Source organism: Brachionichthys hirsutus, unplaced genomic scaffold, assembly GCF_040956055.1.
Source record: "Brachionichthys hirsutus isolate HB-005 unplaced genomic scaffold, CSIRO-AGI_Bhir_v1 contig_200, whole genome shotgun sequence".
In the NCBI taxonomy this organism is placed as follows: domain Eukaryota; kingdom Metazoa; phylum Chordata; class Actinopteri; order Lophiiformes; family Brachionichthyidae; genus Brachionichthys; species Brachionichthys hirsutus.
Window position 1 is genome coordinate 783,134 of NW_027180317.1, and position 124,168 is coordinate 907,301.

At 38.1% G+C, this 124,168-nt stretch overlaps 1 protein-coding gene across 1 annotated transcript; it reads right to left on the reverse strand.

Moving 5' to 3' along the window:
• Positions 1-64,226: 64,226 nt before the first annotated feature.
• Positions 64,227-120,591, reverse strand: luzp2 (leucine zipper protein 2). Its single transcript, XM_068756717.1, has 14 exons — positions 120,558-120,591; positions 120,101-120,214; positions 119,666-119,798; positions 106,569-106,686; positions 103,254-103,324; positions 99,896-99,977; positions 96,632-96,694; positions 87,537-87,599; positions 81,604-81,666; positions 78,125-78,199; positions 76,697-76,864; positions 70,639-70,743; positions 67,818-67,892; positions 64,227-64,334 (listed from the first exon to the last, which is right to left on the reverse strand). Exons 1-14 carry the CDS (start codon positions 120,589-120,591, stop codon positions 64,227-64,229), a joined length of 1,272 nt encoding a protein of 423 aa, XP_068612818.1.
• Between the last annotated feature and the right edge of the window lie 3,577 nt (positions 120,592-124,168).

The following is a 124,168-nucleotide window of genomic DNA, read 5'->3' on the forward strand; positions in this document are numbered from 1 at the left end:
AATAATTTCCTTCTCTGCTGTGCATGTGTGGAAATAATACAAAAACATTTTTTAGGTATTGTTGTGATCTGAGATGCCACAAAGTTAACGGTCAGTGTTCCCTATATGCCTCTTTTGTTAATTGATGTCCTGGGTTATGAAGCCCTTTCAGTGCCATTAAGAGAAACTCAGCTTCAGTACTGTATGTCTTTGGGTTCCAGTGCTCCCATGGTGCGTATCATCCCATGGCCAGGACAAGGAGCTGATTAAAATCTGCCACAGCCCAGTGCACAGTTATTTGGAGCCTGCAATGCAGAGGATGAGTCCTTCCCCCCTCTCCCTTGCTGTCATAATACCAATCGAGTCCTGTTTTGTCCCTTTTCGTCCTCTTGGATTCGTGTCTCTGAGAAGGAACTGAAGGGGCTAAATATATTTCTGAGAAAAATGGTCAACACGGGTATCTCTACACACAAATACCAGAGATTTTTTTCTCTAGACAGGAGGTGATTACATGCTACATTACAATGCAGCTCATTACTGCTTATGGCAAATTAATTACATGCCTCTCAGCTAAGCTAAATTAAAACCTGGTTGGTTGTGATATTCAACATAAAGACTGATGAACAATGCCATTATTCACTGTGCAATAACCAAAGACTGGTAGGAAAGATACGTACGCCGTGGTTACACAAAAAGTACAAAAACTTTCTCTAGATATATCATTAAAAATAGATAAATATAATAGATACAGAATTCAATATTTGATTTTTGACAGTTTTCCCAGCTTCCTGTAATACCTATCTTTGTAACTCATTTATTGTTTTCCTTAAAGCAGTATTGGTGGATTGATTTTGTATTTTTTTGGCAACATGGGGACAGCAGAACAGCCTGTTATCATTGATAGCAAAGACAGAACAACATAAGCAATCAGTTACCATCTCGCTCCTATTAGCTCTGGTCTAGTCTGAGCTTCTGGGAGTGCAGTATTGCCGTTTTCTTTAGCTGATAAATGCTTGAGGAGATAGTCTGCATTTTTTAAGGCTGTTCTTTGGTGCAGGAAAGAGAACATAAGTAGCCTCCTTTTACAAAAAGCATGTACTGTGCATCCTTTTCATGCTTAATGTACTGCATGTTCATTTTTGTCATGCTTGTCTAATTCTAACGCTTTTAAGATGTGCAGAAGTTAATGTCAATAAATCAGTATCATAGTTTAACATCATCACAGACAGTCTGCATTATGAGGAAGGCATTTAGATTCTTACTCACCTTTAATTTGACTTGTAATGTTAGAACGGTAAGACCCTAAGAGCATCTTTATTAAATGCTCAGAAATCATCTGCATCAGGATAGTGTGCCAGGTTGAAGGTCCATCCATTTTCGGATGGATTTGAACCCTGGAAAGCCCTGCTGTGAGGCGACAGTGCTCCCCACTGTCCTCCCACTGGTTCAACAGTATTAATAATATTTTCACATTTTCTATTGAGAGCTTATTATTATACAATATTTCATGATGCCTTTATTCACACTCAGACTGAAAAGTATTGTATTGATGTTGATGTTGAAAGAACATTGACTAACTTTTTTCGGATTGTATGTATGTATTTTTTGCTGTATTCTATTCTAGAGAATCTCCCAGAAAGAATCATGAGAACATTCATTCTGCTTGTTCTCAGGATCCTCGACATCGAGAGCAGAGTTTACAGAAGTCATCCGGTGTGAGGGAGACGTGTGGATGAACCTCATCCATTTAGCAGTCATAGGAAAAACCTTTTCATTTAATGATAAGCAAACGACAGGAAGCACACACAAGGACAAAATAAGGCCACGGAGTGAACCATGGGAAAGGTTCAGACACACATTGTGTGCTCACACTCTTGACTGGAGTGAAAATTCTGCAGGAAAATTCCTTTGATTGAGGTCAGGAGTGGGGCAATAAGTCCAGAAGCTATGCCAAAAATGTTGGGGACAGTGGCATAAGGAAAACAGTGAGTGATGGTGTTTGTGAAGCAAAGGACCTCGGCTGTTGAATATCCAATGACAAATGTAGCGGTGGGGAGAGAGAGGACGAAAAGATAAAGTGACCCAGCTACTTCGCTATGATGGTGGATTTTAAGCCAACTTCATCTCAACAGCTAGAGGGGACACAGCGGCAAATAAAGGAGACACAGGAGAAAAAGCAGCTGAGACCTCAGCAGGATGAGCATCATCCATCAGGAATGTGAAACAGGTAAAAAGAGTGACAGCAGGTTGTTGAGAAATCTTTGGTTGCAGCACACCACCCCATCCCGGATAGCTGGAACAACTTCGGAGTGTAGCTATGAATCGAGGCCAACCTCCAGACTGTGCATCAGCAGTGCTGTGACATCCAGGCCCAGTGCTGCTGCAGTGATGGCGGCCCCGAGACCACCTGCATCCACCACGGAGGGAACAGTCACGCATCTCAGCTGCTGGATCCTTCGGGCCAACTGGCGCAGGGCCGGCTTGTAACGAGACAGACATGGCGGGGGGATCTCAGAAACGGCATGAGGTAATTCTAAAGCAGTGTCCCATTAGTTGTTGGCATTTGAAGCAATCCGTTTTCCTTCTCTTTGTGTGCCTCATGGGAGAAGAGATCGTCTCCTGTGCACAGTTTGTACACATGCAGCATTTTCATTCCAAATCTGTTCTTTGTGTGCTTTGCTAACCCACAGCTGTAGAGCCTGTTGCTGCTGGAATATACACACTTTTATGTTACAAGAATTTCCGTAGCAAACAGGACACTGAATTTGATTGAAAAAGTTTGAGTACAAAATAAGAACGAAACCATACAACGGATAATATAATAAAATATAAACTTGTTTTTTAATTCTTATAATTTGATCATTGCTTAGTTTGGCTGTCAGTCAAGACATCAAGACATCTAATTGTTTAAACAAAAAATATTGTAATGGCTGATCATTTTAATTAGCGTGAAAAGATTACACACTTTTTGAGATAAAAACAAAAAAGAAACAGCCTTTTCTGTACATGAGTTATTAGTAACCATTTAAAGTATTTGTTCCTGAGTTGAGATAGAGAACGCTATCTCACACGTATGGTCCATTTGAATGCATTATATGTGTACTATTTAACCAGGAAGTAAAATAACAACAATGCTTTGGATTTATATAGCGCTTTTCTAGACACCAAATCACTTTACATTGCATTATTCATTCACTCCATACTTGGTGGCGGTGAAGCTACTATTGTAGCCACAGCTGCCCTGGTGCAGACTGAAAAGAAGCGAGGATGCCAATTTGCACCACCGGCCTCCTGATAACCACCGGCATTCACTCGTTCACTACATTCACATCAAAGCGTTGGTTAAGGGTTTGTGCATTTATTTGTTTGTTTGTTTTTGCTTGAGTCTCTCATCTTATGTGTCATCTAGGAGCTCCAAATTGTTTGTCCTAACTGGCCGTAAAGCGCTCAGGAGATGTAGAGGTTTTTATGTAGGAGATGAAGCCATCTTTATAACCATATACTGTTGACTTCGTAAACATTTTATTGTACATGCATTGATAACATTTGGTTCCTGACTTAATTCAGGAAGAATACACTAGTTATTTAGTTTACAGTAGAACGTCCAGCTGTGGCATAATTGTGAAATCACGTATTAATCATTCTCTGGCCATTTATTGCATCTCTTGGTGACACCTGGAATAAATTCAGCCCATTTGTCTTTTTATAAACGTAAATTAGATCATAATACAGTATCTCGGTGAATTCCAGGAGTTCTATAGCGATTGAAAATATTAACACTGAAATGGTGTGACCGGTCTTATCCCTGTGAACGCTTCAGAGGGAGGGTTTTGGCTGCAGAGGATTTATGCTGTTGGGCTCTTGTAAAGCTGTTTAATCCATTCCTGAAAATCAGGTCTGAAGTTAAATCTCCTGAGGACCTCAGATAAATATGAGCATTCAATCTGGTCAAATGGATTTTCAATGCTGAGCTCAAATATGACCAGATTCTTACTTCGCCTCGCTCCCTTTCTGTGTACACGATGTCAGCAATACTCTGCTCCACTCTTCAGGCGCACGCTGTCCTGCTTTGGTTACAATGCGTTAGACAATCCTCTATTTCTTATTGCCGTGTAACATCTGTGTGCACACATTTCATTATAAATAAAACACCACTGATTCCCTTGTTTTTAATTTCACATCAAATCTGGTCTAATTGGTTTCATTTCTACTGCATAATTATGCTGTGGTTTCCTGTTTTGCTACACTTTCCGAGCCAAAATATCACAGGGGCTCATCTTGGGGTTTGGGGTTCGTGCCTGGAGACTTGTTGAGATGCATGTTGTTGCTCGCAGGCATTAACTTTGTGCAGCTGCATGCTGTTACATGCGTTGTTACCAGAGCCACTTTGCTCTTTGGCTGTCACTCTAGTGTTTTTGAGATTGATAGTGTGTTCTTCTGCAGGAATTGTGTATGTGTTTTTTCTTTAGTCTGTGTTGTTTGGTTGCTTGTCATTCAAACAGTAGTCGCATTTTTTCTGTAAGGTGGTGCAGCAATTTTCACTCTTTGTTATTTGACACATTTGTTTTTTTCTGGTAGTGAGGAGGCTTACATGCATGCTCACAGAGATGGATATTTACCCACCTATTTCAGAGTGTGGTAGAGGCATACTTTGGTTTTAACTGATCCCCCATCATCAGTTTCAATGGAGGACTGGGCAGAAATGCTGACTCATTCCTGTATTGATGCGTTTGACGCTGATGTAGCCGTAGGTCAGCTAGCAGGGCATTTCTTGAATAAGTTGTTTACAGACTCATTGTGCCTTTCTTTAGTTAAGAGTTGTGAAAATGTTTCCTGTCTTTGTGATATAAATTTCAAAATTGACATCTCTGTGCTCTTTGTCATTGTTATAGGAACATTCATTCATAATTGCGGTGTGGGGAGATTTATATAATATCATAAGATTGTGAGAACCTATGATTTGTGCAGTTTTTCATTTTAGTGTCTTTGGTTATATACCGGTAAATTATAAAGATATATAGACTATTGTTATATAGAGATTATATGCCATGTGATTATATTAATATTCCACCTTTGCTATGATTGTATTGGAGGAAGAGCGAGTGAGGGCATTTTCCCCAGTTGCAGTTCTTATTCTTCTTCTTTTGCTTTATTAATATTCCTTTATCTCAGCTTTGAATGATAGCACATAGTTTCTCAAATAGGATGTAAAGGCCTCCCGTAAAATTGAAAAATGGTCTCTGTAATATCGTTTGTTTCAGAATATAGATTGATTTTTGGCTGTCAAGTATTCCTAAAACTAATTTTCAGCCAACAACCAAGAACCCACATGGCGTGGTAATACCTTCTAAATGGAATGAAAGTGTAAAGCACTCGTGCAAAAACCCTCCGCTTCAGCATTTCTTTTTAAGGGATATTAATTTTGCATTAACTAAGAAAATAATCCATTCTGATGTATGAATTATATACTGGAAAGTAAAATGAGTCATCTCTGTGTGTAGATGTGCGTTGTCTTCAATATGTTAATATTTTTAAAACACATTTTATTATTGGGAATTATTTATTACGGTCAAGGGATGGTATTAAAATCCTCCTGCTACTAAAAATGTGTCTATATATCACACACACACACTATCTCTAGCTAATACAGTATCTCAAACAGCCATTGCTGAAAATTCTTGTGGGCGCTATTGATCTCCTTTTTCTCTTCAGGTATTCCACTGATTCTAGTTTTATCACTGCTTGAACTATCTTCTAAATCTTCAAACTGTGAATTCCTTTTTTTCCCCATTTCCATCCAACTCGACCAATGTGATGCTGTTTTAACTGTGGAGACGGTTGTTTGTATATCATCATTCACAAGTGTTACCCTTCATTTCCACTCCTTTCTGTTGTGCTGTCATGGCAACCGGTACAGCTACGAAAGTAGTTTCAAGGTAATTAGTGTAGCTTTTCTACACTTTCAGAACCATCGGGAGCAATGTTAGTCATCCATTTCCCAGGAATGCCCTGAGGGTAAATATGATATATTTTTTAAATAGAATAATCATATTAATTTGATTGAATGTACAGTAATTAAATTAGAAAAGCACATCTTACATGTTTGCTTCACATTGCATTACTGTATAATATACAGGATCAGAAAGAAACAAACACACTAAACAATTTCCCCCAAATATCCCCTTTTACACAAAATAGTTCACCCACAAAGCCTACCGTTAACTATCGAAAAAGTTATTTTAGAATACATGTCCCTCAGGGTTGTATTACCTTTGGCATTCTTGTCAAGGACTTGTTTCATGTATGCCGTAAAAATATATTGTGACAATTCGACTCCCATAAACTCTGCCTGGATTGATTTGAATTTCTTTGTCATGCATGGAGCGCCAGCAATGACACGAGATTAAGCATTCACCCAAACTCTGTTGACAAGTCAGGCCAACCTCTTGTGGTACCTGGTCCGTAGCTACAGTCTCTCGCTCTCTTGTCATTTAATTCCAAAGCAAGAAACTCACAGTGCATCAATACATGTAATTGCACATTTCCTATGAGAGCAGGGAGCAATGGCCTATAAATACAGAGCATTTTTGCACCACAGACTGCATAGATTAGACATGTATACTGTCATCTTGGGGTGGATGGAAAATTTACACTGAACATTTAGTAAAGTAAATCAAAAAATATTTAAGTAAAAGCTTAAGCTATTAGTAAAATCAAATGGATGTGAGTATTTATCTTTTTCATTATTTTCATTTACATTCATGATTTTTCATGAGTTTATGCCATTGTTTGACTCAAAATGTGAAGTGAAGTGCAGGAAAGGACATTTGCTCATGCACTATTTGGTATTCCTCTTCCATCCACCAGCTCAGTTTCAAAGCATTGAGGCGCCTTGTCCTTCCATTACATAATCCTTTAGTGATGGAGGAATCATTTCTCTCTTCATGTATGGCACATAAATTTGCATTTTTCAACAGATGTGCTTATGTCATGTCATTTCCGGAGTATGTGCAGGTGGACGTCATGCCACAGTCGTGTGGATGTGAGGCAAGTGGCAAAATTACACTTCTATACATACTTTCATCAGTTTGATAGTGACTTGTGCATATATTTTCCTGCACTTCAGGGTATACTGCACTGAGAACACAGACATGTTTAACAGCTGCCTACCACGATAAGAGAAACCGTGATCTAAAGTTTGTTCAACTTGCACGAGTCAATCGACAGCCCCTGCAGGCACCGAAGGCAAACAGTGGCGTTAACATTACATCCGCTTTGAAGGTGAGGTTTTGTTTCTTTTCTCACAGCACATTTATTGTTTATTCATGACTTCATATCTGTCTTCATTTTTTTGATCTACTGCCAGACTTTTATTCCCACCACGTCTACCTGCATTTAAACGTTTAACCTGTTCCATCGTGTTCCCGGTTTTGAGAAGTGCTCTCTGGTAAGTTTTTCAATTTAGCCCGTTTGTTATTGTATTCTATAAATAATTCATCCATTGTAAAACATTCTGGCTGCACTGTAAAGGCTGCCCTGGACTCAAAAGTATCTCTATCTTCATTATTGCAGGGAATGATGTGGGTTTTATGTTTTCCTCCCTCCACAGATGAGGAATATAATTTTATATAACAAGTAAATGGACTGTGCTGTATAGCCCCTTTACAGTCTGATGGTCGTAGCAGCTACAATCCAAGACACCTGCTCATTAATGATCAATAACCATTCACACCATCAAGCAAGCAACCAGTTGGAGTTCCTTGAGGATGCTCAAGGACACTTCCACATGCACCCTTGACCAAAAAGAGTTGTTAATCAAACCTTGACACTTCCAATGAGAGAATGACCACTTCACCTCTGAAGCCACTTTACATTAATCACTAGGGTTGAAGTAAGTGAATGTGTGTAGACAAGTAGTAGACAAGCCAATCTCAGTGCCAGTCTCACTATTGTGGACCATATTAATTGGCTACAGCCCATTGATTAAGTGGGAATGTACTTTGCACTACCGTTGGCCACCGTGCAGGGTGTATAGATAAGCGATGTCCAAGGAGTGAGTCGATTTAATTTCAATTTCTGTGAAAATATATATTACAAAATTGAAAAAAGCCTGAATTACATGCCCATTATGTTTTTGCAAGAGAGAATGATGAATTATGTAAATAAATAAAACAACTGCTCCATGAATATAACAATGGGTTTTTCTTTTTTTTAATAAAAAAAACAGAGGAAAAAAGGCCAGCTCTTAGTCTACAACATAATAAATGCCCTATCACATGTCTGATGTCAACACCTTGTGGCTTAAATGCAAAACGAGGCTCCTCACTTGGGGGGAAGAGACAGACATTGTCACGGTTGCGTGAATGAGTCAATAGGATTAAGGAACCAGATGCAGAGACTGAGGCAGAACTTGTCAAAGAAAAACAACTTTATTTAAATTATTCTAAATTAAATGGCTCAAAGACAAATCCCCACAAAACAAGACAGGCGGGCAGGCAAGTCATTAACAGGCAGCAGGTCAAAATCAGCTTCCAGTTATCAGGAGGACAAATCAGGAACAGGTAGAGATGGTTGGGCATCAAACTGTAAAAGAAGGGTCATTAACAGGAAAGGACCATCATGGGATGGCAACAGACGGCAATGTCAGCAAGGCAGCCAGGCATGCTGTGATGCCTACATTTTCACATGGAGATATTTACTAACCCCCCCCGATTCAACCCCACCCCCGGACCAAAGAAGAAACAGCTGAAGTACAGGATGTTTCTATGTTCAGAAACAGAGCTGCTGTCAGCAGCTAGCTGTAATCACACTGAGAAAAATGCAAAGAACTTAATTTACTTAATTTAATTCAGTACAATAAAGCCTACAATCATATCTGTCAAATTAAGTCAAGGAAAGTTGATTGTCTATCTATCTATCTATTCTACGCATATATATGATATGGATGGATAGATAGATATACATTTAATGTAATTTACTTACTTATGTACTTACTTTAATCAGTATCACAATCTGTCCTCAATCTAATTTGACAAAACTGATGGTTTGGATCATGAGCTCCATCCCTTATCCAAAAAAATGCATTAAAAAACAAATTGAATGCATACAAGGAGCACTGAATTTATTTGGATATGAACCATTTATCATAACTTATTTTTGTTTTAAAGCTTTACATGACATCATTTGAGTAACTAATGTTTCTCTAAGATAAGTCTTGGATTTAGTCCTGAGATGTAAAAAAATGCGGTGATTGCTTGTCAGCTACAGGGTCTGAAGACAGGACTATTCCATTTATGTAAAGTAGTATGGGTACACGGTCCACCATCCACTCCTCTGCAGTGTTATTATGGATTTGAAGGCAGAGGAAGAATAGGCAAAAAAAAAGATGTAACAGCACTCCAGTTGGCATGGAAGTGCTTGTTTTACTAGTGCATGATTTAAATGTTTCATACTTGACAAGACACGCGATTTGTCAATGATGCAAAAAAAAATTGAGTTTCCACACAGGCGACCATAAAAGATTGGAGAAATTATTTTATGGTTCCCACCTTTGCTGACACAGGCGCATGGAGAGACACGTCCTTATAAAATCATCTCTGCCTCAACTTGGCTGAATCAGCAAAGGAAATCAGTCACTTTTCTCAGATGTGCACATTTTTAATGTCTCTGCACCGCCTTCAGTCTGATGAACTTTTCAAGTTATTCAGTGGTGCATTCTGTGGAACTGGAGGAAGGTTTCAGGTGAACATGACATTATTTAGTTGACTATTCATAATAGCTATGATAGGTTTAATGCCCCAGTGGCCCCTTGTGCTTATTAAATTAGGTCAGTTGAAGATAACGGAATCTTCGAAATTCTACATCCAGCTCTAGTGGCAAGATCCTTCCGGATTCCTTCCTTTGCTCCTGCTGGAATCTGTTGCCTCACACCATATTTGTTACAGGATGATTCAAGTTTGGAGGCGAGAGGGAGAGTGAAGGAGTGTGTGAAAGAGATTTCCAATAGATAACGTGTTTATAATACTAAGTCAGAGTCTTGTAGGTTCCAGAAGTGCTGATGATTTCAGAAAGCAGCAGACAGCAAAGATATGAGAAAGGATAGCAATTCCAGTTCACACTGAGTCAAAGCAGTCAATAACTTCTGACTGTGGTGAAGCAGTTAGCAAAGTAGGGTATCGCCAATGAGGACTTTGATCCAGGCGAGGCTGTTAAATCTATAGCTGACATATTTGATGTCCATATTGATTTGTGAGGATGGCACAGTGCAGAGACTTGCAGCTTCAAGGGATCACAGCATTTAGCTATGCAAAGCTTGCTTGAATCCCACAGCAGAACCTGCTTTGTGTGCAGTCTGGCCCAGCACTGCACAGTAGAATAATGTGTAATGATTGGAATATTGAACAACAAATGACTAGAAATAAGAAGGAAGAAAGAAGAAAGTTTGTCTCAGTAAAGTAGCCTCTCTAGGTTTGTATTTTTGTACGCAGGGGGGAAGGGGGGGAAATATGTCTGAGCCAGTAGCATTTCAGAAATATATTTATTGTTCAAATTAGTTGCCTTTTATGAAGAATTTGTGTGCTGCAAAATAGAAAATATATAAAAGCAGCCAGGAAATATTTGTAGTGTGGAAAAGTGCAACATTTTGCGCAGAAAAACAATTAAGGCATAAATATTCATCTGTTTCAAGGTCACTTCCTCATCCCATCACACAATACCTTCTAGGAATGCACCTGCCCTGGCTATGATGGACTTATCGCACTTTTAGCCGCAGCCTTCAATGCTGTTTTTCTTTTTCTCCTTCGCCTGCCATTTCAAACGTTTGGCCTCAGACTAAAAAAGCTCAATCATTACAGCGACGGGCCCACAGGCCAATATTATGCTCAGCAATGTGTGATGTAAACACCCACTGCTACTCAGCAGCATAACTTTACTTTCAACAAAGAAAACCACTCAGCTATTGTCAAAATTCCCAGATGAGGCCTCGACTAAACTCACCATTTTCCCATGGCTGCTTTTGGCTCTTGGTGTTTAATGGCAGCCTTTTGAGCTCACTCGGACATGTTGACGACATGTTGGCAACTGTCTGAGAGGATGTTCACCCTTTCACCCTCTGTAAACATTCTAATGTCTTCGGCACACCACCAACCTTTTTCTTTCTTCATTTCTTTCCTCTTTTCTAATTCCAACTCAGCTGTGTGGGAGTCTGAAAACGGTGGAAGGTAGCAAATTCAATCCAACACTATGTGTCATGTTCGTGATTTGTTTCCTTGTATTTTTTGCTTCCATGCCTGCCTTTATGTTTTGCATTATTTGCTGTGTTCTGTGTATGACCTCTTTCCCTCTCGTTGTCACACCTGCTCTGTTTTTCACACCTGCTCCTCATTCCCTTCGTCACCCTGCCTCCTTATCCCTCCCGCTGTCTTCAGTCCTCTGCCAGTTCATTGAACCGCGTAGTCACGTCCCAGCCTTTTTTCTCATGTCATAGCCATGGTCTCGTATCTGAACCGTTGCCTAATTTTTTACCTTGTTTTTTGCCTAATGATCTTTGATACCTTTGCCAGTGGGGACAGTTTTCTGTGTACTGAACCCTTTTCTGGATTAAACCTTTCTACAGTCAGTCTGTGCCTCTGCATTTTGAATCCATACAGCAGCCATTCAGCGTTAAATAGAATTAAAGAATTCATAAAATGTTAGAATGCTTCAAATAGACTCCTAATAAAACAGAAACACTTTCCTGTTAGTTAAATTCTAGCAAAATAGATGTTTGTGTGCAGCTTTAGAATAGCACTATTATATTTACATGTTTTACATGTTGTGGAAATGTTGTTTAGAATGGATCTCAGTAAAGTCCCATACAACAAATACGATCACGTTAGCTCATCATTGAAACAAAAAAAAAGACAAGGCAATGGGCTGGCAATGCATCCGGGATGCAAACTGAGATGGGCTCCAGCAACACCCGTGACCTGCAAGATGGATAAAGCGGGCATGAAAATAAATCGATGAATGAAAAACATTTTATAATTGCATATGTATAGGCTATTTTTACTGTACATATGTACGTGACGTGAATCCCGCTCGTCATAACAGCGATTTATTTTTGTTTTTATTTTTTTGCTTTTATTTTTAAACTTCAGAAAGCCCATCATAACTCCGAATCATCATTAAATGAGTATGTTGTCATGTGAGGATCACTTTTATTCATGTTTGCATGTACAATATATGTCTTTATTAATAGTTCCTTATGAGCCAACAGTTATTCCACATTAATGTTATAATCTTAAATGTTTTCTTTTTAAGACAGCAGCCACAAGTTAAAGTTTACATTTGAACATTTGATTAAAGTCAACATAAAAAACATTTCCAGTTCATGTTTGTCTGTAATAAAAACAAAGATCTAAAATTCCAATTTGCAATGTCATTCTCAAGTTTATGGTGAACTGATCGAATCATGCTGAAAATATATTGTAGCACATGAAATCTTACTTGACTCTGACAGTGGATGTCTAACCATAACCCTAAGCCTTAACACATAGACAGCGTTAAACAATGTGAGCATCGGTTCCCTATAGCTATATCGGGCGCGGTGTTTCCTTTCATGTACTAACCTCCTGTGGGCTCTCTGACTCCTGCACCTGCTTGTCAAGTAGGTCTGTTGTTTCTTTCAGTCTAGGTTTAGGTCAGGAGACACTTTAGGCTGTAGTCAATAACCGAATCACAGACTTTGAACAGCTAATGGAAAACATCCAGTGGCCTCCTGGGGGGCGCTGCTTGACCAGAGTGAGGATGCCGATGCTCTATTAATGTACAGGTGACAAAAAAGAGAAATATGATTATGCATTTACTGCATTCTTTTTATCTTCCCATGATTCTTCATTCAAGAGCAGCGTGGTGGTGCAGTGGTAAGGGCTGTTGCCTCACATTCAAATCTGTAGCCTCACAGGTTTGAATTCGACTTGTGGGCTTTCTGTGAGGAGTGTGCATGTTCTCCGCGTGTCTGCATGGGTTCTCTAAGGGTTCTTTGCAAGTTGTGTGAATTGGTTACGTTATTTATTTATTTATTCATTTATTTGATAGGGACAGTGTACATTAATGCACATCTATACATAAGCATCTAATAGATGTAATTATGCCGGATTTTAGCAAAAATGCTAATTTACATCCGCAGTCCCTAGGCAGGTAAAAAAAAGAAAGACACAACAAGACATAAAAAAGAACGAGGTTACAATAAAAACACTGCACAGTACGGTAAATTACTTAAATAGCCCATAGGTGTGAATGGGTCTGTGAATGATTGTCTGTCTTTGTGTGGCCCTGCGATGAACTGGCGTCTCGCCTGTTGACTGCTGGGATAAGCTCCAGCATGACCTGCAACCCGGTAAAGGACAAAGCGGTCAGGAAGATGAATGAATGAATGAAAGGATTCTTCATTCAGTCTTTTGATGGTGGCAACAAAACAGTTTGCTTCCTTCGTCTCAATTCAACTGTCACCAGCAACATAATCACAACACATTTGTCAGGTTGGGTTCTATTAGAACAGGCAGCTCTCTGTGTGTTCTAAACGTGTATGCTACAGGATAAATAGCCAGGGGTACGTGCACCACAACTTCATATCGTGAGTGACATTTCCATCAACAGTGTTATTCATCTGCAATGATTTAGTTGACTTGCTGAAGTGCTCTCCACTAAGCTGCACCCTTCAGGAAGATAAACACAAGAAAGTATGAGAGACTGAAGTACAGGACAGATTTCAGCAGTAATTTGAGATGTACTGTGAAAAAACACACAAGGCAACAAGCATGATTAGGGTGGAAAATATTTGGCCTGAAGCCATTTTCTTATCTAAATCTCACTTAAAGGGTAATGGAACACCCCCTGAAAATCCTGCTTTGCCTGACCTTCAGTAGTTTGTAAAGGCCATGTATAGTCTTCAAACAGCCAGACGTAGAACAAGTGATGACACCATGTGCCAGATGCTGTATTAATTTTAACCTGACAAACTTTGCTGTTCTTTAAATTGCTATCCCACCTGTTGCTGCAAATGATAAATTTGACTCCAGTTATATTTGCACTATTTGTTTGAATTGTCAGACATTTGCAACAATTAAATACAGATTAAAATACACTTGCCTATCAGCATTGGAAGCATGTCATTTTGGCACAGTGCAGGTAAGATGTTTTATCTGACATATTCTTAATACACTGACATTTAAGGGTGATCATCTGTGGGGCTTTCCACTGTGACAAAACCTGACCACAGTACCAGTTGTAACCTAGCAACACACCACTGCAAACACCGAGTCTGCTTATATTGTTAGGGATATCAGGCGCCAGTAACATAGCAACATGATGTCAAAATCAGTCGTCTCCACGGCGAGAATGTCTGAAGCAACAGAGGAATGGAAGCATATGCAATATCCTTGAGTTGAGGAGATGTTTCCCATTTCAGATCACACTTTAATGAAAAGAAGAAATGAAAGGGGCTGGAACAGCCAAAATATTTGTTTTTAGGTTAATGAGAGTTGGACAGGCGATGGATGTCGACCTCCTAGGAGAAGATACATGGACGTAGTGAGGGAGGACATGAGTGGCTGGTGTTGGGGACGACGATGCAAAAGACAGGGTGAAGTGGAGAAGGTTGACGGGACAAGCCGCAAGTGCAGTAGCAGTAGTAGGAGAGGAGATGGATGTACAGAATGTCAGAGACGTTTCCGCTCTGTATTTGAGTTTGTGCATGAGTGCATGAGGAGGGACATGAGGAGACGAGGTGCGAGTCTGTGATCAGTGGGGTTTTCTTCATGAGCCATATCAATAATGAGCCATATCAATCATTTAAAATTCGATAAGTTCTTGTATGCCCCATGGCCTAAATTATCGGGTGTACATAAACTAAAAAGAAAATTGGCCAAAATGGTAAAAACTAAAAACATTAACGATAGATTACTGTTGTCCTGAAAAAAAATCATTAGATTTGGATATTTGGATATATATATATTAATAAAAAATTTTTTTTATAAATGGTACCTTCTCCATCGCATGCCCAAGTCTGCCGCCAGGTTTTATGAAACTATATCAAAATGTTGTTTTTTTTGTAATTCTGCTAACAGACATACACAAGTGACAACATGACCTTCTTGGATGAGATACTGTAACTATAATATAGTGGCCTATTTTAATTGTGTTGCTATGACATTCAGCAAACAAGGGAAGAGCAATCAGGGTTAATGAACCAAAGGGTGTATATGGTCAGTAACAGAAGTGCACCAGTGTCATCATCTCACTTTAAGAACCCTCTAGGAGTTGTTGTATAATTAATTTGAGGATTAATTGAGTGGAGATCCTGCCATTAAAAGAAGGGTCTATAATGTGTGTCAGAAGATTCAGAAGCACTTGTTATCAAGGACACAGAGTTATTTATTTATTTTCCCAGGAGAAAATAAATCATTTTGAAACAGTTTGAAACCTAATTAGAGAAAACTATTCACATTGACCGGACCCAGGAGCGCCAGCCACCACAATGTCTTTGCAGATGGTAGGATGGATATCTAGGGGACAGGAAGTCAGCTTTTATGTAAAACAACATCCTTTCAGAAGTGATGAAGAGGCCAGAAAAGGGAAGTCCTTGGCAGAGACCACTGTCATCAACACTCTGACTTGGGCAATTCAAAACATGATCAGATTATACCAGGAAGGGTTGGGTTTTTATAAGGCCAGAAAAGCATTACCTTCTATTTATGCAGGGTGCATCTTAGATTGTGTCCCAATGTACTTCCAACTGTCCTATTTAAATTAAATTCCACAGCACAATGCCAGCACACACACACACACACCACCTGCTGTGATGTGAGACACTGTCCTAAGATCAATGACTGCTGAAGATCAATCAGCAATGAACTATCGAGTTCCTGTGATTTCCTCCTTTCCACTTTTTCAGCCTGGATCACTATTTTATCCTCCATCAGCATGTCTTTACACAATTGCATACTTTCAGAAAAGTGTTTTGAAAGAGCTATAGATCTTTCTAATTGTGGCAGTTAACCACTAAATCCCGAATTTGGCAGTCCATCCTGTAATTTGGGTGAAAGATGCAGCTGCGTCTATTTGATGAAGAGGAGACTGACTGTCCTTTGCTGTTCTTGCTGAAAAGCAAATATTCACCTGTGCATCATAAATTACAGCAGCAGCACACTGAACTTAATCACATCACTGTGGTGCCATCACAGTCTCCGACTTTGCAAACTGTTGCTATAAGTCCTTTCTTTAAAAGAAGAGCCTGGAAGTCAACTCAGTAACATGTTATAAAAGGACGATTTCACACAATATATTACTATTGCACCCGAAAAAAATATGGTGATGTTGTTTATGCACGTACATAAAAACATGTCATATGCAACTAACTATTGTAGAGCCATGTTTGCTACTTCTATTTATTTGTGCGGTTTCCTGTGTTCTCCCTTCCCTCCCGCGTCCTGTTTTTTTTATTCCCGTGTATCAGATGCAGGGCTCTGCATCTCTCTGCTCAGCCTTCATTCAATAACTGGCACTTCACTCTAACTCCTCTGCTTTGTAAACATCTCTTAATCAAAGACAGCGGTGAAAATGATGGATACAAATATTTGGGACTTCTGTTCCCTCCATACTGGACATTAAGACTGTCTGACAAGAGCCAATAACATCATCAGCGACCGCACACATCCACACCATGGACTGTTCCCCCGTGCCACAGGACTACTGAACACTCAGTAAAATGACACAACACTGCTGCGTCACAAAAAACTGTTGCTAGAGCTAAATATAAAACATTTTTTATTATATAATATTATTTTATTATTGCATATTTTGTAAATAGCATTACTTTACTGCTAATTCAAGAGTCAATGGGATAGCATGCCATTTAAGTGCAAATGTTTTCACGTGTCCTTGAATGACAACAGAGATATCTATCTGTGCCTCTATCTCATCTATCAGCCCTACGTATACTAGGAAGCATGAATGGGTTTTCAAGGTAACTTCAGGATTTCAGTCTGTGTTTTTGATGCAACAGTCGTTCACCTCTTATAGGGATATGCTACCATGGTAATTTATGTTGAATGGCTATCTGTATCCAGATAGGTTATGTTCAAGATTGAGATTGCCAGGTATACAAGCACAGCCTAATGGACACTCACTTCTCTTGGAAAATCATTGTTTGAGGAAGATCCTATTAATTTTGGACTACAGATGAGAGCAATATGTTTTAATCTAAGGGCTGTTAAACATAAGCCATCAAGTTCTACTACTATTTGGGCAACTTGTCAAATTTAGAGGATTACACAATTCAGTTCCTCAAACTTTCACAAAATTACTGTCTGCTCCTCCTTGGTGAAATATGATGCCATGTTGCTACTACTGCTGCTGGACCTCTCCCTGCATGTGATTGGTCAGAGGTACAAGACATGGATAGAATGCCTTTAAATAATAAAACCCATATCATAATAATACCAAAAATAAGCTAAAATAAAATTAGAATGAAAGTTTTAATACAGAAACTGAAGAAAAGACAAAAAAAAAAAAAGGAATGAAAAAAAAGACCAGTTGTGCATATAGTATCAAACAAAGTAAAAAAGCTATGAACAGCAGCAGTGTGAGGCAAGGTGCAAATGACCAATCAAACCTAGTGAAGGGACATTTTACTGGATTCCCCCAAACCCAGGATTTTGCTTGGAATGTTCAATAAACCGGCAATAAATGTTTGTCATCACGCCAGGAAACCCAAGCGCAAACATTTCAGTAGAGGAAGCCCTACACACCAAATACTTCTCTTCTCAAACTAATTCCAGAAATATTGCTGTACTGCAGCCGACTTAGCAAAGTTGGCAAAACTTCATGCAGTTCTATTGTTCCATATGAAACGTTTATGGTACTTTGTTTTTTTAGCTGAGAGTACACTTTATCCCATACAACACTTCAGAGGAGTTCCAAAGAGGAAGCACTGTTTTGCCCAACACATGAATACATTGCTAACTGTTGTGGTATTTTCAAAAGGCCACTCTCACTTCTCAATACATCCTCCAGCATTAGTACCAAATATTCAATTAGAAAACTGACAGCCCTCTTGTGTGACCTTTATCAATGAACTAAAGACTCTTCTGTGTCTGACCATTTAGCTTGCCCTTCCAAACTTTTAATCATTTGCATAGTGTAGCAAGAAATGCCATTGGGTGTAGCATAATTAAACATCTTGCTGACACTGAAGCTCAAAGTGGCACTAACATTCAACGATGCAGACACAGCGTCTCAGTCCCATATAAAGCACAATGATGGACTTTGAAATTTGATGATTGCACGCAAGTGACAGTCAACTACTGAGAATAATCAGCAACAAGCTGGAGTCCTGAAATACAAATACTATGTAAAGTCTCAGTGAAAAACTACAGTAAAAGTTATAATGCTGACACTCAGACATTAATTTGATATCTTAAGTCCTTTCTCTATTCCCTTCAAAAATGTATGATGCATTTTGTATACAGCTGTGAAGAGGATGGAGCATCAACAAAGGCTTTAGATGTGTCATCTTTGATAACTTTACAGAGAAGAGTAAGTGACTTCCCAGTTCTCATATCTTGGAGCATATTAATAATGCAGGAGGAACATCAAATATCAGTTTGGGGTCTTCTGTAGTACATGTTTAAGTGTCAAAAAGATGGAACAAACAGTGGTTTATGAATGAAAAATATTTGAAACGGTGCTAACCTACCAAGAGTACAAGCATAGAAGAATGAAGAAAACTAAACACTGAACAAAATATTAGTATAGCTCTATGTAAAATCTAAAATTAAAGCACAGCATTCACACATAATTTTAGATTTTTATTTATAACATCTCTGTTCTCATGCTCGGAACTTTACCTATTAAACTTTCAAGGTCAGTTAAGTTAAATACAAAACATGTACCGGTAAAAGGGCTGCGGCTGAACTGAAGTTAATGCTGGTATATTTTATTTGACTGGAACTCCGCTTTGATTGGTGCATGTTAAAAAGTGCAAGATTCCGAATTATGTGAAAGTGAATTTACCTGCAAGGTTGTCAATAAAATGAGTAGTTAATCGCCACCATGCTACTAATAACTGTAATAAAGAGCGTGGAGGAGAAATGTGCTTTTGTCAGAAATTATTATGATTTCTCACATTGAAGAGGTAAGCAAGATTAATCCTATCAATTTTTTATTTTTTTTAAACTAAATAGAGTTGGTCGGCATTTGGATTTTTTATGACTCCAATTCCAAATTGAGATGCTGCTGTCTCTCTAGCTGTTCTTGATTCTGATTCTTTGACTGGCAGAATGAATGTGACTCAAATCAAACACAGAGCCTTCTTGCTGTGAAGCAACAGTGCTACCCACTGCACCATCGTGCTGCCCATAATAATTTATTGAGCTAAATTAAATAATTCACAACAAAAAGCCATGCAAGGAGATTGAAAAATAAAAATTGAACATATTTCAGTGCAGAAATGTTTCTCTGTAGTCTGACTCTGTGCATCATCTTCTGGAATCTGACCCCCATGCTGGAACATCTACTGACTACAGAGCCACTATGATAAAGCCTTCCCAATGTACAGTATATTGACTGGTGGATGCATTCTGTATTTCTAGATGCTGACAGGACTGAAACTGCTGGCAAACATGAATCTTAATGATTTACTGAATTTTAAATATTTCAGCTTTTACTACATGTTACCAATACAGCATTCATTTTCTTCAATTTATTATAAGATCTTTGGTAAATGAATAATGTATTCCTTTGCATCACATAGTGTTGGTTGTCTGTGTTTTCTTTATTTCATCTGGGAGTGTTTGGTTCCCGCAGCAGCATGGCTAATTATCCTTGATGAATGTACATGCTTTACATTTAAAGAATGCATTATGGCCCTTGTGCCTTTGCTTATACCTCAGATTCTCTTTTAAGCTTCCTTGAGTGGGTGTTCACTTTGACCACAGCCAAATGACGGAGTCTCATTCTTATACATTTCCTCTATTACAGGAGAAAATTATTTTGCAAATCTGTTGGTGAACAGAGCGTGAAAGGCCATTTACTTTCAGAATAGGAATTGATTTAGATTTTTAATGTGTACATTCCAATGAGATCTTCTCTGCTTTTTCACCTCCTGATCAGCCAAGGTCCGCTGCTCTGGCGCTGCACAACCAAAGGCTGTTCATTTTTCAGCCCTATTGTGAATACTCGAAATAGATACTGCATATTCATTGAAACAAAAGAGAACACAGAGCGCAGCACACGATGGAGATGGATGAATCTTAGAAATATCATTTTTCTATCACTGAGAATAAGGGCACTCTTTTCACTGCACTAACTATACCTGTACTTATCTGATGAGTTCCGGCAGAGTTTAAGAAGCCAAGGAGGCTGGAGAGTCAGAGGGAATGAGCTGATGTTTTAAATTAATTGAAAACATGAAAAATATTAAAAAGCAAATACAATTATTCTACTGAGCACACCATGAAAATGGAATATGGAGTTTTTAATTAATATCATATCATTTAATTTAAAAAATGAACTTAATGACTTTCAGCAATCATGCCTGGTTGCTGTCTCAAACAGAATGTTAATTCAGCAGGTACACCTGATGGGGATATGAGAGGAAACAGAAATGCATTTGTATGGGTGTTTTCTCGATTGTCATTTATCTGAGCAGACATGAGAAGGTAGCTCTGACTAATTATTTTTTTATTATCCCAAACATACTTCAAACATACTTCAAACAAATGAGCATGCCTCTTGGGAATTTATAGCATATTTATTATTTTAGAGTGCAGCGGCAATCAATGCATTTATGTTTTCCCCTCCAAACATTTTTCTATCCAATCAGTTCAGGGCATCAGCACCTGCCAAGGGGCCTTTACCAAAGCAGAGAAGGCCACAGAGTTTGTCTTTAAAACTGCAATTTACTACGGTTAAGAGCTGAGACACAATTATTTCAGAGCAAAAACACAAAAATAGATGCCATAAATATTCATAAAGCATGACTGAAAATTTTATGTAGTTGTCACATGAGAGATGATTTTATTCTTATATTTCAACTGAATCAAGGTTACTGCTCCAAAATAATAACTCTACAAATTATTATGAAGCAACAGAAACAACAGGAATTGACCGAATTCATGGAATATGAAAATGTTAAATGCTAGGGCTGTCAACTAATATCGTTATATCAAAACCCTCACAGTTTCCACGGTAACATCAAAGAGTGCTGAATCCTGGTTACCTCTATCCATCCATTTTCTTGCACATGAGACAATTGTCTCAGCTACAGCAGTGGGTGTTGCTGGAGCCTATCCCAGCTTAGCTATGTTTAGCTATTAAACAGCAGCTAATGATTCTGCTTGATGGCCATTATTTCTCTGACGAAAGGTACCCCACTGAACCCCAAATTGCTCCCAGTGGGTCTGGTCATGTCAGCAGCAGCAGTTGCCGACTGGAGTGTGAATGTGTGTGTGAATGGGTGAATGTGAGGCCTAATGTAAAGCGCTTTGAGCACTGTTAAGGTGGAAAAAGCGCTTTATAAGTGCAGTCCATTTAAAGGTGGTGTGCTCTGCTGGACCTTGTTTGATTCTGCATCAAATGTTGAATCACTCCCATTGGAAGATTTTTCTCTATTTTTCAAAAAGTTTCATTTGGAGTGAGAAAACAATGACAAAGTACTCTTGAACCTAAGGTTTAAAACTTTTCAGAGGAAAATAATGCTCTGTGGCACATCTAATTCATCAGTGCACAGCTACACCTCCTTTATTTGACAGCTTCAATAGTGATGCATTATTTTCAGGTTACCCCTGAAAGAATCAATCTGTGGAGGAACAGAGACCCCGATTTATGTTCTGTAAAAATGGTCTGACCCAGCAGATTATCTTTACATTTAGAATTGCTTCAAATGAATCACTGAAAATGTATCTTTGTAATAGAGAGAACCCTTTTCCTAAATACCAATATGACCACTCATTCTCCACACCATTACCTTTATCTGTCTGAGATTAGAGCAGCTATCATTCCTTATACACAGTTCATGCCAGTAACCCAGGGGAAATACTCAAGTGAGCTGTATGGGGTGCTGCAGGAGTTTTTCCATGTCAGCTCACCATCTTAGACACCTTTAGCCACATGGCAGAAGCCATACCTGAAATGCTTCTGCACGTGTTGCCGACAACAACGGCAGTGTCAAGTGAGAAGTTTGTCCGCTAAGTGCAAATAGATTCTTTAACATTTATTTTCGCGGCTTTGTTTTTAATTTTGTCCTGGTATTTTCAGAATCCCTGCTTTATTTGAAATGCTCCTGTATTTGCAGATTTCCCCGCATTAATTTACACAGTGTGGCCCCACGATGCGCTGGTCTGTTCAAGGTGCCCCCCCCCCCCCCCGGCTTGGCCATAGCAAGCTTGGATAGGCTCCAGCAACAGCAAAGCGGAAAAGCAGCTGTAGATGAAACAATCGTCTAGAAGAAGATGGATGGATGGATGGACATTGAGGTGCATCCAAATTTTATACATGAGAGAATGAATTGACCATTTTTTATGCAAGATTTGAATGCAGTATGTCTGGAAGAGTCTGACAGCAGCAGGAAGGAAGAACAGGCGTTATCTCTCCTTCACACACAGCAGATGAAAGAGTGTGACGCTGAAGGAGGTGCCGAGTGCTGTCAGAGTGTTCTGCACGAGATGGGACATGTTCATCTGGGATCAGAGCTTTGCCACCATTCTCCTTATGCCACCACCTCAGCTGGGTTGTGGGAGAATCTCGGGACAGCGCTACTCTTCTTATCCTGCCTATTGTACCTCTTCCTGCCAGCAGCCGAGATGCTGCTGCCACAGTTGAAGACTCTGTAGAAGAGGGTTGAATCCACTTCTGTGATATTCGGTCCTCAAGAGGGTCGCTCGTACTCCAAAAGACCCGAGTCTCCAAAGACACAGTCTGCTCTTTCCTATTTTGTCAAATGCCTTTGTCCAGTCGAGTTTCATATTCAGGTGAACCAGCGGGTTGTTGTGATTTCTTCATGTTGAGTTCCATTCTCTGTGTGTTCAGTGCAGACCTGCAGACGTCCACCACCAACTCTTTGTTTTTGTTTTGTACATTAATATAGAAGTGGTCCATTGGCACAGGTCTATGAATTCTTGGGTCAGTACTTTGCACTGATCCATGATGAAAATGACAATTGCAGAGTTGTCAGAAAGCTTTTCCAGGCGGTCATTAGCTGGGCTGTATGAGAGGTTGGCAGTGTGCAGGATGAGGAGAACAGGGACTAGAACTCTTCCTAACATGGCCCACGCACTGCAACAAGTGAAGTCGGACACATAGTCGTGTGTCTGCATGTTGGTTGATTAGATAATCCAAGATCCGTGCAGTGAGCACTCTTTGTCCCTATAAGAAGCATGATCTGTATATGGTATTGAAAAGAAAAAGAAAACCCCTCCCAAACTGATTCACACTGCTGACAGCCTTTTCCAGGAGCATCATTCATCCAAATGCCAAGTGGATTTGCAAACTGTTACAGGTCATTTGAGTAGGGACTGGAAGGTGAAGGCGAGGACCATCTCCTCTGATTTTCATCATATATGATGTCACAAACACTCGCCTGCAACTGATGAAGGCCATCAAATCTCTGCCACAGCTGTGTTCCTCTATCCAGGCTGAGGTTGAAAATGTGTTCAACTATCCCTTGCAGGTGCTCCGTATGGGAGTCAGCAAACTTTAAGCTGGTGTCAGCAGGGCTTGCAGCCATAACCATGATCCTTCTGAGTTCTAAAGGACATGTTGGAGCTGTGAGATGAGACGTGTGAGCAAAGGAGTAGGAGCGATGCCTGTAGCATGAAGGACTGGACTCGGGGAAGGACAAATGACTGATAAAATGTGAGGTGTTTTCATCACTTTTAATTACCATGAAAATGCCTGAAACAAAGTCTAATGCAGTAATGAGTGATATGCTCTTTGAATATGAGAGCACATTAAGTCAACTTTCTGGGTTATACTATATGTAAAGTATAAGGCTCTCCATGAGCATCAACAGAGCATCTCGTCTCAGGGGCATCACAGCGTAATCACACTTTACTGCATGGAAACAGCTCTGTCTGTTTAATTTCCCTCCTCAGAGGCATCAACACATCTCAAATGCCACCCCCACCACTCATGAATTAATGATGCACATCTCTGGTTGTTGTTGGTAAGCTGCACTGGGAAACTGACTCGTCAATGTTAATTTGGAATTCAGCTCTAAAAAACCTGAGGTGGTTGTTGTTTTCCACTGTAGTGACTCTTAAAACATCAAAAATAGCTCATCTTTTGTTTCAACAAGGTGTGCAGCCCTGCAGCGACTGAGGTAGCGTCTTTATACACAAGGCCAGCTGGCACTGAGTGTCATCTTGTTTTGAAAACTGTCACACCGGATATACAATAAACATGAATAAAAGGGTGCAATAGTCAGTGGCACCTTGTAGTTCACAAGTTGCCATGTGTGAGGGTTTATTTCTCTGTGTGTGCATGTGTGCAATGGTTATAATGAATGCAACACTGACAAAACTGTTTGAGATCAATGGTTTCCTTTTATTGTGGATTCTAAATGCAACAACATTCAGAACTCTTTCTTCTTAGAGCTTCAGTTTATGTTCAAAACAGGTTCAGTACAGCCCAGTATTTGTCAGATACACAAACTGTATAATATTAGCGTTAATCCAGTGTTCTATCTAAAGCCACAATCGATACTATGATGACATGCAAAATTTAGGTTGAGCATGTTAATGAAGAGGTGTACCCCAGAAACCAAAGGTTTAATCTAAGTCAGGACTCCTGAAGGTTTCATTATGTGATGTTTTGACTTTGAATTCAGTGGGACAATCTTGACCACTTCCTTGAATCTTCAGTGCAACACATACATATATTTGTATATTTTTCATGAAAATATTGCAATTGCAAATTAGATGTATAAAATGAAATGTGGGAGACAGAGTTACAGTGCATGTTGAAGTTCCTGTTTTGCCCCCCTTGGCTTGAGAACAAGTGCCCAACTGTTATGTCTAATGTCAACTCACTATTAAAATGTTGTCCCAAAACTAAAATTTTTGTATGAACTTTACTGATATTTGAGCATTGAGATATACACCATTTTGTTCTCTTTGCAAATAAACTTACAATTCAAGGCTGCATTGGAATGATATACCCTTGATGAGAGTTCTGATTTAAAATCCGCTTAAAAACTCAACATTTCAAGCATATATCAAGCCTTTGAATATTGAAGCATTGAATTTCCACATTTAAGAGGATAATCATCTCTACAGCTCTGGACAATGTCACATTCCCACATGGGAAAGCTCACAAACGCAACTCGTATTCAACAAATTCTCCACAGTCATATTTTCCAGAGACTGACTGCCTGTCAAATATATAGCTGAAAGTAAAGGTCACAGTTAACATCTGCACAGCTGCAGCTTTTTAAACTACTATTTTGCTTTTTTTTTTTTTTTTTATCAAAAGACTCACCTAAGTTATCTCCCAACAGGGTAGACTTCTGATGGGGAAACATTCCATTGATCTGGAGAGATGTGGGTATTCACCAAAGTATTTTCACAGCACATTTCACTGCATCAGCAAAGCCTCAGGGCATCATATTGAAAGCAGCAGACTAGTGTAGCTCTGAGGAGCTGAGTGTAGGAACCTGATTCCAGTGATGTGAATATGATGACTGGAGCACTTCAGGAATCTGTAGCAACAACCTGATGCCTTGATCCCTTGTTATCGACTATTGATTAGGTGTAGATTCTGGAGGTTGAGTTCACAAAGTTTAAAAGATGCCAATATAAATTTTCTTACCACTGAAAAAATTGTTTATTTTACTGGTACTGTTGTTTCTTCCTTTCCTTTCAATGAATGATAATTAAATTTACATTCGTACAAAATGCATGCATCAAGTTGTTAATTATGTTGTTGTATTTGGGATAATGATTGCAGAGGCCGTTACACTTTATACAGTAGCAGGTAAAAGTAGAAACAATAGTGAGGCGGTAGCAGCACTATGCTTCCAGGGTGGCAGTCATTCAGTCCACAAGCACTTGGCTTGGGGACCGGAGGGTGGAAGGTCAAGTCCAGCGTGGACCAAAGTATGGAGTGTGAACTGGTAGCTGAAGAGGTGCCAGTAAACCTCCTGAACACTTCCAAGGTACCCTTGACCAAGGTGCCAAACCCGAAACACATCCCTCCAGGTGCTGCAATGTGGCTGCATGGCTTTCACCCCACCGTCTCGTTATTATAGCATGTCCATAGGCTCTTTGTGTGTGTGTGTGTGCTTGTGCGTGTGTGGTCCATCCTGTATGTGTGTGTGCTTGTGCGTGTGTGGTCCGTCCTGTATGTGTGTGTGTAAAATATCGAGTTTAAAAAGATAAATAAATGAAAATTTTACATCTGAAATCAGAGAAAAAACATTTTTCATGTGAAGAGCTGCTAGTTTGAAAGAGAATCATCTTTAACCTTTTGTCTTACTTTTTTGTATCGTCCATGTTCCATTTGAAAAATAGGAATAATACAGCCTGACATTTAAACTTTTATTACTGGTCCTGCTTCATATGAGTTTGATCAAATGTATTAGCTGGAAAAAATAATAAATCAACTGCTCAGTTATGTCCAGCAATCCCATGGATTTAGCAATATCAACAGCAGCTGCTTAAAAGTAATATTCTTGGAATCTTGGTCTGTTTGCCTGCATCCGACAAATAAAGCAGCAATTGCTCTGCATCTATATATCAAGTGGTAAACCTGCCATTATCATCACCATAAACTGCATACTTGCACTGATATGTTGATTGCGCGCCACATTCAACCATAACATGGGCCACCTGTGGAAATACTAAATTATATTAACATTATATTTAACCATAGGAATAGCAGGCAATGTGCAATGTGTAATTTTATGTTGCGATATACCTAATATTCATACGTGAGGTTTTAATGAGAGGTAGCACCTCCGAGTTGGAGGCCACGGTTCTCTGCTGGAGAGCTCAGCAAGCCTATTAACCCCCGCCAGGCCGAGAGTGAGTTGTTTCCTGTAGTGGGGGAGTCGAAGTATCAGGATCTTGTTCATCAGTAATGCAGGTGTTGCACCGGACTGCTGCTGGCTCTCTACTCGGTAAGGGGCTTTTACATCCGGAGGGAGCTCAGAGTTGAGCCTTTGCTTCTGAGCTCGTTCAGGCACCTGATCAAGATGCTTCCGAGTTGCTTTAATTTGCCTCAGCATCCCCTCAGGAGTCACATCGCTGGGATGCAGGAACATCTTGACTACTCTACTACAGAATTATAGATGATTGGTTTTATGTTATGGGTTGTGTTTTCAGCCCATATGGGTAGCAGCTTGTAGCAATAACAGCAGTAGTCATATTTCTACTTGGGTAGCGTATCTTTCAGTAACATCAAAATAAAGGTTATAGTACATGAAGAGAGTCAAATAATGTTAGTGGTGATTTCTATCTACTTTAGGCTATTGAAATATAATGCAAACACTCATTGGGTACTGGGTCATTCCCACTGTCCAGAATCACTGCAGAAAAACTGAAAGAAGTTCTGATCAGACTTTACTTTGAGCTCAATCTCTCTCAGACTGTTAATGGTGACTGTAATAACAGGCCTTTGAGGAGAGGTGATGTGAATTACATCTAAAAAATCAACACCAGAGAATTCACTGTACCTAAGATAAATACATCTGACATGGTTTTGTCACCTGTTGCTCAGGAGTTGAACATTTATAAAATAACGCTTCAATGTCATATTTTGATAAATAGATTTATGGATTTAAAGGCAATTCAATTTTCTGTTCAATTGTGAATACCTTGTTCTCAAATATGATGAGCCAAAGGTTAAATAGAACCGTTTTTTTGTGCTGCAGAATGCACTGATACATATTACCAAAGGAAACTAAGCAGTTTCTGATGGATGGATATCATAGTTAATAATATCTTAATTAATCACATCCAGGGCTAAGCTTCGGTCAGGCAGCACTGACACTGGGCACTTACAGGAGTACTGGTATGCATATCAGATCATAATTAATAACCCAGATAATTGGGGTTACAAGGTATGAAATTCATCCACAGTACCTTCAGGCTACAAGTTCCAAACCTTGTCGGTGAACACTTTTCAAAGAGACACGAGAGACCCAGCTATCACTTTCCTGGATTAAATAAAGACACAATGCTTTATTTTGTATCCATTTCAGTCAGCCACGCCACTTATGTCTAATCTTGATTTGGCATTCAAAAGGATCAGGATTACTTTTACTCCAGTTTCATTATCAAGGTGGCAGCAGCTCAGTTGGTTGGGACTTGGGTTGGGAACCGTTGGTCCCCGGCCTAGACAAAAATATGGAGTGTGTATTGGGTGCTGAAGAGGGGCCAGTCTACCTCCAGGGCACTGCTGAGGTGCCCATGAGCAAGGCAGTGTCTCCACCCTATGCCCTCTCCGCATACTATGGGGCCCCTACATATAAAAGCGTGTGTGTGGATTGTTTACAGGAGCCCACTACAGGGTCTAAATGCAATTTTGTTTGTGTTTGTGTGTATTTGCATGCAAAATGACAAAAGAAAAACATATTTACGATGTAAGACTATGACTGTTTGGTGATGCTATAATCCCAAAAATAAAACATTTTGAACTCAAGCAGCTTATTCAAACTCAGAAGAGTTCAAATACTGGCTGAAGTACAAAAACACATGAATGAAATACAAATTACTGTCAAAGGTTTCATCATATTCAATGCCACTGTCTCTATTGCTTCAACAAAGTCAGATACATGACTAAACATCATTTATTGTAAACTAAGGTACTGTTATCGCAGTTGTCTGTTCACAGACTATTTCCTTAAAGGGCTCACTGCTGTGGTAACTTTGGTAACAACAAGGTTTGCATATTGGAGAGAAAAAGCATTCACATTAATCCGGCTAGTGTCTCTTTTCAGCAGCTGAATAATCTGTTTAAAATGCATTTTGAATATATTTACATGCCACTTTTCTGATGACTAAATTAACCATTGTTGAATCTTGAACTTGATCGTTTCCGCTGCCATATCAGTCTCTGCAGTTTCACCAGCTTCTACCACCAGTGTCTGAGCTCTCTGGGGGGCATTTATCTTGCTGCTGCTCAAGGCAACTGCCCTTCATTCTCTCTGAATAATCTAATAATCTGAAAAACTATCTGATCACAAATCTGCTGTGATCAGTAATTACATTCAATTGTCTTGAATGTCATTCAGGCCAGAATCTGTTAACCGGTAAAAATAGACATAAATACATGATCCCAGCACAAACTGAGAAATCGCCCACTGTGGTATATTTCATACTGTTTTAGAGGGAACAAGTGAGAGCAAAGCCTCAAAGAAGAGTGGCTTCTACTTACCTTTAAGTGAAACTGATGGGAAGTGGCTAGTGAATCAATCAACTGATGATCTTACAGTAAAGATTTGCCTAGAGGTAATGTTTAAAGCTCCAGAACTACTTGTTAGGGCAAATCATTAAAATAATTAAAAGATGGAGAGATAAAACTCCAAGTCCAAATGATTGTTGATTGTTTTCTGAATTGAACAATAATGTCCACAGCTAATTGAAGTCATTAAGAGAATGGGCAACACCATTTGTACTTCTACTGACATAACAGAGATGTTAGAACACACAGTGTGTTTATGGTCGGCAATGACTGCCACAAAACAGGGATACAAAAACAATACACCGCCGATCAAAGAAAGAAATGGATGTTTAGACAAAGACCTCAAGCAAGAATTCAACACGATATTTAATTGAAACTATAATTGGATTTTCAGCGTGTAAGACATTAAAATTGGTTTGTAAATCCTTCTACTGTTAGCTACTGCAGTCCGTCAAGAAAATAGCATGAATTCGAACTCTAGAGAAGTCAAAGGGTAAAAAAACAGTCAGAGTAATTCACTTATCTTTAAGCAAACAGCAAATCAGAGTCTTGTGAACATCAAACAATAACAATGCATTTAGTCAAAGGCTAAAGTTATCAATCGTTTTGAAAATTAATACATTTTCTATTGATATATTACCGGTAAGCGAATAATGATATCCTGAGCAAAGATAATATCATGATACCTTTGTGTGTTTTAAAGTGATCTTTGTGAGTTGGTTCTGTTAGCCATGACATGTATGCATATTAATGCAGGATGAAGGGCATGTTAATGCACACTTATCCTCATATATGCTCCACATTGTTTTAAACTTGAAGTCTTGAATTCTCTACACACCAAAATATGTTTCTGAAAACATCTGACTAATTTCTTTATAACGGCTTAATTTTACTGTTTGAACTGAACTAGTATTTGAAGCAAAGTACACAATAACAGTGAGAAATTACTTTCTACCAAGCTAAAATATGTTTCTGTAAAGATTCTGAGCATTAAATAGTCAAAGGAGTGACACAATAAAAATTCATACCTAATCTTGCCGTTTTATTTATTTGCGACAACCATGGAGACACGAGGGCTGCATGGGTCCCTTCACGCAACAGCAAACGAGACAGAAAACAAAAGCAACACTACGGAAGCTCACTCAAGATAGCTTGCCTCCACAGGGTGTGGGAACAGGCCAGTATGAGAAGCTGGGATTGACCTGCAGTGAACCAGCCTCTTCCTGGAGGTGCAGGGATGGCCAGAGGCAATGATACACATCAGAGAAAGAAGACAACTCCATTAAATGAGAAACATTTTTTTTTGTTTTGCCATCTTTGACCGCCTCCTTTCTAGGCTGCAGTGAACCACTACAAACTAAAATGAACAATTATTAATAATCTATATAATATATAGAATGTATATACATCTCTAAATATAATTTTTTATATATTCATCAACATTTACTTCTTTTATTACTACTTTTGTTTCTGCTCTTTCAGCTTGTAAATACCTCCAAATTCCAAGGGTCGGAGGCCCGCTGTCCCACGGTTGGGAGATGCGTCCCACTGTTGTGACTCGTTAGGTTTTTGATTCTCTTTCTGCCATCAGTGTGCTGTTTTCTCACAGCATGCAACCCTCAGAAGCGATTGTTCACACACAAAAAAAGAATAATGATAGCACCAGTCATTTCAGCAAAATCCTCAAAACAAACAGGTTTTGGCTTTCAGGTTATAAAGCCTTCAAGTAGCTGAAGTTATTATGATGGGAGTCAGGAACAAAGTAGGTAAGGTGACATTATGATGGAGCAATACAATCTGTGGCTGGAGGAGGTCAGCCATTAGATAGTCAGACATTCAGACAGTGTTGTGTCTTGTCCTTTTAATATATTGCTGTGCTATTTATTTTTAGAAAGGCACGTACTGATATGTCTACAAACGAAAGCATTGCAGACAGTCACCTTGTGAATGGACTGGAATGATATATCAGTGTACCTGACCTCCAGGGTGCCCAAAGAGGATTAAGAGTATGAGTCATTTCATACCGATGTGCAAAACAAACAATTTGTGTGAGATTGATCTGATTTTGCATGAAACTGTATTACTAATGTTTATTATTACATATAACGTTTATGTATACAGTAATTCTAAATATAATGTTGCATGTAAATGCTGCTGGTGTTTCCTGCACATGCATATTTAATACGTTCATACACAGTTCCAATCCCTAAAGGGGCTTCAAATGGCCCATTTTCACTGTATACAGCTATTGGTTTGTTGAAATGTGATTAATTGCATCTTTTCATATTAATATGAGAAGATTTACCAGCAAAGCCTCACATCAAGTAAGAGATTATGGGGCCCTTATGGTGGTGGGTTGTAATATACCCTCTGTTGAGGCTCTGTCAAAGAGTTCATTAAAAACTAAGATTTAATATTGTAATACGAGCTAAAGATGTTTTAAAGAAAACAATTTTTTTTTAAGAAAAATAAAATTACTCTGTGAATGTGTCAATCCCACTGTAAGACACCTGTCCAGGTATTCACTGCCCATCACCCTGCGTCAGCTGAAATGTACCCCCCTGCAGCCCTAAAAAAATGGTTTTACTTAAAATAACAGGTGTACTATTTTGTCTTTTACTACAATGTATAACATAAATATTTTAAACAAAAACATTCATTAATTTTACCACTTATCTGAAATCCAGGTTGCAGAATTTACTGGAGCCTATCCCAGATGAGAGGCGGGATACACCCTGGACGAGCTGCCAATTTCTCACACATAGACAAACAATAGTTCTCACAAACGCACACTCACACTTACGGACAATGTAGCGTAAACAATTAATATAAGTTGAAATGTTTTGATTTTTAATTTATGGTGTCATCCAATTACATTTTCAAATGCATCAAGGATGATGCATTTGGATTAAGACATTTAAAGTTAATCTTCCATTGTGAAAGTACTTTTATTTAAATCGCATTGCAGTGTTCACTATTTCCTTAAGTGACACACTAGTTTGTCTCTGCAGTGTTTTGTGTGTTCTGCCCCGAGCAAGATTTTAGTTTTGCAATTCAAGAGGGAAAGGAAACTGTGTATAGAAATTCATATCTCTCTTCTTTCCATAAATCTGTCCCTGAATTTTCCCTGAAGCTCTTCCTTTGTTTCATGCGTTTCTAGCCTATTTTAGTACCATATTGACTTTACTTTGTGCCACTGTTGTGTATTAAATGTCTTCACAATCTTATATTTCACATTTGTCTCACCTCCCGTTCTATGATCTTTTAAGAATCTGCAGAAATAGATATAATTTTCCTCTTAATTGTGTAATTGAGCAATATACATCTTGGCAACATTTTAGCCAGCTTGGTCTTCAAGCATCTTGGAGAACATATTTTAGCTGTGGCCTCACCTCCACCACCCCGTGTCAGCTCATTTACCAAAAGTGTTATTTATTTTTTATTTTTTTCATCTTTTTGGGTGATTGCCAGCCTCAAGAAAGTCACCCCTTACAACAAGGTCAATGTATCAATGCTTTCTTGTCCTCCTTAAACAACCCTCATATAGCACTTCAAGGTCACATTTCCATCTCCTCCTCTTCCCTGTCTTGTGAAAGTTTTTCTTTCAGTGTAACGGCAGCAAAAATATTATCCTCAATCGAATGAGGATAAGTTGGGACTCATTTTTAGTGTAAGCAGAGCAGATCAGCGAGGTAAGATATTTTCTTATTTTATTCCTATCTCTTCATTATGATGCCATTATTTGCTGATTTGTTGGAAAAAGAATACGTTTCTCGTTAAATATAATTGCTGTCAGGTTTATGTAGATTTGCAGTAAGACTGAAGTTATGCATCCTGCTCCGTGTGTGTGGTTATGTTTAGGTAGTTCAGTTAAATATAAAAATGAAATAAAGCTTGCCGTAAAAAAGGTAGAGGACTTCAAGTACCCGGGGTCAACGGTGCAGAGTGATGGAGAATGTGGAAAGGAAGTGAAGAATCGTGTGCAGGCAGGCTGGAACGGGGGGAGGAAAGTATCAGGTGTGCTGATATGTCAGCGAGGATGGAGGGAAAGGTCAACAAGACAGTGGTGAGGCCAGCCATGATGGACGGCTTAGAGACAGTGGCTCTGAGGAAACGAGAGGAGGCGGAGCTAGAAGTAGTGGGCATGATAATGCTGACGGACAAAGCGGTCAGGAAAATGAATGATTGCATTCTATTCAAGTTTTCTTGTCAAACATTTCTCTTTAAAGCAACAGTTTAAACAAGTTCACCTTCACTACTTTATGACATCACATTGTTTCGTACTTTTACTTCTACCTCTTTCCATATTCATTGAGACTGAATATCAAAATCCTCCCTTCTTTTACCTGCTTCCCACGTAAAGTCTGGCGCTCTGTGTCTTAAACAATCAGGATGTGACATCGCCCTTTCTTGGAGACTTAAGACAACTAAGGAAATGGTACGCACTGTTTCAGTGTTGTTTGTCAAAGAGGTCTTTGTTGGCTTTGTTTTTCAAAATGAGTTGGCTTATGTCTGCACAAACACGCTTTACGAAAGAGGCGTAAACTTGAAAGCTATAGGTGCACATGGATGCTTGTAGTCCTTGTATTTAAACCCTAGCACAGGTGATGTAAATGACACAAAATTCTGTTGTACATTTTTAAGTACAATATTTTACCAACTTCAGAGATTCAGATGTATTTCTTTCTTACGCTGCTGGTACAAAATCAGTCAGTGAGCCTTGTTTGGATGGTGTCAGGTGACTTGGTGTAATGGTAAAGTACAAAGTAGGATAGATATGTTTCTCTGTTGCTCCTTCCATTAGGTTTACATTAGTCATCTAATTTCTGGAGCAGAGTGAGCCCATTAAAAAGGAAAGCAATCCTATAATCAGGAAGACAGCAGACCAGCCAACTACCCCAAAGCTTGCATGGTGGTTGCACAAAGCCAAGAGCAAATACTTTTTACATTTCCATAGTTTTGTTCTTGCTTTAAAACTTAGGAATGCTATATTGCAGAGAGGAAATCAAGTACAGCTGGTCAACGTTTTGCACGTTCTAAACAGAAGCTTTGTCCATTACATTGCAGTGACTGGGGGGTAAGAAGATTCATCCCAACAGGAATAATCCTGAGGATGAAGGCTATTAGAATGAAGCCAACTGGATAAACGGCATAAAACCTCTTGGAGAAAAGTCCAGTCGATCGTTTTATTTGGACTTGGCTTTACATCTCCTGGATGAATGAGACTCTGGAGCTCTGAAACCTGGCTTAACTAATGCATCTCATTAAAGTGATGTAAGGTTCACGCTATATGCGCCAAATGTATACATTATGCTTCTATTTTTTTATTTCATTTTTTAAAATACTGGCATAATCTTTTAAATGAGAGAGCATGCCAGCACCTAGTTAAAACCTTATTTGGCATGTTGATGTGATTTTAAATTCAAAGCAAAGCTGAATGAATCCTCATTTCTCTCACTTAAAATGTTACTTTCACTCAGCAGTTTATTACGTCTGTTATTACCAAAATGATCCCAGATCACTTCTATTCTCAAAGTGATGCCTTACACTTTGAGTTAGAAGCTACAGTCAGTAAATCCTTCACACAACGTCAGAAAAAAACGGATTACCTCAACAATAGAGCCATTGCATTGCCCTGCAGTGAAAAACATTTCTGTTCAATACAGATCTTGTATAAGTGTTTCACTGAGATATGTGTAATGGCTGTAGTGGAGATTGCTGCTGACAGCTGTTAAAAGACCATGCAATAAAAATAACAATAACAATAACAATAGTAATAGGTGGGAGGGGAGAATAGACCGAGAATAGAATGAGTTTTCTAAACCACAAGCTTTGCATTCAAAGACATCCAATAGAAACTAAGAAAGTAAGAAATGGTACATTTGCATTAACTTTTGGAAAACTCTACTAGAAGAATGGAAAAGTCTCTCTCGGACATTGTTATAAGCTAACAAAAAGAATAGCAAGAAGGGGAAATAATGGCGAGATGAAGGTAAAATGGTGACCTCAAAGTGAAGATACAGTCTGTTCAAGTACGTATGAAAGTGATGGGTCTTAAGAAGTGTAAATCTGTAGTTTGCAGCATTTTGGAATTACAATATACAAACTGAGTTAAGAAATAATTATGACAATTACTTATTATTAATAGTATTACTATTATTATTATTTGATTGGTTTGAGATGCCACTTCTCAAAAGCCCCTCAGTGTACACTACTGCCTTTACATTTTTCAATTGTAGGATGATCCAATAACAACAATATGGCAGGATTATGTATGAACATTTACAAATACAAATTAGTCTGCAGTGCATTTGATAATTCAATGGACACAAATGGAGGGACATACCATCTGCTATTAAAAATGATGTGACAATGTGTTCACTGAAATCTAATGTCTGTTACCTCCCACTCCCAAGGAGACACTATGTGGTTACTAACCTCAAAATGATGTTAATGCAGGAGTTAATTATTGTTATTGTTGTGCCGGGTCATATCCTTAGCACACGCACATCCTTTCAGCCAAGAGGAAGGTTCACCTTTTTCTGATTGCAGGAGTTGGATCAGGATTGGAGGAGCTAATGATACGCTTAAATCCATCCTGAATGAAGTCTGTTCTTTTTCTACTGGTCTGAAACTGGACACACAGTACCAACACATCTATTCTATTCTATGTCAGCCTCCAGTTTTGTCTGACCATGCTCACTCCTGCTCACCTGGACACACTGGACCAACTCCAGAGTCTCCATCCCTGCTGATAAACAACTTTTGAAATTTTAACCTTGAGCCCTGAATCTCTTTTGAACATAGTTTGCTGGGATTCATTTATTGCGTAGTGAATCTCAGCCACCTCCTTGTCTGTGTTTTCCACTTTAGCTTCACTCTGCATTACATAATGTAAGACAGCATTACAACTACTTTTCAAATTTGACTCAATATGTAAATCATCAACAAATTAAATGTCATGTCTCAGAGCTGGATTCTTTATATCAGGTTAGCACACCTTGATTCATACAAGAGATCCCTAGTACTGTTTTACATAATATTGCATGAACTCTTAGTATTAATAGCAACAAAAAAATCCAACCATATCAAGAAGTCAATATAATTTATGTCCTTGTAAAACGCTGGATCAAAAAATGAATGTTTGTATTTGCTCATTATTTTGTATTTGTATTCACAGAGAATATGTACACAGGTGATAATTATTTACTTGTAATTATAATGACAAAAGTGTGAACAATAGAGTAGTATATGCAGCTACTTGTAGAAAATATACACACACGCAGTAAATAACATTGGGGTGAATATGTATCAACACAATATTTGTGATGTGTTTGACAGCTTCACATTATAATTTTGACATCTGGGTTACACTGTCCCTCAATTTGGACTGCGTTTGAGCACCAGACATAAAAGATGCATCAGTCCTCCACTCATCCTGCCAGAATCCTGTCCTCTGTCAACTTGAAAATGTACCCGCTTCATCTGTTATGTTGCGATGTAGACAGGTCTCTGTGAACATGTCGGCCACAACACTCTGGCTTTCCATTGCTTGGCCAGCCCGAGTTTCATTTCATCCGTTTGATTTTCCTGCAACCTTAGCCAGGACCAGCTTGGCCTCGCCTGGATCTCTTTTATATACTCCTAGTGCAGTTTGACTGTTCTGATTCAGTGGGCAAAGCGTGCAATGGGCTTTAAACATCCCAAAAAATCTGCCTCTCTTAATCTAAGTTCCGAGCATCCTCCTTGATCCATGTATTTATCTTGTAGGGAATGTATTTAACTATCAATAAAGCAAAATACAAAAATACAAAAAACATTCACAAGAAGGAAGGTTTGAAGGAGCACCTGGATCTTCATACTCCACCATTAACATGGAAATATAAAATTTCCATTATCATTGCAGTGGAGGAGACTGAAGATGATGGGGTGTGGACTGGAACTGAGTGGGCGGGGTAATAAACTGTGATTGGCTAGTTACAAATTGGAGGGAAATCTCTGTGAGCAGGATGGTATCCTCTCGTGAAACAAATTAAACATGAGCTCGCAGATTCCTCTGGTTTCCAGATAAAGTAAAGGGTTATCGTGACATTTTCATCAATCTTTCTAATAAATTATTACTTCATGTGTATAAATAAATGAGTCAAACTGAGCCACCTTGTTCCAGCATGTCAACTCTTGAGCTGCTTCTCTGTTGGTCTGCATGCAAAGCGTACTGTGTCCCTGTCTCTGCTTCTCTGATACCTTTTGTTGGACTTCTCTCTCACAACTCACCATGAAACTGCTCATTTACAAAAATGTCTACCCTTAAAAACTCCAGACATAAAAAAGGAAATTTTAATCAGTGATCTTTAATTCATTATTCATAGTATAAATAGAATGGTTTTAAAGGATTCCAACATTAGTTAAAGAGTATAATTATTAGTTATTATCAGCTTTGATTATGTAACAGTCCAGCATTGTTTTGTGTGGTTTTTTTTTAATGCTGATAATGACCTGTGTTGAATGGGTGAGATTTCTGGATGTTAGGAACTGGCTTTTCATCCCAATACCGGTACATATATTTCCTGTTTATTCAAGCACTCCGCAAACAATTCAAGCTAACACAGCTTTCAGTTTTTGTGCTGGTAATCAAATTGCTTTTCAGCAAACAAGGAGAAGGAGCTACGCAGATTTGATGCATATAGAATGGGAAAAACAGGAGGCAGAAATACCACGGTCAAGTCTGTCATGCAGCTGTGTTCACAAAATCAATGAAACAGACCATTACCTTGACAGAATGTGTGTGGGGGTGGTCCTGTGAGTACGCACTTTGCAGCTCTGCACCTGATAACTTTGATTGTTGTCCTTTTATAGCTGCTGTTATTTTCTTTCTTGCTTGAGAAGTAGAGACACAAGCGTAGAACGTGACAGTGCCTGAGAAATTCCACTGAGAACACACATTATTGTCTGTTTTCATGCTATAAAACTTAAGTTAAGGAAAACCAAGAACAGCTTTGTTGTTGTTTTTGTTTGGGTGTTGTGTCTGCCATGTCGCGTTTTTGTATCTGCAGCCAATTACAAATATTTGTAATTACACTTCTTGAAGTCCACTTCATAATTGTTGCAGAAGTCCTTTTCATTCATTCATTCATTTTCCAACCGCTTTGTCCGTTATTGGGTCACGGGCCAAGCTAGAGCTGGAGGCGGGTTACACCCTGGACAAGTCGCCAGTTCATCGCAGGGCAACAAACAGACAAACAGCCACACACACACTCATAACAATGGGCAATTTAGTGTCACCACTCTGCCTAAGCTGCATGTTTTTGGTGGTGGGAGGAAGCCGGAGAACCTGGAGAACCCACGCAGACACGGGGAGAGCATGCAAACTCCTCACAGAAAGGCCAGAAGTTGAATTTGAACCCTCAACCTCCTTGCTGTGAGGCAACAGCGCTTACCACTGCGCCAACAGGCCGCCCTGTTGTAGAAGTATTCTGATCTATTATCTACTTATTTATTACATAGTAAAGAAACCATTTAACTCCGTAGTTGATTGACACGTGGCAGACACACAAAAATCCATTTGGAAAAATGACCATGTCATCGGAATCTGATCTCATCAATCAAGACACATTCTGCAGCCCTTGACTACACTATTATTTTTATTTTTTTTAACTTATCCTTTTGGGTGTCAGCACCCTGCTTTACAGAATAATGACAAGGTGGTAGCAAAGGTTAAACATCATGGTAGTATCAAACTCTGAAGTAGTGGAGCATGACAGAGTGGGAAAAGAGGTGGGTGAGGCTAAATAATAACAAAAGGGTAGCAGGGCAACATCAGAGAATCTGCATGTGGGCTGTGTAGGCATGAATACATTTGGTTGCTGCTAGGATACAACTGTGTGCAGTGACTGCTACACTGTCAGTTGGAGCTGAAAGCCTATTATTATGGCAATGATCTTGTTAGGAGCTTGCAGTGGTGATTTCTCCAAGACTGGAAAGAAAGCTCAACTCCCCCTGAAACGTCAAAAATTAAATGGTCAAACATCTACTGTTGTGTTAACATTTCATCTCAAAGACGAGTTCAGTCAAAATCAGCTGTTTTTACAAGTCGACTGACTCAAATTCGTTAACTTCTCAGACTTTCCTGAAGCGCCGATGCATTTTACCGCAGAAGCTGAGCGTCCATTCACTGCAATAGGACTGCATGGAACAGCATTTTTGGAAGGGAAGTCGAAAGACAAATTGCAACCCATTACTTGGTAGTTGCTTGGTGAAATTGCGTGACCATTTCCATTGTTCACTTCTTACACTCTAAATAAAACACACTCTTAGTATTTCTTTGATTCAGGTTTGTTGGAGCCTAATATCGTTTTGTTAGTTTGTTCAATCGTTCACACTGTTGGCTCGGTCGAAGCAAACGTTCGCTCAACGAGGTGCACACCATGGAAGACAATGCTAATACTGTTGTTCTGATTTTGGCAGTCTTTCTTATGAGGAGAGACTTACAGTGAAACAGGCCATTGTCTTGAAAAGAGACTTTTTGGAAGGATACATTAATTAAGTCTCTTTTAGGGAACTAAAAAAATAGAATGTAACGTGACAAAAAAAATTACTCTACATGCACAATGATGCCTGTAAAATCCTGTAAGAAATTCTTTCTTATTCTCTTTTCATTTTCCTCAAAGACTTCCTCTCGTCGGCTCGATCCAATCTGCCTTTGTTTTCTCGGTGTATCCTGACACTCCCACTCTGACCTGTTTGATATTCCTCTCTGATGTACATCTCCGAACTGTTGTCTGTTAGGGTCACATGAACTCTGTCTCTCTCTCATCTTGTTCATGCATGTGTGATCATAAATTGAAACACTAATTATTTGCAAACATGATTCAATTGTCATCCCCAGAGAATACATGGTAACAGAGCATTTAACATGCTGGATAGGAAAAAAAAGACTTAGAACATGAGTCAACTCAAATAAAAGTACCTAAATAAGAAGCAGAGGAGTCTAAATTTCATTCATATAAAATATACAAATATGTTCTCGTGTTTAATAGTATGTCTATAAAGCATTCATCCTCATTTACAAATTACATTTGGGCTTTCCTTTTTAGGCAACATCAGACAAATGCTGACTCTGCATCGTACTTGTTGTTGCATACATTTATCTACAGTATGACTGCTTAATTCATCAGTGTGTTCAGAATTTGGGAATATTTCCCACGTATCTTTGTTAATCATAATTCATGTTATGCTGTAGCCTTCTGATTTAATACAGCGGTTGAACTGTCAACAATAATTTGAATCGACACCTTCCAAAAATAATAAAATATGATGCAAGCTGATCACAATTCCACACACTGGTACAAAAGCAACAGAAGACAAATATGCAAGTCTCAGCCAGTCCCACCAGCTTATAGATCCTTGTAGAACAATATCTACAATAGACACACATACACAGCAAAGTCCATTTTCTTTAAAACTTAAATTGTTAAAACCACATTCAATTAATTTCAAAATGTCAGACATGACTCAGCCAAAGCTGCCCTGTATGACATCCACTAAAAGTGTTACTTGGCCTTTCAAATAAAATTTTAAATAGACAAAGACTGGCAAATCATTTGATTAAAGTGGGGCAATGGAGTGAGTGTGGAAATCAGTCGGACAGAAAAACACTCCAGATGCTAGTTTGAACAATGGATAAGCAGAGGGGTGACAGTCCTGGTATTTGGCATACTGTAGGTTTATTCCCAGCAGTCACATGGCCTCATTCTTGACAGAGCCACACAATGTGGGTCTGGAGAGCTAAAAATAGTTTGTCTCTTAAGGCTGCAATGACCTGGGAACATTAAATTAAGGTGCACAATCATATATTGTGATCTAGGGACTACGCTACATATATATTATAAATGCATCTGGGATGTGTTCAGCCACAATGATTCTTTTCCTTTCTTTCTCTCTTTTTTTTTTTTTTTTACAAAAAAGATCTGAGAAGTTTTCAGCCGGGCTCAATAGAGACATACCAGGAACTCAAGGAGCGTAGCTTGAGTCTAAGTCACATATTTCATCCACATCCATAACTCAACCTGATCATTAGAGTGAGTCACCAGCTCTGGGCCTTTGATGGTTCCTTGCTTTTCCACTTCAAGAAATAACCATTGTGCTGTCAACAGTCTGAAGCCATGAGTGTCTGTGGCTTTCCATTGGTGCTTCTGCCAGCCCATGTCTCAGGAAGCGCCAGCTCTGAAGTGTGCATACTGCAGGCAGTCATAAACGTTCAGCCTGGCCAGGCACTGTCACTACAATAGTCTCTTGGAATTTGTGCTGCTTTTTTGGGGTCAGCTCAAGATACGGAATTGTTGTTCTTGGTTGAGACAGAAGCTCTGCACCTCCTTTATTCCTTTCCTGTAGATGGCGTCTGATTCATCTTTCACCACCAGTGTGAGGAACTCCTTTCCTGCAGTCAGTGCCAGTTTGGTTTTTAAGAAGATGATAAATTGAAAAGTTTGGAAACTTGTCTGACATCAAGTTGTTTTCACTTTCAGTCTTCTGACACTCCATGTCCACCATGATGCAGCTGATCAGCATAATGTGCGTACTGCATCTGAACGTCCTGCTCCTCTTAATAAAGTGCAAGAAATCACAATGAAGTGTGATTTTTATAACTTTTTCATAAACTTAAACATCACAACAGGGAATGTTTGTTGTAGAGTCACACCCAGAAATCGTAACGCCTCCAATTTTGATATCTAACAATTGCTCCCACTTGTGTACAGGCATGCATTCCATTTGCAAACTGAGGTAACAAATTATTCGTGTTATTATTCCTGTCTCGGCTTGTCCCATCAGGGGTCCCCACAGCAAATCAACCTTCTAGTCGATTGCATGCTTAATTCTGGCAACATTTACGCCGGATGCCATTCCAGCCGCAACCCTCTGCATTTATCCAGGCTTTGGTCTGGCTCAAGGGAAACACTACCAGTGCTACCTATGAAGCAAAGTGAGGGGACACAATTATCTACTGAAAATATTCAAAGACTAATATTGGCTCAAAGTTCATTGATTTGCTTAAATTTTTCTATCAAACCTTCTAAAAAGCATTTCTTGGCCTCCACTGATTTCCAGGTGAACGTGCAGCCAGAACTGTTGCACCGTTGTGCACAGCTTGTTGCTAGGGTTGGGTTAGGGTTTGTTTGGGTTGTCTGGTTTGATAAGCACTACAACAGTTTCTTGGATTCTGTGCTTTAGCGTGGGCCTCTCAGGTGCCAGTTTATGTGGCTAATATGATGTATGTGGCAGACTGGAAACAAGAAAGCCATTTCACCACATTGAAATCCTTCCGTTCGAATTGTGTGCCAACTATTGTACTACATTCCGTATGGTTTAATGTTAAATAAACTCAGCGTATCTGCTGATGTACTTCTATATCCTGTATTGGACAATACTACAGGTACTTATAAAATAAACTTTCCCTGGGTGATATACAGCCATCAAAAACTATACTATGTCCCAGTAGTAGATGTCTGATGTGTTTCTTATTGCAAAGCAGCTGCATTTTATAGATCACCAGTAAGGTGTGATCTATGTTGGCATTCACCACACTCTACATCTGATTGATGGCAAGCTTATCTTTTATACCTGAGAGAGACACACACAGATTAAGTAAACATTTGTGAAGCTAGAATTGGTGTTGTGTACATATATTTACTGCCATATAGACTTTTCAGTTTTATACTTTGCAAAAAAAAAAAATCCTATTTTTTTCCATGATATAATAACAGCATAAGGCCTGTAGTCATGTTTCTGCTTTACATAGTTATAACTTTTTTGTAAGTCAATTTACTGTCACACGTGGTCATTCAAAATCATTATGTAGCTTTCTGATTTCAAAAGCATATTTTGAAGTGCCATGCATATAACACTATTATGAACTCATTGTGAAAATAGAACATTTAAGCACATTTAAAAGTTAGATTTTTCAGCATTCTACAAATATTTTTGACATAAATTATCAATGCTTTTAGACCACTAGAATGTAAAAGTGATGAGAAGCTGCTGCTCTAGATGGCTGAAACTGACCCAGAGAGACCGTGGAGCAGAGATGAAGCTTTATTTGTATTTTTTACATGGACAGCAGCCAGTTAAAGAAGATGATGCAGAAAGGCTCCTAAAAGCTTTCCTTTGGTGGCTTTCTGAGAAGGGAAAATCTGTTAGACTCAGAACACATTGGGTTGACTCTAAATTGGTTCAGGAATACTAAGGATCCCCAAGAATGGAAGGATGGACAGGAAAACATTGATGACCATTAATCATTTATGCAAGACAATTAAGCATGCAAGAATGTACAAAGGGATGGGTAAGCCAATTAAGAAGTCTCGATAACATTTTATACATACAGATGAGCAAGCATTATTTGAATGACTGAGATGCATCTTTTATGAATGACAAAGAGACTTTTCCATATACATCAAACCACTCTGCACTGTAGCATGAACACAAATTATTACTAATGGGGTATAAAGAAGCGTCTGATATACTGATGTAAGTCAAAATGGGTTTTTAGATAAAGATCAAAGACATCAATATCTTGCTTCGTTTTTTCTCCGACACCCACACACACAGACACAGATCCTACATTTAATTCCAAGCTCTGAGCCGAAGAGGACCTCACACAGAAAAAACAAACAAACTGTAAGGATGGGCCTAAATATGAAATGATGAAATCTGACACATCTTGCAATAGGTGCAAATAGAGAGGCTAACTGTTCACTCATTTTCCTTCTTGAATCCTGCTCTTGTGCCTCTTTCCCTGTCTCCCGCTGTTTGGGTGATGAGGGTGCATAGAGCATTAGAGAGCTTCTTTGAACATGATGATTCAATATAAAAAGGAATGGGATATTAGGCACCGTAAAGAAACCGTGGAGCCTCGATTCTGCTTCCCTTGAAGCTGTCATATAATTAGATAAAGGTAGATGCTCCCCGTAGAGAATTCCCACGCAACCCACGGGTCAGCCGGCAGATAGAACAGCAGGGGAAATGCAAAATGTTCCTACCTTCACGTCAAGGTGACATCACTCAGCGCAATGAGGGAAAGAAAAGAGAAGAGCGTGCAATGAATATTGTATAAGAATGATTTGATAGTAAAAAATAAATGGAAAGGATGCAAGGGCACAACTGTAAGTTTGGAGCAAGCATATTGAAGTTGTCTGAATCTTACCCCTAAGCAACGAGCCTGCTACACTTTATAAGTCACGGCATATTGTGATAGTTTAAAATTGCCCCATTTTCTTAAAAAACTGAATTTGGTGAGGTATTATAAATGTGGAATATTTGGTTATTCGTCTTGTTAGCTGCTGTAATCTAAGATAAATAATATCTGTCATTCTCAAATAAATCTCTCTCTAAAAGTCTCAAACTATAAATGACCTTTGCCTCAAGGCAGAGCCTTGAGCCGGCGTAGTTCTATTGCTGAGCCTGACGTGGTTGAATAAGAATAGGTGCACATTTTCTTCTTTCAAATCGTTTACTTCATCATGACCCACTTTGTACCAACTTTGTGTGATACTGCATACTGACAGGCAAAGTCATTCTGCTATACACAAAACCACCCTGAATCAACCAGAACAGCAAACAGTGCAGACTTTTGGCTGATTGTTTCCTTTGGACTAGTGATTTTTATTGACAAAAAATTGTGTTACCTCCTCCAACATAAATTGTCCACTCAATTTGCAAGCACAACCACGGCATGTGTGGACATGCTTTGAAAAGTACCTCGGTTTTGTCAAATATGAATATGTAAAGCTGGAGTGTTGCCTCTCAATCATCACTGAAATTTGCTTCCATAGTTTTCACAAAAAATGTGTCTTCACTCATTGCTCTTTAATGCAGGATTTACTGCTGTATAACAACAAAGTATCAGGAACCCAGCCAGAGCCTCCTGCTCTACACTGCCTGCCACGCCCTTCATTGGCTCATCCTCATCACCTGTGCTGCTCTGGACACCTGCTGCTCATCTCCTCATCAGCCCCACTGCATGTATATTCTGCTTAGTCCTCTGTTCTCTGCCTGATTGGTCTGATTACCTGGTTTGGGAACTATGCCTGCTTCCTGGAACTTGTCGACTGCCTGCCCAATTGTGATTTGTCTGCTGGAAGCATTAAAGTTACATTTCTGGATTCCCTTCTCCTGTTGTGCTTTTGGGTTCTCCCTGTCTGTGACCTGACAATAAGTCTTCAAGGATCTGTGAATAATTAGACATAGAATTGTTAATCATTTAATATACATGAATTCATGATTGAAAAAAAGTATTTTTAAAATACTATTTTCTATGAAAGTATAGTAGAGACTGGATAGTATATTTGAACAGAAAACAAGATGTTAATATCTGTTTCTTCATCCGCTGTTGGATGTCCTTTATTTTAGTTCTGTGTTTTAGGTAATGCTCCAAACTCATCTCAGACGGGGTGAGAAGCAGAAACCTCATACTTTTGGTGATGAAAGAATGAGTGCCAACAGTGCCTCTTTGCTTAGTAAATCATGCAATCTTAATTAATGAAATAATCTCAGGACTCATTTTTTTGTGATTTACAGCTGACACAACATAAATTTAATGTTAATCAGGAAAAATTAGCCCTTTCCCCATCTGTATATTTCCAGGCATGCAATATGTCTGAGCACCTGGTCAGCAGATTATTTCTCCATATGGAGCAATAAAATGACTTTCATTCAGCTGAGGCTCAGGAAGAAGGTGTCTTAGTGCACTTTCATAGAGAGATGCCAAGTGAATCTCAGAGACACAGCACCACCAATAAAATATGAATCTGATATGTGTTTCTATCCAGACAAAGACCTTCTGATTAGCATTTCCCATTCACATCCAAAGATTCACACATTACAAAGCATATTTTAACAAAACAGTATGTTTACTGTTTTTGCCCTTATATTTAAAAAATATATAGATATATAATATAGAGTAAGAATGAATTTTTCAAAGAACAACTTGATATACTTAAGGAGAACAAAAACAAACAAGAAATAAAATCCTGTTAACAAATATTCCTCCCCATCCCTGGTTTTAACCCAAAAGCATTCTGTTAAACATCACAAGCATAGCATGACCTCAAAGTTTGAGCAAGATTCAGAATCCCTCCATTTGTTAAGGGTTTTTGCATCTGATTGCCTGCCTATGTTATGAATCGCTTTGAGTGGTTATTCAGACTAGAAAGGTGATATAAAAGTAAAGTCAATTTACCTTTCAAACAATTGCTTTTGGACCAGAGTATATAATTGGTGTTCAAGATTATATAGGTTGCATCACTTCCTATACAGGCTAGAACAGTAGCCTCTTTGTTTCCATGGTAACCCTGTGAGCATGTGAGTGAAAAGATGGGTTCTATGGTGAAGATGCTTGAGCTGAGTTCATGATGCAAAATGATCATGTGAGATACTTCCTTAAATAATTGGGCTGGTGCAGAGGCATGTCAAATGTCTGGACTGAATATTGGTTGTTTTCCTTTTGGGTCCTGGCTTGTACCCAAACTTCTATTCATATTTCTCCATAATATTACTCCAGGCTGAAGGTTGCTGATGGTACATTGAAGGTGGAGGACTGACATATCTGATGAGGATATTTTCACTTTTATTCCAGTGCCTCATTATTTCAGAGGAAGTGCTTTGATCTGATGTAAAAAAAAAAACCTCCAGAGATTTAGAGAGTGCGCATGTGATGAATAATAAATTTAAAACTTACTGTATCTCAAATACCTCCATGCAAACTCTTTATCTTTGACCGCTCTTAATTCTTTGTTCAGTTCAGCTTTACCAAAAATTATTTAGGACTGGTCAAACAAAACACTCAATGCACATCACTGTGTCTTTTAGTTCTTCATGTGTGTTAAAAGATAAACAAGAAAAACAATTATCCTCCAGTTTAGCTGTCAGAAGATAAAATATGTTGCAAACTGCTGGACGCAATCAGTCACTTCAGTATAAAGGTTCACTCAAGGACTATTGTTTCATCCTTCCTCTTTTTGGTAACTAATTCCGCCTTCTTTTACATGAAAATTTAGAGCATGGTAAATTAACTACTGTCCACTACTGGATGATGTTTATGCACATTTAACACGTGGAATATCTATTCCCAGTTGGCAGCAGTAATGTAGAGGATTAAAACTTGGTTTCTGGACATAAATGGGTGGCTTGATGCGACATCACTATGCGGTGTAAATGGAGTTGTCTTTAAGAGCTTCAAAGGTCCATCTGGGAGATAAATATAACAGATGGGGATGCTTTGCAGTCTCATTTACATATGAAATTGTTGCTCTTGAGGCCAGATTGGGCTATCATCTTACATCATTTTTATAAAAATGATTATTGTTTTGAGTGTGTGAACAAAGATGAAAGATGTGAGTTTGAGATAAGACGTTTGTAAAAGAATGGCAATCCTGTAGCAAACATGATTAGACGGATTAGATAAAAGGTGAAGCTAAGAGTTTTTTTTTTTCCTTTCTGTGCCAATGTATTTCTTTTGCTCTCTCCAGAGTTACAAGAATATTGCAGCTTTCTCATGCTCCCACCCACTCCCATTACAAGATGTGTGCTATGTAGTTGATGTTTATGGCTCTAGCTGCTGGCCATGTAGTCTGAAAACTGCAGCTCAAGAGGAAAGAAATCCTACTATACTGCACCAATGGGCCCCAACTACATTGGCCAGTGTGACACCATGATACATTTTAGCAAGGGTGATACAGTGAGGGTCAAGGCGTTGCCGTGGCATTTTATTTAGGATCACAGCAAGGACATGCATTTGGAATGCCAGTGTAAGGAAGGAAAAGGAGCATTATGGACTTTCCCAGAGTTGAGTTTATTTCTCTTGTTGCCAATAAACAGCCATATCATGCTGAGCAAGAAACAAACAAATTTCCCTCAAGCACCTCTGTAACAACTACTCCTTCCTGGCCTCATTATGGAGCAAACTCCACTCCAAGGCTCCTCCGATAATAACAGATGATAAGTCAGAGGAGACTTTATTCCTATTGGTTCAATGCTGAGGGCTTATTTCTCATTCCAAGCTGTCCTTGGCATCTGCTGCAGCACTACGCTAAACCTGTATTCCTTTTAGTTTCATATCTGTTATTAAGTACATAATGAAGGCACTGAACCCCAAAAACTGCTTCCAGGGTGCGCCCATGTGGCTACTCTTTACTCCACCATCTCTCCATTATGTGCATGTCGACAGGCGATTTGTGTTGCTATGTGTGTGGATGTAATTCCTACAGCGTAATAAATCATTTAATTTCAATTCACTGTCGTTTAATACAACTGTGAGTTTATTTAGAAGCCACTCATATTAATGTGATGCGCTAGCGAGGATGAAAGGAAAGGGCTACAAGACGGTGGTGAGGCCAGCCATGATGTATGGCTTAGAGCAGGGGTGGTCAAACTTTTTGACTCGCGGGCCACAATGGGTTCTAAAATTTGACAGAGGGGCCGGGCCGGGCTGGAGTGTTTGTGTGAACAAATATAAATGACATGAAAAAGCCATTACATGAAAGGATTTGGCCTTTTCCAGGCAGCATTACAGGGAAAAAGGTCAAATGAATGAGGTTTATAATAAAATTTTATTTAATGATATTATTTGGACAAGTTCGGCGGGCCGTATTATAAAGCCTAGTGGGCCGTATATGGCCCCCGGGCCGTAGTTTGCCCATGTCTGGCTTAGAGACAGCGGCGCTGAGGAAAAGACAGGAGGCGGAGCTAGAAGTGGTGGAGATGAAGATGCCGAGGTTCTCCTTGGGAGTGACCAGGTTGGGTAGGATTAGAAATAAGGCAATAAGAGGCCAGTGAATGTTAGACATTTTGGAGATAAGGTTAGAGAGACCTAGAGAAGAAGGAGAAAATACATGGACGTAGTGATGGAGGACATGAGAGTAGCTGGTGTTGGGGAGGACGATGCAAAGGACAGGGTGAAGTGGAGAAAGGTGGTTTGCTGTGGCGACCCCTCACGGGACAAGCCGAAAGTACCGTACAGTAGTAGCTTTTGAAATTACAAAATTGATTCCACATACATTTCAGTTCAAACTGTTGCTTTATTTAAGTATCAGACTCTACAGTGTGGTTTCTATTGTCAAAAGGGGGGGAAAGGTACAAATGGAGCAATTTTTTTATGCCATGCTGTGTTCCGTCACCCTGCTGTTGAGGTACCCATCACACCAATATAACAGTATAGTTTGCCCTCTGTATGCTTTTCTCACTTGCTTGTTTTTTCAGAAGCCTTTTGTCTTGCTGCCTGCAGCCCTATTTCATAAAAGGCTTTTCATCTTGTGGCAACAAATTAAAACATATTGAACAAAATATGAAATGTGTGTTTGCATAATGACTGTGTAGCTGGCCAGGAAAGAGAGAAACAGCAAAAGTATGGCCAGACTAAAGCACATAGAGCTGCATTTGCACATATATATATATTTTTTTATATCGACTACATGAGAAAAATGGAGGCGGGCTGCAACTAAGGGTCTCCAGAAGGATTCAGACTGAGGATAGTTTGAATTCAGGGTCACGCACTTACACCTCTAGCCCACCAGGACCCCTATCAGTTATGAAATAATCTGAACATTATTTTATTGATCAATGGTGTGGTCTATAAATTGCTGCAAGTTTTATTTTTTGTTATTTTTAAAAAGAAAGCAAATTATTATATTCTGATTTTGCGTCTTGTGTTTGACTGTTATTTTTATGTCCATACATATTTTGTGTTTTCAATTACATAAAAAAAAGAAGAAGAAAAAGAAAGAAAACCATTGGAAAAAATAGACCATGCTTATTTTAACGAGGAATTGATTAGCCATGACAAATTGCTGCTGTATTTTCATTTATTTAAACATTATTTTAATACGCTTTTCTAAACATTTAATAAACATTTTTGTCTGTGTCACATTGTTATCTCATTACTGGCCCAAAAATGATGTCTTAGTGGGTGGCAGAAAGGAGATTGTGTGTGTGGGAGGTATTTACAGTCTTCGTCCAGTAGGTTCAGTCAGTGACAGTATAATTACGTGCTTTCAAATCATGAGACAAGCCAATAAAGGCGGTTCAAAGACCCCACTAAATCTCTGACACATCTCAAAGAGGGGCTCATTCCACATTTGTACTGCAATTCACCTCCAATCAGAAAGTGATGCAAATTCTTTAATTTTGCTACAGTTTTAAAACATTTAAGCTCACAATCATGTATTGTGAGCTTAAAATATTCATCTCTCCTATGGAAATACATTTCCTGTCACTCCTTGGTTAATGCAGCCACAACATTGAAGGGTCTTGTAAATTGATTTATGCCACAATCTGTGGTTGTCTGATGTTCATCCACTGTGCTCATGTGTGCATCTGGTGATACTGGTCATTTATTCATTCATTAACACATAGCAGCATGTCCATAAACACCTGTGTGTATGGACATGCTGCTATGCTGCTATGCTGCTATATATATAAAAATTATATTGAATTATCATGGTTAGTATCTTCATATGCTATATTTTTTAGAAAGCTTTCCTTTACCTTATTTTACAGTCAAACATAGTGACTCCAAATGCCCGCTGACCGTAGCATTGCTGCCAGAGGCTTCGCATGAGGATTTCTCCTCCCAAACATTTCCCAAGGAGAAGGTCAAACACAGAAACGGTACAGGAAGAGAGACTCCTGAGAAGAGCACATGCAACACTTTGACAACCACCCTTTGCTTCCCCTAGAAAGGGAATTCCTCTACCGATATCTCTACTGCAAAGTGATGTTAGAAAGTAGTGGCTTGACAAAGACTAATGTATTTTGATGCACGGCCTTTCACCACTGCATCAGAAAACAACACACGTTCTATTTAAGTTAACAAAGTAACTAAAAAATAAAGCTGAGCGTTTGAAGGTTTGAATTATCATTCATCTGCAAACAAACTTTACTCGTCATGTGAGCTGCACTTCACTGAGACTGACTTTGACTGAAAACTGTCATAGACTACAAACTACAATTCATAGTGGTTGGCTTAAGAGTCTGCCTTAAGATAGCTTATTAAAATAATGTTTAATTAGTTTGGACAAAACACCAGTTTTCTCTTGATTTGGGGGAGAATTTTTTTTTAACCCTTCCAGCTTGAACAAAACAGTTTAAAGTAAATCTTTTTTTCAAATAGCTGTTGCTGAAGTGCTGCTGTGTTGGAATGCAAAAGTATTTCAAGCCGATCTTATCTGAAATCAGATGTGATATAAATTGAAATTAAATGAACGTAACTTGGCATTAGGCATAATGGCAAGGCTTAGTTAATGCACATATTCTTTGTCCTCTTCATTTAGTGTCAGTCTTGGTTTAAAAAAAATGCAACCTGTAATTTATACACTAGAAATACATAAACTGTGTGAAGAATTTTTAGAGCAGACGTTGTTTGGCTATGGCATGTCGAAAAATAAATACTGTGCCTATAGGCACACACAGAGAGCAACCTTCTGCCAAAACAGCTCAATTTCCTCATTCTTTCACATATATATTGTATGTGCATTATATTCTGAGCAACTTGTTATCTTCCATTGTGATTAATAAATGGATAAATGCCTCCGTTCTAGGAAGCAAAAAGTGCAAGTTTCACTTTCAAAATAAAACTCACCATCCAGCCAGAAACTAAAGTACTAAAAAAAAAGGATAGGATGGATGTTGACTGTAGAAAAGTCAACAGCTTTTTCATTTTATGGTCATTTTATAACACACAATGTCATACCATACTAAGACTTCCCTCTGTTCTGTTACACTGAAACGTCAACATCTGAGAGCTCAGCCATCACCCCGGGGGTTTGAGGTGGAGAGAACAGACATTTGGATATTCTCGGTTGTCTGCTTCAATATCAGATAAGGGAGATTGTGGAGGATAGACGTGAGAAGTCCTCCACCTACAGTGACCTCTGAGCAGTTTAAGTATATAGACTCGCTGTCCCTCTCAAGAGCTTAACAAGCGAGAGTGAGCAGTCCCAGGGATATGATGTGAATCCATTCTATTATTGGGACAATTTCTTTGTGGCTCTCCACCTCAATTATACTTGTAATTTCAAATGTCTATTCAGCAGAGACAGATTCAGAAGAAAAGAGTCTTAAGATGTAACAAAGTATTTTTTTTAAAGTGTTCTGACACAGTGTTACATCAGAGGTGGTTCAAGTTCCTGAAATGTGAACACTTTATACACATTTAAGTGATCAACGTATTACTAATTTGAAATGTCAGTGGCAAATGACCAGCAAGTTTGGAAAAGCTGCTTTTGATCCTGTTAAGTGTGATTAACCTTTTCTCAACCACTAAAAATCACATTTTTAAAATATAATTACCTCAGTAGTTGTGCCAAAAGTTAAACTGTTTATGAGTGCATGGCTCCTTATCAGCCTGGGCCAAAAATGATGTGCCTCCCTGTTAATAAGAAGCAGCTCTAAGGTTTAATTTTAAAGGCTGAGCATTCTCTATTTTTGTTATAAGCCTGATTTACAGAGGCCAAGGGTGCAACAGGCCAAGGAGCCTGGTGTTACTCCAAGGCATCAAGCACTGACTCAGTTCTATGACTCATCCGGACACATAAAACACCAAAGGCTGCAGTGTAAAATGTCCTCATCAACAGATAAGCCGATCAGATCAGATGAGTTATTACAGCGCAAGAAAGTCCATGTAAGGAGGTCTGGTATGAAAACACATCACATCACTGACTTTAATGAAACAAACCACATAGGTTTAATGCACTTAATATAACTTTGCTCAGATGATTATATTACTTGAAATCCTAATATTATGACGGGGCTCTAATTACATGATTGTGATTATGAGCGTGTCATAGCACCTAACATATATTGCAGTCTTCAAATTGGGTTTTACTGTCTGGTTTCTGTGGATATAAAGAGCTGGGAATAAAACAAACAACCCTCTGATCAGTAGTGAATGAGTGATCTCCTGATGCACAGCTGACAGAAACAGTAAAATGTATGGAAAAGATAATTGTGATTGATCCAATTAGTCTGAAAAAGCTTTCTAACGTCAATGGTATTGTACTTTTCTTATGTGGCAATGTAGCATGAACCGAATCCATGCTAATGTCAGTAAATGCCTCCAATGCAACTCAGTGTGAGTTCAGCCAGAAAGACTCAATCATTCACACATTTTCCACTCATTTAATCATTCTCTCTATCCCTCACCATCAGCAGACAATGAGGATTCTTCTCTTTTGCTGAAGCAACCACATTTACCCGTGATCCCTATGAGCGATTGATGTTGATGATGTCAAACTTTGACACTGTTCTTTTCTCTGCTGCTATCCGCTGTCATGAATTGTTGCAACCCTCCTTCACCACCTTCACCTCATGTCCTTCAGGCAGGTTCCTTTCATAGCTCATCGCATCCTGGAACTTTGTCACCCTGATGTTCACCTCGTCCAGATGCAGCTTTAGGAAAGTGAACTTCCTAAGTTGTTTACCATAAAACTGACCTTCGGATAGGTTCAGGCGCAAAAACTTCATGGTTAGGTTTACGTAATGATCACCAATGCCAGACTCTTCCCACAGGGAGCGGTAACTCCAGTGTGAACATTTTCAGCTGTGATCACCCTTCTCGGCATTTTCTTAATTTGTAAAATGAGGAGTTGATTTCATAGCCTGGAACTGATTCACATGTGTCTCCAGTGGAGGTACATTAAATCCCATTGTGTCTCATCCAGACACACAAGTCTATAATCTGTGCTGAGACTCCATCAGAGGGTTTGCAATACTATTAACAGCTTCACCACCCCAAACAGGATATTATTACAAGATGGTCTGATAGTCAAAATTAATCTTCTGTAACTAAACCTTCCCTTGTTTTTACTATGTCAATTATTTAGGTTGATGGCAGCCAGTCAACAACGTTTCACGTTACATCTATTTGTTTTTCCATATAATTATTTATTTAGTTCTCCTCTCTGCATCTTGCACCATACAATCGATTACTTTATCATTGCAATAACTAAAATATTAAACATTAACAACAGTGATCAAAAAACACTTTGAAAGTGTCAGAATTTAATGGCCTCACAAGGTTAGTTGCCCCTGAATACAAATCGTAAAACACTCAATCAAGGCCATTTTGTTTCAGATTATGTGTGAAAGTTTCTTTCTTTTGTAGTTTTACACACTTTAATAGCAAACTTGAAACTATTCAAGGCCAACGAGACTTCTCGACAGAGAGCAATGATATTACTCTGCTAATTCCTCGGGTGGGTTGGAACTTGTTATTTAGTGCCTGCCTGCTCTTGCTGGGTCTGTGGCGTTCCCTCAATTAAAATAAACATACCGTAATTGCTGAACTATTATGCGCACCTGTGAAAAAGCCGCACCCACTGAATTAAAAAATATATATATTTTGTACTAAAATAAGCCGCACATATTCGTAAGCCGCAAGTGCATTGAGACAAATGATATTTAACGGAACACGGCTCGTAACGATATCCGCAGCAGGTCTCCAAGGTGAACAGCCTCTGGCATGTTAGAATAAGGGAAGTCGGCAAATCAGATCCGTAACTTCGGGATAAGGATTGGCTCTAAGGGCTGGGTCGGTCGGGCTGGGGTGCGAAGCGGGGCCGGGCTCGAGCCGCGGCTGGGGGAGCAGTCGCCCCGTCGCCCTCCCCTCTCCGCCCGTCGGAGGCTGCGCGGCGCGCGCGCGCGCCTGGCGGGGTGTCCCCGTCCCCCTTGCCCCCGTGCCCCTCATCCTCCGTCCGCGGGAGCGTGGTGCGGCAGGGGTGGGGATGCCCGGGAGGTCGAGGGGGTGGGTTCCTTCCCCGCTACGCGGCGCGTCCGACGCCGCGTAGCGGATGGCGGACAGGCGGCGGGGACCGGGTACGGCGGTCCGGCGGCGGCGACTCTGGACGAGCGCCGGGCCCTTCTCGCGGATCTCCCCAGCTCCGCGCAAGCGGGGCTTTCCCTCCGGGCGGGCGGACGTTAATTTTGTCACGAAAATAAATAGGCTTTAACGAAACACGGCTCGTAAAGAAAGTGGGAAAATATACGTAAATTTGCCGCGTCGTTGCATAAACCGCAAGGTTCAAAATATTGGAAAAAAGTAGCGGCTTGTACACCGGGAATTACGGTAATAACAAAACATTTTTACATTAAAATCTGCCATCAATTCTGAAATAACTCATTGTGATCAACAGAATAACCTGATTAGGGCTCAAATTTTAATTAAAATAATGTGTGGTTCTGACAGTGTTTGTTGGCACATTTGATGTAACACTATGAAACTGACCATGTAGGATATAAAACTGTACTGGCCATGGATCTGATTTTTTTTGTCATTTAAAATAAAATAAATCTAATGCGATCCTAGAGATATTAGTCTGCTCTGTTGTGGTCAAAACTCAAATGGTGAGAAAAAACAAAACAAGGTTGCATTGTGGTCAACACACAGTGCAATCCTCAGGCTCTGAAAAGGCAGCCTCTATACAGGTCATTAAATTTATGTTCCCTCGTAATTAACGGCAAGCATTTTAAAAACAGTGCATCTAATTGGCTAATTATGTGGCCACATTAAAGTTTTCCATAGAAAAATATCTGAAATACTGAATCTGTCATGAGGTAATACTGATTATCCTTTTTTTGATGGGACTTAATAACCAGCAGTTAAAATTCAGCCAACACTCAGCAATTTGCAGTGCTCTCTCCAGGCATTTGTACCAACAAATAGTTTTTTTATGGTCTCCCAAAGCCGCCTTGTGTGACGAGGTGCAGTACAGAGGGCACGCAACGCCTGCTTAAGAAGCACTTAATAAAACATGGAGCTTTCATATCATCTTTATAGAGCTGCACAGATGAATTATTAAAATGATATTTCCTTGTTCCTGTAATTACTGTGTAGTTATTTAAAGACCCACGATGTCGCTTAAAGTAAAACCCTTAATAAATAATGGAGCGATTTTGTTGACCACAGACATTGTTAACTCTGGGCTGTCTATAAAACTGGACTCAGAGAGATGCAAACTGAAAGTTTTGCTATTTATAAATTATTGTCATTATGTGTCTTACTTTTTGCATATCCGTTTTTCATAGATTATAGACTTAGGAGGGTGTAGTTCATTTCCACAGCACATTTAATTCACACATATAATATATGTGTATGAGGATTTTCTTGTACAAAAATCAGTCAATGTCTTTTCAACTACATAAGTACATCTTCTGAAAATACACATTGGTAGATGACGATGACAAACTCAGTGGACACACAGTTTAGTTTTAGTTTGAAAATGGTGGGAAGGTCGAAAGTAGAGTTTTGCAAGACAGAAATATTGCTCTGCTCACTGATATTGATTGGCAGACCAATCCACCCTGCGTAGACATATTAAGGCCACTTAGTACTATAAGGCAGGAAACATTGAAAACCTTATTCAATATAAGCTGTGCCTGTCAATATTGTTGTCTTTCCTCAGTAACTGTATGAAGCTGATATTTGTTCAACCTTACATACAGTCGTGTGGAAGTTATCATGGGCAGGTTTATTCAAAATTAATCCTACATCTAGAACTCAGTTAATCTCCCTGGCCTTTTTTTATTTTATCTTACGCAACCTTCAAACTATGTATGTTGTTATCTTTTTATCTCAATAAGATCTAATCATGTAATAACGCAGTGCGAAAATGAGGACCTTGTTCTCTCTAACGTCCTTATAAGATATATATAAAGTTATTAGTGCAAATAGATGAATGACAAAATACTATGAAAGCTGAGTCTGCCACAAACTGCGCATCACTATTTGTAAAACAATTTTAAAATGGTAATTATTCTGTTTATTTTCCCTTTCATGGAACATTTGAAAAGGATACTTCATTTTGCAACTGTGGCTAATTGTGATAATTGAGAAAGGCTCTCTTCAGGATTTCTTGAGGCTGTAAAATTGCTCTTTTACAGCAGTAAGCCTTGCCTACTGGTTTGGCCTGAAATATGAGCTTATGTAACCAAAGGGGTGGGTGGTTGGATCGTACAGCAAGTTCTGATTGTAATACAAAAAAATATCTGTAATCTCTGACTTTTTAACATCTTTTAAACTCTGGGATGAATTTTGCCTTAATATTTTATACATCGGAAGCTCTAAATTAGACTCACAGAAGATCTTAAATACAGTAAAGAAAAACAAGTCCAGGTTTAATAGGAGCCAAGATTATAAAGAGGTTTTAATAGTCACTGCTCATTTTCCCAGAAATCCAAAGCAGACAGGGATTTTGTTCCAACACATCTGTGGCGAGATAAACATTAGCAGCTGACACCTGATTTGACATGCCCAGTACAATTCTACTCACAAATTAATGGAGAGAGAAAGAGAGATGGTCGAGTGACGGGCAGGCCAAGTACCCGCCCCCAGGGAGTAGCTTTTGGGGTTCGGTGCCATGCTCCAATCACCAGTCCACACTTTGCAGTTCTTGAGCCGACCGCTGGTCTCAAGCTGACCTCCCTCTTGTCCACAAGCCAAGTCCTTATGGACTGCGCTACTGCCACCCCACAAGAAAGCTTTCTATTGCTGAAATCTACTGGCAGTAATGAGAGACATTCATAGTCAAATGTTACCAGTCAGCTTCAATGTAAATCAGAAATTCAGACACTTATCTCTGGAGCCGTCCTTGTGCGGTCCTTATTCTGGTACTCATGCAGGTTTAAAACAACTGCTTTAAACATTTATCTGCTACAGCTCTTTGACCCAGGTTTTCTTTCCACACTGTTGAGAATTGATGGGATTGAGAAGCAGCTCTTCCATTACAACCCTGCACCTCATTAAAATCATTCACTCTCTTGTCACATTAGCAAAGCTTTAAGAACTGTGGATAAAAGAACAAATGAAGTGGCCAAACACACTCATGTGCTCTCCATAAAGTTTATACAGTCACTTTTGTGCATGTCTGAGCTCAGTATCATCCCCACCAGCGGGCATTCAACACGTAGAGGAGTGTTTATTTAGCGTTTCTCCATAAGCAACAATAGCTATTCATTGTGACAGCACAGATGACATTTGCCATGTTGATTCTTAGACACATAATTATTTATTTAGTTGCAAAATAATGTTGTTTTCTAATGTATGATACAATAGTAGTGATTTAGGGTGATCTAATTGCTCCAATATTGCTCCTATGGTCACATAAAGTGTGCACTAAGTGAACTAGACTTTACTTCGATAAGTCTTCATACAGTCACCTAAACCCAATCCATCCATCTTGTAGATGAGGTGATCACAATTGTCTCATCCACAGCCACTTTTCCACCTGCCGGCTCACAGATCTGCTGAGCCTATCTCAGCTGGGCGTACCCCAGATGACATACCAGCTCATCACAGGGCCACACGAAACACGAACCACCATGCATGCTCACACGCACACCTACAGACAGTTTGGTGAGACCAGTTCACCTAAACTACATGTTTTTTCTGAGGTGGGAAGAAACCAGAGAACCTGGAGAAAACCCACGTAGACAAGGGGAGAACATACAAACTACAAACTGCTGCTACCCACAGCACCACCGAGCTGCCCAAAGGGAACATGACTATCTAAAAATGCAATAAATATGAAAAACTAAATGTAGGCCTCAATGGGTATTTAACATCTCCAGGAACATCACCAGGTCATTGTGACGCAACCAGCAGAGCTTGTTGGAGTAAAGAAAAATGTTTATATGACAATTGATCAGTGCTAATAAAGTGTTGATAGAAAGCCGTTGGCCCTCACACTGCATGGCGAGAGTTCTGTAATTAAGGACTATCCGTTCCAAGCAACTTAAGGATAACTTAGAACCCCCGGTGGAGTCTAGCTCCTGATGGTGGTGGTCTCTGATGACTCGCAAGAGACCATTAGCTGAAAAGGCTCATCAAACTGAATGGCTTTGATAAGGGATGGAGGGCATTCACATAGACAGGGGCACATTTAATGACGATGATAAGCTAAGAATAGCTAGTTTGATCTGATTTACTGATGGATCAGTTGCAAATGAATCAGTTCGTGCATTTTATCAATGATGCCTCTTGCTCCATTCATCACCAAATGATTGAGCTTCCTCTGCAGTAGCCATATCGGTCACTCTTGCTATTCTAGTTAATTTCCTCGTGAATATCATTCTGATTTGAGACCTCTATCAAAACATTTGCTACATATTATGCCTCTTCCCTGTTTTCAGACTGCCAGCCTTTGTCACACACATTTCATCTGCATCTCTCATCTGGGGATTCAAGGATGCAGATGTACCAGACAGTCATCTGTTCTCAGCTGCGGTACAGTGCTTCAATAGTTATACATTCAATTCCATACTCATCCTTCAGCCTTTGAGTCTACAGCCAAATCCAGAAATTATGATATTTGGCTAATTTATTTATCTAGGCTACCATCAAAATGTAAACAACACTTTGAAGTAGTGCAACCAAGTGCTGTCATAAGCACTGATTGGTTTTGTTTGACCATCTTACTTGTTAACATTTTCATACTGTTACCGCCTCACAATTTTGGCAGCTCGTCAATGCAAATTGTTTGTCTCAGTTTTACTGGTACGGTTGCTTTTATAGCTATTTGAAATGCAAGCATCAATGCAACCTGAGGTACGTGTGCAATTACGTCTGTGCTGCTTCTCCGTCACCACCGAACCTGACATGTGTGTGAGGCATTTACAAAAAATCGAGAAATGTGTAATTCTCTATATTAAGTTCAGTAGATCACGTTGGGTATTTCAGGGGAATGTGTAAATCTTAAATTGAAATGTATTACCGGTATGTGTGTTACGTTATGTTGCGCTCAGTATAACGTCCACTAAATACATACTTTTCTTTCTAGTCCTCAGAAGACTTGGTTTTCACTGTCAACTGTCCCCTTTGTTGATAATTCCCTCTTTCAAGCTTTCATCTGTGTTTTATCTTACATAGGTAGCATATGCTGAGCAGCAGGAAAAGCCAGGTGGGACCCCGTTATCCTTAGCTGTTTGCATTTCTTCTTCTTCTTCCGGTCTTTGCACCTTCTCGATCTTGTTTCAATGTTGCACTGTACTTGTACTGTGTTGACAACGACAATAAAAGCTTTCCATTCCTTTCCATTTTGCCTGTTCAAGTCAAACGACATTGTGGTCAAATACATTCAGCTTTGGCCAAGGGGCAAGGAATTATTGACACAAAAACTGCTGACCAGACCAATACAGCAGGTAGGATTTGTCATTTTAATCAATAATGTCACATTCTGTACTCGCTCCACTACCGTAATGATGTTGACAAACTAAAGTGCAGTTCAGGAAAGGATCTGATTTTTATCTTATTATTATAATAATCCATTGAAGATACACTCAGATCAGCTCAAGACATTTCGAGTTGTCACACATAACTTCTTGGGTCATTTCGCGTCATAATCTTCCTATATCTGCAAAAGATGAAGACAACAATATCCTTTTCCCAGCAAGGGTAATTGGATTACACAGCATAATCTATATTTTGAGTTTGGACAGATCATTACAGATCTGTCTTTGTAATGATTCAAGTCCCATTCTGAATTCATGCCAACCATTGTCAGGGTTCTGTAACAATACATACATTTAATAAAGGGAAAACATAACAGTGGTCTCTTACACATTGTCCTCTCTGGATTTGTGGCTAGTCTGAGGGATTTTATAACCTGTTTCAATTTAATAGTATTGTAAATGAAATGTGTTTCTTTATAATAGGCACTGTCTGAACTGAATATACAATAAAAATAAACATTGCCCCATTTGCTAGCCACATTCAAAAGCAATTATCTTAAGTCACTCAGCAAGAAATGGTTGAGTAATTGCCAACAAAATCTAAAATGTTCTCAAGCTGGGAATGGAATGCTCCAAAATTATGAAGACATTTGCTGCGACTGTGAACTAATTCCAAGCCTGTTGACTTCATGGCAAGCGTGAACATTGTTTCTTCTTCCCTATTGGGTCGACCACGGGCGGCTTCAAGGTTTTCCAGTTCTGTCATTTGTTTGCAAATCATAGCGACAGGTGTCTTTGATTCCTTCTTGGCAAGATTTATACCCGACCTGTAGGAGGCTCTCAAAAAAAACAAAAGATGGATTAATGGTCTTAAAATAGGGCCGTGCACCTGTCGTCTAACATTCCGCAGCGTGGACACACTTAGATCCAAAGACTAATATCACATGAAGCGAATGCTTTGAGAACAAAGCTGATTAAAACACAATAAAAGGGGCACCAAACCTTTCTCGAACAACGTTGGACTCAAAACACATGAAAGATGTGAGTGAGTGACAATAACTCCGCAGAATGGGGTTACATTATAGAATTGCATTGGTAAAACCCTCTATTTTGATTAGTATTTTGGTTGACACAGATATTGGAGGGTATTATTTTATATTTTATTTTTATTACATCTTTACATGTTGTCTCTGTGGATTTGACCACTGTACTGTATTTAAATCCTTGTTTATTCATGTTTATGTGACTGAATGCAATCTAAATATTCCCCCAAGACATCCTGTTGCTTGTTTGCATCAGTTTCCTTCCTCCTTCCTCCTTCCTCCTTTGAATCACTTGCAAAAAAAAAAAAAAAAAAAGAATCACTTGCATTAACTATGTTTTCGTTTTATAAGAATTTGGACTTGCTCTGTAGGTGTTTTCAGGGAGTAGAGTTTTGAATCATATTTTGGTTCATGATCCCAAAATGTTGCAGAATTTGATGGCAGCAAGCATTAGCTTTAAAAGAAGCCAATTTTAAATGAATCTTGAATAATTTGTCACAAGGGTGTTACATTCCATTTAACATATGACATGCTGTTTTAGGAGGATCCTGGATTTAGCTAAATCTGTGTCCACTGTAGATTTCCAGAATATAACATAAGTACATTATATAAATCATTGTAAGTAGAATATTATAAATACAAGACTGTAAATGTAATTGTGGCAAAAAATGTCAGACTATTATTTATTAATCTAATAATAATAATAATGAAAACAGTGAATATTGATCCTCATTAGACAACAAACAGTTTGACAATAACAAGACCAGAATTTATCATCCTTGTCATTGTTTATTTTTTGTTCTTTCTTTAAAAAAACATAAGAAAATAAATCTGTAATGATTGTGAGTCTCAATGTCTGCACCAATTTCCTGGAAATAGAAAAAAACAAAACAACAACAGCCGATTCCAAAGCATGTGTATCTTCAAGGTCTTGTGCCTTGCAGCTGCAACTGCAAACCTTGACTTCAGCAGTTGAACTGGTATTGGTGGGCTCAATGGTTTTCTGGAACCCTCGGGCTTACTAACAAACACATGAAAAATTTGTCATCTTAAAACTTTTTGCTCAAACGGTCTTGAGGGACTGCTCTTAGCGTTTCAGTTATTTTGTTTGTTTGTCCATCTCACTTCTCTCTACTGTATACACAATACTTTACAGCTATGCACCGTGCAGTGATAGAGAGAGAGACAGGGGTCAAAGCCATGTCAGAAAAAAAACCATCCCATTTACTTCAGACTGTCAGCCACGCTGGACATCGAATTTAAGGAGTTATGAATATACGCAATATATTTTGCATCATCTAAAATTTGGACTCTTGAGGAAAACTCCTGACGCACTGTAATTAATTTGGTTAAATACAGTTTAATAATCCCAACTTGATATACATTACATATTTGTGTTTTCCTTTTAGATCAAATATTTTGATGCATTGAAATAATGTGGGTCAATATGTTGAGAAGTACTAATAAATAGACTTCACATAGACATTTTAAAATGTTTGATTTGTCCTATGTCAACATGATGCATTAGTATACAGTGGCTGTAATGTTGAAATAAGACTTGAATAACTCACAAAATGTGTTCTCTGGAATGTTTAACGATTGTCATCTAAAATTAAATGACACATATCCCTTTATAAATTACAGATCTGGTCTGACTTGAAATGTCAGTGCCTCTGCCTCTAATTAGCTACTTTGTAAATGTGTTTGGCATCAATAATATTCATCGGACATAAATCGTGATGACTTTCCAACCTTTTTCTCTGTTGATCACAAAAATATTCACTCGTGTTTTTCCCACAAAGAACCATTTATTCTTCACACATTTACTGAAAATTACAGTTTATTGAAAGGACACAGAAAGATCAGATAACACAGATACATGTCGTTAGGAGTTACTACTCAGTGCATGGCACATTCTCTGGGAGACGACCCATTGTGAGTCTTTGGCTCTTTGCCTCTGGAGTGTTAAAGGCAGAAGGATTGCTGAAATATTAAATGTTGAACAGTTGGCCAGCCAACTTGAGCCTCTATTTTTCAAAATGTGGACGAGTAAATTAACCTTGCTACAATGGGTGACAAACAATATTCTAAGTTGGGTAGTACTAGTAAGGGTAATAGTAGTAGTATTTGTCAATTGCTGTGTCACAGAATACAGTGTCAGACCTCACCAGTGCAAAGGGATTTTTCTAGAAAGATCACACATTTAGAAAGCAGTGTGTTCACTCAATAAAAGTCAGATAAGTAAACAACAAATAAACTATCGTGACACAAGTAACCGGTGCCATTACTACCTTTAAAATAATTTCTAGAACGCATGCCATTTTACTATGGAGATTTTCAGATGGCAATTTGTTGATATTTCCAGCGTCTCAGCTTTTGCAAACAATGTTGATATGTGTGTGTGAATGTGTGATGTGTGTGCGTGCGTGTGTGTCCGTGTGGGCTCACATATGTTTTTTTGTTTAATGTTTTTTTGAAAGACTGTGCGCAAATGTGTGCTCTTGGAAAGATCCGTCAGGCATCGCAGGAGCCTTGCATTCTCGATGATATGCCGTCCGCTCAGTTGTATCCATGTGCCTTTGTCTTTTCGCTGTTCCCTCCCTCTGCTTCCTCCTTGTCATCCGAGGGCTTTGTGTTGAATTCTCCCGTCTGTGCTTGGCTCCTTTGCTGTTAGGTTCAAAAGATAAAGAATCCTAATGAGCAAGTAGGACATACACATATTCCACAGTAGACATGTGGTGATTTTTAATTTGAGCAGGAAATGCTGATTTTCAATGATCCTGGGGTGAAGGAAAAAAATAATATTGTGTTATCTCCCGACAATAGGCATGGTACTACAGGGTGTATTAATCAGACAGATCTGCACACAAAAGACAACAACAACAACTACAATCTGTAGTTTCCATGGTATTTATTGGTTTGAGGGATAAGTAGGTGTAGCCCACCTTTACCTACTGTATGAGGTAAGGGCTCCCTAGGAACAAAAAAATATATAACATTTTAGGTTTTAAAATAAAACCTAAAAGAGCAGAGTTAGCAAATACAAATAAAATAAATAAATGAATACATGAAAGATCAATTTTAAAACAAGCCTGCAAACAAAATAAGACAAACACATGAACTGAATTGTGAGAAATTAGATTTAAAGCTTAGATAAGAAAGAATGCCACAAAAGGACAACATTTTCTAAGTTGTAAGTACAAAGAATTACTGGGTTTGTTTTTTGTTTGAAAAATCTGTTTTAAAGACTGACATTTGAATATGCATGTCGACCTTGGATGTTAAATAATTTGAATCGCTGACTTTGAGTAGGGAGCATCAGGCACCAGAGTCCCGCTGATGCTTATATTCTAGCTATCGAAGCAATAAGCTGCATGTCCAGTTGGGAATGAATGCAATTAGCTACCTGATGAGATGGAAAACTAAGGAGACCCAGTCTGATAGCAGCAAACAGGCAGGCTTGCATCAAATCCCCCTCCAGTTTAAAGAAAATAATTTTATTTAATTGCATATTTTGTATAATGTTAATCCTTTTTTTGCCATGTTTAAGCACTGCACACAGGCACAATACAACAATTCACCAAGCAAAGCATCTGTTTTGTGTTTACCAATGTCACTTTGGAGAATGCCTTTAGGCTTGCTGGCTGCTTGTGAATCATTATAACATAACTATAACCCACAGTGGGTTATAGTTCTATTACCTGGCTTAAAGCAATAGCAATAAAAACAGATCATATTCATAAAAATAAAAACAACAATTGCTTTAACTCGAATTTTAAACTAAACATTACATTTTATCTCACTATTTGGCAGCTATGTAATTGCAAAATATTGACTATTACTTTTTCAATCTGATTATGATCTGCGGTTGATTTGGGTCTGTACTCTTAGGGCTTTTCCCATTTGCACTATTTGCAGTGTCAAATCAAATGATGCCATGCTAATTTGTATTTCCATTACTAGTTCAGCATCAACTTTTGCAAAGCTGTGTGCAGCTGTGCCTGAGATAGGCAATCTCCAGAGAGGGGCCAAAGCGCCCCAGGCCACCTCTAAGTGGGTTGCGGTGACATCTTCCTGATTGCAGCCAACTTGTGAAGGCCTGTTTTGCACTCCACAAACAATCTTATGTTCCAAGATTCGGGTCACTAATATGGGACTCCTAACTGAGTCTCATGAAGTTTGGTTCATGCACTCCTGCACTTTGAGATTTTTTTATTTTTCTGTTTTGTCATGTCATTCAGCAGTGCACTGTGATAGCAAACCAATGGGTGAGAAATTACAATTGTTTGTCTTCCATTTTACAGCCGCTTGATGAGCAGATCAGCCTGCTTCTTTTAAATTATATTGTTTAAGCAAGTTATTATTGAGTTATCAGCTCAACATAAGTCACCAGTCAAAGATACACCTTCAAGCAGGAAGCACCTTTTGTAATGAATATGCAAGTCCCTGCTGTGCTGAGTTGATACACACTGTCAAACCGAGTAAAAGACAAGCAAGAACAACTCTCTTCCATCTGTAGGCAAGCCATCAACTTGATGTACTTTGAGCCACTTACTTTAATGTGGGTTTGAGATTTTCTTTCTGTTTCTTATGACCAAAAAAAGAAAACTTCCACATGAAAATCCAAACGTGTTTGTGGATTTCTATAAAACATGTCAGGAGCAGCAACATCCACAGTCAAATTAATATGAGACAAACATACAATGTACAGTATGTTTTCACTGCTCCTGCATACAGGAGGGTCGTCGATTTACGACCACGATTGGTTCCGAGGGTGTCGTTGTAATCCGACATGGTCGTAAGCCGGCCCACATTAAATCACCGTATCTATATTATGGACACAGGACCAAATGTACGTAGTAACAATATGCACAGTGCTTCTCGGGTAGAGGAAGTTCGGTTTGCTTTAGAAAATAGAGTGCGAATGTAGAACCAAAGCAAGTGATAAAAGCAACAATGTTGCGACTTTCAGCTCCAATCGAACCGGAGTTTGCTTGGTCAAGAGTGAAATTGACTTCAAGTTGAAGTTTTGGAAACAGGTGTGGAAACATGACCGAGCCAGAGCATTTCCAAAAGTGCAGGTATTTTTGCATGTTCCTGGTTCGGAATCACTGACTCACAGCTGTTGGACTCTCAAATAAGCTCTGCTACAACACAAACCAGTGAAGTCAAATCAACCCATTTGTAGAGAACATGTTCGGATTCTCTTCATATTCTTGGGTAAATAATCTAGAGGTGTCTAAAAATGGATCACTGCCAAATGGTTCCACAGTTCCACAGCATCACACTGCATTGAAATGAGATGCATTGTTTCTCTGTACCATCATCCCCTGCCAAACAGATGTGACTGAAATCAATAACAGTACGGTGGCAGTAACGAAAAGGTATTGACAGGACATTGAATTCGATGATAGTTTAGGTGACATTAACACACTGTGAATTATGTCTTCATAGATTGGTTGGCTTCTTTAAGGATTGTGATGTAGAAGTTTGTCATCCCATGAGTCTGCATTGTCCTTTCTGTTTAGTTTCACACTGAGATTGGCATAGTCAGATCGAGCTACTTATGTCCTTTTAGCATTTTACCATCCAGTTCCATACAACATGGTGGGATTAGGGGGGGTTCATCCCGCTTAGAGTAGCTCTCATATCTTGAAATCAGAAGTTTCTCAACTTCTTAGTGAACCATATCTTAGCCTACAGTAGTTTCTTCACAAACCACAAGCTTGACGACCACTGGACCACCACAACACATTAAATGCAATGCTCATTGTTGAAGATGCATACAGTCGGAACCTCTGTATATTCTATGTGTTCATTTTAAATATACATAATTACGAGAGCCTACGGATACAGACGAGACAAACCAATACCACCAGATACGCTTAGGAACAATGTACAAACAATACATTGCAACTATGTTTGCTGACTGTATATATTACTATATATTATATTTGTATTATATTATCACAATCAAAATAGATATAGAGAAAACCACCTACTCTTCTCTGTGAGACACATTAACCCTTATCACCTAATTAGCAATGTTCTGTGGTGCCAATGAAGAACAAGACTTCCCCACAGCAACAAGAGTAAATTCTTAAATGTCTGCATCCACATCATTTACATATACATTTGAATGAGGCTCACCTGCTGTGGCTGTGTTAGCTTTTTACTGTCTGGGGCCGATTCCTCCGTCTGATTCTGAAAGCAGTCGTCCCTGGCCTATAAAAGGAGGGGGAACATATCTGAGTGCAGTGCGGTGCATGCTGGGGAATTTTAGAGATGCATGAGCTGAATAGACTCATACAAGTAATATGCGTCTTTAATTTTCACAAAAGAGCTAAATGACGTTCAGTTAGCATCATTTAGAAACATAGAACCATTGAATTATATCTCATATTTATTCTCTGAAATAAACGGGAATCAAATATAATTTGTAATTACAGTAATCTAGTATTGAATTAAAAATAATCACAGAATATTTACAGAAAATAAGAATGCATCGTAGTTCTACTAGATTTATTGCATGAGGTTAAAAGCATGTCAATAATTCCTTGTTGTTTTAAATGTAAATGCAAATGTAAATGTAAATGTACTCTATGTAATGATATTGCTACTATGTTAGCATTGCACAGGATAAAGACTAAAGACCACATTTACATTTGTGATTATCTCTTATGCATAAAGTGATCAGCTTGAAACACCTGTTTAGACAGGAATGCGTGACTTTATCTAATAAAATGAAGACAGGAATTACTATTAATGTCTGGATGCTTCACATCACCTTGAGATGATCTATCTATAGCCTAATGCATGAAATATATATTCAAATAGTTAAGCGTGGGTTGTATCTGTCCTATGCCTTTGTTCAACAGCTAACAATCACATTTCATTTTGAAATTGACTGCCAGCTATCAAAGTTCATACAACGTGTTATCCTCATTTCCTTCTACGCTGCGGCCACAGGAGAGCGAGGCGAGGTGGGCTCCAGAGTAAACAATATATCTGGCTCTCTGTTCCCCCCCCCCCCCCCCCAAAATTATAGTATCAATTTAGAGAGCTGTTAACATGATTTAGGGGGGCTTGTCCAGGGGACACCCTGGACAAGCCGCCAGTTCATCGCAGGGCAACACAGAGACATACAACCAGCCACACACACAGTCACACCTACGGACAATTTAGCATCATGTTTCTGGTGGTGGAAGGAAGCCGGAGAACCCGGAGAGAACCCACGCAGACACGGGGAGAACATGCAAACTCCTCACAGAATGGGCACATGACGAACCCGCGACCATCTCGCTGTGAGGCAACAGTGCTTACCACTACGCCACCGAGCCGCCTCCTGATAAACACTTGTCAGAAATCCTGATTGACTCTGTTCACATCCCCGACACGCCTCAAATCCTCTTGGTTTTACAGAGTATGAGATACTCAGTGTGAGCCCCCTTGATAGCTGCCTGCTCATAGTTGCTTGGATTTTAAAGAAGCAAGTCTGTGACTATAAGGCACTAAAGTCCTTTGCAAAATAATCTGACTGGGTCAGTAGCTCCTGAGCGAGGGACTCAGCTTCAAACGTTCCAGTGAAGACCATTGATGTAAGACCATGCTTTCACTGGGAGGGTGCAGTTGGGAATGAAAAGCTCAGTGACTGTGGACATCCTGTCCACTGCAGTGTTGAATTTAACAATGGGACAATGCAATATGTTTATGATTTATTTCTTGCCTAACGTTAAATCCTCACAGCACCAGCTGATAACTCAAAATCATTTGTTTTACCTCACTGACAATCCAAAACCCAAAGACATTAAAGTTAACAGGTCAAAGTAAAAGAAAAGCTGATAATGCCTTATATTTGAAAGGCTGGTATGTAAGTGTATTTTATTACATAAATAGATATTAAAAATAAAATGATGAAACAGCTCTTAAATGTTATAATAGTGTTTCCAGGCTCTGTTTCATCAAGAACTAGTAATAACTGTTTGTAATATATCAGTGTTTTTTAAAAATTATCATCTGATTTTTCTTTTCGTAAGAAACAGGAAAAAGTGAGAAATTACTAACATGTTCTCTAATTGAATGAGCTGATGGATTCAGTTTTTGCCTTGATTGGTTTCACTTGTCGCTTGTTGCCTCTCTGTTACCCTCCCTGGGGTATTCAGTTCTGTTCTCCCTTCTCGGTTAGTTTAATATCCTTGTGTTGAGCTTTGGAGTCTGACCTTGGTAGTGTTTTCTCTCTCTGGTGGATTACTGGATTGATTTTTACCAAACTGGACCCTCATCTGAAGAAGTTTTTTTATTTTTTTGCTTTGAGCTTGAGTGGCGTCTATAAAAATATCTGCTATTTACAACCTGTGATGTACCATATACTTAATTTTGAAATATTGATTTAATGCACGTATCAAAGCTTGCAGGGTTTGTCACTTAATTAAAAGTTTATGTGATAAAAAAAATAGACAGTAAATCATCACAACTGCATAATTTCCGGGTCTGGGAATGAAGATCAATTGTATTATTGGTTGTGTTTTCATTTATGATGTGCTTCTTGAGACTCTCTCCGTGTGTCCCAGTAAATAAAAGCATTTTAACATAATCCTTTGTTCAATCTTCACATGCCTGAAGTGAGCCCAAAGACTTTCCTTGTTTACAGTTGACCTATCTAACTTCCAGTGCATCTGCAATTCACCTGGACTTTCCTACTTTGTTTTATTCACTGATAGACCAGACACGAGAGAACAAATCCAATGAGGAAGAGTGCAACAAATTACAACTGTTTAAGTTGAGTTGGATACAAGTTAATAACTAAATGTAAATGTATCATCTAGAAATTGTTTCAGTAAATTTTCCAATTAATGGATGTAATAAAGGCACTTAAAGAAAAAATATGTTGTTTGATGTCTGTAAAAGGATCCCAGCATCAGTGAACAGGTCATATGTAAAATATTACAGATGAATTAATTCGAAGGCTCACCTTTTCAGTTTGGCACGCTTTAACTCCAGCAGCCTCTCTGTCTCTTTCTCCCATGTTTGCAGGTGATTTGGTGGCTCTGACAATTCTCTGAAGTTTAGACAGATCCTACAGAAAGAAAGAGAGATTTTAAATTTCGGTACACTTCATACACTGCGGGGCCACACAGAGACAAAAAACAATTCACGCAAACACTACGGAAAATTTAGAGTAACTGAAATTGCATATTTTTGGAGGAAGGAAACTGCAGAACCCAGAGAAAATCTATGCAGAAGGATTCGAACCCGGAACCTAACCACCATGCAATGCCGCCTTTGTGAAAAACCATCTCCGGGATAATCAATGTGACTTTGACCAAGTTGCAGTTCATCATAATCAACTTGGGTTGACATGTACTGGTAGTTCTTTAGATAATTTTTATCAAGCATAAATGCAGGTTTAAAATAAGTGGATACCCCCCCTCCCCCCCCAAAAAAAACAATTCAAAAATATCAATGGAGATTCTTCGCCTTCAAGTTTCTGCAATCAGCCTTCTCCAAACTTGTGTGTATGTGTTGTATGATGTTTTCATTAACAGGCCTGAGTACAGCAGCTGCCTTCTGATTGACCCTTTTGCAGAGACAACATTGATTATTTGAAGGCAGCTCAAATTCTCACTCACAATGAGGTCACAACTTTTAACAAATCCAGGTCATTCAAAAGTCATCTACTTGAATTGGGAACAATCTATTGTTGGTAATTACAATGCTGATCTACTGGTTCGTGTCTGAGCATCGTTTAACTGTTTAATTAACAGATTACAGTGGCAGAAATTGAAACAATTGTGTGTGTGATACAGAACTCATATAGTAGATACTCCTACGAAAGTGAGTCTGCTGCACAAGACTATTTCACAGTTTCTTCTGTAAGTGGGTCAAAAGTGGTCTCTGGAGAGCAGAAAGATGGTATTCAAGATGAACACAAGCATTCTTAACCTGTCACGATCAAACTCTATTCTTACACTGTCAGCTGAAACAACCTCATTTTTTTAGGCATGTTCAGTACAGCTGGCTTTTGTCATGGAAGTGGCCCCTTCTGGGCATACTTTTCATGCATTATTTCTTAACTCCTGACAGTATTTCTCTAAAATACACAACAGAAAAGACAAAGGAAGACATTGGTCTCTATGAGGCCAGTTATAGTACAAACTATACGAGAAGTTTGAAGTTCTGGCATTTGTTATTTTCAGGGAATATTTCTTTGTGCATTACATTTATATAAGAATATGATATAATCAATAAGAAGAACTTTTTTTAAAATGCATTTTACCCCCTCCAAGGAGGTTATGTTTTTGGCAGCGTTTATCTGTGTTGGCAGCATCACTCAAAAAGGTATGGATGGATCTTGATGAAATTTTCAGAAAATATTGGGAATGTTACCAGGATCAGATGATTAAATGTTGGTGATGATCCAGAAGGCATCGCAGATTATGGATCACTTTTACATTTTCTGTAACATTGAAGTCAATGGAGTTTCAAAATTTGTTCCTCAATATCTCAGTTGATTATTAACCAATGCCTATGGAATTTGACAGTCATGTAGGGTGGGGACATTTATCTCACCACATTCCATCCAGATTGGATACGGATTTTGGATATTATTGAGATCTTTCAAAAAGTGGGAGTACACGCGTTTTGGCCTACTGTGCATCAACAGATTTGTTATATCTTCAATACATGAAGGGACAGATCCAGTTGAAAACTGGGTTAATTTTCACAAAAAAACGATTTTGTTTTTGGACACGATAATCTCTCATATTACCCTCCACAAAGGAGGTTCTGTTTTTCCTGACCTTTACCAAGACACTGTGGAATTAGTAGAAGGCAAACAGATTTGTTGTATCATCAAAAGCTATGGATCTAGATCCAGAAGAATCTGCCATTACTGAAAGTGTGCTTTTTTCTTTATAACTTCTAAACTAATAATTATATCAATGTGAATACAATGGCTAAAGGTTTGTTTGCATGGTTAATGAATCTAAAAATATAGATCAAATAAATGTAGGGCCATTATTTTTGGTGTAAATCACAATACAGGGAGACTGAGGTGCTTGGCGGAGGTCTGCGCTCTCCAAGTCCTTTTCTCGTTCTCAAACCTAACTTTTTTATCTTTAACTGAGAATTAGATAAAGTAAAATATGGAATGTCTATTAAGTGGAAGTTCCTTCAGTGGACATTAGAGTGTGACTTCTCATATTTGAATGCAATTCTATCATCCAAATTTATCATACCATACCTTCCTACTTCAACCACCTACTATCACCTCTTTGCATGGGAGAGATGAATATCCTGTTGATTTCGGTATAAAAGGAAACAATCACAAAGTAAATAGGAGGTGCTGAGAGCAGAGACATGGAAATTTCTCCACCGGCACAGCACTCTGATCTTCTGAGACTTCATCTCCCGTTGCTCTGATAACAATTGCATACTATCGGACTGTATGAGAGTATTGGCTCTCTACCCGAGACTCTTAAATATGAAGCAACTTGCACTCCAATCGTGCTGATCTCTGCATCCTCACACTAATGAATCTTTCACCAGCAGCTTTGTGTGTGCACGGGAGGGGGATGTTTTCCAGAGCTTAAGGCCATTATGTTAACTCTAACTATGAGCATGACGCTCAGAGCGTTGTCAAAATGGTCTGCACTTAGCCCCTTTTGTATTGGAAAAAAAGGCAGGTTTTACTCTAAGTGTGGTCAATAAACTGTAATGTATGTCTTATCAAGCAGTGAGTGTATGAAGGCTGCCTCTACATGTTAAAGGCCTCAAAGCGCTTTGTTTTGTTTTCCTCCTGACTGGTGGCGGTGTCATCTAACCTGCTGTGTGGAAAATAATTGCCTTATGATTACCAACAATAATTAGCATATGATTAGCCATGCATTTATGAGAAATATTAGCATGTGTAACAAAATGCATTCAGCAACAGTTCACTTATACAAATATGTCAGGTTGAAAACTGCGCAACATGAAAGTCTTCCCTGCTGTCGGTGGGTATAATGAGGAACACCTCGTTGTGATGAACGAACAAAGTTCCCGACGTTTGTGTTTCTGCCCCTGAATTTTCAACTTCTCCTCCACCATTGTGTTGTTGTTTTTTTTGCTACATAATTAGAAATAAATTTGACAGTGATTTGAATGAAATTTGACCCCCCCCTCACCTTGCACAGAAAAAGTTTGGCATCGGGAGCACCTCGGTAATCTTTACAGTGAAGGCATGCTCTGATTTATCAGACAGCCTGTCAAAGCGTAACGCAGCTACAGGAGATAATGAAGCCAGCAATGGCTCACAGGTGGAGGGCTGCTATTTGTATGCTAATGAGGTGGGAAGTATAAACTTCATTAGCATAGAAAAATCTACCCACATCTATGTCGGGTTTCCGTTGCTTGTCTTTTGTCTGGTTTTCCCACATGCTTGAATTTATTTGGCTCCGAGTAATGAAGGGAAGATGACAGGAAAATACATGCTTGTCATAATGGGATCAGCTTGATTCTCTGCTTACAACAACGATAGTTTAAATTCAGACAAAGCGTCAATTATTGGATACTTAGTATGACTATGGCATGGAGGGTTATAGTGGAGCATGATAAGAAATAAACAAAACAAAAATAAAAATATCATCAGCATGTCAAATCTTGTAGGCACTCATGAAAGAAGCACAAAGTAAATTGTGACAGCTTTGAGGAGAGAAAAGCCTCTTAAAGGCAGAATTGCTCACCAGGATCAGGGCAGATAAGCCACTGCAGTGCTGTGGCTGACTCAATGATTTAAAAGTGACTGCAGTGACTGCTTTTTAGAAATCAGAATGAACACAAGCTCTGACTGCGGCTGACTCTTTGACAGAGGGAAACATAATGGTGGGTGCTTTGAAGTATGTTTTCATGAAACAAAAGTGCTTGTATATATTTTTATTATTATTATTATTGGTGCATAGAGTCACATTGAAATGTCACTTTGAATCAGTCAGTATTGACAAGAACAACAAGTCATATTGGCAGCGTAAGCACAATACCTACCCTGAAGGCATAACCATTTTAATTCCAATGAGTCCTCTGGACAGTAATCGTTTCTTTGGCCTAAAGGGGATTAAATACTGAGCCCTTACTTGAGTCGACTTTAACATTGACTATGATAGGTTCCAAACAAAGACTTTGTCACACTGAGTTTGCAATTTCATGCTAGTTTTCAGTTTAAAATTTTAAGTCCAGTATACCAAATTATCCGTATTGCCCAAATTGAATAGGGCTTTACTTCCAAAGCAACCACACAAAATAATTTTGAAAAGAGGGGCATACATGATTTAGATTGTTGCTTTAGACAGATTATTATTCTGGACAACCTCTGAAATCCTTCTTTATTTTCTTTGTGCCCAACTATTATATCTATTTCTAATTATTTCTGGGTTGGGTTTCTCTGGTGAGCTGTGGCCTTTTTATACAGAGGTAATAATCAGTCGGAACATATTACATGATGTTACCAAGCTGGGAATAGGTGTGAAATTAATTTTATTTTTAAACAATTTATAGAGAGTGAAAGAAAAAAGAAAAACAGCAATCTGTGTTGTCTCATCTGGGAATACAAAAAGAAAGTTCTACAATAAAAGAGGTTAATTCAATAAACCTTCCATTTTTCCTTTCTTAAACATCTTTATTTTAATCCTAATGCATTGCCAAATTGTATTTTTCAGAACCTCTAATTTCCATTACTGATATTTGGGCATGTCAGAGCAGGAAAGTCATAGGTATAATTAATAAGAATGATAAGTTCTGCACCGGATTAAACTTTTGACTGTTCCAGGGCACCAGAATTTTGCATGTTGACTCTCTAATGTGTTGCTAATAAATGATTAAGTCATTTGCTAAATCCATTAATTACGCGGGTGATTTTGCTGCTAAGACGCGTTAGACATGTCTGCTGTTTAAAAAAGCCAATCAGTCAAGCTTCAGGTGAAATCAAAGGCTCCAGGAATTTATTACACACTCAGTCTGCATTGTTTATTTTAGGCCACAATAAAAGAAGATGCATTGGGAAAAATCTTTCAAAGATGTAATCAGAATGATTTCCAAAATGACATGTATCCACGAAATGTGTTGCTGTCAATATGCTGATTACAGCCACAGTAAATGCTCACTAATGACATTATTACATAGTCAAAAACAACTCTTGTTAGGCGAAGCAGTGACATTTAACACAGTTCGACAATTATGATGAAATTGCAATAACTTAAAAAAAAGAAAAGAAAATTCTCCAAAACTTTACAGTGGCCATTTCGTTTATGAGTCATTATATAATTTATATCCTAACAAAAATAATAATAATTGCAAGCTAATTTGTTTGTTGAGTATAAATATTATTCTGTCTTAGATTTGATACTGCAATGTTAAGATAAAGAAAACAACGCCTTAACAATCATGAAATTACTAAAGATAAATATGACCTCTGCAGTATGCCTAAGGTTTAATGCAGCCTCAGTGGTAGCACTGGTAGTGTCTCCCTTGAGCTGGTCCCAAGCCCGGATAAATGAAGAGGGATGTGGCAGGAATGGCATCTGGCGTAAATATTGCCAGAATTAAGCTAGAAGGTTGATTTACTATGGCGACCCCTGACGGGTCAAGAAAGAAGAAGAGGAAGAGGAGGAGGAGGAAGAAGAAGAAGAACAATATGCCTAAGGTTTTGTTTTATAAATGTGTTTTTTTTCTCAGCCATTTGTAAAACAGAATAGAGATTTTAGACTATTTTCAAAGTGACTATTTTTCATGATTAAAAACACTACATAATTACATAAATGTTAGACATAAATGCTTTGTTTGACTACTTTGTGAAACACATGCTGAGCTCAGACAGTAATATATACAGTTAGTCCAGGAACAGCTGGGCCTCATATGCAGCAGATATATGGAAGATTGGGCATGTCAGATTGATTCATTTAGATATGCAGAAAAAAAGGTTGGATATTTACAACAACAAAGGCCTTTCTTTAGATAAATATGAAAATAAATCAGTGCTGAGTAGAATAGTCAATTACCTTAGCATGTGGCTGCTGAAAGGTGACTCTGGAGCTGTTGATGAGTGATGGATATCTGTACAAGTGGGAAGGGGAGGTGGGAAATCTGTGACTGATGCTGGGTTGGTTATGCAGGACTGCTGAGAAGCAGATGTGAACTGTGTCCTTCAGCGCCTTAATCTGAGAGTCCTGTCCCAAAATAAAAGTTACACATGTAAAAGATATTTGAGTCACAATATCATTCTTCCGTCTATCCATCCAGAAAAACTAGAAAACTGGAAGTTAGAATTCACTCTAAAATCAAATATTTTGAGACATATGTTCCCCCTGGGAACTAAATGGCAATTTCCTTGTAGAAAGAAAGAAGAAGAAAAATCACAATGGCAAATCAAATTACTGAAGATAATCTTTGCTGTGAGTAGTTTCATGCAGGGACTATTTTCTTTCCCTGTCACTGCCCAAATGGAAACATCCATCTACTCAATGGTGAGAAGCCAGCTAATAAATAACCATGTCAATATTAAAGTTTTATTTCCTGTATGTAGCTCTACTATTTTGGCATCAACTCTGATGAGGTTCCAAAAACCCTGAGTAGGTAGCAAAATGTCAATATGACATTTGACATCGGAAACTGTAGACCATTGACCATAATAAATAGTTATTATGTCGTAGAAAATAACTGAAAAATGCTGGCTTCAAGATCCGGGTCAAACAGAGGGAGACCCACTCAGTGGAAGTATGGCTTAAAGCCCCCGCATCTGTGTGAGGATGTATAAACTGTTCACAACAACACCTCTCGATTGTTTCAGTAAATTAATCACTTCTGGAAAGAGATAATATTTTTTATTGTTTTTTTTTAAATTTGTTTTGCGCAATGATCACCACAAGTCATGTACTACGGAGCCCCTTTAAAGGACGTTACTAAGAACTCACCAGAGTAAAGCAAAAGTGGAAAAGTGATAAAGGATAATTTATGTCAAATCAATAGCAATGAACAGATTTTGTGATGGCTTCTGATGACAAATCTCCTGAGCTGAGCACAAGAGTTACCTCTTGTCCGAATCAGTGGTTTTTTCTTCCCATGCATTTAAACTCATATAACTTGCCTCCAGTGACAGTGTGTCAATAAACCCACATAAAAATAACATACCTCATGAATGAAAGCTGCTGCATATGCTTACCCTGCCACAGCTGAACATATTGAAAATGCATCCACCATAAAGAGAAAATTGGCATGAAGGTATTTATGGTTTATTCTACTTTAATACAAAACCTGCATCCTCTAAAGGCACTCTTTAATACAGGCATTTATGTGGATTAATATTCAAACTTGTACTTTATTCACTGAATAATTTAGATGGCATTACTCTATTCACAGCACTGCAGGGTTAATTGGATGAGACAAACACATCACAGCTCCAACAGCAGATATAAATAAAATGCATTCACCTTGTCCAGTGCAGTCTTCTCTAGTTCTTCTTTAGCTATAGTTAACTTGTGCTCCAGGTCCATCAGCTGTTGCCCCTGCAGGATGACATCACATCTGCATCATTTTTTCATTCCATACACACAAAGCATTTTCCATCTTCATCTCATACCCGCAATCAGCAATATCATGAACAACTATCAATAGAACAAAGAATAAAGACTCCTCGTTATCATTTTGACGATCTTCATTTTGTTACGACTTTTAAAATGACTATTATGACACCTCACACACATTCATGCACATCGATTGAGCACTAAAGCTCACATACGCATTTGGAACTCAATGAATCCTTTGTGTCTTCAAAGAGAAGAAAGCCAGGGCCTCATAAGCCTTCATAATCATAGATGCATTACATTTAGTGATAAAATGCTTTGGTGAATAATATGCTCTATTTCATGAAATGTAGACAAGAGCAGAATCTGGAGGGCATGAGTAAAAGGATAAGCACAAGTTCATTCAAAGCCACATGGAAAAAGAAATACATGAAAAATCGAATCTGTCTCGAAGAGAGAAGAGAGTTTTAATCTTGAAATTTATGAGAGAAGACCCTGAAACACTGCTGGATTTTCATCCCTTAGCTGCTCAACACGAGCAAAGATATATATATATATTTTTCTCTTGAATGAACCAGTGTGACTTCATATGGAGGTTCAACAGAAGTCCCTCTGAGGAGTATTTTATTATTGATGGGCCTAAATTCATCTGGAAGGGAAAAAAACAACTTGCATTAGAATAATTTGCATTCATCCTGTGGAAAGCTGGCCTTGATGAAGAACTTTTTCTCAGTGCCTTTTACTAGCCTCTCAAAATGATAAACTGCTTGGCTCACATTTTAAAACACCCAAGGTCGGCTAACCCCACAAACAGCATCAACAATCACCGGAATAAAGAGACAAGGGTGATGAGGCTGATTAATGACTTTCACGGGCCTCAGAGACTTATGCAGTACCTTAGTGAGTTTTGTGACACTGTGGGGACACTTTGTATTTGAGCCAATTTCATCTCCTTTTCATCTTGGTTTCTGCAGAGAAAACTGTAATTTCTGTCACTTCTTCTGCCTTCTAATTGGGGTGCCTGAATGTTTGAGATCCTTTTTTCCTGATAGACGAGTGAAACTCAAGGACGAGGCAACATTCACTGCTGTGGGTCTTCACATAAGCTAAATTAATTGATTTGTCTCTAAGGTCTGTTTTCAATTAAAGTAAGTTACAATTACAATACTTACAATATAAAATATTAATAGTACAGTATTAAAGTCTAAGGAACAGTTATTTAATCTTAAATACAACACCATTGTGCAAATTGTTTTTAGCAAATTACATAAACTGCAAAAAAGTCACTGAAGTATCTATTTTGAAATTGGATAATAAAAGAAAAAACAGATTGATTCAAATGCATTTCATTGGATGATTGCACTGGAATTATTGGCAGCATATGTTGTAATATGAGGTTGTAGTTAGCCAAATAAATTAATTTAGTTTGCTTCAGAGCATCAATGTGAAAAATTGCCAAACCAAATGTTCCAAATGTTTGTGCATTGGATCCAGAAAATAAAAAATCAAAACAGGGCCGAGTGCTGATTTTAAGAAAGTCTGTGTTTGAATAATAATGAGTCTAAACCGTGAGAAGAACGCTGCTCTTACTTTGTGTACAAGTGGATTTAAAGAGTGTGGAGCTTTCCAGTAGAGAAGAACCATTACGTCAATTACATAGAACATCCTCAAGTACGCAGTCCTCGGAGGCCGCTGACCCAGAAATGCTGAATTTGAGGATGAATGTCTCCAAGTATAGCTCTATACTTCAGCGCTGAGTCCATTACAGAGGTGTGAGGTCAGTGAGGCATCAGTCACTAGACGAGGTACAGATCCGCATCAAGCCATAAATGTTATTGCTGTGTCTTTTCTTTTTTAAACTGAAGGAGAAATTGCTCTGGGGATACATTTAAAACGAGACTGAGAGTAAAGAAGATGTAACGAAATGAATGAGGCTCCCAAAGATATGGTCTCATAGGAAGACGTGGGATAGGTGCCGTCAGATTCTCTGAAGGCTTCATGTTATGGTTGAGCAAGTGAAGTCTGTCCTTATTTTTAACTTGTCCTTCAAATTGGTAGACTATTAATGGAAAGCTCTCTGGCAAAGAAAATTCTAGCAATACCTGCTTGTATTCTGGTATGTCTGTCACAGTATTTCAAAAACTACATCCTTTCCTATTTTCTGTGCTTTTGCATTTCTCTTTCAAATGATTTCCAAGATAAAATAATTAGGTTTTGTTTGTTGTTGATTGTATCCCCTCTCTAGTCATATCCGGTCACTTTGTTTTTGTTACCTGTGTGACACTGTGCAGCGGAATGCAGTTTGATATGGTACAGCCATCATAATCAATTGAATTGACCCCAAGAAAAGGTGCCCTGATTGACATCCTGTCTGTGAGGCTGATGACATTTCAGGATCCTGCTGGGCCTTTGATCACACACACACATACACGCATGCAGAATACTTATGAGATCACAGGCAAAAAGCAGAGGACTCAGCGGGGGTCAGCAGAATGTGAGGCATTTCTCTCTGACCTCCATCTGGACATGTCATCCCCAAAAGATGGGAGGACAAATTGCATGATCCGATTAGCTAGACCCCTCTGAAACTGTAAATTATTTAAGACCATAATATTTCCACATTAAATATTTTGTGACATTGAGCAAAGAAAGAGCGTATTATGTGAGTGACTGAAGCAATTTAGAGACAAGTATTTACGAGCAGGGACACCATAAGCAAGCGAGTCAATGCATCAATCATCTAAGGGCTGGATTGAGAAGGAGGACAGGACAGCAAGGAACTAAATATTCAAGCAGGGGTTATTTATAACATTTGTGCATTTGTCTGACACAGCTTTGGGAATGATGGGACTGAAAGATCAAAACATATATTCAACAAATTACATTATGGTGCATTTGGACAAAAATATAATCTGACATTTGAACGCCTCAAACAAGGCCTCAATCCATGCACCTGTAATTGCCAAAAAACATTACATAAGCACTCGGATCCAAAAACATTTGGCTCTTGTAATACAAAGGGCAGTAGAGAAAGCACTATTTTGACTGTGCTTGCAGCTGAAGTGTGTGTGTGACAGGGGGACACTATTTTGGATGCTCATTGTACCACCTGAATTGCAGCAATACTTGGTGTCATCTGTGATTTGTGTCGTGAAGACTCCCTCATGTGATCTAATGCATAATTCTGTGTCAAATTCATCAACCGCTGTCTGCATCATTTATCCGCATACCTCTGCTGACTGAGAAAAAAATGGGATGCATCAGGAAGGGAGGAAACAGACAACACTTAACAATATGGCAATCGAACTTTCAAGGTGGTCTGAAGTACCTGTTTACCTTTTTGTCTGGAGCGACAATATAGATCCCCACCCCCGTGTTGAACTTACCTTAAAAATTAAATCCTTTTTTCCATATCGCAGTTCTTTCAGTTGAGCCTGGATTTTTTTGGACTGCAAGAGGAAGATAAGGACATAAGTGTTAGCTTATTCAAATAGCAAAATTGGTTTTAGATCACATTGTGGGATTCTGCCAGCTGCAGCTTTGAGAGTGTTCCCTGGGCAAAGCTCTGGCTTAAAGGAAGGCTTTTTCCCGGGAGAAAGAAAATATCAAATCTCCCCTTCACTGAACTGCATAGTCTACACAATGATGCAGTCATGCTCTGGCTTCCAGCCCACTGTCCCTCCCACTACTACCACCATCACCACACACTCGTGGGTTCTTACTTACAACACACACACACACACAAACAGAGCAGAACACACACCTATTGCTGCCCCCAAACAGACAGAGTGACCTGCACAGTTTGACATTTCCTCTGCTGCCCTACGACATCAGACACGTGGAACATACAGTATAGTAGACCCTCTCCGCTAGATAGCTTGATTCATTTTCCTATATTAAAGATAAGCACAGATAAAAGAAGGCATATATATGTATATATAGAAGCATACAGAATGAGGTGTCTGAAAAAGAGTAGATAAAAGTATGTTCCTGGACTCTCACTGTCCACATGTCAGTATCCTTGGGAAAGACACTGAACCCCAAAATGCCTTGCATGGCAGCATTCACCCACTGGAGTCTGAATGGGTGAATGTGAGGCCTAATTTAAAGCGCTTTGGGCACTGTGAAAGTATAGAAAGTGCTATATAAGTGCAGTCCATTTACTTCAACCTTTATAACTGCATTTTATTTTTGCCTTAGGTCTGAAAATAAGAGAATATTTACATTTCTCGAGTACTATTTAGTTAATAATTGCATTCTTATTTATAGAACAACCAATTTAAATAAAGATTTATTGACAAGTACAATTATTGTAATGCATGGACAGATTTCATTAGTATTAATACATGTTTTCCACAAATCTAGAATTTATTTAATGTATTTTGCTTCATCTCCATCGTCATTATGCGTTCTTTCTTCTTACTGCCAAACTTACCACTTGCTTTCTTTGGACACATCACTCATTATAAAGAATATTCAAAAATACAGGGAAAATCACTGAACAAGTGAAGCGTGCTTGGTCATTTAGTGTCAGCATCTAAAATCATGCTCGCATCTCAAAGCAAAATATTGCTCGCCGGCTTGCTCATATCTCAGAACACTTGTACATACGTCAAAGTAGTCATATATCGAGGTATTACTGTAGTTCTCTTAGATGTTAAGTACGCATTTGTTAAAATCAGTGTTGATGAGGACTGATCCTTGATGCATTAACAGACATAAATGCCTTCCCACATGGTTAACCAGTTGTTGATTGTTCCATTCTATTCAATGACTATTGGCAGAAGATTCAATGGTCAATGGGTGACACGTCCTTTGTGTGAGCAGACCAAGAAAGAATGGAGACATTTATGGACAGATCCTTGCAGTATGGACTTGTGGATTATCAGAATTCTGAATGAGATGATGATGGTGGATGAACAAGCTTTAAAGAATGAGCTTTACCCTGATCACCGCCATTGACACGATGAGAAGCACTCAATGCTACTAACATTACCAAAATGCTTGCCCATTTGATGGCACGCTGCCTGCCATCTACATTATAACCTGGAATTCATCTGTGAGGAAAATACTTCTCCAAGGTGCCAGAATCATTGAAAGTGAGTATTTGTCTACTCAGGACATTCACAAAGACAGAAACCATGGAGAGAACAATAAGGACAAATATATCATCAATTTCTTTGTACATCACATTACAGCATAAGGAACCTTTGTTTTCCTTGCTGCTGCAGAGATGCTGTGATCACTGAAGCCGCTGATAGCCTCAGAACGTTTATGCCCAGAATTTGTGAACAAACGATCTCTGGTCTTTGATGAGGGCATGCGTGAACAGTTGATGTTAACTCTTGCTGCCAGGTTCACCATTTGTAAATTGCATACCGTACAATGGCTGCATGGATCTTATTTGGTGTGTATTCATTTGAGAACCAATCAATGCAAAGGCCTCCAGCAAAATGTATTTCTCTGTCAGTATCAATGATTGTCTGTAAAATGATGCATACATCCTGAAGTTACTGTGTGTTAGAGTTAGGTGGGCTGTTCTGCAGCAGCAATCCTGTGATATGGGTTTAACATGCAGTAGATGGACCAGTAGTGATTACACTTTCATACCTTCATGCTTGACCTTGACTGACTACTTCCTCATTTTCTTGGTACATGTAACTACATCTTAGAAATAACTGTATTGTGCAAAGTATTATTTCAAAAATGACTAAATTATTGTATCTTATCTTTAAGCCAATACTGTACTATGCTCTTAGATGTTCTTTAGTAGTTTTCAAGACATTAGTGTCATTAGTGGGGTTTTTTTGTGCATCGTTCGAGTCCATTCACATTCAGATGATCCATCAATATTTTGATGGATCATCTGAGCTGATCACAACTGATAATGGCATGATTACCCTTTGCTCTGGCTTCTCTCACTTCAGGTGGAAGTTCAACTCCCTATTATGTACCCTGGGGAGTTTCTCAAATGTCCTTTAGACTTTTCCATAATGCCCTTTTCTTATCCTTAAAATGCAGGAGCATTACTACGATGCCCTCTGGTCTATCAGTGCCCTAGATTAATTTTTCTTGTTTATAAGCTTGTTCGATTTAAAATGAGTTGGCCTCCATTTTCAGTTTGGTGGTTAATATAGTTCACACAACTTTAGGTCATTCCCACAATTCCTCTGCAAGATCTGGTTATTCCATCATTTACAAAGAGTAATTCACCTATATAGCATATTAACACCATACGCAAAAGTGCTTGACCTACAGAGCCTAAACCTGTTCTGGTATTAGCACATTTGAAAGCGGGGGCAGTAGACTTTTCTGCCATTGCAAAATATATATATATAACTGTAATTCACATTATAATAATTGATGTATTTTGCAATCAGTTCACAAGATGACTTCCAAGCTTAACCTTTGGGATCGATAATCCTGATCATCGATCATTTACACCACGGTTCACTTTAGAAAACAGCATTTATTCAAATAACACATTTTATTAAAGTGTAACCTTTTTCCTACATTTCCGACATGCTTCTCCATTGAAAATGTCCATAAGAGATAACGACACTGCCCATTCACCTGGAAATCAGTCATTATAGGAACTCCTCCTAAATCCAGCCTATTACATTTGATCTGCATGGAAGTTACTTAATGTTTTCAGTTTTAAATATATGTGATAGCTGCAATATAATTAAATGATTAAATGGCATCTCTAATGCCACTCATCCCTGTCCTTCGCTAGAAAGTCTTAACCTTGACTCAAGTTTCTCGATCTGTCAGATGTTCCCCCTGAGGACAACACCATCTGGTTCAGAAGCCTTGCACAGTATTTTTTCCAGTGAACCACATAATAAGCTAAAAGTGAAATTGTGTGTGTGCATATGCATGTGTGCACATGCATGCATGAGTGCGTGTCTGTATGCATACACTAAACAACACATTTGTTGTTCTTAATGAAGCGTGGTTTGGATTATGTTATGAAGTTTACTTGCCATTAGTGTTTTCTTTTGAATTACTGTTGGTTTCTGCAAATGATACAGTAAAAGTTGTAAGTTGGCAAGTTTTCAGCTGTCCAACCACTCATCTGTCAAAGAAATACTGGGGAAGTGTTGTCAGCGTGTAATTTCATTTGAGAAGTGTTCACCACACAACACGGATTAAGAGTGCAAAGCCTGATCATCCAGCTCACATTGCAGGCAAAAGCCAAGCAGAAGTTAAAGCAGCTTTCTAAAAACGATTTCCACACCCAATGACAGATTTTCCAATGTACAATGCAGGAATTGCCAAAGCCAATTTATTCAAAATTACATCGCAAATTCCAAATAAAGGAAAACCATTGTTTGCTCACAAAAATTTTACAAATGTGTCATGTACAAAGAAGCTTACAAAGTTAATGTACGGAAGCTGAAGAGATCTGACCTGATCCGAGTTCTTGGACATGGCTTCAATGTACTGATTTAAGATTAAATTATTATTTTAGTTTTTTTTTTAACTCTTACTCAAATAATGCCCTGAGGAAATCTTTATTGAACACATTTCTAAACCACAACAGTTAATGAAAGGTTTGCGGATACGTGTGTTCTGATTTTGATGTTTGCAATAGGTCCACAGTAAACATTCAAACGTTATGCTCATATATATATTTTATGAATAAAATGTTTTGTCCATTGCTATGCTATGTTTTGCTCTCGTGGCAGTCATTCAACGTTAGCATCCTTTCTGACGATCTACATTGTGATCACAGGTTCAGTCTGCAACATTTCTCCTTTAAACATCATTCATTTTCCACAATGAAAGTAGGGCCGCATGTTTACTTCAACTCTTATAGTTTCCCAAGGAAATTGAATGTGCCGTAGACAATCATGCCATCATCCCTGCAGCGTTGCAGTATGTTAAACTCTAAAAGCTAGTGGCGTGCCAAGGTTGTACAGATGGAGAATTTGTTGAAAGAAAAAGATCTCTAATTTCCAACATCAATTTTGATAGGAACACAAGAATAATCACAGGATTGGAGTGCACTTCAGGGTTGATTAAAAGCGTAACCCTAGCCCTGGCCAACACCACTGTGGGCTCAAGACAAAACTGATTAACCCCGCCGATCTTCATTCTTTCCTTTTACCAAGTATGTTTTATTACAAAGTTATTCCATTTTTCAACATTTAAATGTATCTGAATTTCCCACCTTAAGGAGCAGTTCCATGACAAAGATGAATTTACAGGAGGGATTTTTTATTTTGTATCTCTGCTGATTTATTCAGTTATGGGTGATGTTCATTCTCTGACCGAGAACCATATACATATTTGCTGGTAAGTGGGTTGCACAATATAATATAGAGGCCATTGGCACACAATATTGTGTCCTGGTACCATTCTGCTTGCTAAAGTTAGCATAAAGGCTAAATTAAACTTGCTGTTGCTTGGAAGCATCTTCATCTTTTCTAAGATGTCTCTCTCATTGGCTAATGAGCATTTAATCCCTAAATCCCCTAAATATACTACGACTGGATCTGTAGGCATGTCACACTGCCAGATTTTCTGCGTTCAGCATCAGGATCATTGGGAAGTTCCAGACGAGTTTTTTTCCTCTGTGGTGTGCATTTGGCTTTAAGCTGTAAGAATCATAATATTTTTCATACACTGTAGCTTGGATACAGGAAATAATTGGAATCGCCCACTGCATAACTTTTGAAACTATGATTACACAGTATCAGCTGCACTCATTCAGGCATGTCATCAGCATGCCTGCAGGACTCACTGCCATTGAAGATCCTGTATGGCTAAATTACAGCATAAGCGCTGGTCAGCAGGATGGCCAAATCAGCTGTTCACAGCTCCGGCACAGGCTTCACAGAGGCAGTGAACTTGGCGGATCCTGTTGAATGTAACAACTGACGGGAGAGATAAAGTCAGAAAGAGCAAAAGGAAAAGCAAAAATGACACGCTTAAAATGCTCTGAAACTGCTCTCGCTCTAACCCGAGTTTCCCCAGATTGTTCTGTGCAGCCATCACAAAGCTCACTGCTCAAGCAGCGTTGTTTTGTGATTCACCCAGCAGGCAAGTTTGTTTATGTGAGCAGAAAAAGAGAGAGTAGAGGATCATTTATTTTGTTGTTGTTGATGTTATTTTCTAAAATTATTTCAGCTAAAACTATTTTAACTATATGAATAGCAGTTGATAATAAGAACTCTGTGTCTCAGTCATATTTTGCAGTTTGTAGTTTGTTGTCATTTTAATAACATGTGTTTGTAGTATCTCATCATGAGTCACACCTCTTCCATTAACAGCAAATAATTGATAAGTGATAAAGCACATTGAAAGTCCTTACCTCTTCAGCATAGGCATCACAAAGTTTATGCCCTGACAGCAGTTTGTTTTTCAAACTCTTGTTCTGAAATGGAGAAGAGAAAGAAACACATGAAGCCATTGGTCTGTGCCCTATGTTCGAGACAGAATGTTCTCATGCTGTTCGGAATTAAAAAAAAAAAAAAAGAATTACAGTCACGTCAGTGAGTGTAAGTTTCTACAGCAGGGCATTTGGCTGTCGAGGAGCTCTGGCAGCAAGAGTCCGGTTGCCTCATAATTTCTGATGAGACGAGGGAGCGATCAAGAGTGGCCTGTGTGATGATCTGAAAATGTGCTCAGGCTCATGAGGCTCTAAAAGGTTAGAAAGGCGTCTCAGGGCCAGTCCCTCTCAGAACTTTAAACATGGTTTGCAAGGGCCTAAAGTCTTTGACGGGTAGCCAGTTGAGATGTGAAAATGAGTCACAGAGTCTTGCTGTTTGCTGCCAGTTGGGAACATTGTTGCAGTTTCAAAAACAATTTGGAGACCTGGGAGGGATTTTTTCATTTAGAAAGCAATAGAGCAAGGTCACAGATACAGGGAATTAAAAGTGGATATTGGCTTCCTATTCATTTCAGTTCCATTGGAAAGAAGGGACAAATACATTTTAATTAATATATTTGCTTCTGGCTGCAAAGGAAATGTGCATTTTTGCAAGGAGTTCAACATTAATGAACTTTCTCAGCAACTTTGCAGCTGTAACCACTAGCAGTAAAGCGTATGTGGACGTAGACTGTGATTGATGCTGTGCTCGTATTGTGCAATATTGCCCAGGAGCGAGCCAAATAAGAAAGTCGACAGGCATTGAATTTGAAACAACAACAACAACATCCACACAGCAAACCAATAAACTAATTCCCATGTGCATCACATTCTGCATTGCCTACATTCAGCACAAATGTCATGGCAGGGAATAGTCTCATTGACTATCCCCAAATAGTTTATTTTACATTAAATTAATTAGAAGCATTAACAGCTTACAAGAGGTTTTAAAGATATTGAATTGGAAGAAGAAATCCAGATGTTGAAAGCAGGCCTACTCTACTCTCACCGCCTGCTTACAGATACTGCCAACATCCAGTTTCTCAATATAATATCTTTCCCTTTTTGTGAATATCTTCATTTCAGAATCAGGCTCAAACTCAAATACCCATGATGAAACAAGCGTTGTGTCTATAGTAGAGATCCTGCTTCCGAGAGGTAATTTCACAGTAAAAGGTTCCTGTCCACAGGCTTGGTGTTCAAGACCACGGCATCCACACTCTCTAAAGAGAGTCTGAGTAAAATGCACCATGTATTTAAAAGGACGTCAGTGAATGACAGAGGCAAGGATTGTACAGCCACATGAGAATACAACCTGAGGGCAAGTGCAACACATTTGAAGGGAAGGGATTCCCATTTGTCATTGGCAATGATGTTTCAGTAAGATAGGTACAAGGAAGGTTTTACTTAACCCAAAGGACCCACTCAGATCCCAAGATGAGCCAATAACATAGCACAATCCACCTTGACCAATGCTTTACTAAGCCCTAAACGGACTAGAACTGTGCACTCTTCATCGTCAGAGTTCAGAGAAGATCATTGGCAGTGGGTGTTCTCAACTCTGATTCAAAGGAAGACTGGCTGTTGCTCTGTAATATCATATTTTAGTGGAAGAGAACCGCTTGAGGAAAAGTTGTATTATGCAATGGAAAGAATAATGATCTACATTATGCAACATAAAGAAAAAATATCCATGTAAGGTTTTTTTATGAGGCAAAGACCAAGGACAATTTAGATTCACACAAAGAAATACATGTAATTAGAAGCAACTTCATCATAGTAACCAGTAGAGATTCGTTAACCTTGGTCAATGACTCAACAACACATTTAAAACTATTAATTGGTTTATCAATTAACTAATTATCTCTTGCAGAGGTTCCCATCCAGCAGAATTAAAGTGGGACCAAATGCTATTCATCAGCTTCAATTTAAACCAGCCATACTTGAAACCAGTGCCCTGAAGCAGTTGGCAGTCACGGCTCTCATACAGCACACACACACACTCACACGCCATATTATGCTGCATGTAAGAGATGCAGAATGAAATGATGGTGGCTTGAGGGTGGTGCACAGCTCAGCTAGTGCTGCTGTGTTGCTGAGGGTTACCTGGCCAGCAATTCCCTCCATCTACAAAGAACGGACCATAAAACCTCATGAGAATGTTTTCTCTGTTGGAGGCTGACCTGGGACGATCCATATAGAAGATGAGTGGTAGGTTCAGGCAATAAATACTGCATCACCATGCCACAGTATGACATGATGAAAAACCTGTGGGGCGGACAAGCTACAATTAAATCCATATGAATCTCAAATGGCCAAGCGAATATTAGCTATTACACACACCTGCTGTAAGAGAGTCGAACACATTTTAAATTAGGAAGAAGACATTTTTGACTACTTTCAAACTGTAAACGTCCTGTTTATCATCAAAAGAAAAGCAGACGGGAACACAAAAAGAAAATATGAATAGGAGCCTGAAAACGCATTGCTTTTAAGGCCACAGCAAACTGTGTGGAGTAACTTAATTCGAAAGCCAGAGAAAACATTTCAATTTTAAATGCCAGCCCCATTCAAGTGAGTAAAAGCAAGTTCAGTTCTTACAAAAACATGTTAATTCTTAATTATTATGAATTTATATGTACTGCTAGATGAGAGTAAAGTTACACCTGTTTCATCATGTATTTTGTTCACAATTAACCAATCACATCAAGCACAGTGATGTTTCATGATAATCTAGCAGAGTAGAGCATTGCACTTGCTTTCCAGACCTCATGGACAACAAATGTGTCTAAAGGTAAGTCACTGGAGCCACAAATAGAATAATAGCTTTATCAATTATTTAAAGTATTTTGATTTTATGTCAACAACAAACCCATTTGTTATGTATTCTTATTCATGTGTTTCATGCTATTGTTTTTGGCACCGATGAAAAATTTTCAGACTCCAAAGTATTATAATTAATTTATTTACTAAAACCTTGTAAGCACCAGTTGTTAAAAGCATTGCTCAGTTTTCCAATGTCTGAGATTGCATCTCATTTATTAAATTCAGAAGTCATGTGATCAGAAGGAAGCCCTGGACGGGATAGAGCAGGTGAACTGACCCATGAGACTGCTTGTAATTACTCTGTTAAACAGGAATCCAAAAAAAAGGCTGTTGAGCAAGCAGACTGGACATTAGAAATCAGTGTCAGTTTGGCTATAAGAATCCTGATCAGAGTAAAAAATGATTAAAAATCAGTGACAACCCCCCCTATGTAAATTAAATTGTCATTTTCATTTATTCAGTTTGTCTCACCTTTAAAAACTGTTGCTCGTTTATCTCATATTCAGCTGGTGTTCTCTGGATATTGGCTGTCCTTATAATATGAAAAGAACAATACATTAAATAATAAAATAAAAACACATTCTTTTGTCTGTTTATTTCACAGATTGAGTCATATATTAATGAGAAGATTCCTCTGCATAACTTCATCAATTACAATGTGTCAAACAGTCTGACAGGCTTGTCAGCCATCTCAAAGCAAGTAATAAAAGAAAACTCACATTGCAAGTGAGGCAGCACTCACACAAGTTCTGCAGTTGTGTGCAGCTGTCAAACACATCTAAAATCATTTACTGGCATTAGAAAAGCAAGTGTTAAAGCTATTAAATATGATATCCACCCAGACATCGGCAACAGGCAGATTGATTTTACCACATCTACACAGCTTCTTAAGGATGCTTGAGGTCAAAGGCTGGGTTTTACATAAGTAAAAATATTACTCTTTCATCCTGTACCATAAATACATGTTGTAAGGGGTCATGGAGGACTAGTCATCGAGATTTTACCATGTGCCCTCTGAAATTGATCTTTCAGTAGGATGCTAAATCATGATGTTCTCTTTTGACAAACCCGCTTCTATAATTTCATTATTTCTGACTATAGGCACTGTGCCATAATACCAAGGGCACAGCATAATCCAAGTGTTACAGCTAGTGCATTCCTTTTATGTTCTGTTGCATTCATTTAAACGCTGCAATTATGTGTTGTATTGACAGAGATTCAATTGGAAAAACACGAGCAGTCAGGTGTATTTAAATAAGTCTTCTTTCATTCATTATTATGTATGAGTATTTTAACTTAAAAGTTTAGGTAATTTCTTTCAAATTTGGTTTTAATTAGGCAATGTGTTAATATGGTATTTTTGGTTTATTTTGTATTGCATCAGAGTGTTTCCTCCACTACAGCCGAACAGTGAACATAAAGACTATTTTTTTCTTTATATTGCCCATTTTGTTCACAACCTCATTTGACTGGATGAGATGTATCAGTTGAGGTATTTTTTTATTATAATTTATTTTTATTTTTTTAGATAGTGGCTCTCTTAATTCCTCATCAAATAGCTGTGGAATAGTCATATAAGCTGCTTGACCAGGCTTCAGGCTACTTAAAAGATAAAGCTCTATTTTGTTTCTCTCAGGAAAAGTGGGAATACCTGGCTTCTTCAAAGATCATTTAAAATATTCCATGCATATCAACTTGAATAGCTATCGGTATAGGGCTGATGTCAGTCTCTGCACAAACCCAAACCCCTGAACACTAATAACTTCTGGTCATTTAATTCATTGTCATGTCTTGTATTTGTTCACACTGAATCAAAAATGACAGAACAATCTGTGAAATCGGATGAAAATGACAACAGTGAAGCCTCCAATTCTGAGCAGTTATCTGACAGATTAATTGAAATATCGCTCCTGTAAATGAATGCATTGACAAATTGTAATTACTTCAAACCGAATGGATCAAAACTTAATATCAAAGTCCAAAACACCGGTAGCCACTCTCCGAATTGAAGAGTTAAAGTGGAACAAGCTCTAATAGCTTTAATTATGATCATTATTCTACACTTTATTCTCATTATTTTTATAATTGGTGCCAAGTTAAAATAAATTACCAAATATTGAACATTACTCTACTTAAGTTTTAGTCTTCAGAGTTAAAATTTAATTAGAAATATGAATATTGGTAGATGAAAATGCTGAAAATGATCATCGTTACTAAAAAAAAGAGGCCATGGTCACACTTTGAATTTTTCTTTTTTCCAGCAGTGAGCAGTGATCTAAACTCCTTCCAATGTGTAATATTTCTCTGGAAGAAATGTTTAGAAAGATGGTTAATCTAAGGTTACTGGTAATACTATCCTGCCCTAACATGAATGTGTATTACTCTGTTGTCACAGCTGAACATGTTTAGGATGATATGGCTGAACGCATTGCCCAAAAACTCATCGTATATACTGTATATATATTCATTCATTCATTTTCCATGTCACCAATCAGCCTAAGCGGCATGTTTTTGGTGGTGGGAGGAAGCCGGAGAACCCAGAGAGAACCCATGCAGATCACGGGGAGAACATGCAAACTTCTCACAGAAAGGCCACAAGTTGGATTCGAACCCGCAACCTCCTTGCTGTGAGGCAAGGAGGTTGGGCGCCACCCACTGTATTTATAATGTATATATATATTTTTTTTGGAAAAGCAAGAAAGTAATTCTTGAAAGCATTGATTAGTGCTTTGAGATAATGAGAGCAAGAGGGAATATCTCATATTCAAACTTACAGGTTTAACTACCTTGAAAATCTGCAATTTATTTTAATCTTTTATTTATTTTTTATTATTGATGTTTGAAGAACTGAAAAACATCAAAATGAAACTAACATAGTGTCAGTAGAAATATATATCTGTCTTGTCATCACATCGTTTTAATGTTTGAATTTCATCACTTATGTCATAAACAATTAACTTCAAGGCACGAGTCAGTAGTAATTCTAATAAGATATATAAAAAGTGAACTGCTGCATAACTTGCTACAGTCTATTAATATTGAGACCTCTATTAACTTCAGTGGTTTCATTTGCTTTGTCTTTGTCCATTCAGCACAAATAATGATGTGCTTTTCATTTTTTGCCTACTTCAGTTTCCCATCGCTTTTTTCCAGTAACAGTATCACAGAAAAATATCCAGTAAATTTGCTTGGCTTTCCTTTTTTTTCTTGCATTTAGCTAGTGAAATTACATCAGGAGTACATGAAAAGAAGAACACACTGATGGGAAGCCATTTTAGACTATAAAGCATCAGCATCAGCAGCACAGAGCTGAGTGTGTGGCAAAGCTGTCTAATGCTATGCTCTGCGTGAACATGATGAATCCCAGCAAGATTCAAGTCGGGCTGTAAATCATTCTCAATCAAAATACTCAGATTAAGGCCTGAAAGCAACTCAGTAATAATAATGACTTCACAGTGGATTGCAGCTGTAAAGCTTCCTGGTAACACCACAATAGAGTTCAGTGACTAGAAATGGAAAAACACATTTAAAATATAATATTGGTGTAAACAAAGGATGCAGGTAGCTTTACACATGCTTCTTGCAATTTATGAATCCAATGAATATGGAGAGAAGGGATGAGTGTCAAATTACACTGAATGTATTTTAAGTGAATGCACCTTCTTAATTGGAAACATAATGTAACTAATACGCTATGGCAGAAGCTATGAATTGACATCATATTGTTCAAAACACACCCCACACACAGGATTAATACTTTGTTTTCAAATGATTCTGTTAATTACTGGTAAAAACAAATCAGAACTTGAAAAACATATATGAGGCCGTTGTTCGATCACAACGTGTGTCATTATATGATAATATTGTCATGCAAAGTAGCACAGGACCGAATAGAGAGGAAACGGATTTGACCTTTGCGTTTCTGCATGCATGAGTTTTCTGTAACTCACACAAGTGTAATAGATGTAGGGAAATTGGATCTCATGATTCACTGCATGTAGCTGTGACTTAAATGTCAAAGTGTCACATATGCCAGAGACATTTCGGTTCTACTATTGACTACAAATGACTCCTTCTGTATGTGATTATCAAGGCCATTAGACATAGAGGCCACTTTGCAAGATATGGAAATTTGGATGAGGAACAGGCAAAACACAAAATGTCAATGATGGAAATGATAGAACAGCAACAATTCTCTAAAAGCTGCTCTCTTCTTGTTCTACTGCTCTTATGTTCCTTCATGTATAATATATGATCCCAATGCTACTCCAGTCAGTGTAGATGTAGACAGACATGTCTATGGCAGCTCTGCCAAAAGCACTTTTCTGCATGGGTTTCTTCAATTACAGTTCAGATAACTCTGATTCAGGTCAAACCGTTGTTTAGCGGAGTGGCCATTACGAGCTCTTTGTTTTGGCAGGATTAGTGCGTACGTCAAGGATTGACTCCTGATAAAGAGGTTTAACAGTGTGTGTGTCAGACAAATATTGGTGCACAATCCATTTCCGGGCCTGCTCTTCAGTGTATTCATCCTTGATTTTCCTCTCTTCTCTATGCCTATAAGATGATGATGATGAAGTGACATCATACTATAGTGATAATACTTTCAGTTTTACTCAGCTAAACACATTATATGAATTTGAATTGTTTCACTAGATTACTTGCCACAGCCCGACCACGTTCACTCCCTATCAATCCTGCTGCACTAAAAGTAGCTGCGATTGTGCGATATCAGAGCAATCTTTGAGGGTGAGAGATACGCTCCGGTTTGGATCGCTTTGAGTATGCCATCCTGGTACCCCTAGTATGCTACATTTTGACATACATTGTAGTATGGATGCACTTTAACACTCAAGCTGGCCAGGATGAATATGGGCATACCATTTGGGACACAGTACACATTTATGGACAGTGTGCGTTTTTACTTTGTGGTATACCCAGAAAAACAGAATGTCACTGTAATGTCAAATAGCTGCCATTGTGCCGGTGGAGTTTTGATTTGAAAATTACATGAAAAGCTTTCTAAACAAATTTCCATTTATGATTTGAAGCCATCCTTTCATTTTTTCACCTTCGATAGAACACTCGAAAAAGCACATATTTTCTGCTGTGATGTTTATGTTGCACAGAAAACTCTGCGGAACATGCTGTGTTAGTGAATCAATGTCAATATGTCATTGTTTGCTTCTTGCTCTGAAGCACTTGATCATTACAGAAGCAGATTTAAGTCTCAACTGTTTGCAAATGAATTTGAACATCTGGTGAAACCATTTCTCTCACTGCAGCAGTGAGCAGCGTGTTGTGAAAAGTTCCTTTCTTCATTATATCTTGTGATCTTGTAATGTGATTTAAACAGCCTGCCTGCAGTTCATCAAAGACAAAAACATGAGCATAGTCTTACATTAATATGCAATTACAGGGCTTTATGAGCTTTTTAATATTTTTAAGCTTTTTATATATCACATACATCTAATATTTATTCAATGAGGAAGCTGGTGCTGCACAACTTCATTGCATTTGTCTCATTAGTGGTCAACGTGTCTTATTTGAACATATCTCATGTTGGTTACCAAACAGACAACCAAACACAACAATGGAAAGACCCAACTGAAAATGCTGAAACACTTACAAATGATTAAAAGCAAGCACTGAAAATAGCTGTTGCTGATGTAACTGCGTGCAATTAATGGGGCTGTGCAGTTTTTAAGCTTTTTGAGACTGTAGTATGTTACTGTATTTTCTTTTAAACTTCCTCCAGATAGGGTTAACTAAAACATATTTTCAGTGCAGTTTCAGTGGCATTTGCCAAGATAACTTTTTTCCCAGCTGTCTGAGGCATCAGCTGTAAATGTCAGATTTTGTTGTAAGGCCCTCAGAATCAAATAAATGAAATAAAAATGATATATCAATGTTTAACAATGGAATTAATCCATATTGGAACATGCAGAGAGACTAGTTTCTTAAGACACACAATCCACTGCAAAAAATAAATAAATAAATCGTGAGTGTTTATAAATTAATCGGTAAAATGGATATATTCATGCCAGCATATGTCCACCTCAGATTTAAAGCAGCCAGCTCTTCTCTCAGACGATGGGGATTGCCAGAAGTAATTTGGCAAACACAGAAAATCGTTAAATGAAATGGAATGAGACGTGGGCTATAATCAGTAAATTAAAGTAAATTCTTCATGCAAAGCTTTAATTACTCACCTCTTGCTGTAAATCCTTGATGATTTTAGTCTTCCTCTCCATCTCCACTTTAAGAACTTTAATCTAAAGCCAGAACAGACAAAACAAAACATTATCAGCAAATTTTTAGTTATTTTGATTCAGTGGACACATTTAATTTAATGATGCTATAGATTCAAGCAACCTACATGGTAAGGTAAGTTGAGGTACAATTTTTGGTTTAAAAAAATCAATCAAAGTCCTAAAATAAAGACTGTATTCAGTTTCTTCCATCCAATGTCCCAGACTCCCAGCATGTATATGGCACTCAGCCAGTGGGTACAGTAGTTTTTATAAAACATTACCTCAATAGGTTTTGGCCACAAATTAATACACATTTGTTTTTTTCTTTATTACTGCTGCAGGATGGTGTCTGGAGGACTGACTCGTAATAAACAACAGCGTTCACATTCATCAAAATGCAGCAACATGTACCCCAATGCAATAATGTGAATAATGAAGTTCTTCGGCTGGAAGAATAGACATCAGGCTCTGTGTACGGACACTTGTTGATATTTTTTATTTTTGTCTTTGTCTTCTCATGGGATTTCTTGATGCTACAGTGAGGCAGCATAAAGAATATCACCAGATTTAACAAATGTTGCAATCCATGATTTATGGTTTGCAGTTCAGGGTACTCCCATAAGTAAGCGATGTGTAGAAAATTACTCTTTCCTTGCATTCTCTGTTTTTCTGTAGAAATGTTTTTTTTACTAATGTTTTTACTTTCTTGCGAGGCGCCCTCAGGCGTTGTAAATCAGACCACACCAGGTGACTCATCAACAGTCATATTTAGCCACTATCACAGCCTTTGAGATCAAATGGGGAAGGAAGCATTTGCTTTGAAATGTATTGGACTATTATTATACTGCTGAAACAATGCTTTTACAGCTACCAAAAATTTGAGTTATTGACTTTAATTTAACATGAGCTGTATCATTCAGTTTGTATCACCAGCAGTCAATTGTAGCTACTATTATACTGTAAAAGAAGTCTATGGAACAAAAACATTTGTACCAGTTACCTCATTGCTGTGATGAAGTTTTTTACTCTTCATGTTTCATCTGGGACTGATTGTGGTATACGTGATAACACTGAACCATTTATTCCCACAGTGAGCCACTGTCTGTTTTCCATATCCAAACTCATTCATAATGGGCTCATGGTCGGTGTGTAGCAACCAAACCAAGGTTCAAAGACCAGCTTTGGGTGGTAGACTGCAGCCATGGACAATATGGATGTATATTCCAGAAATGGATTCTTTATTTGAAAGACGGAGATAGGTCAAGGTTCTATCATTCTTTCTGTTTATCCTCAAGAAGAGGAAGATTATAAGCATTGCATGCCCCTGAGAGGTCATTGAGATAGCCCGGGGGACAAATAAGAAATGATTCATGTGGCTGATGACCTCATAGCAGGTCTACGTCCCAAGGGAACAATAAACTAAGCCTCACCAGTTGACTCCAGCCTCCAGCATGATAACATCAAGGTTCATGTTTGAGCCTTTCAGTCATCACCGCAGCCCCAGGAGTGGAATGAAAAAATTCAGTCATCACCGCAGCCCCAGGAGTGGAATGAAAAAACAAACCAAAAACTCTGCTTGTGCAGCATTTAGGAATTTTGCTAGGATTACCGGTACAAAAATCATAATATTATATATGCAGTACATATTGCATATATGAACTATTGTTTTCATTTTTATTGTCTTAATTAATATGAGTCACATATAATAATATGAATGTTTACAACACTAAAATGATCTTGTATCAAAATCACAGACTTTAACAGGCACAATCCTGCAAAACTAAAATATGCAGGATGGCTTCTGGTATGCACAAATCACCAAATGCACATTCAGAGAACAGTAATCCTCCTAATGAGGACTCCTGCCTGAGATATAGATTAGCTGGAATCTCATTGCCCGCACCTGTCAGCATTTTTAACTGTTTTTTTTTGTCCTCTGCTTCTTGTGTTCTTTGGGGATTTGTGTGCAACAGAAGTTGCAGAAAATATTTAAATATCTTCCCACAAGGTGCGTCTCACATTCTAAATGTTGCTTTTCTCTGTGTTTTATGGGAGCCCAGTGTGCATGAGGTCTGATGTAGTATCTCATGGGTCTACTGCATCGCTGGTGCATTTTCATGCTTCAGATGCTGTCCTTTTTAATCTTGAATCTCATTGTGGGTGATAAATACCATTTAGCAGGACATAAATGTCAAACTCAACCATAAAAGCCAGCAGCTGGGATTTTCCCGTGGTCTTCAGAAAATGGAGTTTGTCACTTGAAATGTTCTACAATTTATTTTACCTTGCAGGCAGCAAATGATGTGTTGATCATGGTGGACATTAACCAGTGTGACTGTCCATAAGAAACTAGGACTGTTACAGGCATTTATAGACATATATTGTAAAAGCAAAAAGATTTCCAGGGCCAGCCAGAGAGGATTTGCTGATTTATTGATAAGGGGTTTGGTGGCGGAACAAAAGGTGGAGTCTCTGGATACTATCAGGATACAAATGTGGGACAATGCAGTGAGATAAAGCACATGTATTAACACACATTTCTATAGCACACCACCCCTAAGGAAAAGCTGAACTTTTAATGGGTTTGCATTTTTATACATATACAAATTTCAGCTCAGTTTATTTACTAGAAATATGAATTCTGTTAAAGGTTTGTCCTCTAAAGACATACATTTGTATCCTTATTATGGATTACTCTGTTTAGTACTGTGATTATGAACAGAGACTCATTCGTACAAATAGTAATTTAAGGTTTGTTGTAACAAAACTAAAAATTATCTTGAGTGCTAGGAAATTATGGACTTTTTTTATTATTTTTGTCTTGCTTTTATAAACCAAGTAATTCACTGAATTCATTTTTTCAGGTTGTGCTTATTTTAATACTGGTGTCTAATTTAATAAGAAAGGAAGTTAAGATCTGCTGGGCGGAACAGTGACGTGGATGAGAAAATACTTTGAATGGAGATATATTGCAGATAAATGGATAGATAAGGACCGGTATATGTTCTTGCTTTTGTCCAGTCTATAATTTTTGTGTGGGTGTTGTGGAAGAAAGAACACAAAGCTTTTTCTCACTCTGAGAATTTCAATTAAGTGATGAGGCAAAGCAGCAAGAATGCTAAGTGCTGGGTAATGAGTGTTGATCACTGGGGGCCTGTGTGACAGGCGACAGGGCTGGTTAGACGACACCGGATGCTGATGGTCAGGGTAGCTCTGACTTACCGTGGCCTGCTGCTTCTCTGCTCTCTCATTTGCCTCATCAAGCTGCTTCTGCAAGGCTGCCTGGAGGGACTTCATCTCCTCTCTGTCAAGTGAGAGGGAAGTGAGAAACACTGTTAGCACATTCTCCTGACACATTCAGAGGTCTCCGCTGCCGAGAAACACGCCAGAGTGTACCCCTGTTAAGAGACGTTTTGCACAGTAACAGGTTTACTTAAATCAACTTGAACTATTTTATCACAGAAGTGAACTGCCATTGAGAAAGGTGATATGAAGATTTAGACAAAGTTAAAATCACACCAGTTTGTTTATAATCCGAAAATTGTAATCTAACAAAGACTGGTTTGTGTAGAGACTATTAATCGTAATAGAGAATAATATTTTTTCAAGCAAATTTAAGAATAAAGAAGCAGATATATTAATGGTGCATAGTCTCAATCTGAGTTTCTAATGTGGGTGTAAATGATGCCATAACATTAATACCACACTGGCAGTCCCACTGGGGAAATTGAGGAGGTCTTTGTTGAATATTTAAATGTGATTCAATGCAATGTTAATTTTCTCTCTTTTCTTCTTCTATAGTAGCAGACATTTTTTTTGTTTGGCATTTATTTTTATTTTATTTCTTTTATATATTCATCGTCATACCCAGTTTAAATGTAAATGTTCCATTGCAGCTAATTTGTCTTTAGATGTATAGTATGCAAGATCATGCACAGTTTAACAAACACCCGGGGTCTGGGTCAGTTGGTGAATGCACAAATAACGCATGGTATGTGTTCATAATGTTATATTATGCAGTAAACAATCAGCATTTGAAAGAGTCTCTATGAAGAATGGTACTGTGAGAAAATATGTTAAATGTAAACTTTGACACAGTAAAATGCCTTGATTATCTCAGTGCTGCTTGATGCTCTTGTGTACAGATAACAGCAATGGCCTCTTTTATATGATTCAAGCAGCAACTGATGTGGGTCATTTTTTTTAAAAAGCACTTTCAGAAATCAAATCAAAAGGTAGTTCTTCTAAATTTAAGGTAATGATTCCCGTGATTCCCAACCATAGTTGTAATTAAAAAAAATATATGATTTGGTTGCAGTCAAATAGCGCAACCAAACAACAGTATATTTGAAACAAAGCTCAATGTTTGTTTGAAATGCATAGGCATGTACTCTATAAGCAGCTACCGGTATATAGAAATCATATTCTCAGAAAAGCGCTATATAAATAAAATGTATTATTATTATTATTATTATATTCTCTGAGATTTTTTGTATCAGTTGTCCTGTCTTTTGGCAAAATTTCCACCACATGAAAAATTAAAAAAGCAATTGCTATACTGCTTCATTTATTTTCATATAATGTGCAAATAAGATAAAATAAATATGTAAATCAGGTAAAACAAATTAGCAACCTATCAGAAAAATGTTCAACAAATGTTATTGACATGATCATGCTGAATACAAATACACTGACAGCAGGACGATGCTCAATTATACAATAACAGTGCTGTATGTATTTGTAGTCTATTTTTAGTCAGTCTGACGTTAAACTTTTTATTGCATTAAAGTTTGTAGCAAAATTACTTTGAGAAAGCAATCAAATTGCTGTTTGGAGTTGCCAGAAATACAGGACTCGCAATGAATCACCTGTCGACAGCTGCTATGATGGAATCAGCTGGTAATCACACTCGGCATGTGTGGAACTCCAAAGGTGGGTTGGTACTTTAGAAATATTGCTGCACACTAATACTAGCACAAAATAAAATGAGGGAAGCTGCTTCTTTATGGATTGTGTATATATATATTTTTTATTTTATTTTTTTTAAGTTGAAGAACTGTCACGCACTAGCGATGGACTATTGATTGACTTTCAAGATATTGCACACAGGGGGTTGGACTTCAATCTGGCTGACATTTCAGAGATCATGGCAGCCACAAGTGACTCCTAATCATTAAAAGTATCATTACACACAATGTTAATCAGACACCTTAAATGGTAAACCATTTTATGAAAACATTTCTAGCTTGCTTGGAGAAATAAAATCAACACATTATAGCTGTTTAATCTGGTTTTACATAAAATGAAAAAAAAAATTACATGAAAAGGTAGGCTTCATGACTGGACTGTGCTTTATCATCTCTACAAAGAGTCAAAATCCTAATAATAACCTGCATCTTTAGCAGTGAATGAGCCTCTTTCTAAATGCCCTGAAATTGTATTAGCAATATTATTAGCGTAAATGTTATCAAGAAATGTTATTCTAACTACATTATTATTAGAATGTTTCCCATTAGCACACCTTTTCACTTTTGGTGATGTCACAACTGATACTGTATTTCCCAATTTGAAATGGACCAAACATCATCAATGAGGAATTTGCATCAAAATCACAGCCAGTCAAATTAGACTTGACACTGTCCGGATGAAATAGACAGCATTAGCTGAACACTTATAATATCAATGAATGTGATCATAATGTTTTAAATGTAATATCATCAATCTTACTTGACAAAAAGTCCCTCCCTGATAAAGTAAGGATGCTATCGGTTCATGTTGGTCATGGCTGCTAATTTATTGCATCAACTTTGTGTTGCCTTTTTTTTAAATCTGCATTTGAATAGTTTGTTCATGATTAAAGATTAAATAGATGTGAAATGGTTAGCTAAATGCCTGTGCTTGTTTTATGTTTAAAATCATTCCATTTATGTAAAAATGTTAAGTGAAAATATAATTTTATATGAGTAAAATCCTGCTATGGGAGATGTGTTGGGGACTTCTTCTTGCAAAATTAGAGGATTAAAAAATCAGATGAGAATAAACATGTAATTGCAGGCTTTACGGAGAAACACATGAACCTGTGCTATAGATCTTCAACAGTAAGATCTGTGAAGGGCTGCTTAATGTGGAGAATAACTGAGACGTTCCTGAAGAACTCAGTGAGTAGCTAAAGATAATTAGCATACAAAATGGACCACAGATTAATTGAAACAGCTAATCATGTATTTTATTGTGGATTACATCACATGACACTCTGAGCTCTTAGACCTCAAACAAACATATCCATCCATCCATCCACGTACATAAAGGAATTTAAGTAATCAATTACCAAAATTTTGATTTTGACGTAATGTAAATATATATTTTTTGATTCAGTGCAAACTAGTTTCTGTAACCAAATCAATTAAAAATAATAATAATAATAATAATAAAATGAATAAAAGTCGTTTTCATCTATTTTCATCTTTCCTGCCAACATCATTATCATTTTTGATAAATTCTTCAATCGTTACCAATGTTCACATCAGACAATGTCAAAATGGCAACTCTCATGTGAGTCATTCACGACGCCCCACTTTACCTCTGTTTGTGGCTGAGCTCCAGAATCCTCTGCACGTCCTTCTTGGTGACTGAGTCATCATTTTTCAGCGACTAAAAAAAGAAAATAAGACATTCTGTTTTTCCAAGAAGGAGGCAGTTTTGCACATCAGCTGACAAACGACATTTCAAAACGCCCACAAAGGACCTGAGATGCACTGGCGTCAAAGCATCTGCCTGATGGGTAATTAAGGATTAGTGAGGTCTCTCATTGACACATAAGCCCTTCAACATATTTTTAGTTTTTAATGAGCTGAAAAAAGACTCCAAAAATGAAGACTTAAAGGGAGCGACAGCTTTGTTAAATTTTACTTGAATGTAATATCTGTGGAAATTAACACATTTCCATGAACCCTGTTTCAAATTGTCACCTCATGCACACTTATGCTGAAGAACTAGAAAAGTTAAATTAGCTAAAGAGAAGGTGTATTTACTCCAGACAAATTCATTTGGAACTGTGCAGTTAAACATAATGGAATTCTATATTATTCCCAGTATTACATACATTTGTTTATTCTTCCAATGTTAATATTCAGTGATGTGAACATTATGTCATAGAGGAATGACAGAATTACTATAACAGAATTATATTATTAAGGTTAAAAATATATAAATATACGGTATATTTGCAAGCATTGTTTAAGTGCCTGAAAATGGGCTTCCTGTTGCTAAATACATTTTGCATGCAAGACTTCAAAATACCAGATGCAGGCTACAGATTGTCAACAAGCCACCAGAGAACTGTGAGCTGCGAGTTCAGGTGCTTAAGAGAAGTTCAATATGAAAGATATCGAAAATCAAGGTCTGGTGTATAACATAGCCTGAAGTACAGCTTTGAGATACTGGAGATTGTTGAAGGATTTTATTCTCCACGCTATAAATCAGCCCCTTAATTTCACACTAAAATTGGCCCGAAGTTACGCATTGCAAACCTCAGTTATAATAAATGTCTTAAATTGAATATGATGATAATTGATGATCCCACATTCAAGTCAAAATAAAAAATGTTAAAATGTTCACTGGATTGCCGTATTGACCTTCTTTTACATAATCGCTGTGCTGTAATTATTCTGCCATTTAATGCAGTCATTTGCATGTTTGGTTAATCACACTCACGTCAAACTGTAATGCTGTAGGTACATTTTTATTCTACACACGCACACACACACAGACAAGCATAATTATATGAATAGAAAAATCCATGTTAAAGGATGCGGTTTACCTTCCCACAGTCAACCAAGTCCTTTGTGAATTAAATAAATCTGACTGTACCTGACACACTGTGTTTTTAGTTTCCTTTACATAATCAAGTAATCTGACATATTAATCTTCTTGTTTTGATACAATCCACCTTTTTTCTGTACTTAATTGAGTAATTTTATCTAAAAAATTTTTTTTTTACAGTATTAATTGTTGGTGTTAGTGATTAGTGCAAAATCATGAATTATATTATAGACACTGAACACAATTTAAAAATATATTACACATTTGATGGTCAACCAGTGCAGTGACACTTAAATTGAAATAAGTTAATAATTTGTCTCCTGTCCAAGAATGGAGACAAAAATCATGTAGCTCTTTTTATGTTCATTAAAATTGATCATGCATCTTCTCATGAAATATTTCAAGCTTGGCTAGTCTTCCCTGTGGGGTTTTTTTCTCTACAAAACAGTCTGGTTAGGATTGTTCAGTTCTTCTATATCGGTGCATCATCAGCAAAGCAGTGAAATGGTCCATCTGTCCAATGTGCAACTGGGCCCAGAAAAGATCCTCCTGACAGTCCACAAGTGATGCCAGTTTAAAATCCTGGATTCACATGATTTCCTGTATTTCAGGTAATATCAGTGTGATGTCACCAATTCCTGCTCAGTTCCTCAGACTCTCATTAAGAAATGTTAATTCAGCAGTTATGGCTGCCATAAGTAGCAGCACTAGCACAGAGCACGCTGCCATGTCAGAAGCCAATAATAATATAATCACACAGAAGATCGTACAGCTATAATAATAAAAAAATCACCCATCATTAATACATCTTATTGATAAGTATTGCCTTTAACTACTCTCTCTGACATTCTATTGAATGCAAACCAACTGAGAAACAGAACAAAAATTCTGCATGTCTGCCAGTTCCAATTTTGGCCCATTTGGATGTGACTGAACACATGCCATCTTAAAGAGGGCAGGCACACATCTAGAGGGAAGGGCTGATCAGATAATGTGCAGTTGTTTCTATTAACTCTTTAAAATCATTGTAGGGAGAGGATTCAATTGGCATGAGGAAGTCCCCTTGTGTGTCAGAAATCAGTAATTCCATGGATGGCAAGGGATATCCACAATTGTTGCAGAAGGAATTCCATTTGTTTTAAATTGCCTTGTCTTGTTAAAAACGTTTATCAGGAAACGTACAGATTTTTTTAATTTTATTATTGCCAATTAAAGCACAGAGCTCTGCTCAGGCAAAACTGAGGCATAAGTATACTGTCATTGATTGAAGCTCAGTAACACTGAGCTTAATTATGAGGGTTTCCAACCTCCACCTACGAGCAACTCCTTAAAAATAGAGAGACACTTACTCAAAAAAAATATTTCCAGAAATACTAACAGGGAAATAAATACTGCATGTCCCTGTTGACTTGATTGTGTTTTATGTAGATTATATATTATGCCTTCATAATAATTTATTCAACAACACACCATTTAAAATCTCACCAACCTGTGCCCTCAGTGAATAATATTACTGACAGTATAATAAGGAGCATGACTTAAAAAATACAATAAAATGTCCAACATGGTGAAACCAACAGATATCTTTGTATGCACACAGATTAGAAGCTTAATCATCACCATCACCAACCTCACGGTCTCATGTGAATCCATTCATTCATTCACAGTTTTAAAACATTTGATATCGCATTTATTCTTAGCAAAAATGTAGTTTTATTATAATCAAATCAATGAAATTGTTTGTTAAAATCAGTCATTTTTGACACCCAAAGTTTAATTTTAATTTAATTTTTGTTGAGATAACACAAATATAACAAGCAATGCATCTGGGAACATCTCAACCAAATACACCACAACACTTTAGCAACAATCCTTCTGGGGACTAAATCATGTTTGGACCATTAAAATTAACATCTACCGGTAGTTGCTATTGAGCAAAGAAACTAACAATAAGTAGGTTCAGGTCACGTAAGAATCATCTGATGCTGAAAGAAGAGGTTGGAAAATGGCATGTGGCCCAGGACTGCAGGCCAAGTAAACCTTCAAACATTTCTCTCAGACAGAAGCTTCCAACCTGAAGGTTGCCTTTAATGCTCTCCAGCTGCTTTGATGTCTTGGAGAGATGGTGCAGAATGCTGCTCCTTTCATTGAAGACTTCCTTTAGCTTCTTTTCCAACCCGTCATAGCTTTGTCTGTTGAGAGAACGACATTGCAACATTTTATTATTAAATGTGTGCCACTAGCAGAGAATTCAGTCTTTATCACAACCCCTGGGAGAAATAGGTGTTTCAAAGCAGATTAAAAGTACTATTGGGTAGAGCTGTAAGTGAGCACACTAATATAGACCCGAAAGAAAAACATTACAGAATGAAAAATCTTAAATCATCCATCAATCTTGTTAATGTCTGATTTTCACTGAACTATAACTGAATGAAGTCTCTGTAAAGTCTCAGTCTACTACTTAGCTTCTTCTAGAGATGTTATTTTAAAGCAGGTTTTCACCAACTATAGTGATTATAAAGACTGTCTTTGCTATTTTTATCATAGTGACAATACAATTCCCACTGAGTGGTGTGCTATAAACCTGGCAAAATGAAGATCATGGTACAAAAAAAACAAACCTCAAATACCATTAGAGATGCATACATATCTCGCTCAGACAAAGCTTTCCTATTTTATGGCAAGCTGGAACCGCAACCACAATGTTTGCTTAGATATTTTGACAATCATTTTAATGTTGTCAAAGTATGGTTGTGCATAACTGAGCATTAGTGTCACTGCCAAATCTCGGCATGTAACCAATGAGACCGGTGTATCGGTATCTGTAGAGACCCTGTGGGTACATTCATTTTATTCTTGTCTTTATTATTGTAGCCCCCCAGCCAATAACCACGGTGTGAGGACAGACTAAAGGCTAAAAGCCCAGCAACTATCATAAACTCTGTCTTCGCTGCTCCATCTTAGTCATGGTTGTTTTAAGGACTGGAGGTGGGCAGCCCACTAACAATTCCCACTCTGACAAAATGTCATAATTTCTCTCTGCCCTGTGACTTACATCCACTTGATAATTACATGTTGTCTTGCTTGGTCCATGACCCATCCTTCCGATAAGTTTCAGGGTAACTTGAGCAGTAGTTTTTTTTGTGATACAATACTGACATGCAAACAAACAAATGGCAGAAAGCATGACACTCTTGGTGGAAGTAATAAAAGCTTGCATGTGACAGCTGCTGGCCTCATATTCAACAACCTGATTTCTCTTAATAAAGATCGGAGAAAAGGAGCTAAGAATTACCACTTTTCACTGCCTGACACAAATCTAAAAATATATTTTTCATTTAATCTGACATCCTCTTTACTGACACAAGAACAGCAGCAGCTCTTCTGGGAGGGGTATAAACACAATTATATCTGAATTATGCTGTTACTAAAAGAGCCTTTAGGCCATGGATCGCTTGTGAATGTCATTATTTTGATGACCCCTCAGGTATTCTAATTGTCAGTGTCTGTACAATAGACCACCCACCAGCCAACACATAACAAGAAGAGGTCATGCACCAGTGTCAGAATGTAATCTTAATAATAGATCTGGAATGAAGTATTAAAAGGAGAGCTGGTTATCTTAGGCCAGTGCAAAATGTGCATCAGACTATTGTATTAAATGGCCCTGCTGCACTTGTGTGAGCCTCACTGGGCCTATTTTACTTTGAAGAAAAAACCAAATGTTTAAAGAAATTTGCACCCTGGGACTGAGAAAATTAACACCTTGAGAATTGCACAAAGAACAATCCGATTTCACTCTTCAAGATGCATTTGCTGATTTACAGTGCATCTGGAAAGTATTCACAGAGTCCAAGTTATAGTCCAATTCCAGAATGGATTAAATTATTTTCTTTCCTCAAAATTATACATATTATTTCTATAAATAATGAGGAGCGTGCACAATATTTTCTGATCTCTTCAAAACTGCCAATCGTTTTTTGAGTCTGGGCTCTGGCTAGCCAACTCCAGAACATTCACAGGCATGTCCCAAAGCCGCTCCTTTGTTATCTTGTCTGTGTGCTTTTGGTTGTCTTGTTGGAAAATAAACCTTTGCCCCAGTCTGTGCCTCAGGATATCTGTACAATGCTGCATTCATCTTTCCCTTTATCCTGACTTTCCTCCCAGTTCCTGCCACTGAAACACGCTCCCACAGCCTGATGCTGCCGCCACCGCAGGGACGGTATTGGCCAGGTGATGAGTGGTGCCAGGTTTCCTTCAAACATGACGTTTGGCATTCAGGCCAAATAATTCAATCTTTGTTTCATCAGGCCAGATAATTTTGTTTCTCAGGGACTGAGAGTCCTTCAGATGCCTTTTGCCAAACCTCAGGCAGGCTTTAATGTGACTTTTCCTGAGGAGGGATTCTGCCTGAACACTCTACCCTATAGGCCTGATTGTTATAGTGCTGCAGAGATAGTTCTCTCTCTGCAGAGCATCAGTGGAGCTCTGGTAGAAGACTGTAAAATCTGTGTCCAAATGTCTTGGTTTAGTAAGAGGGACGCAGAGAGGTTGCTTTACCATACACATAATATTCTAGTTTGTACATGATTCTTAAAAAATATGGACACATACTTAATCACCTCTCAAATGATTGTTGCATTTTTCATTGTTTTAAGTGCCTACACAAAATGTCAAAAACTTGTGCTGCCTTATTTTCAATGACTGAAAACAACATATTAACAGTGGAAAGTTTGCTTAAAAATGTTGTGTGCAAACATTTGCAGAATTTTGAAATTTTAAAGGGTTTTACCCCCAAAATTGGGTCAGATGATGAATGTGTCTTTCAAAACATAAACCAACATAATAAATTCAATTAATGCCTAAAATCTGTATCATGATGACACAAATTCAACAAATCAAAAACATTCTTCATTAAATAGGTTTTTACTTTTTCCTTCCATGATTAAACTTGAAAGATCAAAATAATTTTCTCATCTTACTTCTTTATGAATTAACTACCGGTAATTAATTGTGATAAATTCCAAATGTAAGCAACAGATTGAAGCAAAGCATATGCCCTTGATTAAGCCAAACAATTCACTGCTAAATAGTAGCTCTCATTTACTCCCCATTTTACCTTTGACAATAATTGATTTTCTAAGAAAATCTGATTAATCATTCCTCGCTTGCTACTGTAGATGCAAAAATAAATCAAGAAAAAATACCTAAAATGCCAATGCATAAAGCCCAGTGCTGCCACATAATTTTAAATTCATGGCTTCGTTTCAGCCTGGGCCATGTTCCAAAACCCTGCCCCCTCTGTGTCATAGATCCCAACAGCAGATCATACACAATAACACATAAATCACAGATAGAAAAGCAACACCTAGGAAATAAATAAATAACATGGCATACTGAGTCCCACACATTGCTTGCCACCATATGGAACTGGCTGGAAAATTTATTGCAAGTTCATGCAACAGGAGAAGATGGGCTTAGAGATTCTTCCCTGTCTGCCATATTATTCATTACCCAATGGAATAGGCCCTTGGGTATCTGTGAAATGAATAAAACCCATAATTGAGTTCAGCTGACACAGAAACATCTCTATCAGAAGGTCCTTAGATAAAGCTTGGGATTCTTTCTACCCAGTACACTTTCTGCATTGTTCATTACCACAAGCAAATGGTAACAGCTGCATGATTGTACTTTAACCTCATAACAAGCAGTGCTTCAGCATCCCCCTTTCACACTAATGTCCCCTTTTTGAAGACAGAGAAGTGTGATAAAAAGGAATAAAAGGCTTGACAAGAAAGGCTGATAATCAGAAACGACACCACCCAGCACATGGCCATAAAGCAGTGGTGATAATGAAATATTTCATTTCAGACATCTGCAGTTTGAAAATCAGTCCCTGGCTATCTTCATGAAACCCGTCAAAAAGCCATAGACTGTGGGGGCGGCATCATATATTTTATTTTTTTGGTTGGCGAGGACAAATATTTCTTTACTCTTGCAGTCAAAGTCGATCCTAGAGTTACACAAAGGCTGACCCTGCAGTGTAAAGCAGAACAGCTGAGATTTAAGGAGACAATTAGCTACAGCAAAACAATACTGAGATATCTCAGTGATTGAGCAGGTTGAGTGAACTGATGCCCGCCCACCCAACATGAACTTGTTTTGCAAATTTAGGAAAATGTCGAGACTGTCTACAGTTCAGGCAAGGGCAAATGGAAGGATTTCTCCACTCCCAGACCTGATATTTTATTACCCAGCCACAGCTGAAACATGAGCATTATCAATCATTCATGCCACATGTCGACTACACACATAATCCAATCACCAAAATAAAGAATAATTCATTTAACATTATTGTATGTATTCTTGGAAACAAAATGATTTACTTTGCATTCTGAGCGAGTGCCTCTCTTGCTGCCTGTATTTTTTTTGGATGTGTGCTTTGAAAATGTATTACTGAAACATCTGCCATCCACAATGACAAACAACTGAACACATTCTCAACTTGTATTAATTTAGCAAAAGATAATGAGGTTCTACTGACAGATATCCTGAAAATAAAATATAGTGCCCTGAGGTACCAGCATTATCCATAACATCGCGCCACACAATGATTGGATCAATGTAAAAATATATTATATATAAAATATTTTCCAAAACAATAGAAGCAGGCACCAACAGCTACTGCGCATAAAGGCCATTTATTTGCCGTCATGCACATTATAGCCAGACAGCTGCTGATGTTCTACTTCCAATTTCAGACTGGATTAATTATACAAATATGATTTGGCAAATAAATACAGTAAGTGGTACTGCCCAGAGCCTGTCATTGAATTAATACATTTCTCTAGCAGAGCATGACCACCATCCAACATCCGGTAACAAAAATCACTCATGTTTACCAACGCTTTTTAAACATTGCACACAGGGGGGAGTATGTGTGCATACTCCCCCCTGTGTGCATGTCGGGGGAGTCCTGGTATTAAATCATGGGTGGGGGGGTAATGATGAAACAATTGATGGCCAAGGGGGCAAATTTGTGTCTCAAGATCAACATCTGCTGAATAACATTAGAATTTTAAAAAATATGTAACCGTTAGAAAGCATTGATTGATTGATTGATTTCTTAAGGAGTGAAGACTATTTTCAAAATGTGATTTATTAATTTATTATAATATTATTGTACTCAAAACCTCTCATTTATTAAATGATTTCCAGAGTTTGTGTTGAAAATCTTTCTGAATAAATGTTGTTTTGGTAGATAGTTCTGATCACTTTGCCATAACAAAATTAAGACATATTTGTTAGGGCAAAAATTCTCCTTTTTTTGCATTGATGACATATTTCTTTAATATGAGTGTAAGCAATTTTATGTTTTTGACAAGCATACTCACAATGGAATGCCCCTGATGCTGTGGCAAACCCCATGTTGCGGATTCTGGAAAATAATCTCCTCTTAAATTAACTACACAAGTAAACACCTGGTAAAAATAAACCTTTTTTAAAACATCTAATGCAGTTTAAATAATGATCTGAAAATTGCATATGCATATCATGATAAAGCTGATAAACACAATCATTAAATGGTTCTAAATACTTGAAATAAAATGTCAATCTGATAATATAATTTTACTTGATGTACAACATAATTAACCTCAGAGCATTTTACATTCAAATATTTTATTATTTAGATAAATTAAGTAAAAAAATTAAATAAACCAATTTTACACATGAACAGAAAATACACACATTCTGCATATTTTACTGTTAGTTGTAAATGATGAGATTGGAATTGAGAGTGTGCTGAAAAGTAATGCATTTCCTGTCTCAAATGTTTTTGTGCATGTTGACGTTATTGTCACTTTGATTATTACCTTGGAGGATCTTAATCATATTAACTGCCCAGCATTTTTTCAGGTTATATTTGGGCAACTGACTTTAAGTTACAGTGGCATTGAAATGCAGGATGGAAATTAGATCGGATCCCTCCACTTTCCCATCATTTAAAAGTGAGTCCTTCTAATTTGTTAATCACTTAAATTATGTAATTTCCACCAAAGGAGGTTCAAGGCATTGACATAGAAATACTTAACGTATTGGATTAATAATTCAATGTTACTTGCAGGCATTTCCATAAGTAGATGCCAGTTACTTTCCCTTGACATTTAATAGTATAATTCTCTCCAAGCACTTGGAAAGAAAACTGTTTTGACAAAGATAGTGTAAGTACGCAACATCAGAATAGATTTCAGTGCAATATAGATAAGTTATAAAGCATGGACAGTTCCAATTTAAGCAGTTAAAGCAAATGAAAAACTATTAAAATCATACCTAAAAAAAACAAAGACAGTATAATGCTAACATGATAATAATAATGATAATCGTCATCATCTAACTTTATCTGATTCTTCTTCAGTTTTTTCTGTAGCTATACACAACAAGAACAATCTTCAGAGCATTTCCCTATTTTCTGCCTCAGTCGAGCTCATCAGATAATCCATTCTGCTCTATCTGTTGTCGTGTAAAAGCCGAGTCATTTCATAGACATGAAACTCTCTAAATCACAATATGAGCATGGAAAAGCTGCATTTGATATAACATTAACCAGGTCAAAGTCAAAGCCGTTGTTTTCTGGCTATTTCTATATACACTTTATATCTGTTTTCCTTTATTAGAATATATATATATATATATACCGGTATACAGTATATGGCAACCAGCTGACATCCGCACAACTCGACGTTTGATGCTGATAGCATTCTGTCCTTTCACAGTAGAATGTCCCACCCACAGACCTACATATATCAATATAGCACTTAAATTAAGGCCCTGAAAACAATCCAGGAATATGTCATGGTTGCCGGTTTAAAATCAATCTGGGATTTAAGTCTAACTAATGTAATTCTGTCCATCCTGGCTTTTCAAAGCGGTGCAACACCATATTTCAAGCTGGAGCAATTGTTGAGTTATAATGAAGCTGGGTTGAGCTGATATTTGTCTGTTTTCTATGAATAGCATACTTCCAGATATCAGTGCTGGAGGCTTTTTCTAACGATAAAGTGATCTGTTTTGTGTTGGAGAGCCTCACCTCTATCCTCAGAGACATTTTTGAACTGCATCTAATCCCACTTTGTTTCCTCTGTTTGAGGGAGAATGCTACAAGAATTAAATTGTGTCACAACAAAGGCAATGTCCTCAGGACATTAACGCCACAAATCCGTAATGTTGAATTCATGCAAGCAACACAACAGTGTTAGCCATTTATTACTTATTTGCTATGCAGGATAAGATGAGTATTTATTGTATTATTGGTATTATATAAAATATACAAACACATAAATTGTATAATTTCCTGAAATTAATTGGTTGGTCTATAACGTGTCAGGAAACAGTCCAACAATTTCATCACAAATTCAAAATCCTTTAATTGCTTGATGGGTCGAGCTGATAATCTGTTATAACAGAGGACAAATAACAAACATGTCAATAGGAAATTCCTTCTGTATTTAATGAAAATAGTCACTGATTTGATTTGATTGTTCAACTAATTTCCTATTTCAGGGATGCTTCTGTTGGTCTATTTGTTTGCATGTTATTCCATGAAAATCTGCAGAGGAATCTAAAGACTGCAACACAGGAGTTTTTTTTTTCACATTTTTCCCACTTCCCAGAAATGAATATATAAATCATGCGACCCAACTTTCTAGACAGATGTGTAGGGCAGTCTGGTCTGATCTGACATATCTATTGCCATTATAACACATTTGAGCAGTCCTGTACACTGAATGAGACTAATTTGTGTTGTAGTTAAAAACCCTTTAACAGCTTTTGAGTGTTTTTCCTCATCTGTTATTCAACAGTTATTTGAGCTGTAATATAATTGTACTACCAGGAGCTTTGGGGCTCCGTGTCATTTAATCTCCATTTGGGAAATGGTCACAAAGTCAGGAAGTGACAACGAGCAGGCAGGTGCAGCTGATTCACATCAAGGGCAATCAGTGAAGCCTCGCCCCAACTTCCAAGTGTCACTCAGGGAAAACCAAAGAGGACGACTTAAGCCAGGCGGAGGGGAGTAAGGAGGGGATGGAGGGTGGGGTGGAGAATTTAGAATTGGATGACGGATGTGACTTGATTTCTGGTTAACTACCTTGCTGGTGACCCACTCCGATGTGGATGGCTGGATTATAAAATTGGAGTAGGTGAGGCTCTATTTAAATCTATTGCTTCATTCAGGGAGACTGACCGTCACAAGTTCTGGTATTTGACTGAGCATAGGAGACAACTCGATGCCTCTTTGTCTTGGCTTTGTGACTTGTCACTTCACCAATTCTTCAATAAAATCTCCCATCAGGCTTTTCATCAAATGTATTAGTGTTCTGCTTGTATGTTGAAGCAACTACACCCTTGACGGTAACCAAGATCGCACACAAGCCAGCTGGTCACAGTTAAGACTGAAGTGAAGCAAAGCAAAGTCAAACATGCGTGTAGAGTGGATTTGGTGGATAGTGAATGGGAAAGAATGAGATGATTGCCTGAAACGAGGGGATTTTCAGCCTGAAACGCCTAAATTGAGACATTATGATTCCATTTTGACTTTCCATTTATGTAGTTTCTGAATCATTGCTGTCTGTTATGCATGATTCTTATGCATTTCTGCTGCAGTGTGCCTCACTAAAATATCTGTTATCATAGATATGGCTGAAACATTTGCAGGGAGTTATTGTAAATGTTCAAGACATCTGTTATGACGATGACAGAACAGTTTTACGAAGGATCAAAATGTGCTCTATTGTGAATTAACTCTGATTGTTTTTTATTTATTTATTATAATGTAGTTAGTACTGAACTTTGTGCATAACAAAAATACTGGCTGTGCAGCCTGGGACGAAGGATAGCATGGAATGTCAATTTGCTAACATCCAAATGGCAAAGCCCTCGTAGTTCTGGCAATTCTTATGAGCAAAGGAGGAAGTGTTGACAGAGTGTTAAACACCAACTCAGAGGTCAATATGGAATGATGGTTAAAATGTGGTGCCTGGAGAACAACCACGTCTTATTTCAAGTTTATGAGCAATGTATTGAGGTTTTTGCATCTGTAAAACACCAGACTTCGCACTCTGGATTTCTTAGCAGGGCATGGAATGCATACAATAATTAGTGGCATCATATGATATAGAAACATCATAATGAAAACCCAATTAAATATAAAACTAGGATGTAAATGCAGCGCTTTATATGGCAATTGGGGTTATGTCATTTCGACAGACAAGAGCACTTACTGACAATCCACTTTTAAGGTGTATGATGGGAAATGCATATTTCTTTTAGATCAACTGATAACAGGAGAAGTTATGGCAGTATTTCACAGTGAGTACCTATTTATAGATAAACCTTTTTAAATACCTTCCTGTTCCATCTTATATATTTTATTTGAATTACTGTAAGTAAATTTTGTGCTTATGTCATTTTAAAAAATCACTTATGCGAGTAAATAATACAAAATTTGAGAGATTACATTACATAAAATCCTGGAGTACTACTGAAAGTTAATTATTTTATTTTTTCTAAATGTGCCATCGGGTGGAAGCATTTTGGGTATTTTGTCTCAGATGCTGTTGCTATGAATCGTTCCACGAATCTTCCACAGATAATCCACAGATAATCGACAAATAGTAAAATGCAAGTCTGTGATTTTTATTTTTTATTTTTTACACACATTTAAGCTTCAAGCTGCTTTTTGTCTCATATCAGGGGATATGACAATTATTTAGGGGCTAATTGAGCTTTCTACATATGGCTTTTCACAGATAAATGTGATGTTTTATAATCCATCAGATCTTTGGATGTAATTCAAAGCATATTGTATTTGCATAAAACTCTATTTCTGAGATACCCTTGATGAGACAACATGTACTACTTCATTCAGATGGATGAAAAAATGTATGCGCTGCTGCCAGATTTCAGATAATATACGTTGCAGTCACGTTCAGTAAAATTCCATCAAAAGTGATAAGCTGGCAGTAGAATAAAATGTATTGCTTTATTACATGAAAAATGTAGAGATGCTCTTGGAGCCTGTACAGATTTAATATCAAAAGTATAATTACTACACTTATTAGTACATTAAGTATAAAATTCAACTACATTCTGTAGGACATTTGTACTGTTTTTTTGTGAACTGTGCTACATCACTGAGACCAAAATGATCTATTATGCCTATAAGACCACCAGTCTAAGAAAGAACTGAAACAACCTGAGGTTAATAGAGGTCATCACCTCAGATGATGGGGAAAGAATGCACAAGGGAAACCAATGAAAATCTGGAAATGTATTATTCCTATTTCAATAGTTATGCCCTTACCATATTTGCATGTTCCTGCATAAGTGCTATTGGCAACCCCATCATTGGCTTCTTTAATAGCCTCTACAAGTGAATAAGAACGCACTGATTAATAAGCTAATTGCCGCTGCAGACGAGGTTATATTCTCGCCGGTGTTGGTTTGTTTGCTTGTCTGTCTCAACTCACAGGTTATTCACAGGTCAGGTGACAGACCTGCTGGCCTCATACATGAATAGCATCCTGAATTAAAATCATGTCTGGGAACTTTTACAGCATGACATGCCCTCTGTCTTGCCTTTTTGTCTCATTTTACTGTGAACCGTATCATAGGGCAGACATGCCGTAAAAAGGTCTTTAAAAGGGTATTTATCAAGCTGTGCTGCAGGGATCTGAGGCCATGAATGCCTCCCGAGTGGGACATTTTTTACAAATCTGCTTTCATGGTGCACCCGTTCAGGAAAAGGAGAATTTTAGTGTAAGAAACTTATTTAACTGCCATTTAGATATTAAACTAAACTTTAAATTAGATTGACGGCAAATAGGACCTTAACACAGTGCCTCCTACGTTTATCTAAACGCTTCCGTAAATTGAAAAGGGATAGAAGCATATTACTTTCCTAATCGACAATGAAAACTTTAGTTTGTTCTTTAAATTCTAACTACTGCTTGTATAATCCCTTGAGAAAAACTGCATTGACTGAATAGCCAACACTATGCACATTAGCCCTTCTTCAATGTTACTTAGACTCTAATGTGGCCCTTTTTTCCTTACAGCTCTTTAGCCTATCAATATTACTGCTGCTCCCTCTGACAATGTGCTGCTATGGTGTATAGTAATAAATGAGATGTATGTTTGATAGGTCCATTTATCTTCTCAAATTGGACAAATATAGGAAGAATTGCATGCTGGGCACGACAGACAATCTCATCACAGGCATGTCTTTAATGATGTCTCATCTGCATTTTTCAATTTGAGCAGGGCATAAATAGGCCAGTGGCCAAGCTGTGTTGAAATGGCTCATTGAATGAATAGCTGAGAGAAACTCACTTATCTGAGTCTTGCATGTTATCAACATTCATAGTTATATTAAAATAGTAACTCTCTCAAACAAAAGGATATTGTCTGTGGTTTTTTTTAAACTAATGCATATAATGCAAACTAACTAAGATCATAAACTAAAATCAAACATAACAAAGTCAACAACTAAAATAATAACAGCAGTAATACTGAAATAGTCAGTTAACTGATCTACAAAAATATCTATATTTTTCTCAGTTTTATACCTTTTTACTTTAAGGTGACCATTTTTTTGTCAAATGTTGAGAAACAATTATGGTTGTGCACTATTTTGACATCTTGAAAGTGTTTTCCTTGGGTTGTTATATATATATATATATATATATTGTCTTTTATTCGATTACAGACAAAATAATTACCTGATCAGTAATGAAAATAAGCCTTAATTATCTCCCTGAATAATAATTTCAATAATCTAATACCTTTAACAATGAAGATGCAAATTAATCGTACAGTTATATAAAATGTTGTGCAGTTTTAGTTCATATGTGACATGTAGCCAAATCCATTCTGATTTCAAATTTAGTTATTAAACTCAGTCCAATTCTTCAAATTAATGCTCACTAAATTTCTACCAATTACCAGTAAATTGCTTGAAAGTAATTATCTCTTCTGAACCATTTTTCATAAACCAAACATTTAATCTCATTATGTAATGTGCTGTCAGGTACGATGAGGACTTGAAATGCTACTGAACTCAAGGCTGCTGTACCTGCCCACGAGTCCTTGGCCCTCCTCTCCTGATGCTAGCTGAGCCAGTAATAAGTCTGAAAGGCTTTGCTGCCAAGAACATTAACATTTGAACAAATTCTGCTCGGACACTGAGGACAACAGGATAAGAAGCTGATGCCTGTGACAAGGTGAAACAGATAATGACTCAAATTTATGCCACATTCAGGGACTGAATGCTTTATTTGTCACTTTTGGATTTTACGTTCATCAGCCTGTAGACTCCTCCTAAATGAGTGTTGGTTTAGGGTTAGCCCTCACCCCTTTTTTCATGGGTTTAAAGATAAGGAATTGGATTGATAAGTCACAGAGTGTTAGTTACATCGCTTTCTTTATTCATCTTTTTTATATATTGTATTGATTTTTTAATAAAGGTTTGGAGGAGTAATTGGATCTTCAAAATGGGCTGATGTGTTGATAAAAGCCCCCCAATAGAAAAAAATTACTGATGACAAAAATAATAATGCAAAAATAACTACATAAATCAACAACAAATATTCCCCTCTTGTGGGACATAGATGGATAAATCCCAGGCAAATCATAGAAACATTGAATTACTAAACCTTACAGCAAACAAATAAACATTTTATTTCTACTCGAGATTTCGAAACTCATCAGCAAATCTTTTTTGACATTAGTAATTACGTTGTGATTATCAAATTTTAGTCTTTGAATATGTAAATTGTGCTGCAGTAAATATCGATGAGAAATTACTGGACAGATACAGGTGAGGTCAGGTACAATATTTCCACTTTGCAGCATAATGATACATTTAATTTAATATGCTTTCAGTCAAATTCAAGTCAGAGACTGACTTTACAAGAGCAAATCTTTCTGAAAATCATAGTCATAGTGGGTGGATTTATCCCTCTATTAGATGAGCATAAGTCTTGGATGCATGACAGCAGTTTAGAACATCTTCATATATTTAATTTGTTAAGCTTGTCATCTTGATTAATGTCCTTGATTTATTTCACAGATGATCATCAGTGTATGAGAGTTGTCAATAAACATTCCCCTTACTCTGTCTCAGTGGTGCCAAGATTGACTGGAGCAACATGCGCGCAGATGTGCGCCAAATGGTAATGCAACAGAGCAACGGTCAGCGAGGTAAGCGACTTCTTAGAGCCCGAAGGCAGGAAGGCGGGAGGCAGCGCTCCAGAATACAAAATACAAAAACGTCCCAATTACAAAAGGTATATAAAAAAACCCAGGAAGGTACGATCTATTCCTCACAAAACAAAATAAGCCTAATATAAATACGAAACACAAACAAGACCATTTGAAGAACAAACTAAAAATCCACAGCGAATCCCACGTGGATTGAGAAAGTGCGTCAGCCACCACATTGTCTTTACAATGAATATGTGTGATCCAAAGAACAACAAAAGGAGGCAAGATCTGTAATTCCACAGAATTAGAACATCCCCCCCCCTCCGAGTCAAAGGTGGAAGACACCTTCAGGTTCAGCACTGGACAGCTCCTTCCGGACACCAGTAGCTAAACGGACGCAGGGCCCAGACGACTCGCCAACACCACATTTATCAGACATGCAGGGAATTTCCACATTATCTGGAAATCCACAACATTATTACATGCTGACAGAACAATAAGATTGCACAACATTTAGTTATATTGATTATACTGATAACGTTAAAACACAATAAGAGACACTACACAGTGTTAATGATCCACAGAGGTTCCGGATAGGCTAGTGGTGTTATAAGGGGAACACATGAAGAATTTATTTTGTTCGTCCCCCCCGGGACAGCCAACAGGACCAGAGTTCAAACCTCAACACTGCATTTCCTCACCAACTTGTTCCTGAATTGTGTAAGAGCAATTGTCTCAAACAATGTGAAATATTTAGTCACGCCCTGCTCATTAAATGGAGGTACCAAACAAATATTCTCACCTAGATCAAACTCTGTTTCTCTGGTTTGGCGCATGCTGTCGCAATGGAATTTCAGCATCTTTTTCCACCTTAATTTGTTCCGTGTGCAGCTCTTTCTCCCCTAACGCAATCCGTTGCATTTCCACCTCAAGTTCTTTTACTGCACTGCATCACTGCACTTACTTAAAACTTCTAAGTTTGGCACCTTTAAAAACTCTTCCAGGTTGAACTGGAATGACTGGGAATGCCAGTCAGAAAGTTCTTGCATATCTACTGGCCATGCCAAACCTTTGTTCATGATTATTCTGGATAGTTACTGAAGAAATGAGGCAACCAAAATGATTTTCTCTGTAGGGCTGCAGAGCTCAGCCTTGGAGATATTATGAGGAGTTTGAACATCTGGATGGAGCTCAGAGGGAAGCTGCCATCCATGGAACAGAAAGAGTCATTTGAGGTGGCTCAGGCATCTAGCTAGGACGCCTCCTGGGCACGTCTCTTTGGAAGGGATATGTCACATTGGGAAGGGATCCCAGTGTCGACCCAGAACTTGCTGGAGGTATACTGTATGTCTCATTTAACCTGAGGGCCCCTTTTGACCCCCCAGGAGGAGCTGGAATGCCTTGCTGGGTAGGGGGAAGTTTTAAACACCCTGCATAGCCCAGATAAGCATAAGAACATGGACAATATTTCAGAAAACATTGGCAGTGATAATGAAAGTCTAACAACTGGCATCAAACACAGATTTTTAGATGATTAAGCTTCTGGGAGTCAACATCACAGGGAATCTGTCAGCACCACCCTGGTTAAGAAAGCTCACAGACGTTTTACAGATGTCAAGTAAATAAATATAATAACCAAGAAGGCTTTATGATTAAAAATGTCCATCTGCCATGCATCTGAGCCCAGAGAGCCTCGAAGAATAGGAGATGGCATTCAACCCTTCTGAATTCTCTCTAAGCACTGCTATACAGCAGTCTACAGTTATATATATATATATTAGTGAGCATCATGAAGGGACTACTACAGTATTATTTTTATACATTGTGATGTGTAATGTAATCTTTATCTTCTGGAGATAACACACACAAACCTGAAGTCCAGACTATTTCTGAGTGATGAATGTAAAACTATTTCCATTATTGCGCTAAGCCTATTGACTTCTCTCTGAGGGGCGAGAGCAGAATGTTGCCAGCTAACCAGCGCTGCAATTTGTAAAGGACTCTCAGTGGAGTGTGGCAAATAGAAAGACAGAGAACAAAACAGCATTCGTGATTAATCCTAATTTAAAATTTCATTGTTGGACTAAGCTGGTGGTACCGTTTGGTCAGAAAAAAATGGAAAGCACTGAATAACACAGAAAAGAGTTGTTAAAGTGCCCGAGATGTTGAGCCTTCAGATGCTCTTATTGTAATCCTGTACTATATCCAATAAGTATTCACATAATATCTGATCAATATCTGTGACCAAATCATGGATCACTTTCTTTATCCAGATTCATGTAATTGACAAATGAACAATCTTGTGTTATTCGCTACGTGTTCAGCTGCATGCGTCAGATTACGCTTTTTTTTTTTTTTTTTGGTCTTATCTGAGTTATTTTTATTCTAGCATTTTAATGTAGTTGAAAATTCTGGAGTCTTGACAACCTTACGCAGCTTCTAATGATGAGCAGCAGAGTCTGACATCATTACAAGTTAGATGGTTTACTTCCGCCTTCGCGTGTTTGTTATGTCATGCACTTCAGCAAACTACATGTATGCAAGTTTTGAATCCACGTACTGGATTAAAGATTTTTAGTAGAGATTTTTACTGGAGTTAAATTCTGAAGGTGTTTTGAAGGTTTGAATTGTGTCCAGCACAATTTTTATTAGATTAGTAGCCGCTGCTCTGTTCTCGGCTTCTTAATTGAAACTGATTTACCTGCGTTGAAATGTTTTTAAAAACCTGGAATTTTCCTCAAAAAATTGCAGTTTGGTTTTTAAAACCATTAATGAATGAGAGGGAAAATTTATGATCAAACCAGACAAATGGATAAATCAGAGCTTTTATACTTAAGTAGTCATAGTAGGACAATTTATTCTCTTATTATTTTATTGATTAGCTTTATGAGGATCACACATATAATTCTGATCCCTGAAGTCTTACAGACATTCACACAAGATACTTCAAAAGGAGCAGCAATGCTGTCAAACATATAGCTCAAGTTCAAATGAGGCTCTTCAAAACACAAGCTTGCCAAACACAATAGCGTTCAGACAGTTGTACACTTCAGTGTCAAATGCTCAGCGTGGTAGAACACAGAATGCAATTTGCAGCTCTTGGTATTTAAAAGAGATGCACTAATGAATACTTGCACAGGTGTTCATATCTATTTTATTAATTAAATACGTGAAATGTTAACAGAGCAGCAGCCTGCTCGAGTAAGAATGATCAGGTCCCTTGAGACATTCTGAGGAAGAGTACCTCCTCCAGTACAAGATGGCATTTCTGCTGGTTTGATTTTTACATGATTCAGGTGGATTAGGCTGATACATTATTAGCATGTGCAACCTATTGTTTGACTTCCCCCACGCTACAAACGGCACGCTGTAAAACTGGACCATGCCTACATTTTTAGACATCTTTTCTACATTATTGAGCAATCATTTTCTATAATCTAATCATTGTTGCAAATGTGCTTTGGATCTTATCACAGATCATTCAGAGAAGAGGTGAATATGTATAGGATCATCACTCTGAACCAAGAAGCCTCTGAAACAATCTAAATAAGGAACATTTGGTATATCTTGCCACATCTCACATGAGAATTCAGTGCTCCAGATTCACCTTAACATTTCAAGTTAGTGATTCTTCCACAAGAAGACAAGAAGGAGAAAAAGAAGAAGAGTGGCCGGAGGGCGTGTGCTCTGTGCTTTCTGCTGATGCCCTTTATAAATTCCAGCCCCTGGACTTCAGATGGGTTGTGAATGTTCACAGTGTTGTCCCAGAGCAGATGACTACATCAGGGCCACAGACATGTTGTACGCTTGTTGAGCACTTTTAGCACTCACTTTTCCCATGTTTCTACATGATTATTTTGGTGGTTTTGGGTCACCATAATAGTTCTGTACTCACCTACTGAAATGCGTCTGGCAGAAATCTCGCCCCTGTGATGTCACAGAGGGCAAACGTGCACAAGATATGTGTGCACATGCATGCACACACATAGCATGCATGTAATGAACGTAGTTTCAGTTTCGTTTTCAGAGGCTTTTCTGACAGAGATGTTTGAGGCCGAAAAGCGGGACGCTGTCCTGCAGCATCTGTTTGCTATTTTGACAAAAACCTTTACAGATATTTCATACAAGTGTCTGGGAACTGCGATGCCTTGTGGAAAAAGAGTATTGTATAATATCTGATCTTTAATATCATAAAGATTGGCAGACGGGCTGCCAATGTGACCAGAAATAGTCAGCTTTTCTGTGAAAATTGAGTGAAATGAGTAAAATTCAAGTCAAATGAAATGATTAATACAAATTGTTGATTTATTTAAATGGCAGTTTAGGTCACACACATTTAATATGTTATCCTCTCTTTTGCCCCCAACCCTGCGTCTCTCCAGCCTGTGTGTTTTGTGTATTTAGATCTGCACT

Coding starts and splice junctions, on each gene's coding strand:
- luzp2 (XM_068756717.1), bottom strand. CDS start 120,591: ATGCGCCAAACCAGAGAAACAGAGTTTGATCTAG. Junction 87,600..96,631: donor TCAAGGATTTACAGCAAGAG/GTGAGTAATTAA, acceptor TCTCCATTTCAG/AACAAGAGTTTGAAAAACAA. Junction 67,893..70,638: donor AAGCGTGCCAAACTGAAAAG/GTGAGCCTTCGA, acceptor CTCCTTTTATAG/GCCAGGGACGACTGCTTTCA.